General features: G+C 33.1%; 5 protein-coding genes across 12 annotated transcripts in view; 3 read left to right on the top strand and 2 right to left on the bottom strand.

Annotated features, from left to right (window-relative positions):
* The window catches only part of LOC106078192 (uncharacterized), a 58,230-nt gene extending 36,478 nt beyond the window's left edge, over positions 1 to 21,752 (top strand). For all 3 annotated transcript variants that reach the window (XM_056009611.1, XM_056009612.1, XM_056009610.1), the window contains 8 exons: positions 249 to 311; positions 4,857 to 4,928; positions 10,547 to 10,621; positions 11,275 to 11,343; positions 12,900 to 12,941; positions 13,080 to 13,130; positions 14,013 to 14,066; positions 15,459 to 21,752. In XM_056009611.1, coding sequence (XP_055865586.1) covers positions 249 to 311; positions 4,857 to 4,928; positions 10,547 to 10,621; positions 11,275 to 11,343; positions 12,900 to 12,941; positions 13,080 to 13,130; positions 14,013 to 14,066; positions 15,459 to 15,489 — 457 coding nt within the window. In that variant the 3' untranslated portion in view covers positions 15,490 to 21,752. The remainder of the gene's footprint in view (positions 1 to 248; positions 312 to 4,856; positions 4,929 to 10,546; positions 10,622 to 11,274; positions 11,344 to 12,899; positions 12,942 to 13,079; positions 13,131 to 14,012; positions 14,067 to 15,458) is intronic.
* Positions 21,753 to 27,597: 5,845 nt separating this feature from the next.
* On the bottom strand, positions 27,598 to 46,743 carry LOC106078201 (uncharacterized). 2 transcript variants are annotated; one of them, XM_056010841.1, is made up of 9 exons: positions 46,639 to 46,743; positions 45,494 to 45,562; positions 43,003 to 43,344; positions 42,355 to 42,540; positions 40,666 to 40,737; positions 39,261 to 39,379; positions 29,767 to 29,977; positions 27,904 to 28,035; positions 27,598 to 27,742 (listed from the first exon to the last, which is right to left on the bottom strand). In XM_056010841.1, exons 2-9 carry the CDS (start codon positions 45,552 to 45,554, stop codon positions 27,609 to 27,611), a joined length of 1,257 nt encoding a protein of 418 aa, XP_055866816.1. In that variant the 5' UTR covers positions 45,555 to 45,562; positions 46,639 to 46,743; the 3' UTR covers positions 27,598 to 27,608. The 2 variants fall into 2 exon arrangements, with proteins under 2 accessions (XP_055866816.1, XP_055866817.1); XM_056010842.1 differs by lacking the exon at positions 46,639 to 46,743 and adding an exon at positions 45,824 to 45,920.
* Positions 46,044 to 73,605, top strand: LOC129922875 (uncharacterized). Of its 4 annotated transcripts, XM_056010847.1 has the most exons (13): positions 46,044 to 46,132; positions 48,186 to 48,248; positions 48,631 to 48,818; positions 50,261 to 50,444; positions 55,253 to 55,537; positions 56,152 to 56,256; positions 57,113 to 57,155; positions 58,655 to 58,723; positions 59,004 to 59,036; positions 65,860 to 65,910; positions 67,707 to 67,739; positions 71,636 to 71,659; positions 72,986 to 73,605. In XM_056010847.1, coding segments are annotated over exons 5-13 (372 nt in total). In that variant the 5' UTR covers positions 46,044 to 46,132; positions 48,186 to 48,248; positions 48,631 to 48,818; positions 50,261 to 50,444; positions 55,253 to 55,524; the 3' UTR covers positions 72,987 to 73,605. The 4 variants fall into 4 exon arrangements, with proteins under 4 accessions (XP_055866822.1, XP_055866821.1, XP_055866820.1 ...); XM_056010846.1 differs by lacking the exon at positions 72,986 to 73,605 and having other exon boundaries at positions 71,636 to 72,808; XM_056010845.1 differs by lacking the exons at positions 56,152 to 56,256; positions 57,113 to 57,155; positions 58,655 to 58,723; ... (3 more) ...; positions 71,636 to 71,659; positions 72,986 to 73,605 and having other exon boundaries at positions 55,253 to 55,678.
* Positions 73,606 to 83,609: 10,004 nt separating this feature from the next.
* LOC106065135 (uncharacterized) lies at positions 83,610 to 108,766 on the top strand. Its single transcript, XM_056010818.1, has 13 exons — positions 83,610 to 83,654; positions 87,713 to 87,774; positions 88,788 to 88,966; positions 89,099 to 89,288; positions 91,751 to 91,929; positions 92,144 to 92,342; positions 92,669 to 92,944; positions 94,096 to 94,188; positions 94,304 to 94,334; positions 95,840 to 95,872; positions 96,564 to 96,596; positions 107,491 to 107,548; positions 108,611 to 108,766. The coding sequence occupies exons 2-13, from the start codon at positions 87,729 to 87,731 to the stop codon at positions 108,620 to 108,622; spliced, it is 1,329 nt and encodes a 442-aa protein (XP_055866793.1). The 5' UTR covers positions 83,610 to 83,654; positions 87,713 to 87,728; the 3' UTR covers positions 108,623 to 108,766.
* A 9,144-nt stretch (positions 108,767 to 117,910) lies between these two features.
* On the bottom strand, positions 117,911 to 130,295 carry LOC106064859 (uncharacterized). 2 transcript variants are annotated; one of them, XM_056011358.1, is made up of 6 exons: positions 130,213 to 130,295; positions 124,420 to 124,545; positions 121,627 to 121,823; positions 120,664 to 120,871; positions 118,358 to 118,645; positions 117,911 to 118,077 (listed from the first exon to the last, which is right to left on the bottom strand). In XM_056011358.1, the coding sequence occupies exons 2-6, from the start codon at positions 124,505 to 124,507 to the stop codon at positions 117,926 to 117,928; spliced, it is 933 nt and encodes a 310-aa protein (XP_055867333.1). In that variant the 5' UTR covers positions 124,508 to 124,545; positions 130,213 to 130,295; the 3' UTR covers positions 117,911 to 117,925. The 2 variants fall into 2 exon arrangements, with proteins under 2 accessions (XP_055867333.1, XP_055867335.1); XM_056011360.1 differs by having other exon boundaries at positions 130,217 to 130,284.
* Positions 130,296 to 144,179: the final 13,884 nt, after the last annotated feature.

Genomic DNA, 144,179 nt, shown 5'->3' with positions numbered 1-144,179 from the left:
AAACTTCGCCATCCCGCTCTCTAAAAAAAAAAAAGAACGTTCGTACGAGTATAGTTATTTGGTTCCGCATCTCCACCTAGGGTCACGTGATTACGTGCCGCCACCCACATTACTATCCATTTAAGTCCCCACGAAAAAATTCTATATTTAGGGTTAAAAAACAAAGTCAACAGAAGTATAAGCTGAGTTGGAATAGCATTGACTTTATTAAACTCAAAGAATTGACATTTTTGTTTTCATTTCAAAAGTTATCTTCCTTCAAATACAAAGAGCACGAAAACGAAATGGATTAAAGGGAATGAATATAAAATGTAAGTATATAAATATATATAATAATATATGATTACTAGCAGTACGCACCGACTACGCCCGTTGATTTGTTAGTAGGCTTTATATAGTCTTTATTTTTCATCTTTTTTTTTTATTTTAATAAACGGGCCATATTTTTACGATCAACCTAATATACTTTGCAGCCTGGGAATTAGTGTATATGTTATAATGAAATTTCATGGTCCGCTCTCTCTTTCTCTCTCTCTTTCTCTCTCTCTTTCTCTTTCTCTCTCTCTTTCTCTTTCTCTCTCTTTCTCTTTCTCTCTCTCTTTCTCTCTCTCTTTCTCTCTCTCTCTTTCTCTGTCTCTCTCTCTTTCTCGCTCTTTCTCTCTTTCTCTCTCTCTTTCTCTCTCTCTTTCGATCTCTAGAGCCCCCCATTTTTTTTTACCCTCGCAACGTTATTTCTCCGCTTAGACTTTTGACTTGATATTTTGTGGACGTTAATTTTAGTAACACATTTGCTTTTCCGTTTTCTCCCTCATACCGCAACAACCAAAAGTTAGTATTTAGTTCACGTACTTGTTCCCCTTTCCACAAAAACAAGTATCGATTTGGTTTTATTAAATGCTATCTTTTATTCGGCCTTATTGGAATGTAGCGAAATGATAATAGATCTAGATTGACCTTTCTACAGCTATTAAGATTTAGTTGTTTTGACAGTGTTAGAAAGGATCATTCCTTGCTCTCTCCTCTCCCTATCTCTATGGAGACATATCTTTTGATATGACGTAAGGAATATGTAAAGAACTTAGGGTAGTTCTTTCAGAAGTGTCCTTTAATTACCCAACTGTAGATCATTAAAAGCGTAGAAGTTTTATAGATATGACACCCAATGTATAGAGCGACACTGACAGGGTGCTGGTCATTTTAAAGTATAACAAGCGCAGGTGGGTTTGGGTTTAACACCCACGGCTAAGGGTATGATTCTTTATTCATATTCAGCATGAAGGAGATACCGCAGTGGTCAATTTTCCGATATTACTTATTGGTTATTATTGGTTATTATAGATTACACTCAACAAAGGAGTAGAACTTAATACTTATTTACAGCATACAATGGGTTTTATATTGTAATAACTGAAGGGAGGCAACTCAACGAGGTATAGGTGTTTATTTACATGGAGACATGACAAACACATAGGACATCTACCTTGATTTCATTTCGGCTCTAGACTTGGTCGGAAATCGTTCTCTCTCTTCTAATGTCAACATCTTTCCTTGTCTAGTCACTAATAGTGCGCACCTTCGCGAGGTTATAACAATATATAATATAGAATACATAATTAACAATACTAAAAAGTATTAATTTGCCCTAATTAAATATTCAAAGGCGCTTAGACTAGATTTAATTGTGTATTACTTAATGGTATCATGACACAACATAGCATTACCCCAGATATTCAGTACATATACCTAGAAAGAATAATATCTCCTTACTCTAAACATAATAACCGAAAAAAATCACCAACACCCTACTCAGACCAGGTCTGCTCTCTAACTGACTAGACTGACCACAGGAAACCTTATTAACCCTGTTGAAAACCCTTGCTAAAACAGTTCACAACTCAGCTAATAAAATAAACAAACACACACACACCACAATCCCACATCTTACACACCCCTGCTTTAATATAAGTAGACTTCGGGAAACAATAAAAAAAAAATTTAATTCGAAATTTGTGTGATTTTTTTTTTGTCTTTTTGAGAAATGCCAAAAATAAAATACAAAGGTTTGAAAGAAAGTTTGCTGTTTTTTCGAGAATGCAGTCACATGGTTGTGATTCTGTAAAAAAAAAGTTCTTGAAGAGTATGCAGGAAGTCAAAGGAACCTGTGTAGGAAATTTGATGCGGATACGAACGATATTTTTAGAGTTCTCGTGATCAATTAGTAGTATGTCACTTAGTGGTAACTTATAAATATATAGTAGAGATGTAATAAGAGATGTAATAATTATAATGCTATTAGTAATAAAACTATTAAATGATGTACAAAGCTATGACGGTAATTCATGTTTCATTATGCTACACTGGTTTCATCTAGATCTAGATTTTATAAATATATCTCTAGTTTCTAGCAGGGGCGGACTGGGTGTCAAAATCGGCTCGGGCATTTCTATATGATCTGGCCCACAAATTGTATTCCATATGATGGTCATCCATTTATACATATCCTCAAAAGTTTAATAATGTATCGAAAGTACTTAGCTATATGAATAATTTATTAGATTATTTTGAAACTACGAAACATATGCAATTACTAAATGAATAAAGTATAACACTTAAAATGGGGAATCTCTTAATGTAAACAAATTCCAACTACCTTATACATTAACATATACCTGTACTTGACATTCACATTCAAGGTATCTGAAGATCCTCCAACATGCGACAACTCCAACAAAACAATAAGAACTCGCATGAGACTGGACATGTCATCTATAGGACTTGAATGATTGTTTTTGTTCCCTTTATAGATCCATCCAAATATATATTTACACTAACGTCAATCTCTATTAGGATTTAGAAATAAAGGCTTCAGTTTCTTGTTTAACGTTTAGATAAGTTTAGTGTGTATATGGAATTGGCGTCTACCAGAAGCACTATGTACGCATATGTAATTCTTAAGATTAGTATTAGTCTTAAAAGTATATAGGATGTTTCTTTTAAATCACACAATGCTCAATTTTTTTTACTCTTAAAGAGAATATTGTTATAAACCTGGTGGAGGCACAAATGGGGGTAGTGGTGTGTGTGTAGTCAGCCGACGCAAATCGCCCCAGGCCAGCGCTAGACGAGCGGTCAACCGTGACGAGTTACGACTGTCAGCCGAGACGAGTGTCAACACGGCGGTTCGGGAAGGATCGACGTCGTGAACAGAGCTCAGGAGCGTCACGAGAGTTGTAGTCATCTGACCACCTAGAAACGTCGAGCGGCGTTCTGTCCGGTTCGAGAAGGCCAGTAGGGACCCTATATAAGAGCGGAGGTGTCGCAGTCAAGACGGTTCACGGCAGGGGTTCAGAGCCCGGTTCACTACAGTCCGGTCGACTACAGCACAGTTCAGCGGTGTGGTTCTGTACGGAGCATTACGACGGTTCAGTGCGGAGTACTGTCAAGTACAGTTGAGACGGCTGGCGTCTTGATCTTGGTCTGCGATCGAGTCCGACACAACGAGCCTAGTGTGTGAAGTCAGTCCTGAACTGTTGAACCCAGTGCAAGCCCGGAACGAGACGGAGAGGCCAGTGCAAGAGTTGATACTACGGAACGGTGTTATCGGAGAGATATTTGTACAGTGTACGTGTTGCCAATTGTACAGTATTGGCTGTTATTTATTCAACTATTAAAGTGTTACGTTACTTTGGATCCCTGAGTTGTCAAGTTCTTTAAGTTGGTGGTGTATGGTGCAGTTTGCAGAGAGCCTGGATAGTGAGATTCGTAACAATATTATAAATTAAAAAAAAATATTCTGGCATTCATACGGCCCTTTCGGTGGCCCTACCATTCCGATTGGGTACCGGCCCACTGGGCATTTGCCCGAATGCCCATGTAGCCAGTCTGCCCCTGGTTTTTAGACAATAGATTTAAATATTTGTACTTTATTTGTTTGTTCATTCCGCTGTGAATCTTTTCAGTTTTAATCATTTCGGTAATAGTTCAAAGCTTTTAGGATTACGTGCTTGAATTAAAACCCAGTTGAACGCTAGAGAGGAAACCGTCAAAATAGTTGGGGATACATTTAAAAAAAAATAAAGCAACTCTGGAGTCATTAGCTAGCATTATGTGGACAATAGGCGGGTTGTTAGTTGGTATGCAGTCTTTTAATTTTCTTACCTAATTTGGATTTATGTATTAATTGATAAATAAATAGAAATATTATTTTTTTATAGATTGAATTTAAATATTTTAAGTAAAACTGACAATAAATAAATTAATTAAAAAGCTTCAAAGTACAATAAGATAATAACACTTTAGTGAGGATTAACTCTATTTAATCTGAGCGGGACATTGATTTTCTTGTATTTGTATCTTTATTCCTGGCTTTGTCGGACTAGGTTAAACGATCTTCTCTATTCTTTGCTATTTGGAAACATCTTTGTAAGAACAAAAGTGTTAAACTGTAAACGACTACCAACTAGACAAGTTGCTAACTAATATCAAGTGATATCATTGCACAAGTCATTAAACAAAATTAAGTTGGTGTCTGTCCAGTCTATCGATCTCATATGTATCATTTGACTAATTTGTCATAGCATTTTACGTGACTCTTATTTCACCTCTTAGTCATGAAAATCGTTACTCGAGTCATTTTTTATGCAATTTTCGCAAAAAAAGTATACTTCATGTGCTTTGAAGAAATATATTTTACAGCTCTTTCCGTTGAAGACACCCACTAGTCATGGATTTAGATCTAAGGCGCTAAGTTATTTCACCCTATTCTCCAAAGGACAAAACATGTTTATATTCATTCTAAGATAGTGCACACATAACTGTGTTGATACATATTTTTTTTACTTCTTTCAACAATTCAGGGAAACGCCTTTAGTTTGTCGAATGACCAGAAGTAAACAAAAAGAATTTGATGAGAAAAATGCTGAAAGGACGTAAGTCTTCATTTATAAAAGCTGGAAAAAAAAAAAGATAGATTTGGAAAGTGAAAAGTGAAAAAAAAAAGATATCTATAATATAAAGCACTAAGTAAGGCGCATGTGTGTATGTGTGTATGTATGTATGTATGTATGTATGTATGTATGTATGTATGTATGTATGTATGTATGTATGTATGTATGTATGTATGTATGTATGTACGTACGTACATACGTACGTACGTATGTATGTATGTATGTATGTATGTATGTATGTATGTATGTATGTATGTATGTATGTATGTATGTGTCACAGCTTTCCTATTGTATAACTCCATGGGCGTAGCCAGGGTGGGTTATTGGGGTTCAAACCCCCCCCCCCCCCCGAAATAAAATCCCCCCCCCTGCGGGGGGAGGGAACTGAATTAAGTGACTTATTTTTTTAATTTTAGGTGAGATTTTAATACTAAACTATCACTTGCCCCAGCACAGCAAAGGAGGTTTTGAGTTCAAAACCCCCTACCAGGGGTTTTTGATTTTAAAACCCCCTACCAGTGGGGTTTAACTTTAAAACCCCCCTACCAGGGGTTTTCGAAGTTAAATTCCCCTCTTTTATAAAATAAAAAAAAAATGCAAACGTTTCCCCCACCCCAAATTTTACAAGCACAGTTAAGGAAGATTTTGATTTTAAACCCCCTCCTAAATTTACGATAAACCCCCTCTTCAATATAAAAAAGAAAATTACTCACTCAAAATTCTATGTGCGTAGCCAAAGGGATTTTGAGTAAACCCCCACTCCCTCTTCAGCAGGATTTGAAGCTAAAAAATACCTTTTCAATACCCGGTATAAAAAAACGCGAATTACGCACTCAAAATGTTATGAGCGTAGCTAAATGGGTTTTGACTCAGTTTTGAATTTAAACCCCCCTTCAGCGGGGTTTGAAGGTAAAAAATACCTCTTTAATATTAAAAACAAAGCAAATTATACACTCAACATGTTATGAGTGTATTCAAAGGGGTTTTGAATTTAAACTCCCCTACAGTGGAGTTTGAAGCTAAAAAAATCTTCAATATAAAAAAAGAAAATTACACACTCAGAAATCTATGAGCGTAGCCAAAAGGGTTTTAAGTTGATGCTAAAAAATACCTCTTCAATATAAAAAAAGCAAATTACACACTAAAATTATTTAAGCGTAGCCAAGACAATTAGGGGTTTTGAGTTTAAATCCCTCTCCTACAGATGGCTTTTTTTAAAGTTTAAAACCCCTCCAGATGATTTTGAGTTTAAAATCCCCCTACAGAGCGTTTTGAGGTGGAAAAAATCTATCTTTAATATTATTCTAAAGCAAACTACAGTTACTAAATTCTATGACCGTAGCTAAATGGGGTTTTGAATTTAAAAAAAAATAACTCCGGAGATTTTTTAGTTTAAAACCCCCAACAGATGATTTTGACGATAAAACTTCCCTTTTCGATGTAAAATCTAAAGCAAACTAATTCCAAGAGCGTATTCAAGAGAGGTTACACATTTCTACCAGTGGCGGGGCTCAATTAATAAAATGCAGTGAATAGTCATCTGCCGAAAGTGAAAAATACTAAATGTGGCTCAACAAAAATGGCTAGACAGATTTTAGCAGTCAGTTATAGAGATCGGTAAATCAAGAAAATGCTATGCCGAACTGGGAGTCGACCCCTTGGTAAGGTTGTGACAGAGCGTCGCATGAAGTTTGCGGGACATGTTCTCCGACTAATAGAATTACGCATACTAAGGGTTGCGATGACATCCTAGTACAACTTGGCGCCACACATTCATGGAGGTCCTCAGAGCAGGTGGGAAGAGGCTTCAGACATTACCAGTGACAGATTTTTGTGGAAACAGCTTGACGGCTAATGCGCCGAACGGCGCGGGAGGGTCTAAGTCAGTAAGAATATTACATTAGGTTTTTGAAATAAAACTTTTTAATAGAAGGAAAATGCACTGTAGAAACCTCAGAATATGCATTTTGTCGGCTTTCAATATCAGAAATAGTGCTTGGCAGCGGGGCTACGCTGGCAATGGCGGGGAGTCTACAATTTTCCCACTAACTCCAGGATGAACCTATAAACGTCTTCTTAAAGAATGAAGGGTCAGAATGTAATAAAGATTATACACACACATACACAAACATACATATATATTTTTTTTTCGTGGGGGGAGGGGGGACCGCGTGGGGGGGGGGGAAGAAGAAAATCCCCCCAACCCCCCCCCCCCCCGAAAAAAATCCTGGCTACGCCCATGTATAACTCTATCTACTTATAACTCGATAGAATCTACCTTAGGTCTCGATACGTCTAGGTGTCCCTGGTTCAGTTCTAGTTAATGAAATAAAACAATGAAACCACTAGATCAAACACATAAACTTTAATCAGCTTTACTGCATATCACACACGCTGGTCTCTGTCTAACAATCAAACACACTTCCGGTCATTCGCGCAGATTGTAAAAATAGATTATACATTAATACACACATTCATCCGTGACAGTATGTATGTATGTATGTATGTTTGTATGTATGTATGTATGTATGTATGTATGTATGTATGTCACGAATAGAAATCCAAACGTTTGACCAGTCTTGATAAAAAGTGACATCAAAAGTCCTTGGGTACAAGCTTGAACAGTAACGTATGTAAAGTAGCTCTAAAACTAGCTTAAGACCCTTTAAAAAAGTTGCCCAACTCTATGAACGTATTGTTATTTTATGGATCTAGGTCATATTGCCATGTTTACATAAAAAAAGATCGAAAGGATCTAAATCTAATTTTAAGAACTACACCTTGCAAAGAATTTTTGTTTACTTTGACAAATGAAACAAATAAAAATTAACCTTCCAATTTGTGTTCCTTATATCAAACGTCCTGGCGTAGGCTACTTTATATCCCATTCTTTGCGCGCTTTTTTCATTAGACAAGACAGAAAAGTTACGCATTCGCAGAACTTAAAATTTCTCGAACCCCTCGATCTACTACATCTAATTCAAGTCTAATTCTTCGCAAAGATAGTTTTCTACTTTCTAAAATTATATTTTGTTTAATTGTTTCTGATACACTATATCATTGACTATATCAGTGATACGCAAATTAAGACCCGCGGTCCTCGGGTAATATCTGGCTTGTTAAAAAAAATTAGATAAAAAATTTTAACCGTATCAAAATTACAACTAATTAGAAATTTGATCTGTAATGGATAAAGCTTTAATAAATATACAAATTATACATATACATATACGTATAAAGAATTTGGAAAATAAAATTACTGTTACATATTTACTACTGTATGAAACTTCAGCACTACATTTTTTTTTTTAATTGTCAGTTAGCCTTTTGTTACAAAACGCCACATTTCAAGTCTTTTAGCCGATTAATTTTCTGTAATTTTTTTCAGCTAATAACAACCACTTGTTCGTTATTAAATGTTTGAATAAATTGTAATATATAGAATTATAGTAAGTTATAAATTATCTAAAGACTACTTTATTTTAAAAAATATATAGGTCTATATTCACCGATAAGTCGTAAGACTTAAGTCATAACTCGAGGCTAAAACTTCATTACTCCGAGTCAATAAATGTAATACTGGTATTAACTGTTTTTTTTTTGTTTTTGTTATTTCGCCTCAGCCAATGAGAATGTGTTTTACATTGATACAGTAGTTAGAACTAATATACTCTGGATGCTCGCCCTCATGGGCCATACTTTAAAATAGATCTAAATAGAGAAAACGTTTTAGAATACGATTCAAAAAGTCTCAGGTTTTGACCATTACGCATTAAAAAAAAAGTAAAGCTCTATCCAGCACTAAAAAAAACATCAATGGAATTAAAGTTCAATTGAATGTGAACAAGTAAAACATTACACTTCTATTTTAAAATGACAAAATCTCCTTTATATGACTTATAGACCGATTTTTGCTATTTTAAATACTAAGGAATGTTCGATTAAAAAACAATGGAGCATTTTTACCTCCCCCAATCCTCGTAACCTGAGAAAGAATTTTAGTATAGAAAATGTATAGATCTAACAAAACCTTATAATGTTCCAATACAAATGTAGGTTATTTACAGCATCTAGTGATATAAAAAAGCAGGTAATGTAATAATTCATAAAAGAAGTTCATCCCCTTAAGTAGATTATCCACAGAAAAAAATAATCTGGAAAAGTCTATAATTTTAAAAGGTTTGTTATCTACAAAAATAAAATTGGTATTCGGGAAAAACAAGAATGTAATCTAAAAATGAAGCTAAAAATGAAGATTTTTTGCTTTAGAAGATCCAAATCTTAAGTTTAATGTGCAAAATTAAAACATCAATTAAGAGCAGTATAATTAATAATTCACTTCTAGATGACTTGAACTCAGCTGTCTGCACTAACTCTAACACTGTCCACACATGTATCGTGGAACGCGGTTTATTTTTTTTCTTCTCTACAAAAAGTAACATGAACTGATCGGTATTAGAAAAACATAACTCTACGTAACTCACGATTTTGTGACACACATATTTAAATTTAAAAACCACACAATTTATTATGACTTTATCATTTAGTGTGAGCTGCAATCAAAATAGTTAAGGACAACTATGTCGATTAGGAAAAAAAAAATCCTGAATACGCAATTTTAACATAAAAATCAGACATGAATAAGAGAAAAGTAGATAAAATTACAGCAGAATAGTAAAGAGTCGGTATAGTTTTCTCATGCGAGTATTGTTTGTGAAGGTCGATCGAGACTCACTTTAAGTTACTACAGGAAAAAAGCTGTCGCAGTCTTACGTAACTAAAATATTGTTACTTTTAAACACTATTCCCATGATGAAATATAATTATATACATTCAAAGTTAAAGGCTACAACCGTATGATAATTCTTACACTTTAAATTGTTATGCATATGCAAATTTGTAGACTTAAACTTTGTGCAAGCCAGTGTTTCCCAATTAATTCCTCAACGGAACACTTCGCACATTCTGAGTATTTAGCGGAACACTTTGCTTATTTTTGTAGAGAGATTAATTCTCGTTGTGGCCTACTACTATCCCAGTTGTTCGTAGAAAACATATTCATGCCTCGCGGAACACCCGGGTTCCGCAGAACACAGATTGGGAAACACTGGTGTAAGCAGTATATAACTCAAATCTTAGTAGTACAAAAAGTAACAAAGATGATAACTCAGACATGATATTGATAGACAAATATCTTTTACTGTAACATTAAACAGTCACAAATCTCAATGAAAATGTGTTGCTGGTCAGGAAATCTCAATATAAATTCCAAAACAAATTAGAATATGTGAATATCAATGCATGCTGGCATCACTTACGCCACTTAGAGTCAATATAAATATAAAAGCATCATGTACGTATGTCCTGACTATATTAACTCTTTACTGTTTTAGATAATCTAATATATTAGTTTTTTGCTGTGATTTTATCAATATTAAAATAAATATGACCAGAATTCATGTCTGCTTTTTATGTTTTGTCTCAATACTAAAATCTCAGACATTGCCATATCTTTGATAATTTCCCTGTAGTATTTTCTTTTTTTTTTATAGCAATTGTATATAATTATTTTATCTTTTTCTTTTCATTATACATTGCAGAAAAAGTCCTTCGCCCAGACGAAGAAGAAGAATCAAACCAAAGGAATTCTCTGAAGACAATGATGCCGAAATGTTGTAAGAAATAATTTTAAAAATACTATTAAAAAAACCCAACAAAGTCGTATTAATTGAATTATAATAGTATCCAAAAAGTTAAAAGCTCTATTCACACTATTCTGCTTTAATTCTCCAACCTACTATCATTGCAATAAAAAAAAATGTACTCTATTTAGATTACAAGGTATAAAAATAAACGCTATTTTCTCTGTCGAAATGCATCGGTTATATTTAACAAAACGATTTTAATCGCAAAGTTGACACTATAAGGTTCTTAAAGTCAATACATCAAAAAGAACAAGATTGTACTTCCTTCCGTTTGCACTATTCAAACTGTCCTTGTGTGTACATTTTAATATCACTTATTATCATTGGAGCTTAACTTGCATTTGTAGACATTGTATAATAACTTTTTTTTTATTCAAAACTTGCATAGTTTTCGTATTTCTACGAAACACCTAGTAACTGAATACAATTCCTGTTTTCAGCCTGCCAATTCATTGGAACTGGAAACTGGGTGGACACTGTTCTTGAAAATGGCTTTAAGGATTTTCCTTGATATTTGACAGTTGCTGTAAATTTATTGAATAAGAATAGCTAGTTAAATGCCACATTGCTATTTATTTTAATTGTAACTGTTATATGATTTATTTATTTTTCATATATTGCAGAACACTACCTATTTCTGGATCAATTGCAAGAAGACAAAAGAAATTTAATGTAATATATCCCGATTATTTGTAAGTATTATCTTCAAATAAAATTGAATAAATAGTATTACTTTTCTAAACATTAATTATAAATATAAAACCTTTTGCAGACTTTTTAATGCTTTCACAAGTATAAATTGTCTAAAATTAAAATAGCTCGATTTCCAAACTTCACTTTGACTCTAACATACATATCTATACATGATAATAAAACATGGCTGCCTGGTAGTGCGGTTTGCGCGCTGGACTGTCGATCGGACTGCCCACACACATCCTCCGTCGTCCTGCGAGAGGATTGGACTAGGAAGAAATATATGTTCAACTCTGAAGGAACATCTGAAACATGTCAAACATTTTACTAACAAACATTCTTATCGTAATTTCAAACGTAGCCATCTTTTCCCAATAAACCTTAAACCACCAATTACACGTTTTGCAAATTCTTCAAGAGCTTAAGAGTGATAAATCATGGACACTAGAAGGTTATTTAAAAAATGGCTCAAACGTGAGTGTAGTCAGCCGACGCAAATCGCTCCAGGCCAGCGCTAGACGAGCGGTCAACCGTGACAAGTTACGACGGTCGGTCGAGACGAGTGTCAACATGATGGTTCGGGAAGAATCGACGTCGTGAACAGAGCTCAGGAGCGTCACGAGGGTTGTAGTCATCTGACACCCAGAATGGTCGAGCGACGTTCTGTCCGGTTCTAGAAGGCCAGCAGGGACCCAATATAAAGAGCGGAGGTGTCGCAGTCAAGACGGTTCAGAAAGGAGGTTCACGGCAGGGGTTCAGAGCCCGGTTCACTACAGTCCGGTCGACTACAGCACAGTTCAGCGGTGTGGTTCTGTACGGAGCATTACGACGGTTCAGTGCGGAGTACTGTCAAGTACAGTTGAGACGAACGGCGTCTTGATCTTGGTCTGTGATCGAGTCCGACACAACGAACCCAGTGTGTGAAGTCAGTCCTGAACTGTTGAACCCAGTGCAAGCCCGGAACGAGACGGAGAGGCCAGTGCAAGAGTTGTTACGATGGTACGGTGTTATCGGAGAGATATTTGTACATTGTACGTGTTGCCAATTGTACAGTATTGGCTGTTATTTATTCAACTATTAAAGTGTTATGTTACTTTGGAGCCCTGAGTTGTCAAGTTCTTGGTGTTGTATGGTGCAGTTTGCAGAGAGCCTGGATAGTGATATTCGTAACAATATGTATTTTATGTTACTCGAATAAACAGCCCAGTGTTGAATACTTGAATAAACAATGTCGACCCAGGGAAGATACTAGGCTTTGTCCGGGAGGTGGGGTTAACTACGAAGATCTCATTTGTGAAATTTTGACCCTATAATATTTACATAAGATTTTTAGTCATTATTCCATTTTTACTACCTTTACTATTTTAACCGTGAATAGACCTTGTTTTTAATAATTTAACTGTATGGAATTTAGCTCTTGTAAAGGAGAGTAATCCTTGAACGATTACGGGCACACCCCGGCACGACATGGCCTAAATTGTTCCGATGTGCCAAAAACTCAAAACTCAAACTCAACTTGAATAAACAACCAATTTTTTCTGAATTTTTTCCCCAGCACACCAAAAATGCAGTCCAAAAATACTGAATTAGAGGAAAGGTAGATTTATAGAAAAATAGTTTAATCTTTTTTAATGGTACTAGTTTTCTTTTAGATTTAAAACAAATAATGTTGATGCTTAATGCTTTTACATATTGCAATTATTTTGTTGCCTTCTTTCTTGTTTGTACATTACAGAAAACTTTCATATTCTGTAAAACATACAAGAAACAAACAGATTTTGTTGAAGTAAGTTGAAATAAGATGAAATATTCAATTAATTATATTATGATAGTTGAAGTATTCACATTTTAATTTAGATTAAAAAAAATAATAATGACTATATATACTTAGCTCAAAGATATCAAGAGCAGTGCACAATTCTTTGTTTACCTTCGGCCAAGTTTATTGTTTATTACACTTTTATCAATCCCAATGGGGCTATAGAATTTACTTAAGTAACATTTATTCTCTAAAAAGATATGACTGCTCCTGATAACTCTAATAGTCTACTATAGCTTAGTAGAAATGTAATAGGATGTACCATTTTAGTACATGTTTATATACTTCTGTTGCAACTATACATAGATCGGTAAAATAGTCATCTAAATTTTTCTTTTATTTTTACCTTTCCATTACTGATGTAAGTTCAGAATATTTATACAACAAATAATAATAATAATAGGGGGCGCTCTGGCTGAGTGGTTAAGCGCTTGGCTTCCGAACCTGGGATCCTGGGTTTGAATCTCGGTGAAGACTGGGATTTTGAATTTCGGGATTTTTAGGGCACTCCTGAGTCCACCCAACTTTAATGGGTACCTAGCTTAAGTAAAGGTAGTTAGTCGTTGCGCTAGCCACATAACACCCTGCTTGTTGGCAATAGAAACAGATAAACTTAACATCATCTGCCTCATAGATCGCAAGATCTGAAAGGGAAACTATGAAACCAAAAAAAATCACAAGGATTGTTTTTTTTTACTTTTTTAAAGTAGAAAATTAATCTCAAAGGTATTAAAAATAATTCTAAGCTTCAATTTAACTAAATCCATTAGTACCCATTACTTCTGTTTGTAGCCTAATAAATAAAAATAATTCTTATGCCGGTATTTTTTTCGACATCCTTTATTTCAGGGATTCTTACAAAGCAGATGAAAAAATAAATCCACTTGAGTTTCAAAATCTCAGGTAGGTGTTTTTCTTACAATTATACGATTATAGAACATGTATGTAGATGTGTGTGTGTGTGTGTGTGTGTGTGTGATCGAATCCAAATAAATAACTTGTAAACGAAGCACCCTTTTAGAAATAAAAAAAATCCATCTATTGGGTCAGGATTTGGTGATTTTATCATCACAAAAGACAAACAAGAAACCTGTAACAAGGATAAATAGACATAAAACCGTTTTGTTCCTCTGGCAAACTAGTTATAAACACAAATCAACTATATCTACCTGATATAAGCATTTTACATGTAAAGTTTTAGTAAGTCTTGTGTGAATGTATATTTTGGTGTAATGCCAAAATTGTAAGATAAATGTCATTATTGAAATATAGATTATTATTAATTGTATAGACAAAAATATTTTTAATAGTCTTGTAGGTCGACGGATTGGAAGCTTTGCAATTTATAACAATTGTTATGAACATAAAGATAAGAGAGTCGAGAACCATGTCTGTATAGTATGGCTTTAATAGACTGAATGACTACACAGTACACCTTTCGTGAACACATTCTCACAGACGAGTTACAAGCACATGTAAACATAAGAACGACAACCGATACAGAATAAAATTTTCATAACAACAATACAGTTATGTTAGCAATTACATAAACAAATGGAATTGATTTTTTGAAACTTTTCTTACGATTTTAGATACACGTTGTTTATAAATAAAAAAAAACGACAGCAACAACAACACGCATTTATTAGATGTATCAAGAAGATCAAAGTATATACACATTTAATAAAATAAAATAAGTAGATTTAGAGATAAGCCTATCTTTAAATACATATTTACAGTTACAGTCACGCTTAATTTAAAGATCAATGATGACATCAACATTTCTTACAAGTTACAATCGAACTCCTTAGTCAATAAACTTTATTATTAAATTGATTTTTTATTTGCCTAGTTATTTTTACACCGCTCTTTAACTAGCATGGAGTGAACCCCTAATACTTACTCTAAATATACTAGCATGGAGTGAACCCCTAATACTTTCTCTAAATATACTAGCATGGAGTGAGCCCCTAATACTTTCTCTAAATATAGTAGCATTGAGTGAACCCCTAATACTTACTCTAAATATAGTAGAATGGAGTGAACCCCTAATACTTACTCTAAATATACTAGCATGGAGTGAACCCTTAATACTTACTCTAAATATACTAGCATGGAGTGAACCCTTAATACTTACTCTAAATTGTATTTTGTGTTACAATAAGAAGTTACAACAAAACTCACCTATACCTTTAAAATGCATATTTTATTAACGGTTTCATAGATATTTTTTTTTAGTTATCCGTAATAAATAAAGTTTTCTAACCATCGTTTCCGACTTTTTTTTATCTCCAGGATACGAAGGTCACAGACGGTGCAGCAATAAAAAAGAATAGAAAAAAAGTCTGTTTTTAAAATAATACAGGTTTAACTATCTACGAATGCTGAGTAAATTTATGAAATATTATAAATATTATTTTTTATAACTAGATCTAAACTTCCATTCTGGCTGAGGTTACATTAATTTAATATCAAAACTTTAAGATACATATAGAAATGCCTTTTTTTTTGCATTTCGATATATTTAACTTATTAACAATAGTTATCAAATACAAGCATAAAAGCTTATAAAATGGAACACACAGACATACAACAAAACCAAAGATTGGAGAGAATCGTTGTATTAGAAAATAACTGTATACCTTTTTTTAATTGATAGACTTTGACTAGTGGTAGCTTCTGACATTTTTAATAAATGAAAGGAAAACCTAATGAAGTTATAAATGTATTTTTTTAAATTATCATTTATTCATTCGAATAGTTTTTGCTTCTTTTTCTATTTTGGTAAACGGTTTCTATTTGCTCTTATAAAAGTTTTATCAACATTGTTATTGTAGTACTGCTAAGGGTAACAACTTATAGTATTTATAGACATAACATCTCCCATTAATAGTAATATCAATACATTACATCTAGTCAAATAATTATTGACATGTTGACTTATTGGTAAGATGATTGTAGTCATAGTATTTGTAGAGTATTACAGTCTGAAGACTGAACAATCATAATTACAGAAAGTACTTTCTCATATGTAACAAAGTGACATGTATGATCTGAACTCTTTACAAACAAAACTTTACATTTACACTTTTATACATTTTACCATTGGTGCAATGAGAATCCATAATGTAATGAATAAAATACAATCGACGATACGTACATTTTTATTCCATATCTTGAAGTACACAATTTTATTTCGATACAATATTACACATTATTTCTCTTTTAGGCTTCATTATCTCAACTGACTGTTTAGTTGACTGACTGCAATATTTGACCAAATTTTCTGTTTGTCGACTAATACATGGCTACTACATTGACTTGTTTCTACTAGACTACTCGACTAACTTCTAACTTTTTCCTTACTGACTGACATCACATTCTGTTGTTCACTCCTACATCCGGTGATTCATAACTAGTAGGCCTATTGATACAGTCTCACAAGCTATCTATTCAAACAACCAGGCATCAGACTGCTCCAAATTTGTCCTTAGCATATCACTATCAGTCATGGCTCTAGTCATAGTCTTATAAAGATGTAGTGACTGTCGCATCTGGTGAAAGAAGCTTTTCTAAACTCAAACTGATCAAAACCTACCCTAGGTCAGTAATTCACCAATAGCGATTCATTAATTTACAACTATAGCTATTGTATCTGCAATAAACAAAGGCATTAACTATTAAACATTTCTTAAAGACTTTACTAAGAAAAAAAGCAATAGAGGCACACTTTTAAATTAATTTAGTGTCAATATTTTATTAATATTAATTGATTTTTTTTTAATTTTGTCTTGCTACTTTGTTATTATAGCCTGTTAATACAACAATTCGTTGGTGAAGTTATGTTTTGAGTTGCGTCCTATCCATTTTTTTAATGACAAACATTATATTGAAAACATCATAAATATCGCTCATAAAAGTATTAATTAATAATAAAAGAATGAAGTATAGGTTATGACTTACAATGTCTTAATTGGACAGCAATACATAAAACGGCAGCAAATGTCTTTTGTTTTTATAAATTAATATCATTAGATGAGCCGCATTAAAAGACATTGTTGAAATGCTAGTTATATATTAACTGCTTTGAATGTCTGTAGCAACATCATGTATTTAAATTGATAGAACACGAAGAACAAGATTATTTCAAGACGATATTTATATTTTATTCAAATTATTGTAATCGTTTTAAGAATTAGCATTCCGTGTTTAGAAATATTTTTTGTGCATATTTTTTTTAATATTTATATTTGTTGGTCTGGATTTTTTTTATATTTTTATATTTAAAAAAAAAAAAAAAGAAAAAAAAAAGATAGCTATAATTGAAATACTCTAGTTTAACTTTGAAGATTTACCATTTGATTTACACATTTTAGCTTTGCAGTGTTAGGACACACACTTTCTATTACTTACTAATCCAAACCACCGACTGGGCGCAAGGACTTACCGCTCTAGGGTTTGCGATCGAACTTACGTCCAAAGCTCATACCGCAGGGTGAGACAGCCATCCATCATCCATGAGATTGCTTTTTAAAGATACGACGTAATCAAAGGAAAAAGGAAGGTCGCCAGTATTATGAGATTTTTACGCAAATTTTTATTCTAAATTAAAAAAAAATACTTATATTTTCAATATGGATTTATTATACGAAAAAAAAAAAACTAACGAAAAACAATAATAGCTGTTTCCAATACTAACAATGGCAGAGAGTTATAAAATGTCTGCAGAGAAGAAAATCTTTATTTTAACACAGCTCCCTATAACATGATTTCCTAAACATATCTATGAGTGTGTTAAGTCTTTTATATTGTTTTAAAAAATGAATATTAACACATATACATGTTAATTTGTTTTAATGCTCAAATCTCTTTATCTAGTGAATATTGAAATAAACTCCCTCTATCTCTACTCAAAGAGGGAGAGAGAGAGACAGTAAGACACACAACAAGATTACAAAGAGAGTTTGTGTTACACAAACTCAGAGGCGGCCCCCGTCGAAGTCGGATCCCTGTCGGATCTGCATATTCGCAAATAATATTCAAGAGGTGATTTAATTTTGATGTAAAATGTTTTACACGTTTCGGATGTTAATTCAGAGTTGAAGATAATTACTTCCTAGTCCAAACCTCCCGCAGGACGACGGGGGATGGGAGCGGGCAGGGTTTGAACCCTGGGCCATCCATAAATCTGAACGACAGTACAGCGCGCAAACCGCACGACCAGGCAGCCATCCGATGGTCAAAAGTAATAATGTTTCAAAGATTCATTTGTCGTAAATTTAAATTTAAATTTAATAAAAAATAGTAGATTAGTTTTAGTATATTAAAACATTACAATATTGATCAAAACGTTTGGAAATGAAAATCTACACTTTTTTTTTACACTTTAAGTTTATAAATTGAAATTCTACATCTTAATCTAGTCTATTTTAGTCTAAACTAGATCTAGAAATACTAGATCTAGACTCTAAAATAATTTTAATTAGAATATAAATCCAGATCTAGATATACTGTAATAAAAATGTAGATCTAGTTTAAAAAATCTAGATTAGATCTAAATCTAGATATCATTCCTTTTTTAAACGCGAGTCACATAACGAGGCTTAATAAACATTACTATGCCGAGTTCTTTTTTCATTTCGTTTGAAGAATTTATTCCATATAACGTCAGAGGGAAAAAAAAACACTACGTCACACGGCCTAGCTAGATTAAAAATCGCCTTCATCTATAAGAGCCATTTATCGAGTGTTCATAGACTTTGGTGCACCGAGTGCGTTCTTTAAGCATTTCATTTAAAGAATTCATTCCATATGACGTCAAAGGAAAAAAAACACTACGTCACACGGCCTAGCTAGAATAAAAATCGCCTTAATCATTACGAGCGTTTTATCGAGTGTTCATAGACATTGGTGCACCGAGTGCGTTCTTTTAGCATTACATTTAAAGAGTCCATTTATATGACGTCAAAGAAAAAAAATTCCATTACCTCACAATAGGCTAGTACCGGTACCATAAAAAAAAATGTCTTTATTTACACGAGATATTTAACGAGGGTTCATAGACATTGGTGCACTGAGTTCTAATAGAATTTATTTAAAAAGGATCAAAGCCGCATTGTTTTTGCGTTTTGTCTGTCAGTCGGTCTGTCCGTCATCTTGATATAAAAAAAAAAACAACCAAAAGTTATTAAAAATTGATTAACCTTTATTTTACGTTTCAAAACATCGCAATAATTTTTAGGTATGAACACAATTGAAAAGTTTATATAATAGATTGTTCCGGATGTTTGTATAAATAGTAAAAGAAAAAGAGAATTTCAGATAAATGTAATACCGTTAATTAAATTTTTTGGATGGTCTCGTATAAAAATTAGATGTACTACAGCCACGTGGAGAGATTTTCATACCTTACTTTGGTGTTAGGATTCTGTTTCCCTTAAAAATCGGAACATAATATTAACGATAATTAGATTTTTTAATGTTTTAGGTAGAAAGTTAAATGTACTGTAATTATTTGGCGTTAGTAGATTTTTAAATAAATTCGGAAATTTCTGGCGACGATTTGTAAGAAACAAAATCCGGAACTTTCTTTATCGATTACAAAACTTCTATGTTATGTTTTACAAGAAAATTAAATGTCTAAAAAGTAATTTTCAGTAATCAATTCTAGTAAATTACTTTTTTTAAAAGCCTTATGCGATTTCAAACAATCATTAGGCATAATTCATGTTTTATAAAACAATATCCGGAACATTTTTACACTTAATGAAATATAAGTCAGTATAGAGATTATGATTTAGCATTAATATGCTATTTACATAAAAAACGGAACAACATATTATTGATAATGTGTTTTTGCAACGTTTAAGCATGGAAATTGAATTTAATATAAGTTAGAAGAGCAAACAAACATTTGTTGGCGTTGATTAGTTTTGCACAAAAAAATCCGGAACAATTAATTTTAGATACTTAAAACTATTGAGATGTTATGGGAGGAACATTAAAGGGTAAATCAGATTTTCAATAGCTTTTAGAGTTCTAGTTTTTTAAATCTAATCGTGACGGACAGACCGACCAACAGACAAAACGCACAAAAATAAGCTTCTTTTATTCGGATGGGGGCACTAAACAAAAAATAAATAAAATCTGATTTTTAAAAAAAGTTTAAGGAATTGGTTTAGCACCTGATCATGTTGCGACGTTACGCTACTGCTCGAAAATCGCTGCATAAAAAGTCCATTTAAAAAAATGTGCGTGATATTTACATACAAAGTGCATTATTAGCCTTTATAAACAAACAGAAATGTTTTCTTTTAATTTTAGCAGCTAGTTGACCAGAAAAAACGTCTTTAACTATTATTTGTATTTGTTGTAAACATTTCCTGTACATTTTAAAAATATATTTGACTTAGTGATACTGAAAATACACAAAAATTGCCCATCTTTGTTAGCATATTGTAACATTGCCTCCCTTACATTTACGTAATTGTTTTAGAATTGGTGTATTTTTATGAAAAAATCGCTTGCATAATTAATTTTATAAATTAAACGGTTTGCTTTTAGAAAACCAAAAGTAGCCGTTGCACCTAAACTTTTCAAGCCGGATTTAATGATGAAATAATATTTTTCATATCTCTTCTAGTTTTCGAGATCTGAGTGTGACAGACGGACAGACGGACAGACGGACATTTTGCACAAACCTAATAGCGGCTTTTTCCCCTTACGGGGGCCGCTAAAAAAGAGAGCATATATATATATATATATATATATTGTTAAAAAATATGTTTAGTTATATACTTACAGTATTAGTTTTTACAAATATGTAAATGACATTTTGTTCCACAACTTAAACCATTTGTACCAAAACTGATTGTTATAAATAAACAAATTGTATTTCATTTCATTGTGTGTGTGTGCTGTGTCAGAATAATGTCGTCCATGTATAATGTCACCCCTTTCCACGCATCTGATGTATGTATGTATATATATATATACATGGCCTCATTCACGTGACTAGAAGTATCAGAACAGGGTTTTTGTTAATGCCTCTACATGTTCTGTAATGTTTTAATAAATACAAATTTTACCGCTTATTCGTAATAATACTTAATAATAGACTACTTACAGCTCAAAGCATGTGCTATATGCTGTAAAAAAAAGTAAAGTCCCCTAGCAGACGTTTATGGCAGATATATTTCTTGCAAAGTTAATATTATTTTCCTTTTTTTAAAAGAGATATTTCCTATATATTTAGTTGAAATAAAATATAACTTTTTGAGTTGTGGAGGTTAAGGCCCTTGGTTGACGCATTGACGTTAATCCGGAGCTGTATTTATATATTACGAACATGCTACCTGCGGACTTTGTCTTAACCACGAAATTGTTGTAATCCGTACTATTTGAGGCAATGTTTTTAAAGATGCAAAAACAGAATCAGCAATAGAAAACCGGTGAAAAAAAAACAGGTCTCAGACCCTTCTAAATTTGAATTTTTCAATAAAATGTCAACCGCTGGGGATAGTCTCTTGTGTAGGCCTAGGAGAGGTTGTCCCGCCTGTTCTCCAACAAATCTTGAATTGAATAGATATTGATATATTAAATATAATTAAAATTTAGACAACAATATCTTTAACCGACTTAACACAATTTTTTTTTATTATTCTTAAAGTTGGTATATATAAAATCTCGTTTTCATTTGTCTATATATTAAAATGCAACAATTTGTCTATTGTACGTTTCCATTAAACCATATATTTAGATAAGATATGTTTTATTATTGCTAAGGTTGTAAAATCGTAATTCTACCTATTACATATAATATGAAGAGCCAAATCTGTATGTTTAATCACGAAACACTTTTTTTGTTCTGCTAAAACCTGAATGACAAATAAATGAAATTGTATCATCATGACTTGCATTATTTTACTTGTCAATTATGTGACAATTTAAAAAGCATGACGACGAATGGTAATAGTTTGAACATTTAAATCTTACATTGCTATATAATATCACAAAAGTTTGTGAAAAAAAAGCCAACGTCATTGCAAAGGTTGAGCTTGTCGCTGCTTCATCAGGCCAAGAATTCTAGGGCAGTCTTTGCAAGGTCAGAACGAATGTCATCTTCTGCATCAAATATATTTCTGTATGTAACTAAAGGGAAATTTTGGTTGTTGGAAATGTAACTCATTTAAGATTACAAAGATCTTAACCAGTGAATATATTCAGTAGTTCATTTATCATCACCTATGGTTTTATTTTGTAATAAAAAACGAAGATATAAAAAAAACACTTTGAATTTTGCCTTATGGCATCCATCTCATTTTAGTTTAAAATTGCAAAACATTTTTGGACCCCTCAAACTTATTACAACCCTTTGAAAACAGATGACTGTTTGTTTACAACACTCGAGTTCACTAAATCAAGAGCACTATTTTGTTTTACTTACGCCTTGTAATTTTTGTAGAAATTTCTAATATTCGTTGATGAATTATAAACTGACTTATCTTATCTTACCTTATATAATACAGACGTTACTTCAAAAAAGAAAATGATTACGTCCTACGCGTCATGCATTTAGTCATGCATATTAACCAATGACTTAAATTCTGTCAAGTCACTGGTTTTCCTGGCTAGCTCAGGCAACCCATTCCATTCTCTAATAGCACTAGGGAAGAAGGAGTATTTGTACAAATTTGTCCTAGAATATGGGACGAGGAATGTGCCTTTATCTTTGTGTCTTTCAGAGTATTTTATTAAAGTTTGTTTTTGTATTTGAAGATTATGGTTCAGTGTTTTATGCATGATTGCTACTTTACTTTTGAGTCTTCTGTCCTGAAAGCTTTCTAAATTTAGTGATTTTACTAAAGGTTTTACTCTAGTCAAATGTGAATATTCGTTTGTTATGAATCTCACTGCTCTATTTTGTGTCTGTTCCAGTTTCTTAATGTTTTCTTGAATTGAGGGGTCCCAAACGGAGGATGCATATTCTATTATTGGCCTAACCAAGGTTAAATAACATTTTAGTTTTATGTTCTTATTTGATTTATAGAAATTTCTTTTAATAAATCCTAATGCTTTGTTTGATTTTTTTGTAGTTTCATCAATATGTGGATTCCATGACAGTTTTTCATTTATTATAACACCTAGGTATTTTGCGTTTTTAGTCTGTGTTACTGGTTTGCCATGAATAAGATAAGTGGAATTAATTTGTTTTAGTTTTTTGTTACTCTTAACAACTGACATTTTTCTAGGTGGAAGGACATGCTCCAATTTGATTCCCATTTCTGTAATTGATCTAATTCTCTTTGCAAAATATCTGTGTCTTGTGTTGTTTTTATTGTTCTATATATTATGCAATCGTCTGCAAATAATCTGACTTTTGTTCCTGAAGTAATGCAATTTGGTAAATCATTTATGTAAATTAAAAATAAAAATTCTTGGGGTACATCTGAGTTTACTGTTATTGGTGTTGATTGAGAGCCATTTATTATTACAGTTTGTTCTCTCCCTATCAGAAACTCTTTAATCCATTAATGCAGTGGACCATTAATGCTGAAATATTTAAATTTTTTAAGCAAACTATGGTGGTGAACTTTGTCAAAAGCCTTGGAAAAATCTAGTAAGATAGCATCTATTTGTTCACTATTATCTAAACCTCTTGGAAAATCATCAATTAGTCATATTAGTTGTGTTTCACATGATCTATATTTTCTAAAGCCATGTTGGCATGGGGTGAGGACATTATGTTTGTCTAAGTGGTTTATGATGTTGTTACATATTATGTGTTCTAGGATTTTACATGTGATGCTGGTAAGTGATACTGGTCTGTAGTTTCCTGGGTCAGATTTTTCTCCTTTTTTAAATAGGGGGGTGACATTAGCTTCTTTCCAGTCATTTGGTACTCTGCCTTGGTTAAGCGATGCCTGAAAAAGTATTTTTAACAATGGGGCTAGCTCATTTCTTAGTTCTTTGAGTAATCTAGCTGGAATACCATCAGGTCCAGACGCTTTATTTGGTTTGGTGTTGGCTAATAGTTTTTTAATTCCATTTTCTTGTACTACTATATCTTCTATGTTGTCTACTTGGTTCAAATTAAGTAATATGTCTTTGTCTCCTGGGGCTGAGAATGCTGATGCAAAGTATTTGTTTAGGATGTTTGCTTTAGTTTCATTATTATTATGTATTATGTTATGTTCATCTTTTAATGGCGCTATGCCTGTTGTTTCCATTTTCTTAGACTTAATGTATGACCATAGGTTTTTGTTGTTATTTTTAGATATTACATTGTTTATGTATTCACTCTGCAGCTGTCTGCTTACTTTTTGGGTTAAGTGTTTAATTTTTATGTACTTTTTGTAAACTCTTTCTGCCTTAGTTTCTTTAAATTTCCTATATAGGTTTTCCTTCTGTTTACAAAGCTTCTTTAGTCTATTATTAAACCAGCATTTATTTATTTTGTCTGATGTGTATTTATTTGGTATATGTTTTTCTATAATGCTTTTAAGATGGTTTTTAATGAAATTCCAGAGGTCATCGACTGGTTGGTTAATGTCTTTTTCTAATAAGAATGTTTGTTGAAAGTTAAATGCAGCTTGGTGTAGTTGTGTTAGGTTACATTTATTCCAGAGTAAGATTTTTCTTTTGGGTTATGTATTGGCTACTGCTTTTATCTGACTGTGTATTTTTATGATCTCATGGTCTGATAGACCAGGGATAATATCATAATCAACTACTAATCCAGGTCTGTTGGTTAAGAAGAGATCTAATGTGTTGTTTAATCTAGTTGGCTTTTTAATGATTTGATCTAAACTTAGGTTGTGTAAAGTTTATATGAATAGCTCATTTATGTCCTTAAGGTTTTGGTGTTTATCTATGGTTAGTGTTTTCCAATTTATATCAGGTAGGTTGAAATCACCCATAATCCAAAAAACTGCATTTTTATTTGTCTCTTTAAGTGTATTAATCTGATTACATAGTTCCTGCATGTATTCTAAAGTAGAATTTGGTGGTCTGTAAATGCTGCCTATTATTAGGGATGTTGAGGTGGTATTAACTTTACAAAATGTTGATTATATATTTTTTGAGTTAGGTAAGGTAATTTCTTCTGCTATAAGAGTGTTTTTTATTGCTAAAAGAACTCCTCCATGATTATCAGCCATATCTTTTCTAAAAATTTCATAATTACTATTGAAAATTTCTGCATTATAATTTCAGGATGTAGCCAAGTTTCTGTTCCTGCAATTATGTCTGGTTTCTCACATTCTAATAAAGTTTCTAAGTCTGCTGTTTTGTTCCTAATGCTTTGAAAATTTATTACTAAGGTTTTAAGGTATAGGTATTACTTCTTTAGTAGGTTTGTTTAGTGAGGCTGTTGTATTAATTTTAGTAGATTTGGGTTTAACAGGAGTGGATCTGGCTAGTGGTTGGTGACTTTGGTTTGGGATGGTGTTTAGGATGTTGTATGGGTTAGAAGTGTCTGAATCAAAGGAATCAAACAGTCCTGATGTAAACTGAAGTAACCCACATGATACACAGTGCCATGATGCATCTTGTGTCACATCTTCTGTTTCATGGTGCATACTTTTTTGCAGATGCTGCATCTATCTTTAGATCTAGGCCCTGGATTTGACTATACATCTCCTGCTATTAATATTAACAGTGATAGGTATTTATTTCTGCTGTGTCTGATTGAGAACTCCCATTTGTGATGGGTAATCATCTTTAATGTTATGGATGTGTATGTTAGGTTATTTTTGAAGTTGCTTCCGGTGACTTTTGGTGACACATTTTGTAGCAAAAGCTTAAATCCAGACCAACATTTCCAGAAATGAACAACTTTTGTTAAGTACATCAGTTGCTGTAGTACTGTTTCTAAAACAGAAACACGATTTTTAAATCGTCATCTTATATATTCCTTACAATAACTTTAAATACAAAGTGTCCTTATTGGCAAAGCTCGGATGTTTAATATCAACATGATGTTTCACTTTGTTCGACTTCATAGATGATAAAAGAACTTCCTTACAAATGAAGTATTGTGATTTTTCACTTCCTGTTAAAACTATTGAAGTTAAACCATACCGTAAAAATCGTTTTTATATTTTTTCTTAACGTTCTTTATTTCAATAACCATTTTCATGCCATGTTTCATAGTTAAAATATTGTCTTTAGTAACATGATAGGCTAGTGCTAATTATGAACATTAACAATGAAACATTTATAATTCTATTTAAGTAATCTTACCATTGTCCATCTACGTATATGAATATTTGTCATTAGATTTACTAACATAGTCTGCATTTCGGTAGCATTATGCTCCATTATATATTTTCATAAAATTAAGGTATATCCTTAATTAGTAATCTTTTTTTTTTTGTATTCGATGCACGGAATTCGTAAATACTAATCAATTATCCATTGTACGACCTTATTGATTAAATCATTTGTGTGCACTTTTGTACGAGTAATCAAGTTAAAAACGAAACTGCGAAGAGCAGATAACTCTGAATTTTATTATTTGCCTCTACAATCATAGAAAATATATATAAAAAAATGTTCTGAGAAAAAGTTTTTCTTTAAATTAAATATATGCAATTATTACAAATAACTTTACTAATAAAAGTAATAAAAATGGACAAACAAATTTTATGTTCTTGGCCGTCTCTATGAACCCACAAGATTTAGTCATTATTTAAAAATATATTAATAAAAAAAGAGATTTAAATTTAGAATAATATATTTTTCTATCAATCAATCAAGAAAAAGAAATTATTTTATTTTTCACCATTGAACTTACCACACGTAGAGAAATTGACAAATACATGAATATTGAGGATGCTATAAAAAAGTATTTAAATCAATGAAATTAATCTTGTTAACTTTATCGTATTAATTTGCAAAGAAGTGTATGTCACTAATTACTTAAACAAAAAATATTTTGGATTTAATGTCAATTCATAAAAAAACATAATAATGTTCTTAATTATGATTTTCATTTTCCTAGAGTTATTTGTTATCAATGATCCATATTTCGTTATCCGACAATTCAATCTTTAGTTTAAATAACATATTAAAATACTTTTTAATGTATTGCTAAAATGTCATAATTTACAAAATAGTTCAAGATTTATAAAAGTTTATTAAAGTAAAGGTACCCTATTTCAGACTTAGTTATCTATTAACAAGATAATTAAAGGTCATCTGTTTATTTAACCATTAATTCACGAGGGTTTTATGTGGTCAGTACATTGACCAATCGCCTTTACTTTTCCCCAACTAATGTTAGGTACTACCCATTAGAGTTGGGTGGACTCACGAGCGTTCTATAAATCACGATATTAAAAATCCCATTATATCATTATATGATTATCTCTAATAACTAGAAATCGAGAAAAAAATAACTATATTTAATAAATGAGCAAATAAATATCAAATATATATTTCGGCTTATACATTTATTATTTTCTTTTTAATTTCAAGATCTTCAATTAAATCTTTTGACTCATGTTCCTCAATTTGAAATAGTTTTTGGTTTGCTGCGTCATTTAAACTGCCAGAAAAAGTTGGCCTGTTGGCAATGACTGAAAAGCAAAGAAAAGTATGAAATGAACATAATATATTATTTGATAATGATTTTAGGCAATTTGTAACGATTATGTACATTCAACATGGGCAATATATATATATATATATATATATATATATACATTAAAATAAAAACTTTGATTTTTAAGTTACTTACAGCATTTGTAATAGAATTTCGATTTACGTTGTTTAATAAAAACTCCCATCAGAATAATGCAAAGAAAACAGACCAGAATGTAAGAATAAATTATAAGCATGTCTTTTAATTGTTCCTGTTTTATTTCGTTAGCTGGAAAACAAAGAAAGATACAGTTGTTGTTTTTTTTTTAATATTTTTTTTTAGAAAAAGAACTATTATAATAGCAAAATCTTATTGTAAAGTGATTTTTAAAAGGTAGGTCATGGTTAGACATTCTGTTTATAATAATATTAGTTAATACTAATAGTAACAACGATGACATTGAATGGAATAGCCTAATGACACTCTTTAATATTTTTAGAGACCCATCCGTGAAGCTAAGCTCAATATTTTCAGTTTGTGGACTATCGTAGTCAAACTATTTAATGGCGGATGCCCCAAAAGAGACCCCAGGCAGAGATGAAACGCGCGACTAGTAACTTGCCTCTTGCGGGGAAGAAGAGAAAACTGTGCCTCATATTCAGACTTGCTGATCTCTGTTTCGACCTGTATGGTGAAGTATGCAAAACTGCAGTGTTCAGGGCCTTTACAAGAGAGGATTTGAGCCTCTCAAGCCCTCACTCAAACGGAGTTTGATGATGATGATGACTAAATAAATAGTTAATGCGTTTATTGCATTAATTTTTATGTAATATGAACTTACCCTTTATTACAATGGAATGCTACAGATTATAATAATAATTATTATTATTATCCGGACGTTAGTTATTCTGGACGTTAAATATCACGACCACCGTGCTTTTGTTTTTTTGGTTTACAGTACGGTGTGTAACTGGTCTTACTGACATGCACCGAAAGATCAGTGATTATTTCTTTTAACAATGATACAGCACTTTGTACATTTTACTTGAATTATATATATATATATATATATATATATATATATATATATATATATCTATATATATCTATATATATATATATATATATATAGATATATATATATATATAGATATATATATATATATATATATATATATATATATATATATATATATATATATATATAATTCTGCCATCGTGGTTCGATGATGACTGCTTTAGCCACCCAGAGGGCTTTGCACTTGTGTTTTATGCCTCCTCATGTGGCTGGTGAGACCTATGTGAGCCCAGAATGTTCGAAATGTTCCCAATTGTTCTGGATAATATTTTGTATTATCAATAAGTTTTGTTGTTAAATACTTTTAGTGCATTGTTTATGTGTGACTGATTTAGGTTTAACCTGGAAACGAAGTGAATGTACATAGGATGTATGCAGTTAAGATATTTTCTTTAAAAAATGCTTGCTTGCTAATTAACATAAAAATTGCAAAATCTGACGTGGATAGTAGGATCTTTGTCATGTATACGTATCAAGAAGTTCTTTTAACTCTTTATCCCGTAATTATTTTTTCACGTTCTGAGAGAATCGTTCAATTTTTTTTTCCTATTTCTACATTCTATCCTGTTATGATGAAGCTTTATTTTTTTTCTTTGTCATTAGAAAACGTTACTTTTGAGATAGAATTATAGGAGAATGTATGCTCTTTTTATATAACACAAATTAAAGGTTATAATTCAAAAAATTATTTTAATTTAATGGGCTCAAATCAACGATGTTATCGTTAAGTAGAAGAGTTAAAAAAATGGGTTGTATGTAGTACCGCAAACTACATTCAAATCGTCAGGGTATAAAAGCCGTCAGGTTTCGAGACCAGAAACATTGTAACGGTAGTCCTACTTTACAACATGGCAGCCATTCATGCGTAGCTTTAACCCTTATCAATCGTTTACAATACAATTAACATAACAGTCAAACAAACTGGGTGCAAACATTCTTACTTCTATGAACCAGTATGCTTGTAGTAATCGAATATCTTCTGTCTTCGTAACTTCCTGACACATTGGGATAGGCAGCAACAGCAACATTATAAAGACCAACTGGTAAAAGTTCGGACAAGTCAAAAAAGCAATGTGTGTTGTAAAATAACGGCCTGCTATAGCTTGCTTGATGTTCATATATAACATCGTCTTGACTTTGACTCAAAAAAAGCTAATAGAAAATATTCAATAACATTTCGTACATAAAAACGTTGGAAAGAAATATTTCAGTGTATTTCGAATAGGTTTTAAATCTAATTGTTATAGAATATTTAATTTTGTTTCATTTGATGTCAATAAATGTTAAAACTGTGTGCGATTTCTGTTAGTATCAAATATGTATATTGATATCTAAAGGATTCTTTTATGTACTTCCCAATACAGTCGATAAGTATTTAGTTTGACCCCTTGCTAAAATGTATTGTCACCAGGTAAACAAATAAATGTCATTTATAAATTTGAAAAGTCAAGTTTTCTTTTCAAAGCAAATAACTAACTATTTCCAGTTTAGATGGTTTAAAAAATTTTACAATTCTACCAGTTTAAATAGCTTAGAATAAATAAGATAATCATATTAGGCAGGGTAATATTTTTATTTTGTTGTTGAAATATTACAATGCGTTTAATCCTCAAATCTACTGTCCCATAACCAAAAACATCTACGTTTAGAACTAAAACAAAAAAGCAACTCTTTAGATTGATAGTCTTTACCCGATTGTTCATTTTCGTAATTACAAAAATATTCCCAAAATGACTTCGGGTATACATATATACTTCCTTAAGAAATTATTCAAGCCTCAATCATATGCATATATTGAGATCTAGAGTATAATATAGATTTTTACCTACATTAAACTTAGATTCATTTGTTTAAATTAAGTAAAATACATCTACTTTCACTAAACATTGTCCTTGTTTATGTCCCGCCTACAGCCAAGACGGAGATTGCAGATTGGAATCATCGCTGGCGTAGTGCATGAGTTTCAGACTAGGTCACCGGATGTACCAGTAGTTATACTGGGTGATTTTAATAAATTCACCTTGAAGGTTGACCTACCCCCCTTCTATCAACACATCTCATGTCCGACAAGAGAGAACAGTGCTATGGACTTATGTTACTGTAACATCAAAGGAGCATTCATATCTCGTGAAAAGCCACCACTAGGATTATCGGACCACAAAACAATACAACTGCTGCCTACTTACCGCACGAAACTTAAAAAGGGCAAAGTCATTCAAAAAACAGTACAAGAATGGACTCAAGACAACATTCTCAAACTACAGGGTTGTCTAGACTGCACTGATTGGAATTTGTTTAAAGAGACCACATTAAATCTAAATCTGGAAGAATGGGTCAAAGCAGTGAGGAATTAAATCAATTTTTTTAAAACATGTGTGCAAAAATAAAACGGGAAATCTTCAAAAAGAAAAGAGCATACATGAGTGGCGATAGGCAGGAAAGGAAAATAGCACAATGTAATCTCAGCGTCGCTCTCGAGGAAGGGAGGAGAAACTACCGCACCAAACTGGAGGTCTCGATTAAGATAAGTGACATGAGACAGGCGAAGGATATCATGAACAAAACGGCAGGAGCACAAGTCAAAAGTAGAAATAATCTTGCTACAAGAGACAACAAAACATTGGCCAACGAGTTAAATGATTTCTATTGTCGTTTCGACACTAAGAATTTTAATTATCTAAAACTTAAAGCCCTTGAAGATGTCAAGGTTAACAAATGTTTAGAATTAGCGATTACTAAAGAGCAAGTCTGCAACATTTTCAAAAAAGTCAACCCAATGAAAGCTGCTGGGCCTGACGGTATACAAGGGCGAATCTTAAAAGAATGTGCTGAACAACTAGCTGAACCTTTCCTAGAGATTTTTTTCACTTCATTACTAAACCACAAGATACCATCTATGTAGAAGTCTTCATAATTGTACCTGTGCAAAAGGTTTCCAAACCATGAATGATTGAATGAATGAATGACCTGTTTCACTTACTTCCATTGTGTCTAAATGTTTAGAAAAACTGGTTACAATGTTTCTTCTGAATGATCTTTGTAGTAAGTACGACCGTTTACAATTTGCTTACCAAAAGGGTAAAGGTGTAGACGATGCCATCCTAAATATTTTAAATTGTGTCTACAAACATCTGGTCTTAACAAAGACTTATGCAAGATTGTTCTTTATTGATTTCTCATAAGCTTTTAACACTATACAACTTCATTTACTCATTGAAAAGATGAAAGCGTTGAAGATTAGTCCTTAAATATAAAACTATGGGCTAATGAATTTTTGACCCAAAGACCTTAGAAACTTAGTGTAAATAATGTAATATCAAATGAACGCATAGTTAACACAGGGGCGCCCAAGGGGCTGTGACATCGCCATTGTGGTTCATTTTGTACACCAATGATTTTCAATCCGATAGTCCTTATTGCTCCTTCACAAAATTCGCTGATGATGCGGCTCTTCTTGCCTTGCTCTCAGAGAGCTCAGACGTAAATGAGTATTTCAAGAAATATTTTTTTAAGAACTGTTAAGATAAATTTTTATTATAAAATGTAAAAAAAAACCAAAGAAATGATAATCGATTGTCGTAGGAAAAGAAGGAAAATGTTATTGTTTCTGTAGCTGGAGAGACTATTGAAATAGTGGTACCATCCTAGACAATGAACTAAATTTTACTGCAAATACTGAGTATATCAGCTAAAAAGGGCAGCAAATATTACGATCACTGAGAAAACTGTCCTCGTTTAATGTTAGTGAAAAGACCTTGGCTATGTTTTATCACGCTCACATCTACAATATTTTAAGTTTTAATATGACAGCCTGGTATGGCAATCTGAGCATTAAAAATAAAAATAAACTCCACAGAATCCTAAATTCTAAAGGCTGCTGGTAAAGTCATTGGCAAAAAACAAATCCCATTTGGGCAGCTGTTTGAGACAAACATCCATAAAAAAGCTAGCAAGATTCTAGAAATGAAAAAAATACCCCTTTGGGTCAGGATTCTGGGATTTTACCATCACAAAAGAGATACAACACACCAACAGCAAAGACAAACAGACACAGACACTATTTTGTTCCTATGACAATTAAATTTTAGATAGAAACAATTTGATATAAACTTTTCACATGTAAATTATGAGTGAGTCTGGTGTGAATGTACATTTTGTTTTTTTCTAGTTACAATGTTTTGTTTGGTTTAATGCACAAATTGTAAGATTATTATTATTATTAAGATTGAATTTAAGGTTCAAGAAGCTTATTAATTATTTTATGTTAGTATATTTAAGATCACCCATATAGAGCCTCTTTTGCCGGTCCAATCAGTGCAAATACTAGTTTTAAAATTAGATCTAGATCGTTTCGATCTAGTTTTTTTTAGGGCTACTTAACATACGTCTCGGTTCTAGTTAGCACCCAAGAATCATTTTTGCAAAGTTTCATCTATCAAGATTGGTGAAACGGTTTTGATTTCTATTCGTGACAAACATACTTCTTACATTGTACTTTATAGTATGTGGACATATATTACCCGCGGCCCGTGGGTTTTTGTTTGCGTATAACTGTCGATGACTCACTGAGAGTGGTTTGTAAACAATTAAACGAAATAATAATGTTATTAGTAAAGCGAATGTGTAAATGTAAAAATAGTATGAATTGTGCTGTCAAAACTGCTAATCGACTTAAATCCATTTTTTTTCAAATAAAAACATTTGCTTGTAGGCCTACATATATTTGATTAAAATTTTAAAGGAACAGACTTTTTTTGTATGTTCACATGTTAAAGAATAAAGTAGATCTTGAGTTAGACATAGATCTAGATTTAGAGTAATCTAGAGTTCATTTTGCACTTGCGCATACGTGCCTTTTTTAATTAGATGACGCAAATGAATGAAACTATTAGAATATATCTTAACACGGCTTCGCAGCTTTAGCGAACGAATGCATGAAAAATGCTTTAGTAAAACAAATTTGAATGTTAATTTGATTAAAATATGAAATGAATGGACTATAATTAGTATGTTCATGTGTTTTAAGTAAAAACTATCTTTGCGAAGAGAAGTTATATCATCTTAAAGGTGGTGAATTAGAGTTTTAGACCTAGGAATAGAAAGATGTGTAACATTTCGGTATTGTCTAATGAAAGAATGCTCATCAGGAATTCTACATTCGCAGATATAAGGAAGGAATTTATGTAAAAAATGCTTTTGAAACACAAATTTGAAGGTTAATTTTATTAAATAATGAGATCAATAAACTATATTTTGTATTTTCATGTGTCTAAGTAAAACAAAACTATCTGCACAAAGTGCAGTTCTTAAAATTAGATCTAGATCTAGATCTTTTGATCTTTTCTCATGTAAATATGACCTAGATCGATGAAGTTATAATGCTTTCATAGAGCTGGTCAACTTTTTTTTGAGGATCTTAAGTTTTTTTATGGCTACAATACATACACTAGGTCTAAGTTGGTACCCAAGGAACATTTCTGCCAAGTTTTATCAAAATTGGTGAAACGGTTTTGATTTCTATGTGGGGACATACATACATACATAGGCCTTACTTTCTGCTTTATATATTAGATTAGAAATATATTACACGCGGCCTGCAGTCTTAATTTGCGTATCACTATCGATATAGTCACAAAGATTGTTTTGTAAACAATTAAACGAAATAATAATGTTATAAGTAAAGGGAATGTGGAATGCGTGAATGTAAAAATAGTATGAATGGAGCTCTAAAAATAGCTAATGAACTTAAATCCATTTTTTTCACATTAAAACATTGGCTTGTAGGCATACATATATTTGAAATTTGAAATGAATATACTTAATTCTGTATGTTCATATGTTAAAGTATAAAGTAGATCTTGAGTTAGAGATAGATCTAGATCTAGACTAATCTAGACTTAAATATTTGCTTGGTTAGAGTTCGTCCTGTGCGTGCGTAAAGGATTCCCTCTGTGCATGCGTGACATTTTTATTAGATGCACGCGATTAGTAAATGAAACTATTAGAATATATCTCAATACGGCTTCGCAGCTTTAGCGAATGAATGTATAAAAATGCTTTAGCAAAATAAATTTGAATGTTAAATAGATTGAAATATGAAATGACAGGACTATAATTAGTATGTTCATATTTTATTTCATCTATCTTTGCGAAGAGAGTTCTATCATCTTAGATTTGAATTAGAGTTTTAGACTTAAGAATAGAGTGTTGTGTGACATTTCCGATTTCGGTATTGTCTAATGAAAGAATGCACGTCAGGAAATCTAAATTCGTAGATATAAGGAACGAATTTAGGTAAAAATGCTTTTGAAATCATTAGACTATATTTTGTAATTTTCATGTGTCAAAGTAAAAAACTATCTGTGAAAAGTGTAGTTTTAAAAATTAGATCTAGATCTAGATTCCTTCGGTATTCTTTCATGTAAACATGGCCTAGATTAATGAAATACTAATACTTTAATAGATTTGGGAAACCTTTTTAAGGGTCTTATGTTAACTTTAGGGCTACTATACATACATCACTGTTCCAGTTAGTACCCAAGGGACATTTATGCCACGTTTTTATCAAGACTGGTCAAACGAGTTTGATTTCTATTCGTAACATACATACAAACGCCTTACTTTCTACTTTATACAATAGACTAGCCATATATTACCCGCGGCCCTCGGGTCTTAATTTGCGTATAACTGAAATAAATACTGATATAGTGCATTAAAAACAATTCAAGAGAATAATAATATAAAAAAAAACGAATGCATGATTTCGAGATATAAAAATATTAGGAATGAAGCGAAAATAGCTATTCGACCTAGATATCTAGATTCAATTATTGAATAAAAACATTGGCTTGTGTATTTAGAAGTGCACGATATCAAAATGTCAAATATATTTTATAATTAAAGCAAATCTTATCTTATATAATACAGACGTTACTTCAAAAAAGAAGATGATTACGTCCTACGCGTCATGCATTTAGTCATGCCTATTAACCAATGACTTAAATTCTGCCAAGTCACTGGTTTTCCTGGCTAGCTCAGGCAACCCATTCCATGCTCTAATAGCACTAGGGAAGAAGGAGTATTTGTACAAATTTGTCCTAGCATATGGGACGAGCAATGTACCTTTATCTTTGTGTCTTTCAGAGTATTTTATTAAATTTTGTTTTTGTATTTGAAGATTATGGTTCAGTGTTTTATGTATTATTGCTACTTTACTTTTGAGCCTTCTGTCCTGAAGGCTTTCTAAATTTAGTGATTTTACTAAAGGTGTTACTCTAGTCAAATGTGAATATTCGTTTGTTATGAATCGCACTGCTCTATTTTGTGTCTGTTCTAGTTTCTTAATGTTTTCTTGAGTTGAGGGGTCCCAAACAGAGGATGCATATTCTATTATTGGCCTAACCAAGGTTAAATAACATTTTAGTTTTATGTTCTTATTTGATTTATAGAAATTTCTTTTAATAAATCCTAATGCTTTGTTTGATTTTTTTGTAGTTTCATCAATATGTGGATTCCATGACAGTTTTTCATTTATTATAACACCTAGGTATTTTGCGTTTTTAGTCTGTGTTACTGGTTTGCCATGAATAAGATAAGTGGAATTAATTTGTTTTAGTTTTTTTGTTACTCTTAACAACTGACATTTTTCTGGGTGGAAAGACATGCTCCAATTTGATTCCCATTTCTGTAATTCATCTAATTCTCTTTGTAAAATATCTGTGTCTTGTGTTGTTTTTATTGTTCTATATATTATGCAATCGTCTGCAAATAATCTGACTTTTGTTCCTGAAGTAATGAAATTTGGTAAATCATTTATGTAAATTAAAAATAGTAGTGGACCCAAGACTGTTCCTTGAGGTACACCTGAGTTTACTGTTATCGGTGTTGATTTAGAGCCATTTATTATTACAGTTTGTTCTCTCCCTATCAAAGCAAATGAGTGAATGTAACTTTTAATATAACATTGTTATTTTTATTTAATGTAGATATAGATCTAAAATCTAAAAAAAAAACTTAAATGCCATAGTAGTCTAGTCAATAACTAAAGATTTTGAGCCTAGTAAATGGCTTGTATTGATGACCTAGATCTAGCTACACGCTATCTATGACGACATGATGAATGAAACTTTTGTATATATGTAGCTATGTTAAGAGGTGAAAATGAGCATTAGTAAATCTTTAAAAAAAAGTAAATCTATTCTTTAAAGTAGAATGTAAGACGTATGCATGTGCCGAATAGAAATCAAAACCGTTTGACCAATGTTGATAAAACTTGGCAGAAATGTTCATTGGATGCTATCTTGAACCGTGACGTATGTCTAGTAGCCCTAAAACAAAAATAAGACCCTAAAAAAAGCTGCTCAACTCTATAAAAGTATTGTATCTTGTAAATCTAGGTCACAAAGCCATGTCTTCATGATGAGACAAGATGACACGAGCTATTATGACCTCTGACGTTCATTTCATTTGTATCACTACGCGGTTCATGTAATGGAGCAGCAAGTTACGGAAAAGTATGTCAAGACGTTTAAAGATATTTACATTTAGAGCGAAAAATTTTATGTAAAAATGTTTTGTAAACTCAAATTTGAAGGTTAATTTTCATTAAATAATGAAACGAATAGACACTAATATGTTTGTTCATGTGTAAAAGTAAAAAAAATACTCGGAACCCATGACGAGACTGCAAACTAATTGGAAGTATTGTGCAAAAAAGAATTATTTCTTTTTATGTCACTGACTCACTGAAAAAATAGTTTTTGAAAGATTAAATAAAAAAAAATTATGTCCGACAACTTCAGTGTATCAATTAGTGTATCATTAAGTCCTTCTCTAAGTGTATCACTAAATATATCACTAATTGTATCACTAACTGTATCACTAAGTCTATCACTAGATTTATCACTAAGTTTATCAATAAGTCTATCACTAAATAAATCACTAAGTATATAACTAAGTGTATCACTAAATGTATCACTAAGTGTATCACCAAGTGTATCAATAAGTCTAGCACTAAATAAATCACTAAATATATAACTAAAGTTTTCACTAAGTATATCACTAAATATATCACTAATTGTATCACTAACTGTATCACTAAGTCTATCACTAGATTTATCACTAAGTTTATCAATAAGTCTATCACTAAATAAATCACTAATTATATAACTAAGTGTATCACTAAATCTATCACTAAGTGTATCACTAAGTGTATCACTAAGTGTATCACCAAGTCTATCAATAAGTCTAGCACTAAATAAATCACTAAATATATAACTAAGGTTTTCACTAAGTATATCACTAAATATATCACTAATTGTATCACTAACTGTATCACTAAGTCTATCACTAGATTTATCACTAAGTTTATCAATAAGTCTATCACTAAATAAATCACTAAGCATATAACTAAGTGTATCACTAAATCTATCTCTAAGTGTATCACTAAGTGTATCACTAAGTGTATCACCAAGTCTATCAATAAGTCTAGCACTAAATAAATCACTAAATATATAACTAAGGTTTTCACTAAGTATATCACTAAATATATCACTAATTGTATCACTAACTGTATCACTAAGTCTATCACTAGATTTATCACTAAGTTTATCAATAAGTCTATCACTAAATAAATCACTAAGTATATAACTAAGTGTATCACTAAATCTATCACTTAGTGTATCACTAAGTGTATCACTAAGTGTATCACCAAATGTAGCAATAAGTCTAGCACTAAATAAATCACTATATATATAACTAAGGTTTTCACTAAGTGTATCACTAAATATATCACTAATTGTATTACTAACTGTATCACTAAGTCTATCACTAGATTTATCACTAAGTTTATCAATAAGTCTATCACTAAATAAATCACTAAGTATATAACTAAGTGTATCACTAAATCTATCACTAAGTGTAACACTAAGTGTATCACTAAGTGTATCACCAAGTCTATCAATAAGTCTAGCACTAAATAAATCCCTAAATATATAACTAAATAAATAATTCACTAAGTTTATAACTTAGTGTATCACTAAGTGTATCATTAAGTGTATCACTAAGTGTATCATTAAGTGTATCACTAAGAGTATCATTAAGTGTATCATTAAGAGTATCATTATGTGTATCACTAAGTTTATCATTAAGTGTATCAATAAGTGTATCATTAATTGTATCACTAAGAGTATCATTAAGTGTATTATTAAGTGTATCACTAATGATAAATTACGTGTATCATTCAGTGTATTACTAAGTGTATCACTTAGTGTATCATCAAGTGTATCACTAAGTCTATTAATAAATTTATCCCCAATGAAACCAAAGCTTGTATTCATAAATTGCTGAATGAATCTAATTAAGGTAATATACATTTATATGCAATGCTTTAATTCGTTTTTAAACAAGTTTAGATAATAAATTTAAACAAACTTACCACATGTCCTTCAACAGCAAACTCACATTTAGCGGCCGGAAACACATTCTCAACTTTGCAGCCCATGGTCATGTTATTTTTGTTCTGATTTAACGCGCAATCTATAGTGTCAGGTTTTTCTTTGCAAAAGTAAAATATACACAATTAGAATCTTTAAATGATTACTGATATCTTAATTGTTTTTTTTTCATTTTAGAATATAACATCCTAAAATGTTTTCTGATTTTAATGAGTATATTATTGCATTTAACATAATTGCTTTTCTAGATAAAATTAATGAATACAATGTTAGAATTAATACTATCTTTCTTAGTCTGACTCATTTATTATTATCAAGGCGATAGAAATATTTCTTTTCTTAAAGTTGTTAATAATATTTAAAAACGAAATCACTAAAGTTTTACATTAATAAATTGTCATAAAGAAATTATGACTTTAAAGGTTTTAATTGTATATACTAATTGAAGCATTGAAACATATTAACATTGTACAAAGATAATAGAGAGTAATAAGTTTCATGTGACCTAGCTCATACTTATTCAAGACATTTCAAGCAAAAATAAATTGTCTGGAATTTTAAGGGGTTGAAAACTAGCATAACAAAACATATTATATTTCCAAAGTATAACGTACTTGTATTTTAATTACAATCTATGCTTAAATACAAAGGTAGATCACTTTTTGAAATTTATAACTAAGTTAAAAAAAACAAAAAAACATCAGCAACTAACAATGACGTTTTCATCCTTTTCAAGAAGCATAATTCAATTTGCAAACATGTTGCTAAATCATGTATACATTTTCACTTTTATATATTTGACTACTTAATTAGTGCATCAATATTTTCATAAAAGCTGGTATTTATATAAAAGCAAAGCCAATTTCTTAAAAACATTTGTAAAAATGAAAATATTTTTTTAATGATGCTTTATAGAATTGGCAGAACAATATATTGAGTAATATATACTTTTAGCAATGAAAAATAGAAAGTTAATGAGTGTATTTTTTCAATGTCACCACAGACTATTAGCAACACGCTCCTCATACCAAGAGAATAGGTAGTATGGAATTTTTGTGTTCTATATCTATATCTACACACACACACACACACATATATATATATATATATATATATATATATATATATTGAGCCAAATAGAGAAAATTAGATCTCTAGTATCATTTGAATATACGATAGAAGCATTTTTGAAATGATTTTTAATCTTAACGTATTATAACCACTTATATAAATCAGCATTTGCAATTATCTCTATACTCTCATTAATTAACACTATATGATACTTAAATAATTATTAATTCAGAAGCATTGTCACCTTCTATTATATTTATAATATTCATATTTTACCACTAAAATTCACATAAATTATAGATTCTAAACATCTACCAAATATTAACGGATCGTATTTTAAAGGTATCGTCCTCTCTCCTGTAATAGTTCTGCCTCTACATTCAAAGCCTGAAAAAAAATTGTTAAAAATTAATATGAAAATCGTATATTAACTACATTGATTTATTATAATAATAAGACTTGTCTTATTATTATAAAAGCAGTATTTCCCGATGGTACGCATTGTCCTGCGGTGGTCGATTAAGATTTTCTTTTCTCCATCTGCATCTGTCCTCGGCAGCGGATTTTTTTTTGGTCTCAAATGTGTAACCACGGCCTATATGGGTGACCTCCAGCTGTTTCATTCATATGCCTCATTCAACCAGATGCTCTCTTCTATGTCAGCAAAGGCAAGTTGGCGCCTAAGCTGGTCTTTAAAACGTTTCCGTGGGGCACCTCTGTTACGTTGACCACCTTTTAGCTCACCAAAAAAGATGCCTTTGGCATACTTTCGTCCCCCATACGGGATACGTGTCCTACCCAGCGTAACTGACGGACCATAAGAAGTCCCTCTATTATATTATATATATTTTTTTTTATTTTTGACCTACTATCAATTAGTAGTGATCAACTGAATACCCCGTAGTAAGCGCTCCACCCCAAAGTAATGCCACTATATAATGAAGTAATGTGCAGATGCCATTCATAACAGTAATAGAAACAAGGGTGAGATTGCAACGGTGCCTTGTGATTATAATACCCAACCTGTGACCGCAGATAAGTATCAAGGATTTGCCTCTTTAGTAACACAGGAAAGGGAAAGGGCTACGATCAATTATTGACACGTAAAATGCCACAGAGAGATAAAAAAAAAATTTTCCTTGATAAAATTTTTTGACGTATACAAATATTAATTTTAAGATGATTTCCTAATTATAAAAATGTTCAACTGTCAAACCAGAGTTCTCAATGTGTGGACCATTGGACGATTGTTTTTATTCAAAAAATATAAATAAAATGTAAGAAAATCTTATGCTACCCTGCCTTATAGTAGCTCCCGGGTGGAAATGATCGTAGAAGGAAACGATTAGACCAAAGTGTAGCAAAACAAGACTCCCGTGGGGGTGCCAAAGGGGGTGCAAGAGTCTCCTCATTGCACTTTGCGGAGTTGTAAAAAGCTCCAACAACCTTGTCACAATTCCAGGCGCCGTTCCTCAAGGGGCCGTTACATAAATAGCGTGTCCTGCACGGTTAGCCTGATATAGAAAATGAAAAAGGCAGGGTTTCAGGTGTACACAATCTCTGGCCGCGAGTCTGACCCCGCCAGACAGAGCTGTGCACACTGTTCTTAATCAGGCTGGTGAGAGGAAGCTCTTCTTCACTTTTGCTGACCAAGAGTTCCGAGAGCCGAAGGCTCAACTCTACCTGACAGTTTCAAGAAGAACATTTTCCTTCCAGCCATTATTTATCCACCTAAAAAGAGACGTTCAAGCTAATAGCAAAATATGTAACGATTGAACAAGAAGAAAAACTTTGTAATAGACACACTGAAAACAACAATAATCTCAACACATCATTTTAGTAGCATACTGTTGTCTTTATGACCCATTTCCACACAGTCCTGACTTACATACTTTCTTCGCTGTTTACTTACCCATGTAAAATAAAGGCCAACTGCTCATTATACACACATTCACACATAATGCACTACTAGCCAATCAAAACACACTTACTATCACAACTTACCTGCGTTATTTCTTGTTGCTACTAGTGACAGTAAGTGTGAACCATTGCTGAGAATTAATCCATTCTTGTCGAACCAAGAATAGTCAACCTCTACCCCTGTCTCGTTATTGCTAATACACATACAGTATAACATATCACCTTCTTCCAATTTGTCTGTACAGTTGACTAAAGTTAAGGCTGACAGCTCTAAAGGGAAACATAAATATATATCATAGTTTATAAAATATATATATTACCTTTTTTGAGCAGCATTATATAATTTAAACTAAATACTCCTTGGTTCAACTACACACAATTTTATTAATATTTAATTCTCATATTGATTCTAAAATCACAAAGAACTAAATTAAATTCATTTTAAAGTACATTTCCTATTTATGTTGGTTAATTGTTTCGTTTTATTTATTTTTCATTTTAATTACAAATTATAATAACTTTCAAGTCCACAGGATATAATTTAAAAATAATCATTAAAAGGCAATACGCCTTTGGCTTAAACTTCTTCCAGAATGTGTTAAAAGTCAGCTGATCAAAACATATCGATTCTCTTTATATGACTCTATTCTTAGTTTAAACAAACTGACGTTAACAAAAGATTGAATCGATATAGAACAAAAATAGAAAAACAAACAGATGTGACCGACCTACCAAAAGTTTTCAAAGCACACGTAAATAATGGTTGTATTCTTTTTAAACTAGCCAGCCCTAGGTACTTCAGTGACCAATTAGATTCTTCTATTCTTGTCACATTTCGTAAGGTCAGACTGCACTGAACCAGGTGGTCTTTAAGATATACAATGGACGTAGAGGTTTTGACATCCGAGTAATCAAAGCAGGCCATGTTAGGCTTACACATTGAAATTGGAGTTTTACTTCTCAGCCACACCACCTCTAAAGGCTCTTCCATTTCATGCACGAATGTCGCTTGGAAGATGTACTCTTTGCCCATGACAGCAGGAGGACAAGTATCAACGATTTGTATTAAAACAGCTGAAAATAAACAGCCACATTAAGCTTGTGTACTTTTCAGAACAACAATAACCTTTAATTCTTAATAATACTTAATAATACTTATTAATACTTGATAATACTTCTTAACACTTAATGATACTTAAAATCCATGTCACTGCTCCTTAGCACTCCATGAAATTATGGTGCAATTATTCAAATACATCTCTTTTTACAATAGTCTCGTATCGGCCTTCATGTTATTGTTATCCATGGAGCGCGTAATTTCATCTGTTGAACGTCCCACTCAGTTACATACTCATTGAAAAGTCGAGCACCCACTCGTCATTTAGTTATTCTGTAGATCACTCATAAAATCCGTCTTCTGCTGAGCTACATTTATCCTTCTCTCGATTTTTAAAGATAACTTTCATGTCTCTCACTCATAAATCAAAGTTGGGATGATTTTGGGGAAGATTTTTATCTCAAACCAATAAATTGGCTTTGCAAATATAAGTATCTATATATATAATTTTCTTCTTCCCTCAAGCGTTTAAACAAGAAGTAAATGATAGATCACTCTCTTATTTCTGCGGATAGTCCACGAGAAAACACAAGAGTAGTGTTCACACTACGGATGGCTGCCTGAGCGCTGGACTGTCGTTTAAATTTATCAAACCCTGCCCGCCCCCATCCCACTTTGTCCTGCGGAAGGTTTGGACTAGAAAGTAAACTATCTTTAACTCTGACGGAACATTCGAAACATTGTAAAACATTTTACAAACACAAAACAGCAGCGCCGGACTTAACCATTGTGACTTAGAAGTCATGGAAAGAGATTAAGTAATCTACTATGTATATATATGTAAATAGCAGGGCCGTACTTAACCATTGTGAGGCCTTTTGCGAAACGGATTTCGCGGGGCCAAGTTTGGGTAGGGAAGCGGACAATAAGTGAAATTTAAGAGTTTGTATTACAAATTAAATTTGTCTATGCATTTTATACATTCTTAACTACGTACAGAATTACTTTACAAACCTTGCGTGTAGCAAAGTCATAAAGTATATCATAATAATTCTGTTTCCTACATAGATCAAGTTCAATAGCAATAATTACCAAATGTTCCAATCTATCTTTGAGAATTGTTGACCTCAAGTAATTTTTCATTAGTTTAAGGTGCAAGAAGCTTCTTTCACCAGGTATATTTTAATGACTTTTTCGTATATTTTGCGATTTTGGGAGATTGCCAGGATCTCCTGGTAAATCGACAGGAGGGCGCTGGAAACCTTTTTAAGTTATACAATGGTTTAATTTAATAATTTAAACACCTTGAATTAGCGCGGGTCCTATGAAAAAGCGGGTCCTATGAAAGTGGGTTCCTATGAATCTCTATATATAATTCTCTTCTTCGCTCAAGAGTTTGGACGAGAAGAAGAAGTAAAGGAAAGATCACTATTTTATTTCTGCTGATAAAGTTATCCCACAAACTTTACGAGCCTTGCGTGTAGCGAAGTCTAACAGTGTATCATGAAAATGGTATTTCCTACATAGATAACGCTCAATAGCAACAATTAATAAATGTTTCATTCTATCTACAAGAATTGTTGAATTAAAGTAATTCTTCATTAGTTTGGGGAGCAAGAAGCTTCTTTCACCATATTACACAATTACGGCTAATGCATAATACCGTTGGATTGGCGTTTTCCATATTGAATGACACCCCAAAATGACATATTTTTGTCTATATATTTCATGAGATTTGTATGAGTTTTCAAAAGATTTTTAATAATTTCTGGAAATTTCCATTACTTTTTCAAATATTTTGCAATTTCAGGAGATTTCCAGGAGCTTCTGATAAATCAGGCGGCCGCCAAAAATCTGTTATAAGTTATAAAACGGTTTAATTTAATAATTTGCATATTGAGTAAATGCGGTTATTATGAATGTGTGGGGCCCACTGCTGTCGGATAGGTTGCTGTGCGTTATTGCCGGCCCTGCAAAATAGCGGCGTATGCTACGCCGCCGGTCGACTAGTAATAATAATTTTCTTTAAAATGTACCCTGACTCAACAGATTTCGGGGGCTCCAGTATATCTAGTCCCACGAAACGATTTAAGATTTCAAGATTGATTAACACGTACGCGATCATACAAATTTAAGATTTTAAATCGAAATGAAAAAAAAAGTTACCATGGATCAAAAATGGCGTAAATAAAATATTCTTTGCTCCGAGATGTATGTAGCTCTGCATCACAAGGACTCGAAAAAAAAAGAAGAACAACAATCAATGATATTCTTGTTTCTTAATTTGTAGTAGCAAAAGCAAGTAATGAAAGGATTTTAGATTGTAAATATTAGACGAATGCTATGGTTATAAATTTTCTGCTCCAAAAGTCGTGCAGTTAATGTTTAAAACAAAAGTCGAAGTTTAAAAATAAAATTTGCTTGAAATAAAGTATGAATGACAAAATTAAAAAAAATATAATTAAAAATTTATCAAACAAATAGCATAATTCATACCTTCGTCTCTTGGATACAAACGTTTTAGTAATATAGTATTTCATAAAACATTAAAAAAGAACAACTATTCCTAAAACCTTTTTTTTTAAACCTTAGAACCAACATTCAAGTCTTTGCATGCTTATGTCATTTCTTATACATAAATTACAAATGAAGCTTATGTAAGAATGGAAAAAACACACCGAAGGAAAGATATAAACAGTTTAAGCTTATCGACACCAACAACTAGCGGATATTACAAACACCTCGTTTCACATTTAGATAGATATATTTGATATTTTGCAACAGCTAATTCAATTGACAACAAAAGTAGGTGTTTTGGTATAGACTATTCTAGTAATTCTCATATTTAAGTGATATCACCTGTGTAATTAAAAAATATAGCATTTATTTTACTTATATATTTTATGTTTTTTTTTGGCTATAGGCCTATATATTAAATTAGGCCTACAATTTAAAAAAAAAAAACAAATCTTTTATATCTATGTCCTACTTCAGTCGCGAAGCGACTATGGATCATTTCGGTGTGATGAATGCCTGGGCATTTGCTGTGGTCTAAACGATGTCGCCCACACATCAGTTTTGGAAATACTTTCATAAATTAAGATTATTACTTCTAGAGAATATATTAATACAAACTTCTGTTAATAATCTCATAAAAATCAAATAGACAAAAGCTACATTTTCTCTTGTTAACTGCTCTAATATATGAGCTTGTTTATATACTTCAATATATTGTATAGTTTACATACAATAAAATTATCTTGTGTATGTCCAAAAATACATTGCAAACTAAAACAATATTTAACTTTTACCTAAATGTGAATCTTCATCAACCCAACTTAAATTTTATTTTAAATGCATTTGTTTTAAAATTCCGCTATAATTTGTTACTTTATTTCAAGAAAAAAATATTTCTGTGAAGTTATATAGAAATTCCCTAAATGTGTTTATCCCAAGTGTAAGATTTTTAGTTTTGATTTGCATTTTCTATTTTATATAACTAAACTCTGCAAATAATTAGTGTATTTTGTCTCTCTTGATCTTTTGTCTGTGGGAAAAAAAGGTATTTTTGTTTGAATTTTATTGTTACATATGAGTAATGATGTATCGTTTCCAAGAAATTTTACATCGGGTAATTCCGTTATTTGCTGGCTTGTTATTTTTTTTAGATATTACCTAGGTGATGAAAACATTATCATGTTATATCATGTTATATATGTGTTGTTTTTTTTTTTTGCTTATTTTTTAAATTAGGTTCTGATGTTAAAATTATTTCTAGTAGAGTACGAAAAACATATTACTAAAATAATCCGTTAAACAAACTGTCACCGCGTTGTTTTAGAGGATCACGGGTGACATTGCGTTCATATTATAATTTTTTTTAATGTATACGTTATCAGGATGAATGTATTATTGTAATGTAGGCATATTCAGGATGAATACGTATCTTATTGTATGAATTGCTTGATTGTTGAGAAGATTATACACAAATAAGAACAATTGTATTTATGAAACAGAAAGCATGAAATTGATTATTTAGTCATACACATTGGAATCAATGGCCAAATGATAATAAACTATTATTGCTGTAGCCTAACATCATTAAATTTAAGCAAATATTCTAGTAGTAAGTTGTATTAAGACGTTAACAGTACATAGTGGTATACATTTGAAAATAAGATGAACACTTTTAAACTATTACTATTTTAAGTTGTGTGATATTGCATTTTTGTAATTGAATCTTTATTAGAAGACTTGAAAGTTAAACAGAAGAAAATACAATTTTAAATCATTTTTTTTCTACAAATCTATGAAGTCGATTTTAAGGTATTTTTAAAAAAGCTGGGATCATTATTAAACGTGATGAAGTGTAGTAATTGGCATATTATACTTGAAAGTATAGCACTGAAATTTGTGTTCCTCTACTTAGAGTAGTGTTAATTTTCAGAAGCAATCTATTCGAATTATTTAGGTTGTAATAATATAGATTGCCCGCACCACGCCAAGTTTAAATTTATTAATTTATTAATTAAAACTAAAAAAAATACCAGCTTTAAATCTACGAATCAAATACTTATTACTGTGGTTACAAACCTGTTTGTCTGGTATCACTTTTGTACACGTTATTTCATCCTACTTAGCTATCTTGGATTGAGTTGAAAATATGAATAATTATTTATTGTTCCTAACAAAAAAAAAAGAATCAATAAAAAAGTTAACGAACTAATTGATAAATTAGTGGTAATTAGTTAATGTAGCTTAATAATTTTTAAGTACAATAAATCATACAGTATTGATATGTATGTAGTATGTATAGGCTTGTTTTTTTCTGTATTTGTTTTTCTTTTTTTCTTTTCAGATGAAAAGATGATTCCAAAACTAAAGATTCTTTTACTTTTTGCCTTCTTTAATTTCAAATTAGGTCAAGTAAAATACACGTATTGGTAGAATTTAAAACAATAGTACTATTTTTAACATTTATTTCTTTTGCTCTGTTTAATTTTAATTAAATATTTTAAAATTAATATTTTAATTTTATATGTTAAATTTTATAGTAGAGAGATATCAATTTATTTTAATGTCTATGTATAAAAATTGTATATATTCATTTGGCTTCGATAGTTCAATTAGTTCAGTTAGCCTTATACATAGTAATATCTGTTTATTTTATGGTACTTACTACTCAGTTATCATACACTTGCTTTGTGTTTGACACTAAAAAAATAGACATTAACATTATGCACTTTTTAAATAAGATGTTATTTTATTGAAAAAAAAATTGATGTTTGTTTGTTTTTCTCCAGTCTATCTACAAAATATTAAAGCTATACTTAATGAAACTATTCAAAAAGAATCCTCATGCAAATCGACTTTATTACTAAATGAAAGATTTGTCCTACAAGGGCTAGTCGAATTTGATAAGTTGCCTGAAGAATCATACGGGTTTATAAATATAGAATGGACAATGAAACACGACAATGCATCCCATTTGGTAAGTACTAAACGTAATCAAAAATAAACTTTTATATAATTGATTTTTTTTAGAATAACAATATAATTAATTATCAAAAAAATGTATGTAAATGTTAATGAACTATTCCTAAACATATTTCCAACAGTGTAAATATTCATCAATAGTACATCACAGACTATATACCATACGGAATGATCAATATTTTGAATCTTTATTAATAATAAGTACCTCAAATAATTTAGAATTTTTACATCTTTAATACCATCAATCATTTTATAACTAAATCAATTTCATAATTCATGTAATTGAACAAATAAGTTGGATTAATCTTAGCATTATGGCCTACTCAAACGTGAAATGAAAATATTATTTAATCTTTGAGAAATATTACACTGTTTGGAACCCATTAACTCACAAAAGCATAACCTAGAACATAAACAATATTAAACCGCGAGATTTTTTTGAAAAAAAGCTAATTAGATCCACAAAGAGATTAACATATAAATAAGTGTATGTTTCTATCAACCTCTTTGAAGAACGTTTTTGATTCGTAAGATAAGATATTTTAAATAAATCTTTCCTACAATTTCTATTTTATATTAGTAAAGACGTAATCCTGAATTTCTCATAATTGGCACTCATAAAATTTTGTAAAGTCCCCTTTTTTCTAAAATTGTTTTAAAATTCTTTTAATATGATTGCCACGATAAGTTCTTTGACATTATAGGGTTATGTTGATCGTATAATGCACCTTTGATGTTCCAATTTGCTGTTTAAACTTTAAAACAAGTATAGAACACTTCATTAATATCGTGATGCAGGAGATATTATAAACTTAAAAAAGAAATAGAGCATTTTCCCTAGGACTTGGTATCACAATGCTGATATACACACTTTATAAAGGTGCTATACAATTTAATTTTAATACATTTACTCCAGTCGCTAAGGTCCTTTGAAAATGAGAATACAAGTCCTTATATACCCTTTACGATCTAATTATTGCCCCTTTTAGAACCATCCAAACTATTCTGCCAAGAATGGGAAGATCCCATTTACGCCTTAGTTTAAAAACAAAACAAAACAATGTACATTTGTGACCTTGATACTCAATTATTCTGTTCAAAAGAAACCAATGAAATAATAAAAAAGCATTTTCCCCCCATATGACCTTGAAGTGCTCTACGTTACGACGGTTACGTGACAATGACTAATACTAAGACTCACCGTTGATTAGATTTTAGTGCTTACTCTGCGGTTATAACCGACTCTTTAACTAGTTAATTGTCTTTTGGTTTATTCATGGTGTCTTTTTAAAAAATATATCTACTAAATGGTCAAAGGATACTAAACATTTTCTGCTTATAAAATTAAGTTTTTTTTATAATAAAAAGGAAGATATATAAACTATTTTTTTATTTAAGATGTTAATCTTTTGTTATTTTATGTCTTTTAACAAATAGTTTGACACCGTGTTTTTAAACTGCTGCAACTGTTCGGAAAGCTTTTACTGTACAAAAAAGGAGAATAAAAATGAGTATAAACTGGTGTTGAACACTTCAGCACAGAAAGAATTTAGCTCCTCTGAATGGAGCCTTGTAGGACATCAATTTAATAGCAACAAAATACGATTCTTGGAAGTTTTAAGTATGTGTTTCTCTTTTCAGTAATGTAATGTTCTTTTCGTTTGTCCTGTAAAAAAAGACGATATCGGTTGGTTTGTTCCTTGTTGTTATTTAGGTACGAAAGAGTAATATCTCTTTGTTTGGGTATAACAAGGATTTAAATTTGAACAGTATGCAAGAGATGTTGTTAGACGCTTTCGCAGTGCCTAATCATAATGCAAATAAACTTAATGGAGGTAACAAAATACTTAATTTAATAACACCGGCGAAAGAACGAACAGTCAATAGAAGTTAGTCGACGCTGGTACTGAGTGTCGAACAAGTTTAATAGCATTGAAGGGAACCGTCGAATGTCAGCTAAATATAGACGTTCATAAAATGCTACTTATTTCTACGTTGTCCTGGAAGTGTCTCTGTTTACGTTGAATAGCTATTTAGTTCTATCCCAAAAACATAGTCTTGATTTTGGGGTCTGACGATGAGTTTTGTAAGTGGTTGTTTTCTGGGATTGGAAGAGCACAGGTGTTTGTCTGCTGTTTTTTTATATATTAAATTCGAATTTTTTTTTTTTTTACATTTAGAATGAAACGCTCTGTATGGAGGCGTTCCCTCAGACATACTTTGGACCCATGAATTCTAGCATAGCTTCACCAGCAAAACAACGACAAGATTCTATTTAATATATTTGTTTCACGTCTAACGTTCTGCACACAAACACTTCCACTGAAACACGTACACTCTAGTTTTGGGGAGGGGAATCAACCAGTATTTACACAATGTACAACACATTTTATGCCTTTGTTTTATTTTTTTTATATTTCTTGACGTGTCTTCATATTTGAAGATTATCACATCTTCAAAACCTCCCACATCTTGACGGGACCATGGGAAACGCTAAAACCAAACGATGAGTGGTGGAGTAGTCTTGAAAGAAAAAAATATTTTTTTTCCATCTCTAAACATATTTATATATTTCTGTAACTTAGCCAACAGCGAGCCCAAAGAACCTCAACGAAAGGATTACAAAATATAACGTTAGAAACTACACCTAGATCTAAACTAATAATCACATCTCAGGCCTTCGTGTTTTCCATCTCTTCTAGTGTCTTCCTGTTTACGTTCACTAGTGCGCTAGTGCGCACCTCAAGCACTGGTGCCAGGAAGGGTTACAACACTACACCCACCTTAGTCTTTTTGTCCCGAAAAGAAACATGTTCACGGTTTGTCAGTGCAGGTGGAGGTCGGTCAGTGAGAGTCACAGATTGAATGAAACATGCTCCCCACAAAGCCATCCACACTGCTCTCTGCAGGTGCCGCTTTCTCCTTCTCCAGTTGATCTGCCTTTGGTTAAGAGGGCGTCGTTTTCGTTGTCTAGCCTTTCTCTCAATCAGCACCGACGGCAGCTTCATGGCAGGAAGAGAGGCAGTGGATGTCATGGTGGTGATCATCAAGACCATTGGTCTTACGCGTTGCTCCAGCAGGCTTTCTCGATGCACCGTAGACCCCTAGGAGAACAGGTTGCCAAACAAGGCATAATCTTCAAGCATGTCTGGAAGACATGTCTGTGGGGCACGTGAGCTACGTTCTATGTGCACAAGTCCATCTGCAGCACACCCATCAGCGCTGATACTGGTATCAGGACAAACGTCGGTTAGGTCAAGACTTTGTTCGCAGGTCTTCCGGTGATCATATTCTCCCCTCGAGGCAGCCCCGTCAGCACAGTTCTTATTGAACGTCTGGGTGCAGGCAGGAATCACGATGACATGATCAGATCTGTGCTCAGCGCTGTCACGACAAATGTTAGGATTCTTGTCGTCGGAGCCAAGCTTGCACGGCTCGCTATTACAGTCATAAACAACACTACCATCAACGGCGTCTCCGTTGAGTAGAGGATTGTTTATACCTGTCGACATTGTAGCCATCTGGTCATAGCTCTTGTTCATCACGGTTTCAAACAATTCATCAGTCTTGTTCAGTGAGGTAATGGTACCTATCTGTTTAATCGAGGTACAGATCTGCTCGTTGACTTCTTTCAACACGGCACTTATGACCTCTCTGATATCTGGTTCTACCTCAAACAAGTAGGTCTCGGGATCCTCCCCTTCATCAACCAGTTTCTGTCTAAGACTAGCTCTCATCTTCTCTTTGTCACAGAAGATCCCTAGCTCTCTCTCGGAGCTCCTCTTTTAACTGTTTACAGCTAAGTTCTTCTAGCTTCCTAAGCGTTGTCATTCTTATCCTTTTTAGTTGAGCTGCCTAAATCCCACTTCGACACCAATTGCTGTAACTTAGCCAACAGCGAGCCCAAAGAACCTCAACGAAAGGATTACAAAATATAACGTTAGAAACTACATCTAGATCTAAACTAATAATCACATCTCAGGCCTTCGTGTTTTCCATCTCTTCTAGTGTCTTCCTGTTTACGTTCACTAGTGCGCAAATGCGCACCTCAAGCACTTGTGCAAGGCAGGGTTACAACAATATATATATGTATATATATCATGGGCGTAGCCAGGGGGGAATTTAGGGGTTCAAACCCCCCCCCCCGAAATGAAATTCCCCCCGCAGGGGGGGGGGTTCGGAATTAAGTAACTGATTTTTTCCTTTAATTTTGTTAAATTTTAGGTGAGATTTTAATACTAAACCATCACTTGCCCCAGCACAGCGAATGATTTTTTAGTTTAAACCCCCCTACCAGGTGGTTTTGAGTTTAAAACCCCCTTACTTGGGGGGTTTAGGTTTTAAACTCCCTACCAGAGGATTTTGAGTTTAAAATCCCCCACCAGGGGGTTTTGAGTTTAAATCCCCCTCTTCTATAAAACAAAACAAAAAAAATGCAAACGATAATCCTAAATTCCAAGAGCACAGTTAAGAAAAATTTTGATTTTAAGCCCCCCTCTTCAATATAAAAAAAGCAAATTACGCACTCAAAATATTATGAGCGTAGTTAAATGGATTTTGACTTAGTTTTGAGTTTAAACCCCCGTTCAGCGGTGTTTGAAGCTAAAAAATACCTTTTCAATATAAAAAAAGGAAATTACACACTATAAAATCTATGACCTTAGCCAAAGTTTTTTTTGTCAACCCCCCCCCCCCGCCAGCGGGTTTTGAAGATAAAAAATACATCTTCAATGTAAAAAAAGGCAAACTACGCACTCAAAATGCTATGAGCTTTCCCAAAAGGGGCTTTGAGTTTAAACCCCCTTCAGAGTGGTTTGATGCTAAAAAAATACCTCTTCAATATAAACAAAAAGCAAATTACAAACTAAAATTATTTGTGCGTAGCCAAGCCAATTGAAAGTTTTGAGTTTAAACCCCTCTCCAATAGATGGCTTTTTTTAAAGTTTAAAACCCCTCCAGATGGTTTTGAGTTTAAAATCCCCTTACAGAGCGTTTTGAGGTGGAAACTACAGTTACCAAATTCTCTATGACCGTAGCTAAATGGGCTTTTGAATTAAAAAAAATAACTCCAGAGATTTTTTATTTTTAAACCCCCAACAGATGATTTTAACGATATAAAATCTAAAGTAAACAACAGTCACATAATTTCAAGAGCGTATTCTAGAGAGTTTACACATTTCTACTAGTGACTGTGCTCCATAAATAAAGTGCAGTGAATAGTCATCTGCCGAAATTGAAAAACACTAAATGTGGCTCAACAAAGATGGCTAAGACAGATTTTAGGAGTCAGTTATAGAGATCGGGTCTAAATCAAGGAAATCCTATGACAAACTGGGAGTCGACCCCTTAGTAAGATTGTGACAGAGAGTCGCATGAGGTTTGCGGGACATGTTCTCCGACAAAAGGAATTACGCATAATAAGAGTTGCGATGACATTCTAGTACAACGTGGCGCTATACATTCATGGAGGTCCTCAGAGCAGGTGGGAAGAGGCTTCAGACATTACCAGTGACAGATTTTTGAGGAAGCTTGACGGCAAATGAGCAGAACGGCGCGGGAGGGTCTAAGTCAATAAGAATAGCACATTATGCATTTTGTTGGCTTTCAATACCAGAAATTGTGCTTGGCGGCGGGGCTTCGCCCCACGCTGGTGGAGCTCCTATCGCTTCCCTAGAGGCCTAGACCCCCTTGCTGGCAATGGATGGGAGTCAACAATTTTTCCACTGACTCCAGGAAGAACCTATTCTAGGGCACAATAAACGTCTTCCGAAAGAATGAAGGGTCAGAATGTAATAAAGATTATCTACACACACACATACATACAAATAAATTTTTTTTCGCGTGGGGGGGGGGGGGTCGGGAGGGGGTAAATCCCCTCCAGCCCCCTCCCCCTCCGAAAAAAAATCCTGGCTACGCCCATGAATATATATATATATGTGTGTGTGTGTATATATATATATAGATATCTTTATTTATTTATATATATATTATGTTTTATTATGTTTTCAATACTAAGCTTCTAACTCGTAAGTGCAAGAACAAGAATCTCTGAAAGTAGATATCCATTTTATCTTCTAGTACATTAAAATATATATTACTCCAATAAGTATTCTAATGAAGTTGTAAATTATAGTGCCTAAAGTACAATGACAAAAGTTGTGTACATCTGATAAATCATTATTTTAAGCTTTTAGAAAGAATGCGACACACATCTCTAACCGCCTACATGTTGCCAGCTTAAATAGACTTAATACCAAATAGCCAAATGAATTTCAATCATTACAGCTCATACCAGTAGTTTTACATCTTCTCATAATACCATTTTTGCAATTATTTTTGTTTTTCCATATTTAGAATTTCAAATAATTATTTGAATACAATTTCAAATAATTTTTATTCTGAAACCTAAACATCTGTTGTATTTTACAGATGTATCAGAAACAATACTGAGCTTAAATGATATCGTCGTTACAAAGAATCTGACAACATTTACAACCACAACGGATGAACTAAAACTTTGTTGTAGAAATTCTGAGGAGCCGTGCTAAGCTGTCTTCACAGTCAACACTCTAACACAGTTGATAAGTTCAGGATGTGTTACATATCAAATCGTTGAGACTGATCAACAGGAATTAAAATTTGGATTTCGCATTTGTAACAACAAAACTTACTCTGAGGCTTTCAGCATCAAAGTTACAAAGATGGGAGCAAAGTGTAATGTGTTTGATAACATTCTAGATTGGAATTAAATTATAACAAGATGCAAACGGTTTTCGTAAATACAGTTTTTAGATCACTAAGTACGGTTAACAATACATTAAATGTTACTCTGCTTTGTTGTATGAACAAAACATACAACCCACATTAATAGCTAAGAATTCTTGTTTTTACTTAGTCAATGCCTATGCATTGCATGCTTTAATTTAGATTTTATTATTAAATTAATTTTGTTTTAAACGAGAAAAGTCATATTTCCTTTTACCCTATCAAGAACTAATGTCTATTTTTTTTATTTATTTCGTAATATACACTAGTCCTGAAGGTATTTACGAGACTGTATAAAGTACCATATATAGTTAATCCTGTTAATAATTGGCATATAACTATATATCTTGCGTGAAATACGCACATTACAAAATTTGACACTTATAGGCTTAAATGAAAATATGATATGGATTTTCTTAAGTAAATTTTTTCTTGTATCTAATATATATTGCTACATAAAAAATATGTTTTAAACATTATAAGCGTCTTTTAAATTTTATCTCAATCGAAGTAATGATTACAAATTATTATGTCTTTTTTTTTCAACTTTGTTTTCTTTTTAGCGTCCAATGATTCACAAGAATATTTCCAATACAGTTACATTTTTCTTGCATTGCTAATTCCTGTAATAATTTTAGCTGTGTCAATGTGTGCAGTGACATTTATAGGTAAGTTTTTATCACATAAATTATAATCGATACAAACTAATATACACCTTAAGAAAAAAATATTCCTAGTATACTTGATTAATATTTTAAAAATGTCAGTGCACTACATTTTCACAAAACGTTGTACGGTTGAACGTGAAACTAAGACAGTCGGGACGTGAAACAAGACAATCTGGACGTGAAACTATGACAGTCGGGACGTAAAACTATACTTAATTATAATTATACTTCAAGGCAGTAGATAAATCAATCAAATAATTTACCAATTAGTTAATGAATTAGTGATAATTAATACAAAAAATAACTTAACAATAGGAGATAAAGATTACAGTTCTCAATTAAGACAGATTGCAGTTATTGTTCTGTGCTTTTCATTATAGAAGGTGTGCTTAAAAAAGTATTCTTTGCTTATTTTTTTTTCTAACATTCTTGCGACGCGAAAATAAGACACTTAAAATGTAAAATTTAGACACTCGGGCGGGAAATTAAGACTCTCCGAGCCTGAAATTAAGAAAATCGTGACCTGAAACTAAGACACTCTGAAAGTGAAACTAACACACTCGGGACGTGAAGAAAACACACTAGGAACTGAAACTAAGACAGTCGAACGTGATACTAGGACATTCATGAATGAAGAGCATTCTTTTTTTTTCCATTAGCTTAATTTTTTTTTCATTAGCTTTGTATACATTACTTAGAACTTATAAATGCACAGTTGCATACCAACATACACATATCCATATAGCTGAGAAAATATAGGATCCTTTCTCGTATACTAAAGATTAAAACTGCATCCAAAGAAATTTTCACACTTAATTTAAACGTAAAAATATATGTTCTTCTTATTTCCATTCAGATAAAATAAGAAAACCTAAAACCGACAGTGAATCAGAGAGCAAGTAAGTCATATATAAAATTGTCCTTTAACTTGATTTAATAAATACAAAAATAAATGTAGGTAAAAAATGCTACAATAAAGGTTAAAATCACTAATGATATATATATAAGCTAATAATTGTAAATCTTAGAACTGATGATGGATATAAGACGCCCAGATAATATAAAATGCTTTCTATTTAAATGCTTTTTATCAAGACTGTGACAAACAGTTCTGTTTATTGGTTGAAGTAGTTTTATGTAATGAAATGTAAATAGTATTATAAAAGATTACCAAAACGATTAGAGAAATTATAAAGTATCACACGTAATAAAAAATTGTTTTTTTTACATTACACTTTATATACAGAATATAACATTACCTAACACTTTTAACCCCTAATAAACAATTTTTCATTCCCTTAATAACCTTTACATGCTAAATATTTCTCTTGAAGCACTATGTCGCAATATAGTACAAAAAGAAATGATAGGTAAGGCGACTGGCTATATTGTTTATATAGTCAGTTATAGAAAAAACATATATATTTTAAATTGAGCTCCTGCTAGCTATTTCGACAGATCTCTGGAAGATATATTAATTAGAAATGAACTTTAATAAAACTTCTTTTAATAACGATTCATTGAATATGTCTATTGAAACATAACTAAAATAAAAATAATATATTAACAAAAACAAAAAAAAATAACTGAAATTACTGCATAAAACATACATTCCAAGTTTTACAACACTTGTATCTTTCACTCCACTATTTAAAACTGTGATTGACTTAATTGTGGTTACATCGGAATCTATATAGCAAATTAAAACACGAATACAAAATGAATAACTCTTTAGATCAATATTATTTAATTAAGTCAACTGTATATGAACTTATGAAGAGAAGATAATATGTGATTTGTGAGTCCCACTGAAAGTGTATTAGATTGAAGACGTCTTTTCAGGCATCAGTGTGACATCATTGTGTAAAAAGTGTTATTGGAAGACAGGCTAATTAAGAGGGAAATTTCATCCAGTGAACTCCCAGAGCATGTTCTAGCAAACAAGCATTGCTCGAGAAAGTAAATGAAAGTAAATCGAAGTAACAGCTCTGGCTGCGGTGATTGCCCTTTCTTGTGTTACTTTGTAGGAATGCGGAGGAATCTCTCGTAAACTCGGTCTCCAGTCTCACCCATAAGGGGAGCAACTGTTGGACTCAAGGACCCGTGTCCCAAACAGACGTATGTGATGAAATAAAATGATTTTCTGGGCGATGGAGATGATCAGGACATAGAGGCCGGTGAAGAGTCAATCTTAATTCTTATTACCTTCTTGATACTTTCCTTTTGTCAATAGTCATTAACGGATGATAGTTCAACCCTAAAAACAATGTACACAGGAGTATTAAGAAAATTAATTTTATAACTTAAAGTTCTATTCATAAATATTTAGTACAGCAATTCAAAATATGATTTCATTTCGTTCTTTTTAATTTTAATATTTCTAATTTAAATTCATTAGTGACCGACTGCTAGAAATTAACACTGGTGTTAACGTGGGAGAAGAAAAAGCGAGTAGTATCTTCCAGAGGTAAGACATTTCCCAGCTTTACATTAATTATTCAATTATTAAAAATGATAAACATGTATCTTTTATATACTTCTTATGATTTAAAAGTCATATATCTATACCTATCTATCTATCTATCTATCTATCTATCTATCTATCTATCTATCTATCTATATTACATATATATATATATATATATATATATATATATATATATATATATATATATTTATTTATTTATTTATATTTCACTAATGATTGAACTATGATATATATTTCTAATTATGTTTTTTTTTTCTAGTAATCAGGCAAGGATGTTTGAATCGCACATCAGGTAGTTACAAGATATTTGATTATTCTTTAAAATAGTAATATATAAATGGGAAAAAAAAGAAAAACTAATTAGATGTCCAAATGCAAATCAAATAAAGGGGGGATACTGTAGGGGTGACTGTAAGGGGATGGAGGGAGAATCACAAAGATTGTTTACAAAATTATTGGCTTAAAAATATATAGAAATGAAATTATTTATACTAGTCAACCGGCGGAGTAGCATACGTTGCTATTTTGCAGGGCCGGCCATAAGCCACAGCAACCTATCCGACCGCAGTGGGCTCCACACTTATATAGGACCAGCACTAATTCTATGTGTAAATTATTAAATTAAACCATTTTATAACTTATAACAGTTTTCTCGCGGCCGCATGATTTTCCAGGAGCTCCCGGAAATCTCCTTAAATTGCAAAGTATATGAAATAGTCATGGAAATCTACGGAAATTATTAAAATCTTTTGAAAACTCATTAAATACATAGACAAAAATTGTCATTTTAGGGTGTCATTCTATATGAAAAACACCTATCCTACGGGCGATAAATAAAAAAGGCATTATGCTTTAGCCGTAATTGTGTAATCTGGTGAAAGAAGCTTCTAGCGCCTCAAACTAATGAAGAATTACTTTAGTTCAACAATTCTCGTAGATAAAATGAAACATTCATTAATTGTTGCTATTGAGCGTTATCTATGTATGAAATAAAATTTTCATGATACACTGTAAGACTTCGCTAAACGCAAGGCTCGTAAAGTTCGTGGGATAACTCTATCCGCAGAAATAAAAGATTGATTTTTCCTTTACTTCTTCTTCTCGTCCAAACTCTTGAGCGAAGAAGAGAATTATATATAGAGATTCATAGGAACCCACTTTCATAGGACCCGCAAGGTTCGTAAAGTAATTCTGTACTTAGTTAAGAATGGATAAAATGCATAGACGAATTTACTTTGTAATACAAAATCTTAAATTTCACTTATTGTCCGCTTTCCTACCCAAACTTGGCCCCGCGAAATCCATTTCCCATAGGGCCCCACAATGGTTAAGTACGCCCTGCTATTTACATATATATATATACATAGTAGATTGCTTAATCTCTTTCCATGACTTCTAAGTCACAATGGTTAAGTTCGGCGCTGCTGTTTTGTGTTTGTAAAATGTTTGACAATGTTTCGAATGTTCCGTCAGAGTTAAAGATAGTTTACTTCCTAGTCCAAACCTTCCGCAGGACAAAGGGGGATGGAAGCGGGCAGGGTTTGATAAATTTAAACGACAGTCCAGCTCTTAGGCAGCCATCCGTAGTGTGAACACTACTCTTGTGTTTTCTCGTGGACTATCCGCAGAAATAAGATAGTGATTTTTCATTTACTTCTTGTTTAAACTTTTGAGGGAAGAAGAGAATTATATGTATATATATAGATTTTAAACAATTATTTATTATTTGGTAAAGTTAAAGAGGGGGAGGGGTGTTTATTTCATTGATTATATTCTCCAGTCACCCGACAATAATCCTTCTGGTGGGGGAGGGGTAATTTTTGTGCAAAAAAAAAGTTTATGAACAAAATTTAAATTAGTCAAATAATTATATAATATATTCTACTTTTACTATTATAACCTATTTTTCAATTAGCGCCCACTCTCAGGTATTTTGGCCAATCTGTGCGGTGGGTTCGGGGAGAGGGGAGGAATGTGTTGACTAATGTCGCATTTATACTTTCTTTCAAATACAGCATAAAGTATACTCCATTAAGCAAGTATATACTTGTAATCATTTCTTGGTATTTTTTCAGTATAATAAATACAGTGAATATATACATGTTTTTTATCACTGTATATATTTATGCACCCACCCCAAAATATGCTATATTGATGTTTTAATACAGTTGTATATTATCATCAATATTATGTTGTTGTTAAAGGGTTGGACCGTGGGAGGGGTAATAGATATAATCCCTCCTCCCCCGACAGGTCTTTCCTAAGAAGGGTCAGATGTACTTTGGTAGAGAAATTCGTAAATCTATTAAGCAAAAAGTCACTTATAAAAGTTAAACATGCTATGTTATCCTATATATTATCTTTTTATATCAAAGTCAACTCCCCCCCCCGGGTAATGTCAAATGTCATTATTACATTAGTCATAAAAGTAAAATTAACAGAGAACAAGTATCTGAATAATTATATATATATATATATATATATATATATATATATATATATATATATATATATATATATATATGTGTGTGTGTTAGGAGTGCACCGGATAGTACTGTTTGATATTCGGCCAGAGCCGGATATGACTGGATAGTAAAATTTGATATTCGGCCGGAGCCGGATGCGAATGCATACATGAACAGCTCCTTTTACTGAAGTTTTGCAAATCTTCTTTATAACATACCTATATTAATATTATTTGTTTTTTTTATTTACTTTCTTGCTTTAAACCCTTTTACTGATTAATAAATTAAAATCAACAGCATTTTTTAACAAATATGCTTATCATAAACTAATCTTTGTAACATGAGATGGTGTGTGTGTATGTATGAGGCCACCAATAGTAAAGTAGTATGTGGGATGACCCATGTAGAATATATAAACGTATATATAACTAATGTAAATCTTTCAAAGGTAAAGTACAATCTTTGTTTTATAGTGTAAATCTCTCTTACATACAATCTAGGTTGTAAAGTGGGTAGATGTTTGTGTTCATGTATTTGACACCATCAACTTGTCATTAGGCTTGTGTTTTAAAGGCCACATACCGCTTCTGGTTTGTACCTAATACAGATAGTGGCTAAGTATATATCTTAAGTAACACAAGTAATAACGAGGAGTTACTTGACACTCCTAAATTATTATTAAGAATATTGTTATTCAATCAAGACACACATAACACAAGTGTAAGATTTGCCTGGTCTACCATGTGACATTACTATTTTACAAACATTTCAAACTGCTTTAGAGTTGTTCATTGTTTTGACATTAAAGTTGTGCCATATAAGTGATGACTTTTTATCAGCCATTTTATTGCTGTCCAATTTACTAAAGGCCCTTACAAGCCACTTTTACAACCGTGGCTTGTATAACAAAATACTTGTAGGGGTGTGCCCTGTAGTTCTGCGCCCTAACTGACATTTCTCTCCAAGTAAACAAACTTAGTATCATCAACTAGTGACCTCTGGACAGTGTCAATAAATCTTAACAATTTGCGTTAATCCATTCTGCGTTAAGAATGGTCATTGTCTATCAATACATTAAGCGTCACGGATTAAGCAAGTAAGAAGTTGGGGTGGTGAGTCTCTTGAGCCCTCCCCTTAAAGATACCTCTGGTCAGTGTCTTAAATGCTAATATATACAGATCCTTTCTATTTGTATCTACATTAAAATTAGTTCCTAGCTTACTAAGCTATTAAATATAATAATTATTAATAATATACTCTTGGTCTTAGGGTTGAAAAAAGCACTCTTGTAGGTTTTATGTCCAACCTCATAATTGACATTTGTCTCCAAGTTAGCAGTCTTGATAACAGCGTAGATGTTTGGCTTGTAGTCAAGTTCCCTAATTGAGACTCAAAGTAAACAAAGTTATAACCCTGTCAAATGTGTAAAAGGTATGACTTGTGGTCCAGAACGTTGATTGACAACTTATCTCATAATAAACAAACTCATACCAGATTAACCTTATAGAGGTATGACTTGTAGTCCAGCCCCCTAATACAAATTCTTCTCCAAGTAAACAAACTCAGTTCCCTCATAAGATGTGACCTCTAGACAGTGTCAACACATTGACATCTGGCTTAATGTGATCAGCTGTCTATCTATGAACTCAATCTTATGGACTAAACAAACGAAAGGATGTGGGGGCTGCTCATCTCTATTCCTGGAGATATACCCGCACATCTAGACAGATTATCAGCGTGACGTAGTTAAGGAATATTACTTGGTTACTAGAACAGGGGTCGGCAAACTTTTGAGTCGGAAGAGCCAAAAATTCAAATTTTTTAAAGAGCCACAAACGTTTTTTCTTGCCAATTATAAATAGTACAGACACAATTATTTTTTTTAATGAAAAAAATCGAATGCATTTATACGTTTTTTTTCCACAACAAATCAAATAATGTATATATGACATTATTAGATACTTATTTTTTTTATTTCGGTGACAATTAAAGCAGTTAAACATTTACTTACAACACTGTACTTTAATAACAAACAATTGAGCTAACAAATTCAATGGGAGTGTTGGCTTTGCATGGTTTTAGAAAGTTTGGATACATTTGGCTCATACGGCAACTTGTTTTTTTTAGTTTCAAACATAACTCTAAATTTTCATTTGTTAGTTGACTTCTTACTTTACTTTAATTATACTCATGCAAGAATACGCATGTCGATCCAAAAATAGCACTCCAAATGTTAACTTCTTCACCTCACAGTAGCAATATGGAAGATTATTCCATGCGCCGAATCAACTTGTGCATTCCTTTTAAAGAAGTCCACTTTTGTTGCAGTACCTACATTTCTGGACCTCCAGCACTTCAACTTGCTTTTCAACTCTGTAAATATTCCACCCCACAAAGCTTTACTTTTTAAATCGATCAATTGCATTTCTAGAGATTTAGTTTCAATTCCTAATGGATCAACGTGGATTTCGTTACTATTTGTGATGGTGTACTAGGAATGCTAGAATGGTTTTGTTAGTTTTAACTGCTCAATTATGTCAAGAAATTAATCTTTGATTTGTTTCTAACTGTGCTGAAGTATTTTGTGTCAAATGTTGCACTGCTTTAGACATTTAAAATGAAGTAATTGACCGCTCTGAATATCTTCTGCAAAAAGAATGTATTTTCTTCAAAACAAACCTATTCTTTCACCAAAACATAGGTTGTGTTTCCCTTTCCTTGCAGTTTTAGATTCAGCTCATTTAATTTCTCTGTTATATCAACCATAAATAAAATTTTTGCATCATTTGTCATTCGGTGTGATTAATGCCTTTTTTTCAATTAGGAATGTATTTATTTCATTCAAGCACAAAGCAAAACGTTTCACCTTACCTTTGGAAAGTCATAGCACTTTTTGGAAAGAAGGAGGTCGGAATATTGTGTCTCCATTTCGTTTAAGTGGTAGAGTGACAAGATGCTGTTTATAATTATTGATTACCCAATTCATGACCTCACCTATTTCGGCCGGAATCGTTTTGGGCACAAAGCGCTTCTTGGTGCATTATTCAGTGAAACATAAGAATTTCTTGGTTTATTTATTTTGCTTCGACGAATCGTTGTTGTCCTTTTATTTTTTCCAGACATACTTCTGGCTCTATCAGTTGCTATTGAAATGATTTCATTTAACTCGTTCTTATTGTTTTCAAGGTATTTTTGCTCGACATTCGCTCTATCGGTAGCAATCCTAGAAGTTGTTCTTTTGGACTTTAGGAGGGCATATACCTGACGAAATGGGCAACTTGTGCCGTGTCTTTATGTCGCAAGACTCATTTATAGCAAGTGATAAGACAGAAAAAAAAAGTATGTCTTGTACTGTTTTTGCTGATAGTGGCAAATCTTTGATTCTTTTCAAGATTTCTGGTTTGTTTTTGAAATCACGAAACAGTTCTTCAGATGCACGTAGGAAGCAGTCTTTGACATACTCATCATCTGTAAATGGTTCGCCTTTTTGTGCAATTACTAGTGGTGCGCAAAGCTTGCCAGATTAACATTACTTGTAGATTGCTTCTAACTTTGAGAAGATAATTTGCTTGAAACAACAAACTACATGGCACTACAATAACAAACTATACGCCACAGCTAAAGAGAGTGGTGAAGATGCCAATTCTTCTTGCGTCAAAGAGAATTAAAACCTACATAGAAACATCTGACGACGGCGTTATTTGAGAGCTTCCAACGGACTGACAACAGTGAAGACGCGTTTAATGGGGGAGGGGTGTGGTAAAAGCGAGTACAAATGACTGAGAAATTGAATCAGTACCTAATCCTCATTAAACGATTCAGAACTATTTCAAAAAAATGTTTCGATAAAATAAATAATATTTGTGTATGGAAGTCAAGAGCCGCAGCTTCACATATAACGAGCCGCATGTGGCTCGCGATCCGCAGGTTGCCGACCCCGGTACTAGATCACTTAGAGGTCAAGACAAGCTTTTAAAATATGCCAGACATCGCTGCTACGTATGTAATGCGAATTTATAATGTAAAGTTTTATTTCAATTTAGATTAACACGCCTTGACTTTGTACTAAAAGATTTTTGGTGCATAGTCATAGTTTTAAAAACAAATTCTTTTATTTGAAACAAAAACGTTAATGTATTTCAGAACTGACATTATTGAATCATGTCCACTTTATGAATATTGGTATATTTTTTATTGACGTGGAGATTTAGTTTAAACTTCTTGTTGGACATCGTTTATCAGCGTGGACTACCTTTATATTGTTTGCCTTTTGCCTGTGTTGTTTTGATATTTAAGTGTCACCTCCGTTTGGCGTATCTGGAAATAACTTAGCGCGGAGGCGCCTAACAATATTAATAGAAATATAGGTACTACGCTGTAGTTTTTACTATCCGGTTTACTATCCTGTAGTGATATTCGACCGGAGCCGAATATTGCCGAATAGTTAAAAAATGCTGAATATTCGGCTGAGAACGGAGCGACTATCCGGTGCACCCCTAATATATATATATATATATATATATATATATATATATATATATATATATATATATATATATAGAGAGAGAGAGAGAGAGAGAGAGAGAGATAGATATAGATAGATAGGTAGAGATAGATAGATAGATAGAGTTTATATTTTATCTATTTAAGGAATGCTGAGGTTACAGATGACAGGAATTCGACTAATTCACAAAATATGTTGTAAGTTTATTAAAATTTGTATTGCATATCTCCTACTAAAAACATAGAATAGCGTTTACTTGTTTTTATTACAAAACGGACAAGACCTTGCTAAAAAAAAAGCTTAATTGCTTAGAATATTAAAAACTACAAATGTGCTTACTTTTTACTATGTTTTATTCATGAAACATAAATATTGTAATGTTTCTATAAGTGCAAGGCACACATATCTCTGTATGATTTGTTTGAAGAAAGCAATTTAAAATTACCTTTCTTACTCGTGTTGAGTTGGTGGGGTATGTGTACATAAGAGGTTCTCAACCTGTGGTTCGCGACCCCACCTGGGGAGTCGAATGACGATTTCCCAGGGGTCGCCTAAGACCGTCGGAAAACGTTGACTTTTTTGTCTTTGACATTGTACAAAAGTTTTCATAGTTCCCAACTTTTTTTTACTATTAATATTGGTCATTCGAAAAAATATATTGCAAACAGCAGAATTATTGCAAACATGTAAATTAACATTAGTGTAAATTACTGTCTATCAAACGGCGTAACGAAGCGCAACATAACACCAGTTATAGCTCTTATTTCTATGGTGAAATTATACATAGTATGTTATTGAAGGTAAGCATAAAAGTTTCATTATGAAGCAGCCCATTAAAATGAATTTGGAAATAAAGATAAGAAAATGTAATTGCGATAGTATATGATTTAATTGCATTTCTAGAGTTGAAGCAGAAATAGAAAGGCCACAATGAGTTATTTGTAACGAAGTTGTAGTATCTATCTTAAAAGCTGAAACGTTATGTTAATATAAAACCTCTGAGCTTTGCTAACAAGAAAATACAGTATTTCAGATGTAAAGTTGACAGTCAAGAAAACCAGCATATAATAATGGCAATTTAAAAGACGTTTTTCTTATTTTCCAAACTTCTTGAAACGACTACTACAGCACTTGATGTATTGGACAAAATTTTTTCATTTCTGGAAGTATAGATTTGCTTAAAAAAATATTTTTAGCCTCTGCAAAGATGCTTCTCCAAGTGTACTAGGTAATTCAGAATGAGTCGTCAAAAGTTGTCGGAACTCAACTCACTATACCATTCATTGACTAATTTTTGTAATTTTTAAAAGATAATTAAAAGACGTTATTAATTAAAAGACGATATTAGCGTTTTAAATTGTGTTAAATTAATTGAATTTAACAAACAGACTGTAAAGAGTTGTAAAAGGTTCTGCAATCTCACAATGAAGTTAGTTGGTCATGAGGCAAAGTTCTAAAACAACTTTTTTTTTAAATCTTCGTATTTAAGTAGAAAACTAAACACGCTTGGAAGCGCTTTTTAGCAATAAAAGTAAACTACAAAAGAAATACCCTTTGGCATTATATCTTTGTCCTCTTAATTTCAAAAACATAGCTTCGCAAAATTGTTTCAACTTTGTATATAAAGAAAAAAAAAATTGATGCACAAATGCCATTCGTTTTGATCTTGATCTGGTGAAATAGAAACAAGCTTGACCTTGGCTTTTTTCACAAAATGTAGGGTACAGTTGCCTGGAATTGTTTAACATACTCCGTAACGCTTTTCAAATCATCACGATATAAGGCCTCCGGCTTTGGCTAATGATGTATGATATTCAAAATATGGTTACATTTGTTAACGTTAGTAGACAGCTGCAAAAGAGGATCGCGGAACCAAAAAGGTTGAGAACCGCTGGTGTACATGAATACTTAACGTTTTAAGTTTATTAAAAAATTATTTTAATGATTATATTAAAATATTTATGTGTAAATTAAAGGGTTTATTTTTTTCCAGTAATCAGGCAAGGATGTTTGAATCGGACATTAGGTAAGTTACAAGATATTTGATTATTCTTGAAAATACTGATATATAAATGAAAAAAAAATATTATCCTTAATAAGAGGCTGCTAATAAAACGGTATTCAAAGTTCTTGAAAAACAATATACTTCAATTGCATTAAATATGAAGGGAAGAAAAATAAACATTTATGCATTAAGACCTTCGGTTTAGTATTTTTCATGATATAAAAAAAGAGACCTAACTTTCGCACCAACCCCTAAATATCCTATATTGATATTTTAATACAGTTGTTTATTATATCATGTTGTCGTTACGGTTTGGATCGTGGGAGAGCTGATAGGTATAATGCTTCCCCAACGACTTGTCTTTCCCTGGGAGGGTCATACATATTTTAATAGAGAAATATGTACATTTTGTTAGCAAAAAGTCACTTAAAAAGTTATATATGCAGTATTATCCTTTATACTAACTTTTCATATTGATCGCCCCTCCCCCCTTTTACTTTTAAAAGACAAATGCAATAGTTACATTAGTAATAAAAATGAAATTGACAGAGAAAACGTATTTTTTTAATTGTTGCAATTTTACCAATACCACCCCTTTCAATGAAATGACTTTCAAAAGCGACAGTGCTTACGTAATTTCCCATGTTCTAAAATATTTATGCGCTATATTTACAATATAGATCTATATTCTAGTAGTAGATTTATACAGATTCTATAGTTATAGTAATAAGTATTTGATTCAAATTCGACTTGAATATATATGATTAGCATTGGCCTCCTTCAGTCGTAGAACGACTATCGTTCATCTCGAGCACTTATTCATATGGCTGTGTAGCCCTAAATATAGCAGAAATATAATCTAAGATATTTATAATTTACTCTAACTTTAGGCAGTCTAGATATAGTCTTAGATTTAGTCTTGATAGTAGACTAAATTTAAGTCTCGAATACTATTTTTGGTATTGGCTTTGAAAAGTTGATCTTTTTGTAGAAGTATATTCAATATTGTATAGATAGTAGATAAAAAAAAAACTTCAATTATTAGTTTTAAAAAATATTGCTAGTTCTCTTCTTTTTTATTATTATTAAATTTATATAGCATAAATTAAAACGATAAACCTGTAATTTAAGTAACCTATCATAATTGTGTCATATTTTAAATCTGCATCTAAATAACAATTTAATTTTCAGTTTAATTACATTAACTATAATGCTAAAAAAATAAAAAAAAATAAAATAAAATGCATACACATTTATTGAGTCTAGATTTAATGTCATTATAGTTCTAAATTACAGAGATAGATCACGATACGATAGAGTTTTATAATCTATATTAGATCTAATAAATCCTATCTTTTGCCTTCACTAGTTACTAGATATCATGTAGATCTAAATGTAAATCTAATGTAGAAAAGATTCTAATTTATAGATATATCCAGCTAAAGAGTACAACTAGAATGTAGATCTAGATCTAGAAGAAATATGAGGCAGTAGATCTGGATCTAGATTAAGTTTACAAGTTTTCAAATAAGTCAGTATATCTACAGATCAAGATCTTCTTAAATATAGATCTAGTCTAGAATCCTTTCCTTATTAAATTCTATTATTTTTTTAGAAACCAATTAGCTAGAGATATTGTCGTGAAAAAATTGTCTTGGAATGATTACCAAACCTTCTTTATCTCAATATTTTTTAAAAATACATTGCAGGATGCGCAGACAGGATGCGCAGACAGGATGCACAAATACCTAGTTTCAAGTTACTGTACCTTTTAGTATAATTCCATGGTTATTTGTTTCATAGAAAGGGTAGAATGAAAGAAAAAAAGTATGAATAGAGAAAATGACGCGACAATTAAAAAAATAAATGGTAGAATTTAAGGAAAAATAACGAACTGTAAACATACGGCTAATAATGACAGTTCTTATGAATGTAGAGATTTAACTTTATGACATTTAACTTTTCCCTTTTTTATTATTACAATTCTTATTTGACATTCACTATCATCGTCGACTAACTTATATTGTCGACCTTCATCTTTGTTATTGGAGTTTGTTATTTGAGAGTTAACTCCGTTTCATTTGAAGATAATTTACTTCGGAACAAATTTAGCTCCAACCTTTTGGAGGACGACGAGGGATTGAAGCAGGCAGAGCATTAGATTTGGGCCCAAGTAATTTTTTTCCTAGTCGATTTTTCCCAACCTTTTCCGAATCTTTTTCTATTGAATAAAAAACTTGCTGTGATTGTTTAAACTGCTTGGCATACAGTAAATAAAGTACATAGGAATACTTTATTTATTATTACCTAACAACTTTAAAAAATACTTTTACAAGACTATGTGTGGCCGTATTATAAAAAATTATTTAATTAAATCTGATTTTTTTTTAAAGACAATTTTTCTTCTTTAAATTAGACTTTTAAAAGTGAGACGCCTCACTATTTCTACCTTTTTTTACGCTCGATAAAGTGTCGAATTTCCCCATGAAACTATTGCCATATTGCTGACCAAAACCACTTGCAAATCGAGAAATTTTGACTGAGGGGGTGATTTTGAATCTTAACCCTAACACACAGTAAACCCTAACCCTATGTTATCGCCCCCCAACTTACCAAAGCAGGCAATATACCAGAAAAAAAAAATATCAAAAATGGTTAAATTTTTTAAAAAGTAGATTTTATCATTTAGATATTTAACTAATTGTGTTCACAAACTGTTATTTCTACAAAAAAAAAAAAAAATAATAAAGAGACCGCCCTTCCGCCAATCCAAGGGCTACGATTGAAACAATTGCTGCTCCCTCAACACCTCACCAAATCGGCCAACATACTAGGGGCGACATACTCTAAAATTGGTTAAAATATAAATAATTAGTATATTTATAACGTAAGTAAAGAACTTGTATACAAATTTAATGAGTTTTCCACTAAAATTCGCCTCTACCGTCTCCCCCCATGTTTCGCCAGGGACAGAAACAGTCCTATTTTGTTCGCTGTCCATAGCTTTTTTTTTTATTTTTTATATATTTCCGCATTTTGAGGTGTTGGGCTTTATCTTTTAAGAAAACGTTCAGAGCGTTAATTACATCCACATAGAGAGGTGGGGATAATGTTTTTTAATTGCCCCTCCCGAGTAGTCATAAAGGACCGGTTCTCAACCTTTCTATCTCGGCGAACCCTTTAAAATAGAGAACACTATTCGGCAACCCAATAGTAAATTATTTCTTACATAATAATATTAATAATATGGAATAAAAAAAAACGATGGCGTGTTATTCATTATAAACAAAAAATATTTTGAATTAAGCCACCACGTAAATACATTGTTTCAAATAAAAGTATATCTAGGATACCGCATTACGTTAAGTTTCAATCATTCATCATTGTCTAATATTTAGCTACTCAAATAACAATTATTGTAACATAGTAGGAACTAATAAAAAAGTTTGTACAATGTTAAGTTTTGAACGTTAGAATAAACAAAAAGAAAATGTCCAAAGCTAATCGTCATTCAACCCCTAAGGGATCGAAACTCACATATTGATACACAATTCCATTAAGAATAACTTTCGTCACGTTCCCTGACCATCCCTTGAACATGATCAATCTAACGAAGGTTGCGTTGTCTTAGAATGGTGAAAATGCTGGGAAGACTATGTTGTAAGAGTATCTCAGTGTTACACATCTTTTATCTCATGTGATCTTCAGCATCCCCCAGAAGCAGCGAAAATGAAATGAATTTAATTGCTACCTTTTGCTACACATTTCTTAACTTTCTTCCCTACAGTAGCGTACTAAAACTATATGCAAATACAGGGCTAGAAATTAGAAGCAGAAATGTTTTAGTTTGTTTAAAAACAAGTGAAAGATCTATAAATGTTTGTACTATGTTTTTTTTTTTTTTTTTTTTTTTACAGATTACGACATCAGTCGAGCAGCTAGTAAGTCACAATACTGTTGGAAGAAATGTACTCCTGCGCATTAGAAACATGTTGAACTCATTCATACAATTAATAATTGGCAAAAGTATTGTATTTCCTTGATGAAAATGTAAACTTGGGAATCCAGACTTCTTTTTTTTTAGGATTCAAATAATTATTTAGAAAATGAAGGTGTATTCCTTTTTGTTATACTTGTGAAATATTTAGGATTGAATCCAAGTATTTTTTTTACATGACAAGAAAAAAATATATTTATACTATTGTTACGTATTTCTGAATCTTCTGGCTAAATATACTAGTAGGCACACAAATAAAAAAAACTGCAAAGAAAGAACTTGACGACTCAAATTTCAGATTCGTATAACTTTATTGACTATTAACTCTAACAATTCGTCACTGTAACATGTAGCGTAGAAGACTGTACAATATCTTTCAGTTTATAATTAGCTATACTTTGTTGCAATTCATCTCTTCACTTCGTTGCAATTCATCTCTTCTCAACTTGCATCGAGCAGTATTCCACAGAACAGACCAACGACACACTTCCCAGTGTCGCTCCAGGTCTCCCAAAGCTGTACCAAGTCGTACTCAAGTGTACCGAATCAGAGTGTCTTAAATCGACTGTATCGACTGTAACGGCTCAAGTCCACTGTAGTTCGCTGTATAGACTTTAACGACAGTAGTCCACTACAGTTAACTCTACCCTAGTTAACTTGCATCGAGTCGTACACATTTCTCTTCCACTGTCTCGCACAGTAGACAACAGTAACAAAGACTGTACCGACGCGATTCTACCCACGACTCCATACGACTGACTTTTTACATTAACTCTCTGTCTTATATAGAGTCCCTAATCGCTCCTCCAAAGTTGCACAAACACTGCTAGTATCTTCTGGAACAACACGTGAAGAAACGTCACATCCTGTCTTTATTTTTACATGTAGATTCCAGAGAACACCTGCTGCAGTGTCATCAAGTCGGGGTCACACGTACTGACCTCTATCTGTCACTGTTCATTAGTAACTGCCCCCTTCTTAGATCTGTTCGTCCCCTGGAACAAAAACGTGAGGACAGAAAAAAATTCTAAAAACTGATAATATCCAAAGTATACTTATTGGTAGAATATTTAGCTACTATTAAAATACACGATATATATATATATATATATATATATATATATATATATATATATATATATATATATATATATATATATATATATATATATATATATATATATATATATATATATATATATATATATATAATATTGTAATAATATAATTGTAACAAGTATTGTTTATAAAAAACATTTTCCTTTTTTAGGCTTATTTGTTACTAAAAATGGGATGAAACCAACGAAACTCGCCTTTGATTTCGTGAAGATCCGAAAACCTAGCTTACCAGCTATACATATCCTTATGAACATCTAGTTTGATACATATAATTTTTTTTTTTAGTTTTTAAAGTTTTACCTGTATATAGTATTGTCACTATGTGCATTGTCTTTATGTGTATGTGTTTTTTTATGCATGTATAGAGTTATTCCATTTGGAAAGAAAGTTTATATCAGTGTGTTATCTGTGTTATGTGAGAGGCACTACAACCTATTTTGTTTGTTCCCTTATGGATTAAAAAAAGAATACCGCATTCCTTAGCCTTCAAAAAACAAATAAACAGAGAGAGAGAATTAACGAATGAATTAGTGAAGGAAAGAATGAATGAAAGAATGGAGGAAAAATTGTAATTAATGTTGACATTGTTTATGTGTATGTGTTTGTTATTAGTATCTAGAGTAGTTTCCTTAGGTAAAAAAAAGTTTATATCAGTGTTGTGTGTAACCTGTGTTATGTGAGAGTGTGTGATTAAAGAGTATGATGATTTCAGCATCTAGTGTTGGCGTCGCTTTTTGAATTCAGTGTTTTTTATTACTGTATTATTAACCTATAAGTTTTTTAAGCTAACAGTCACAGATCAAATTGTGACCTAAAAAACCTTGCCGAAACCCAACTTTACACCATTTTAAACTTAAGGATAGTCTCTAAAAGTAGCCAAGTTCAAGATCAAATCATGTGACTAGACTTTACTATACAATGTTTAAAATATGACATTTGAGCTCAACACCCAACCTAAGAAAACATACTTCGTTAATTTTCCAATATTTGGTCAATGTTTTTTCAAAGTCAAGTCAAATGTATAATTAAACTTGCTGATAAATAATATTTCAATTAGTCATTAGCGTAGTGAGCATTTAAAGTATTCAAACAGTGGTGTAGCAACACTGGCAAGAAAAGGAGCATATTTTGCGCCCCGAGCTCATTCATAAAATGGCCAACAAGCATTGAGTCGTTAATGAATTGATTTCAAGGATGGCGTTAGTTGAATACCTTTTCAGTTAAAGACTGATATATTTATCAGTATATATATATATATACCATTTTCGCAAAACTATATTCATTATTTTGACGAAAAAAAAATGTGAAAGGAACATTAGCCAAGTTTGACATTGAACTAAAATGTTATTAACTTCTCAAAAGACTTTATAAAATAGTCACTGCATATTTCTTGTTTAAAAACAATGCCTTTACCTTTAGTGGAACACAACTTCCTCAGGTAGATCAGAGATATATATCATTAGTCAATGATGAGCACATTTCTAATTTCCTATGATAGCTGTCAAGTCCAATCCTCGCTTTAAAATGACGGCCGCATGGGTGGGTTTGGTCAGTAGCAGATAGATCTGCTTCTTCTCTCAGCTTTTTGTTTGTTCAGCGCTCTTTCACCCTGGCCACTCTTCTTGGTGAAAAGCTCTCACAGGAAGGCCAGTACAAGCGCTATAAAGACATTCTCAAGAGCTTCTTCAAGGAATGCGATATCGACATTCTCGGCTGGGAAGCACTAGTTCTCGATCGCTCCTCATGGTGTCAAGCTGTCAGTCTTGTCTTGAGATTTGAAACAGACTAATACATACAAGATAAACTATCTAGTTTCTTAAAGCGTAGCTTGAAGTAATCATCGTATTATGATGAAAAATTAATAAATTAAATAATTAAATTTAATTTGAATATTTTTAATCGTGTCCTTAAAAAGGAAGATTTATCAAGTTTATCACGTTTATAAGATTAAAATTATGAGCGACCGAAAGTAATTCCAGTTCGTAGCATCGAGCGTCCAGCTTTAGACTACATAAAATAGAAATACCCACAGAACTGATAAACAAAAATTGTTATTGGAATATTCATAAACTGGTCTCTAGCTAAAATTTCATTTAACTTCATTGGCAATTACATTCAAATTGAAAAATTGAAATTGAAACAAAAATTTCAACAAAATCAGACCTTAAGATATAATCTTTATTACCATAGTATTTACGGTGCTAAGCTGTGCGCCATGTACATATTAGAAACTCCATTAGTAAACGATACATGTTGAGATAACTCCCTTAGAGCAGGCTAAAAGTCTTAAGGTCGCCTTGTAACCTTAAAAGGAAGGAACTATTGGACCAGTTATCTCTCTATCAAATCCCAAATCGCCATTTATGCAAAACGTAATATTCATAGAGAATGTGGTTTAATGTTTCATCGTCCTTGATGCATTGGCGACACCGTGAGCCGTAGTTTTCTCGAAACCGTTTGAAGTAAACACCATTTGGACAGTGACCGACTCGGTACTTGGCTTATACTGCCTGCTCACCAAGATGAAATTGCCACCACGTATCTTTTTAATACCTCATGGCCTTTATCGGAAGAGTGCAAGATATAGTACCAATGTACCAACAATCGATTGTCGGCGAGGGATCTTACTTATTCGTAAGTGTAGGGTACATTTTGTACAAATGCCGTCCGGATCGCAGTACATGCTAAAATATCGACTCTGTCGTGGCCAACCAGACCACCCACCACTGGCGGATCCAAAGGGAGGGGGGTAAGGGCGATCGCCCCCCTCCCCATTCGGCCGACCCCCCTCAAGGTGAGGCCGGACGAATTTTTGTAAAGAAATCACAAAATTTGAATACGAATTTATTACTTATGCTAATAATATATACTAATTATTTATATTTGAACCTATGTTTAGATTATTTCGCTTCCTCTAGTATGTTGGCCGATTTTGTAGGGTGGGAAGGGGGCGATGGCATCAATCTCGCCCCCCCCCCTATAAACGTAAACATTCGAGTCAGGGGGGGCGTCCAATTTATTTCTAGAAATCACAGCTTGTTAACGGAATCAATTAAATATCTATGTGATTAAAATAAAGCTATTCAGTTAAATTTCACTTTATAAATTTTTTTTACAACAAAAGAGTGATAAACGTGAGAATATCTGACAACTTTTATCGTAAAAGAATGGTGTTAAACTGATAAAACCTATATAATAGTTTTATGTGGTCTGTCTCTAACGGGAAAGTCAGTTAGACGGGGTCCTCGCATAGTAGTAGTTCTTGTAGAGCGATGGTCCTCGCATAGTAGTAGTTCTTGTAGAGCGATGGTCCTCGCTCAGTTCTTGATTAGTAATAAGTTTTGTGATATTAGCGGGTCCATTAAGTAAAGTTTTAGTAGTTGAAGCTGAAGTTATACTAAGTAAAGTTTTATGTATCTTTAAGTTTTATTTATGAAGTGTCAAGTTGTTATTGAATTAAGAAGTTAATTTGATGTGAAAGTTGAAGAAGTTATTAAAGAAGTTTGAAGAAAATACAGAGAGATGTTTCTTTCTTCATTTCATTGAATTGTCAAGTTTAATCATATAATCCCCGGCAAGTGTGATCGTCATTTCATCTGAATGTATCAACTTGTTAATATAATCCTTCGGCCAGTTCGTCACACTGTATTCGTTTAATGTAAAAAAGAAAAGCGCTAAATATTGAAGCGAAAAATGTGGTAAAAACTATTTTTGTTCAAAACAGAAGGAAAAAAATCGTTTTCTTATACTTCGTTATAATAATGTTACTGAAGAACAAAGCTAGAAATAAAGCTATTCAGTTAAATTTCACTTTATAAATTTTTTTTACAACAAAAGAGTGATAAACGTGAGAATATCTGACAACTTTTATCGTAAAAGAATGGTGTTAAACTGATAAAACCTATATAATAGTTTTATGTGGTCTGTCTCTAACGGAAAGATGCTTGCGCTCCGTCATGGACATAAGGTGGCAAGACCACACTACAAACAGCAATGTTTTTGCCAAAACCGGTATGGGCAGTATAGAGTATGGAGGGACAATTACGCTGGACAGGGCACTATCCCACATGCTATGTTGTAGCTTGAGATCTTCCATAGTCATTGCGGACGAAAAGTGGTTTTTTGAATAAGTGTCTGCAGCTAAGTTTTGTTTCCCAGGTCGATACATGACGTCATATTGGAAACTACTAGGTTCAGTCTCCAATTTTAATTTTTTTCCTTTTGATCTTACCCTTGGTTTGTTGGTCAAACATAAAAGACACCGAGCGTTGGTCTGTAACCAATACGAAGGGTCTACTAATTAGATAATGCTGTCATTTTCTCTGGGTTTCTACGATAGCGTTTGCTATACGAATCAGGCTGCATTTGTTATCCCATGGCATATGCCAAACCGACAGGGGATCTGAACTTAGCAGACGATATAGAAATATAAACTTTTGTCCGTTCTGACCTTAGAAGATGGCAGACTCTAAAATTACTCTGGAAAGACGTATTGAAATATCTTCTTGAAAAAGAACATTTGTATCGATTTTATAGCAAACGTATTTCACCCAAAAATTATAATAATAAAAGTTATGCTTAACCCATATCCCACTCTGTACACTGACTGTGTACGTTTCTAAAAAAACTCATATGAAAAATAACACTGATGTTTAGTTTTTACTTTTACATATGAATATACAGTGGATGCTCAGTGTTTTTAGATCAACTGCTCTTGAAATATTAAAATCTTTGTTTATGGACATGATCTTTGAATATTTCACTACCCCATTTATTATTTGTTGTTGTAAAAAGTATATCTGGGTAGTACTGTACTGGGTAGTACCAGATAAGGTTGTACATTTCATTTTTTTTTTTTTATTATATTGTTATAATTTTATTTTGTGTTTCTCAATGTTATAACTAATATGTTTTACCTTAAAGATTGTAAAAAAAAAAATTTCATTCTTTTTATATAATGTTCCTGTGACCTAGTATTTTGATTAGGTCATAAGGCCAGTGACTTCTGCTGTACTGGTAAGTTAGTTCAGTGGTACTTCGTGGTCCCAAATTATACAACCGAGGATATTAATTATAACCTCTAGATCTATAACTTACTAAGACGTACAAGTGAGAACAGGGAGATTTCAGTTACAACTAATAAAGAGTTTATTAAGGAACACAAGGAAAAGATCATTAAAAGAAAATAGGCATAAGGGCCAACAAAGGCAAGTCAAATAATGAAAAAAAAAATCAAAATAGTAGGACAGGTTCAGTTCAGCATTATTGAAAGAACCGCCATCACAGAGGCACAAAAGTGTCTCAGTTAAAAACAAACAATGGCTTACAATAATATAATACAGATCCTAGCAGTCAAATGACCGTCATCCATGAGATGCACTACTGTCTCGTATCAAGACAAAAGTTTCTCTTTTACATACTATACGACCTAAATCTGGTCTTAATAGAAAAAAAAACATACAGGAAAGGATAAGAGACTAAGTAGACATAATATTTACATAAACAAACGCATTAGCAACAAATAAATAAAGTCTACTTAGCTCGTTCTTGAAAAATACATTGCCATAAAGTGGCACACTCCTCTTAAGTAACACAGTGAGAGCAGAACAACAAAACTATTATAATGTACAGTGGTCAGCTCAAAGGCTCAAGAGGAAGTGGCCCTTGTATACAGTTAACAGAGACTTAAATAATGTATTTAGGGGGACTAACTCTTATTGAAAAAAAAAAGTAGCTACCCTTATTGTCCCTCTTGTCACAGTTCCTCACGGGGCCACTTCCTGCTAGCATACACTGCCAGTGTACATCTCACAAAATCTTTACTATATGGAATTTTTGTAAAAAATTATTTTTGCCATGTCTTAGTTTGACCAATAAAAATAGATATTTAATAGAGAAAATATATTTAATGCAGTAATAAAGTTTCGAAGTTTAATGGGTTAAATGATGAAACCATGTCATTAATTAGAATTTCTTAAACATCGGTAATAATGTCTTTTTTACCAGATTAAAAATATAATATAAATACCACCAAATTGTGTTATTAAAAATGCGTTTCTCTCTTTTTATAACAATTTACACATTAGTGACGAACAAATAATAATACAAATATAATATAGATACTAAACGTTCGTATGTATATTTATATACCTAACAGTAGTAATTTCATTTATTTTTTAAAAGTTGTCTGCAAAAGTGCACTTTACTGTCAGGTTCAGAAATTATTTGTGCTGTTAAATAGCTGTACACAATTAAAGTCCCGGGGTTCAACTTGACAAGAACATCACTCACACACAGTCGTACATAGAGTAACTAACTATGTGGATGGTTTAAATAACAAAAACAACAACTGATAGATGTTTATGTACAATGAGAATGATAGAATGATGAATAGATAATATATATATATATATATATATATACATATATATATATAACATATATAGATATATATTATATTATATATTATATATTATTTAATAATATATAAGCACCTTGATACTGCTTTCATCTTGTCACACTGGTTTCATAATCCACCAGACGTTGGCCGATTGGCGTCACAAAAACTGCCAACCTCGGCAATAATAAAGTTAGACCTCCGCTATCCCAGCCGATACCAACTGATGTGTAACTGCTCTTACACTCACGCCGTGGATTATCGCTAATCTGACAATGACACTCACGACTGTAATATATACATATTTCTGATACGACAAGCGACGCCCACACTGGCAAAGAATCGAGCTCAGTACATACAACTCCAACACTGGCACCCTATACACGATATAACACACAATTCAAACTCTATTCCAAAACTAGAAGGTGCGATAACCTTATATAACATACAATAAGAGATATCACAACAAAGTAACTCACCTTAAACAGGGGTCCAAAAATAATACTGAATAATAAAAGTCAAAGAAACTAGTACAGACTAATAATCTTTTACGGACTAAGACACCGTCCGTTTCAACCAAATTCAGAGGGTGAACTGTCTCAGAACAACGAATGACCAATAAAGGTCTCTGGACTTTGTGACGTAGCCAAAACAATTTAAAACAAAAATACTAGGAACTCTCTCCCCGTACAAGTACTACGAGTAGAGGAAATAAAAAAACAGAGTTGGGACAAAGCAAAAGACACTTGTCTAAACTACGCGACACCCACCTAGTTACGCCTCTGCATAATATTGATGACATATTATACTAAATATCCAATGCTAAGATATTTACAAAATTGGACTTAACAAAAGGCTAATGTCAAATTCCGTTAACTGATAGAGCAAAACCTTATACAGCATTTATTACTCCCTATCGAACATACCAATGGAACTTTGTGAACTGTTGATTTATAAGTGCTCCAGCTACTTTTAACAGAATAATGATTTCTGCTATAGGACATAGAAAAATGTTATTTTTATATGGATGACATATGCCTTTTCCATGAGAATTGGGAACAACATCTATGTGAAATGTAATGGATATGTTTTAATTTTAAAGATAATGGTTTAACTATTCAAGCAGAAAAAGTTGAAATAGGTTTAGAAGAAATAACATTTTTAGGACAAAAAGTTAAGAAAAATACTATCTGTCATATAGAAGACAATTTAAGAAATATATTAAAAATAGAGGTATCAACAACAAATGAAGTCAATATTAGTAGTGATAAATTACTATAGAAAGTACATACCAAATTTAGCAGAGATAGTAAATCCATTTAATCATTTATTAAATAAGGGACAGCATAGAAAAGTGACATGTAATAAAAATAGTTTAGAGGCTAAAGAGAAAATTAAACATTTTTAGCGGCACAGGTAAGGAGAAGGTTTGTGCAAAATATCCTTCTATCCGTCTCTCACACTCAGAACTCAAAAACTAAAAGAGAAATTAACAATATTATTTCACCATGCGTTGTGCCTTGCAAAGTTTAGGTGCATTGGTTACTTTTTCTTTTTTAAAATCAAAATGTTTAGTTTGTAAAATTAATTATGCAAGCGATTTTTTAAATAAAAATACACCAATTCTAAAACAATACATAAATGTAAGGGAGATAATGTTATAATATGTTAACAAAGATAGATATTTTTAGTGTGTTTTCATTATCAAAAAGTCAAAAACATTTATAAAATGTACAAAAAATGTACACAAGAAATATAAATATAAGTTACCTGTGTTTTTCTTGTCAACTATTTACTAAAATTAAAAGAAAACATTTATGTTTGCTTATAAAGTCTATGATTGCACTTTGTATTTAAATGTCAAGCACATTTTTTAAAAAGGAATTCCAATTTACATTCAGCGTCTTTCCTGCACTTGCGTGGTGGTGAAGAGAAGAATTCTACTAAACTAGTTCCCTCTAAAACTTTTAAGTAATTAGATTTTATTTATCTTTGTTCAGTGCCCCCATCAGTATAAAAGCCGATTACGTTTGTGCGTTTTGTCTGTTGGTCGGTCTGTCCGTCAGGTCTAGATTAAAAAAAGGCAACTAAAATCTGATTTAACCTTTAATGTTCTATCTAAAAACATCGCGATACTTTTAAGCATTCATAAAAATTGTTCGGAATGTTTTTGTACAAAACAAATCGATGCCAACGAATGCTTGTATGCTATTCTTATGCATATATAATTACATTTTTGTGCTTAAACGTTGCAAAAACTCATGGTCAATAATGTTTCGTTTTTTTTGTTTATTAGAATATAAATATTAAATGAAAATCTCTATACTTTTATTTCATTACCAATAAATTGTTCCGGATATTGTTTTATATAAACTAAATTTAGTCAAATTATAGTTTGAAATCGCATAATTGATTTATATTACACTTATATCATCGGACATTAAGTCACTATAGCTTAATAATCGATATCAAATTGTTCCGTATTGACAACATGTAAACAAATTTATGTCAAATGACCGAAAGTTCTGGGGGAACTATAAACTCCCCATTCTCGATAGTCGAGCTTAATGCTGCCATAAGAAAATGCCAGCTCAAAAAGGTTCCCAGGCCGGATGGTATCAATGCTCAAGCATGTAGAGGGAAAAGGTAGGACCGTGCTCTTGGCAATTGTAAATAGAACAATCTGTCTAAGATCTGGGAATGTTTCGCTATAAATCCTACACCAAAAAAGGGAATAAATGCTTCCACTTCTGAGGGCAACAGGCCCATCTCACTCACATATTGTGTGGGAAAGATAGCTGACAATGGTAAATGAGCGTCTGGTTTGGTACCGAGAATGCCCATCTTATAGCTCCGGAACAGGCTGGTTTCAGGGCTGGAATGTCCGCTTGTGCAGAGCGTAGCAGATGGATTCCAAAGGACAGAAAGCACATACGCACTTTCCTCAAGTTACGTATGTGTTAATTAAATGTCTTTCCGAAGACTATAATGTCATCTAGGTAAACCAGGCAAGCATTCCAATTTAAGCCCTGCAAAACGTGTTCCATCCGTCACTCGAAAGTTGTCGGTGCATAACCGTAAATTGCCATAGTCCATTTCCAGTGGAGAAAGCTGTTTTCTGTTTGTCATTAGTGTGTAAACCTACTTGCCAGTATCCACTTTTGAGATGTAGGGTTGAAAATATATGAGCCCTAGAAAGAGTGTATAATGTGTCATCGATACGCGGCAGTGGATAGCTGTCTTTTTGTGTGACGTTATTTAAAGCCCTGTAGAAAAAAGCAAATACGAAGAGAGCCATCTTTTTTCTGAACTAGAACAACAGGCGAGCACCATTGGCTGTTAGACGGCTCTATAATTCCTTGTTCCTTCATTTGTTCCAACATGTGAGCTGCCTCTTTTTGCTTTGCTAATGGTAATCACAGCGGTGGTTCCTGGATTGGTCTAGTGTTACCTGTATCTATCCTATGGGTTACCATATTAGTCCGACCACCTTCATTTTCACTGTCGGGCATGATGTCTTTAAACTCTAGCAACAGTTGTTTAGCTTTATTGTACTCTTCCTCTGGCAGATTCTCGCCCACATCCCCAAGCATTAGATCAACTCGAGAGTCGCATAACGATGCACTAGAACTAAAGCATTCACAGGCTTCTTAAGCCTTACGCGGTAACCACTCTGCTAACAAAGAGTCTATAAACATGAAAGATTGTAAAGTTATATATATTTTTCTATTTCATGTTTGTGTTCACTAAGCCTAAGACCGAAGCCTGATATAAATGCAGTAATTCATTCACCTTAGTTAATTAACTAATTGGTATTTTTTTAAATTGATTCGTTTGTTGTTAGGTAAAAGAATAGTTTGTGCAAAATTTAAGCTTAATCCAAGATTGGGTGTCAGAGAATTAACGTGTACAAACGTTTGGCGAAGGCAGACAAACAGAGTGAATAAGCTTTGTAAAAATGGCTCTTTTAATTAGATTTAATTTCGTAATTTGTTAAATTCGGCACTTTTAAAAGATTAGTTTAATGACCTATACTCTAGCATAAAACAAACAGATGTTTTATAATGTAAAGCACAATTGTTTTGTATAAATTTGGTAAGAGTTTCGGAAACGCTTTACACTCTCTTTTGAATAGACATTGATGTTAGCAATGACAATATGAACAAAAACTATTTCACTACTGAAATAATAAATGAAAACTATTTAAATTAAATTCCATTTTATTGTTTTGCTATAAATGTTTTCGACAGATTAATTTTTTAAAATCTTTTAATCAAAATATTGAGTTGATAATCAACCAAGGATTGGAGTAAATATTGTCAATGGCAACAAGAAACATGTTTACTTTTGCGTAACAGACACAGAGGGAAAACCCGAAATTATTATATATCTTATCGACTATTTTCTACATCAGTGAAATTAGGTATGTAAATGAGTTCATAATAAAAATATATTATCTATGACGTATACAAAATTAACGCATTGACAGTAGTGACAATATCACATTACTGTTATGTGGTGGCACATGGACCTATTTTTTAAAATTTCTTCTCTAAAAGATAATTTAAACTGTAGACATTATTTCTTAATATTTTTTTGATAAAGTACCAGGACTCTCTCTATATATATATAGATAAATATAAACATATAAAGAAATTATGTCTACACTTTATAAAAGAAGATTAATATGTCCTACGCATAAAATCAAGTCGTTAAGGTAAAGAGAATATTTAAAAGAAAATAGTATATAGATATACATATGGTTCTTTCTGTCTCGGAAGACAATGGATGCGCCCAGGTGAATCACAGGCTTTGTTTTGTCTTGAGATTGGGCAGAATCAGGTGTGACTGATCAAGCCGATTCGTTCATGTATATGCATTTGTCCAAGGGTGAAGTTTGTACAAGCACGTACAGTCTGCCTCAATGTTGTCCGGTCTTGGGCTATCTCCTCCATGGGCGGCCCTTGGGTCTGACTCCCTCTGCAAGCCCAGTGTATAGGATTTCTTTAGGTATTCTTCCATCTGGCATGCGTGTGACATGACGAGCCTGCGTAGTCGTCACTGTGTAAGAAGAGCTTAGATGCTAAGCATATTGACCCGTTTCAGAACGTCCTGGCTGGAGACATGATCCCTCCAGGAGACGCTCATTATGCGTCGCAGGCAGTGTAAGTGGTAGCTATGTCATCTGTGTTCTTGACGCAAGTAAGTTACCCAGCTCTCACTGCCAAAAGAAGTGTGCTCAGAACGCAGGCATTGTAGACTTGGATTTTGGTTGCCGTAGTCAATTTGGTATTTTCCCACACGCTCTTGGAGAGTTTTGCCATTGCTGCAGAAGACTCTTCTATTCTTTTTGTCAGTTCAGTGTCTAGGTTGCTGCGGGGGGGGGGGGAGGGAGGTTAGAATTTAGTGACTGATATTTTGCTTTGATTTTGTTTATTTAAGGTGAGATTTTAATATTAAACCATCACTTGGGCCAGCGCAGCCAAGGAAGGTTCTTGAGTTTGAAGGAAGTTTAGCTGTTAACCCCCCCCCCTTTCTAAAAAAAAATGCAAACGACAATCCCCAAAGTCCAAGAGCATACCTAAGGAAGATTTTGATTTTTAAACCTCTCCGAATTATTTTTTTTTCTACGATAAAATCCCTCTTCATACATCATACATCAGTCACCGGATTCTATGAGCTTAGTCAAGAAGGATTTTGTGTTTAAAACCTCCCTCCAGCGTGTTTGAGGCTAAAAAATATCTGTTTAATATTATAAAAGCAAATTACACACTTAAAATGTTATGAGCATAGCCAAGGGGGATTTCGAGTTTAAGCCCCCCTCCTCCAGAGGGCTTTAAGTACAAAACTTCTCCAGATGGTTTTAAGTTTAAAACCCCCTCCAGCGGGATTTGAAGCTAAAAAACCACCTCTTCAATTTAAAAAAGTAAATTCTATGAGCATAGCCAAGAGATGTTTTGAGTTTAAACCCCCCCCCCCTCTGCCCCGAAACCCCGCTGGAGGAGCTTACAGCGCTCCCCAGACCCTCTTGCTGGCAAGGGCGGGGTGTCTAAGGTTTTTACAATAACTCGAGGAAGAACCAATAAACACACACACACACACAAACACACAAACATATATATGGTATATGTGTGTGTGAGTGAAATTGTCTAGTATTAAAACCTTTAGAAAAAAGCTACTTTCATTTTAAAATTCAATTGACTTATTATATAAAGGATAACCTAACAGTAAAGTTTAAAGAAAAAAAGCGTGATGGTGAATACAATCAACTTTACACACTACACTCAGACTACATGTGTAGGCCCACTACGTTTATCTGACCAGGTTTTTAAAATCAGGCTGAAACTATATTTATTTTTATTTCTTTCAACAGGTAGGGTGTGGATAAGTTTTTTTTATTCTAGAGTTGGTTTTCCTAATGTTTTTAGATACATGTAGCTATAAATCTTAACATTGATCAAATAGGCATACTAGATGTTCCCGCTGTTATTAAAATATCGTTTGTATTAAATAAATATATCTAAAGCACTAAATATTATACTGCCACGCTTTAGATTCCAACTATTAACTAACAGCTACTATCATTATTAAGCTTTTGATGCCAGAAGCAGTCTTTTGCCTATAAATTGCAAGCGAGATGACCAGTTGTTGGTCTGAAATTCATGAACACATACATCCACCCACTATACAACCTAGACTGCATTTTACTTTTGAAAGATTTACATTAGTAACTGTTAAAAATACATTTAAATATTTTACATTGACCATCCCACAGATCTCATTACATTTGGTGGTCTCGTGCATAGACACACACTTATGCTACACAGATTAGTTTTTAATAGGCTGATCAGTACATAAATGTTGTTAAGCTTTATTTCGTTAATTAGTAACAGAGTTTAAAACAATGATGAAATAAAAGGAAAAAATAATAATAAGAGGCAGGGCCGGTCCTAACAATTGCGTGGCCCTGTGCGAAACTGATTGCGCTGGGGCTAGTCTGGGTGGGAATAAAGATAATAAGTGTAAATTAAGATTTTGTATTAGAAAAAAAAATCGACTTTGAATTTTATTAATTCTTTACTAAGTACAAAATAGCGATCAAATTAACTTTACTTTACGAACCTTGCAACCTAAGGCATATTTATATGCCACTATGCAGGGCCGGTCCTGCAGGTTGCGGGGCCCTATGGGAAACGGATTTCGCGGGGCCTAATTTGGGTTTTGATAAGGATAATAAGTGAAAATTAAGTTTTTATATTAGAACATAAATTCGTCTTTGCATTTTATTCATACTTTACTAAGTACAAAATCACTGTTAAATTATTTTTACTAGCCATCTACAGTAGATAGTAGTTTTCCAACAAAAAACTGGTAAAAATCAGATCTGCCTTTTAGATTTACTATCGACTCGCAAAATATCGCTTTTTTATATAAGAGGTCGAGATAGATTTAGATCTATATCTGTATGCTAGTGGCTATCTAAGTAAAAAAGTATTAGAAGTTTTTGTTTTGGTTAAAATTCGACTTATTATTACATTTTTATTAAATGAAAGCTGACAATGCCTTTTTTTAATCGCGAGTAGGATTGGCATTTGTGAATGACACATCGAAATAACAATTTTGTCTGTTTTAAGATTTGCATCAGTTTTGAGAAGATTTTAATAATCTTAGGTGATTTTCAAGACTTTTTCTTATATTTTATAATTTAAGGAGAATTCCAGGAACCCTTTAATAATAATTTTAATTTAAACCTACTATTCGCATCGCGCGGGTCCTATGAAAGTGAGGGGGCCCACTGCGGCCGCATAGGTGGCAGTGGCCTAAGACTGGCCCTGCCACTATGCCAGTGACTATAAAAGTAAATAAAGTATTGGAACTTCCAATTAGGTGAAAATTCGCCCTAATTATTACATTTTATTACATGAAAGCTGACAATGCCTTTTTTCTTTTATAGCGCGTATGATTGGCGTTTTCTCAAAGAATGACACCCACAAATGATAATTTTGTCTATTTTTCCGGAGATTTTTATGAGTTTTCAGGAGATTGTAATAAACTCAGGAGATTTCAATGAATTTTTTGTATATATTTTGCAATTTAAATAAATACACCTAGAATTAGCGTGGGCCTATGAAATCGCGGGTTCACTACGACCGCATAGGTTGCAGTGGCCTAAGACCGGCCCTGATAGGAAGGCAGCTATGTCTACATCTAGCCGAGCCAACTCTAATGCAACCAGTGCATACATACACAGAGAGATAGTTTGAATAAAAAAACATCGTCATGTATTTTAAATAAGTATTAAATTGTTTGTTTATGATTACAATAATTTAAAAATGGTATGCTTTGTGATGACTTGTGAGGTTAATTTAATTTATTAGAAAACTAATTTATTTGTCTTATATTGTTGCCTTTTTGAAAGGGCTCATATTAGGTAGTGAGAACATCTGTATAAACTATATAGAAACTTGAACTGGTTTTCAGACATATTAAAACAATAATGATTTTTTACACAAGATCACTAATATGCATCATTCTGCAAATTGGTAAGTCGCATGGAATTTTTGTATAATCTCTTTTTTATCGTACTTAAACATTTTTTTTTAAATTTTTAATTAATGTTAAATTGCTTCTGAATAGAGAATCTTGCTTATTATATAGTGCTTGTTGGATTTTGGAACAGTTTATTTGTTGACATGCTAGGATGGAATAATAGATTGGGAGAGGGTTTGCGTGCACCGTTTAAAAACTTAGCAAATAAAATATTTTACCAGTCGATAATTCAAACTCTTGCTACTGGAAAATTATTTTATGCCACCAAACAACACAGCCAATGAGTCCATTTACCATTTTTAAATTTGCGCATAGAACAAAATACCCAGTAATTAAAAAGATTAATCATTAAAGTGTACATTTTTCGAAATCATCTTAAGAGGCATCGATTTTGTTGTATGCTGCATTTTTTTAAATTTAAATCTTAAGTTAAAAGCAGAAATGTTATTCTAAAAAATTATTAAAAAATAGCTAGCTCAGGCAACTTCATGCTCTAATAGCACTAGGGAAGAAGGAGAATTTGAACAAATTTGTCGTAGCATACGGAACGAGGAATGTGTCATTATATAGGCCTATGTGTCTTTGTGTCTTTTAGTTCATGGAATACATATGGAATTATAAGAATGTAATAATAATAATAATAATAATAATAATAACGTTAGTTTATATTCATACCCTAAGGTATCAAATCCTTAGTCGGCCTTACAGTACATTATTATCTGCAACAAGTTTGAATTTTTTTATTGAAGAAAATAAGGTTGTACTTGTTATTAGTTTGCAGTTCATAGTTTCTGACATTTATGCTAAAAAAAACTTTCTTTTCTTTGCAAGGGAGAACTAGTAGTTTATTACAATATGACAAAGCTTACATGTTATAAACTAAAAAATATGAATTATGTGATATTAAATATGGCGCGGCACACATGAAGGCATATGCAATGTAATTCATTTTGTGTCATTTATATTTCCACTATAAACTGATATCCAAAACAACGTTATATTTCAGCTTTTTGTAATTCAGAAGAAGTAAACGCCATATTGTATGAGTACAATGATACAAACATTTTGATCTTAAATCAAGAGTTCATATTACGGGGCTCTGTAATTGTACAAGATGTATCAGATAATGACGAAAACTACTTAAATATAGAATTAAGAACTAGAGGTGAAACTACTTTTTACATGGTAGGTACGCAATAACTTTTCTCTAGATGTAAGTTTTCATAGTATCAAGTAAAAAATAGTCCTATTTGATCAAGAAAATCTTTTAAAATTGCAAGGGTCTGTAATTAGCATTACATTTTTTAATACCTACAGATTGAGACATTGAATCTAAGTCATTGCCTGGCTCTTGTAGGCTTCTATTGTGTTTATGACAAGAACACGTTTTTAATTTATTTTAATACTACCACAATGATAGAATTTAATCAATCAGAATGGAGAATGATGGGCTCGTACAATGGATATGAATTTAGTAGTAATCATATCTTTTTACCTATAGTAAGACGTAAGTATTTTGCTTTTCATTTCTAAAATATAATATACATTTTAAATTGTTCTTTCAACAACAAAAAAGGATATTGAATAAATATTTATAATGTTAATCACTTTTAATAAGATTAAAGATTAAGACAAAAATCAATTGGTATAAAACCATTAAGTTCTAATTGAGTTCGTAATAAAAAAAAATCATATTTTAAATATATGTAGGACATATTATGTTATAAAAACATCATTAGTGATGCCAGCACCAACAGATCGCACAAGAAATCAAAGAATGCTTGGGATGCTTATACGTCAAGATCATTGACAGGAACAGAGTGTAGATATGCACAGATAGAAAAAGGGAAATGTTCGCTATAGTGTTTGCAGCTGAACACAATATTTATGGACGAATTGTGAATGTACAATCACATCAAAAACCTTTGCAAACTGATGTGACAAAGCCTTTACACATGATTTCACCCAGACTTCAGTTGATGATGTTAAAAAGGTGTTATGATATTAATTTAAAAGTAACTTTAACTCCAGGTTCAAAAATACAAATAGCCGATACGTTTTTGCGTGCGTACATTAGTGGTCAAGAACAATCAAATTCAGACGATGACATGGTTATGAGAATTCGTAGCGAAACAGCACAGTTTCCGGGAAGTGACCATGGGAAAACTGAATCTGATGTTAAACTGAAGTTATTGAGCAATGGCCAAAGTTTGGGTTAGGGTTAGCATGAAGCAGTAAAGGTGTACTGGTCATTAAAAGACAGTATTCATGAAGAGAATAGATTATTGTTTTATTAGAACAGAATTATAATTCCTTCCAGTATGAGAAATGAAATTCTCGACAAGTTGCACACAGGTCATTTCGGTCTTGAGAAAACCAGATCGAAGGCGAGACAGAGTGTGTTTGGCCAGGATTGTCCAAAGATATTTTTTCGACAAGAATGAAATGCTCAACATGTGCAACGTTCAAAAGAAATAATGAGAACGAAAAATCGCTGACCTCAAGCTGTACCAGACAGACCATGGAAAAAAAGGTTGCGAAAGATTTGTTTGAATGTCAAAACAATGGCTACTTGCTAGTTGTGGACTATTTCTCCAAATACCCTGAAATAAACGACTTGAGAACGAAACAGCAGAATGAGTAATCCTTGCACTAAAAGGTATATGTGCTAGACATGGCATACCAGATGAAATAGTGAGCGACAATATGCCATTCAACAGCTATTAATATAGAGAGTTTGCTTCTGAATGGGGTTTCAAAAGAACCACATCAAGTCCTAGGTACCTCCATCAAATGGTCAAAGTGAGTTGTATGTTGGTATCGTAAACCAGATATTCAACAAAGCATACAAAAGTGGGAAAGATCCATATCTCGCTATGCTCTAGTATAGAAATACTCCGATAAGCGGACTGCTGTATTCACCATCACAACTGCTTATGAGTAGAAGACTCAGGGACATCATTCCAATTGATCCCAAACTATTGAAACCATCGGTAGCTGAAAATACAGAGTCTTTACTAAAAGAATGACAGATGAGAAGCACATTGAAATACGATGCTAACTCAAGATTAGCTTAAGATTACTCTGTCGAACAAACATGGTAGAAAGCAGTTGTAGTTTTAAAAAATTCATCACCCAGATCTTACATCATAAATACAAACGATGGAAAAACCTACAGACGACTTCAACGCTTTTTGAACAAGAGTTTTGAAGAAGACATCTCTGGGTACTATGATACCGATGAAGACAACGAACAACAAACTGTTAGAACAAACGAAACAGACAGTTATAGACCAACGTCTAGAGAACTTGTTGTGCCAGTCAAGACATCCAGAAGTGGTCGAATTGATAAAGTACCTAATAAATATAAATATTAAGAACTTTAAAACGAAGTATGTGCTAATACGTTTATATTGCGTCATTGTTTGTTGTGAATGTTTTTTTTTGTGATAAAGTGCTTAAAAGGATGTGACGTAATAAAATGATAGTCTTATTTTTCACCCTGTCCCATTCCGAAATAACCGAAAATGTCTAATCGGTTCGAGATAAATATTTTGTAGCTCTGTATTTGAATTTTAACTAATATTTATACTTTGAAAAATTGTATTGGTCAAGCTAAGGTTTTCTAGTATTGCCAAAGAGCTAGTATTTTTTCCCAACGACATAAAGCAACTGTCTAATTTCTAGAAAAATTGTTACTGCCGTATTTGACAACCATGTCAGTCCACCAAATTTATTTGAATGTACGATCTAAATCTAAATAGTTGTATTTAAAAAATAAATAAAATTCATTTTTTTTAAAGACTATTCACTTTTAATGCATCTTATAGAGCTATTATTTTGCTCAAAATAACTAATAAATTATAAATTATTAATTAAAAAAAAAACTAACGTGTATATATAAATATTAAAACGTATTTTCTTTTCATGTTAATACGTCATTGACTGATAATATATTTTTTACTTTAGCCTTTGTTGAAGTCAGCCTCCAAGAATTCAACCAATCCTACTCTAAATGTGAACAAGATTTGCTAGAAAATGAGGGAATTAAGTTGGAAGGATATGTTAGGTTCTATAAGGACTTGGATGACGATGAACACTATATAATGATCGAAAAAAAAGCTAAAAACTCAACTACATTTCTCATAGTAAGTAACAAAATTTTTTTTAGCAATTTTTTTTTATAGTCTTACAAGAATAATTGATCACGTACTAATAGTTTTATTAGTAATAGAATGTCGCAATGATTCCACAATTTTTTAAACATTTTAAAGCAAATTTTACTTTATTAGTATTTGTTTATAAAAGATCAATTGATACACAATCATGAACGAAAATATTAATAAACCCATATACTTACAGTACAATAATGCATTTCTGAATAAATGTGATGACGAATCCTCATCTTTGAGGTGTAGTAAAGATGGGGAGATGAATTCCTATAGAATTACAATGTCTTTAAACGCCACAAAAGACCTAAGTCAATCCGAATGGCGACTCGCTGGAAAATGTAAGGGCATTGATTACTGGAGCACTCCTATACAACTACCCAGAATATTAGGTACAGAACTTATTTCGCATTTAAATTTTTCTTCAATATTCCTTAAAAAATTATATAGCTTTTAAATGTTAGATCTATATAACTTCTAAAAAAATGTTTAATAATCTACATTTTTATTGTACAGAATAGCATGAAAGGTAAATGTAGCTTGCTTAAAATTGTGATGAAATGGGGGAATATTTTAATGTTCTGCTTTAAAATATACTCAATTAAATAATTTTTAACACAACAACTGAAATTCTATGGGGATTTAAGGCGTTGCTTTTACAATCTAATTTAAAATATATGTCCTGCTTTTTTTCATATTTTGTCTTTTTATTTTTAAGATCCTTCAGATATTGTAGTAAATTTAAACAAAGAACCATTATCTAGTAAAACAACTACCTATGAACCAAACACTGATGAATTGACTCTTTGCTGTATAGAAGCCCCTTTGCCATGTATAGCTGTTATTACAGTTAACTTGAAGGAACAATTTGAAAATCCGACATGCGTCACATACACAAGGAGTAAGACAGAAAAAGAGGAGTTCATGTTTGGCTATAGGGTTTGTGGAAATAGTTCATCCGTGCACAAGTTTATCCTTGTCATTGAACCTGAAGGTACATTTTTTTAGTAATGTTTTCATGGTACGCAAGTGTGCAAACTCTGGTCCAGTTATATTATTTAGTTATAAGGATTTAAACATACACACTTTGATGAATATTTTTCTCGCAGTATGCTTTTAATTTCAATCAATACATCAAAAACAAATTACATAAAAAATGTAAATAAATACACAGGAAAATAGTAGCACATTATACACAAACTAAACTTTCTTATTTCTTTTCGTTTCTTTTTTTCCTTTATAATCCCTTGTTTCAACAAAAAATATGGAGACACCATCCCCATTAACCACAAGATAAAAACTAATAATATTCACTTCTAATGGGAATCTACAGTATAGACTCTAGAGCAATGTATATAATCTTGACTTGTGAGATTTAAAAAAAAATCCCAAGTGCTTCATGGAAAGACAAAAAAAAACATTATGGAAATTAAAATTACACCATTCAATTATGTTTTGTTGAGTACTTCCATACTCTTTAATAAAGCATGCTCGCTGAGGTTTGGTTCAATTTATTTTGTTCTCCAGTTTTAGAAAAGTTGTAATTAAATGAGTTGTTTTTTTTTTTTCATACTGATTTTAGCCTTTCAGTATCTCCAGTTAAATCGTAAATAAAAAAAAAAACAACAACTAATGATAAAAAATACAATATCTCTGTAATGACTTTTAGAAAGAGCGATTATTTTTCTCTGAATAACTATGAACGATAGATTTTAAAAAATAATCATTTTTATTTTAGTCTGCTAAAACTTCAAATACGGTGCCTATAATCTTCGTTATCTTCCTTTTATTTATTAAACTCCGCAAAGAATGAATGAGAAATGTCCTTCTATGGCCTAGTATATAATTAAACTGTCATTTTTTTTAGATCTGTTTCCAGGTACCCACCTTTAACCCATAACGAGTTAACAGGCTAAAGAAATAAATTTCGTACTGAATACGAAGTCGAGTCTACATTTAAATTATCTTTATGAGTTATAAGACATATTTAATATATAAGCAAATTATCATTTGGGTAAATAAATTACAATTCATGAAGTAGACCTACAAAGTGATTCATCTCTTACAAATATTGATATAAATACTTAACAATTCATGTAATGATATTATTCATTGATGATTAACTACATATTTTTTTTCTATCAGATACAATCACAAATCAACATAATGTGACTTTAATATTAATAATGTTAGCAGCATTGTTGCTATTTTTTGTATGGACGTTTATCTTTCTTAAAGGTAATATTTCAAGATATAAATATTAACTTTACCTATGAAAACGTATTGGAACAAAATATTTACGAATATGCAATGTAGCTAGTATGTACTATTTCATATAATGTTATTGTTCCAGATAAATCAAAGCAAAAAACAATGCAAAACAAGTGAGTAAACGTAATTTATTGACGTTTAATATTTTGATATCTTTCTACCACTTACTTATTTCGCCAAAAAGTAATTTTCTAGTAAATCAATGTAGAAATTTTCTAATCGCTAAAAACAACGGAATGTAAATGTCGTGCAGATTTATATATCACTGAGGCAGTTAACTTCTAAAAAGGACAATGTTTTCCCTTTGCAAAGTTGTATTGTGATCTAAGATGCTAATTCTAGATACACCACACATCAAAGATTGCATATTTAAATTTGTATTTTACGGAGGCTGCAGCGATTTTAACAATTTGTTTTCTACTTCTGGCGTGTTCACTATCTGTGATCCAAAATAATTGCTTTAGGCTTGCTCTCTGTGACGATACGAAATTTGCTTACAAAAGTTCATTTCAGTTTTCCCAGAAAATCGTTAGAAACATTTATTTTTAAATGTATTCAATATTTTCTTGTCCACCCATAACTATATTCTTCTATAATTTATGGTCAAGACAAAGGTACTGGCACTAATGGGACTAAACTCGACTTAAAACTGGCTTCTCTAGGGTTAAGTTTTAATTATTGACCGCTGGACGGAGGACCAACGACACTATAGACGCTGCACCATCGCTACACACAGCAGCTTAATAACTATTCACAACCCCCTCCCCACGTTGGATATGTGCCGCCTTAAGAACAGTATTGTACATGATGGATAGAGACAGAGACATATCGTTTGGGTCCCTACTCACACTCATCTCTACTAACTGAAGCTAGCACCTCATGACGCTGAGAGTTCCGCTGACACGCTTGATAAGCCTACAATATCCAAGACTGTCGGATCTGTCTATGAGAAAACAACTGAATCACTACAGCTATGTTCAATCAACAATAGTAAATTCGAAATAATGCATTAAGCACTTATTGTAATAATTAAATTACTTTAGATTTTATTACTTATCCCCACCATTGTTATCCCTTTTATATTTTGTTCATTAAATAATTTATCTTTTGAACTAGAATAATTCTTTCTGTAGTATTTGTAAGCTACCTATGTCCATATTGTCACCATTGCCTAAGCTATCCTCCTATTGATGTCCTTATTATTAAAGAGTAAAGTAGGAATCAATTCATGCATCAAACCAAAAACAAAATAATATTACAAATCTGAAAATAGAAAAACAAAAAAATGTTAATTCTATCATTAGAATTACGCTAAAGAAAGTAAAGTAGTTTAAAACTCCCGTTTGAAAATATCGTTATTAGCAAAACCAATAACATTTTAAAAAATATGTATTTTCTATTTAAACCATTAAAAAGTTTACATTTTAACAAATTAAAATAAGTTTCAATATCAGACAAGGTATGGCTATATATTCACTATCAGGCCGTTATAGAATACATTAAATATTTATTAATTACTTAGATTTTAATTAAAGTTTTTTTTTATCTTCCCATTCCCAAAATTTTATGAAGCTTCTTCGTTCGATAGATTACCTTTTTTTTTAAAATATATTCCCAGCGGATCATCAAAAAATGAAAAGACGAATGAAAGGTTTGTTTTTTTTAACACTAAAATATTTTCGAAAAATTTATAAAGCTTTTATCAAATCTGTCTGGATCAAATTTTGAACACCTTCTTTCTTCCCCTTCCATATCTTTGATCAAGTTAAAACTTCTCACAATTATGTATAGTCCCTAATAACACATGAATTAATAAAAAAAACGTTGAAGCAATCACTACTGATTATTTTTTATATAAGAATTTCGTTGAGAATTAGTTTGTCGCGTAGAAAATTGTAACTAACTATAAATAACTTTAAAACATTTTATTTTCATTAGAAGGTTTGAGTCCTCATGTACAAATTCAAATTGAGCAATTTTATTTTTTGTTCATCTGTTTCTTTGAAAAAACGGTTTACGAGCTGGATGTTTAAGTAATATGATCATATTGTAAAGAGAAAGCTAAAATCACTAAATTGCGCTTTACAAAACTATTGGTAATTCTATTCTGACATACCTAATAATGTAAGTATAAATCTATGACAAATTTAATTACACGACTATTTCAAACAACTTAATACAACTTCCACTTTATACCAGCATTTTTTTTCTCCTTTTTAGAATTTAGTATGTGTTTATTTTTTTTATCGCTTTTTTTTGTATTTATCTGTTTATCCATTCTAAAAATTATATGAAGCTTCTTTATTCTATATATTACATTTTTTGTTTACATTTATTTCCAGCAAATCAGCTACAGATGAAAAGACGAATGAAAGGTTTGATTTTGTTAACACTAAAATATTTCGAAAATTTACAAAGCTTTATCAAATCTGTCTAAATCAAATTTTGAACACCTTCTTTCTTCCACTTCCCTATCTTTGATTAACTCACAATTATGCATAGTCCCTAATAACACATGAATAAAAAAAATGAAGCAATCACTACTGATTTCTTTTTTAGCGCCGCGGGAAAGGAGAAAAGAAGCTATTAGTTTTGTGTGGCCTGTCTGTCCGTCCCGTTTAGATCTCAGAAACTAGAAGATGAAATGAAAATAGGACATCATGATATTTTAGATCATTCAAAGTTCTGAAGCAACGGATACTTTTTTCTTTTCCGAAAGTAAACCATTTAATTTTTAAAATTATATATGCAAGCAGATTTTTCAAAGAAATACATCTTTCTTCAATGAAAAACTTCAGGGGAAGTAAGTCTTATTAAAAAGTTCACAGGCTTCTTCATTAATAAATCTAGCTTCATTCATAGATTTGCGCATCGGTACAAAAAAATTGTATTTAAGGTCACAATTGAAAAAGTATCAATGGATCATTATTAAATATATTTTACATTTATTAACTAACTCATAGAATATAATACTGATTCAAATGTTGTTTTTTAAAAAAAAATTTCGATACAAACCTCATTTTAGTTATAAGTTTCAAAAATAACGAATGACTTTTATAGCGAGCAGTTTTGACATATCCTCGTTATAGGTGCCTACACAGTCTAAATAAGACTAAATAGAGCCCAGATCAGTGGCACATCTAAATATATTTATAATATATAAATTATAAATCCTATACTCTTAAGCGAGCAATTCTTGTATGTATGTATGTATATATATTTATATATATATATAAATTTTATTTCGAAAACGGCTCTAACGATTTTCTTTAAAATTTAAAGGTATGTGCATGATAGTGAGAAAAAAAAATTCTCAACTCATTGGCCACATCGTGAAAACTCGAGGTCGACCGTTATATCGGTTTGAAAATGGCTCATTATCGAAACATTATTTTTGGCTAGAACATTTTATGAATGAAATTTTCTATATGACGTCAATGGGAAAAAAACTTGACACCGCTTACGTCACTAGGCTCACAGCAGTACACTAAGACATTTCTTCGCAAACAAGAAAAAGTTTTAATGATTCAATCGGCGTAATTAAACATTTGCGCACCATCTTATTGTACATTGATCCATTATGAAACTATGGAAGAAAAATAATATATTAAATATCTTTATGTATGTATGTAGGCTTTATAAATTGTTTACATTTTAATTGCGTACACCCGTAGGTAGCTTTTACTTTGTTATTATTTTGCTGGTGAATTATTGCAATGTGTTTAAGCTTCGAAGTCTACTGTCAAATACCAAAACAAAGGAAATGGTCATTACACAGCTTATCTATGCCTTACTTGCACAACCAGGGCCGGCCCTAACATTTGCGGGGCCATATGTAAAAAAAATGCGAAATGCACGCGGAGCAGTAAGGGTAGGAAAAAGGATAATAAGTGAAAATAAAGATTTTGTATTAGAAAATAAATTCGTATTTGCATTACATTTTTATTAAATGAAAGCTGACGATGCCCTTTTTTTCATATCACGCGTAGGACTGGCGTTTATCATATTGATTGAAACGCCAAAGTGACAATGTTGTCTTTTTAAGGACATTTTTATGAGTTTCCGGAGATTTCCAGGAGCTCCTTGAAAACAAGGAGACCACGGGAACCCTATTATAAATTATAATGGTTTAATTTAATAATTTACACCTAGGATTACACTCCGCCATATGCCGGTCCCAAGCCCGGGTGAGAAAGGAGGAGGGTTTGGCGTGGGGCTAGCGACCCCACCCTGTAAAACCACTATTGCTACAGAAACGGCAAACTCGACACATAATGAAAACTATACATGCGGCGAGGGCGGCCAAACCCTGATGACGGTGTTGGATCAAAGCCAACTGGAAGTCCAATACCCGATACATGGCAAGCCTTTCAACGCAAGGAAACCGACTCTTATAGGCACGTGGAATGTAAGAACCCTGAATCAATGCGGTAAACTGGCCCAACTTTTAAGAGAGTTTGACTCTTACCGGCTGGACATCCTTGGGATCTGCGAGATGCGGTGGACATCAAGTGGACAAATAATCAATGATGGCAAGACAATAATATATTCAGGACATGACAAGGAGCACATTGGTGGTGTAGGAATCATCATGTCTAAAATAGCAGCTTCAGCGCTAATTGCTTGGAAGCCGGTCAGTGACCGCATCATTACAGCTCGACTCCAAACAAAGCAAATTAAAGTCACTACCATTTAAGCTTATGCCCCTACAGAGGATGCAGAAGATACCATCAAAGATAATTTCTATAATCAACTACACACCACTCTTGACCTAATTCTACTGATGGGAGACTTTAACGCCAAAATCAATCCCAACCGAACTGGCTTTGAATCACTGGCGGATCAAGAACTTTCGAGTGGGGGGGGGCGATTTTTTTCCAAACCCTAACCCTAATGCCCAGTAAACCCTAACCCTATGCATAAACGTGCGTACAACACACACACACATGTATATTTCATATATATATATATATATATATATATATATATATATATATATATATATATATATATGAGAATAAAAAAAGCAGCATTTCTCAACCTTCGGCGAAAAACAAAACAACTGGTGCAGCGCTATAAGGTTTCCTAGTGGAGCTCGGGGCGAAGCCCCGACGCCAAAAGCGTTTTCTTGCATTCTTCAATGCAGAAACGCATTCTCCTGACATCTACAGCTCATTATTCATCAGTGGGGTTCCGACGCCAAAAAAGATTTCTTGCATTCTTCACAAAAGAAACGCATTCTCCTTACCAAAGGCTCATTAATCATACTATTAAAAAGGACTTTTCGAATAATGTTGTACTTGAAAAGTATTCTAATATGAATTTATAGGATCTTAATACATTGCAAATAAAACCGATTTTTTCCATGAAAAGATAAGATAACCCACATATTTAGATTTTGGCTTTGAGGATCGTTGTCGAAAAAATAATTATTCGATAAATAATATTCAATAAAATGTAAGTATAAATTGTGAGTTATAGTCCCAAATTTATTTAACTAGCAAAATATCAGATTGAGTAAAGGTTGGGAAAAGGGACTATGAAATTATTGTTTGGGTTTAGAACTCATCTCAATCGTGACTCTTATACTGAAAAATTTCGTTTGAATTCTAACTTTCTTAAAATAATTATTATAAATAAATGTGAAATTACATAAACTCTGTCTGGAAATGGGAGTGGCGGTAGAGTTAAAACGATTAATCCTCGCTCCTTTAATAATTTCTGCTAAAGATTGCATTTGGCATTAAAGAATAGGGGTGGGGCGACTCAACTAATTTTGTTCACAAACTATGATTCTCCATAAAAATAGGACCGCCCCCCCCCCACTCAGAGAGCTAGAGTGGGAAGGGCAGTACATGCAATCGCCCTCCCCCCAACCCCACCGAATCGGCCAAGATACCAGAAGGGGATTGACATAATATAAAATTTATATATTAATTGAATACATTTTGGTCACAAACTATGATTTCTCCATAAAAGTAGGACCGCCCCCCCACTCAAAGGGTTTAGGTGGGAAAGGCAGTAGAGGTATTCGCCCCCCTCCCCCAATCGGCAAACAGGGAACGACATAGTATAAAGATCTGTTAAAATATCAATAACAAGTTTTATTCGTATAGATATTTAATTGATTCTGTTAGCAAGCTGTGATTTCTAGAAATAAATTGGATTGATACCATCGCCCCCTTCCGACCCCACCAAATCGGCCAACATACTAGAGGGGGGGCGAAATAACCTAAAAATAGGTTGAAATATAAATAATTAGTATATATTATTAACATAAGTAATAAATTCGTATACAAATTGTGTAAATTCTATACTAAAATTCGTCTCCCCCCCCCCTACGGGGGGAGGGGTCGGCCGAGTGGGGGGGGGGCGATCGCCCCTACCGCCCCCCCCTGGATCCGCCAGTGCTTTGAATATGTAATGGGACCATATGGCTCTGCAGAAAACATCAGTGATAATGGCGAGCGCTTGATTTCTCTCTGCGCATCCAACAGCCTTTCAATTGGAAACACATATTTTAAGCACAAACAAATACACAAAAAAACATGGCGATCACCAAATGGAGAAACCTTCAACGAGATAGATTACATTTGCATCTCCAAACGATGGAGGTCATCTCTGTAAGATGTGCGGACCCGCAGAGGAGCTGATCTCGGCTCAGACCACTACCTTGTCAGTGGCAAATGTAAATTCCGATTGAAACGCCAACCAACGACCCCGCCCATTTAATGTAGAGAAGCTTAAAGACGGCAATACTGCAGCACAGTTCCGATTGAAACTAACGAATCGCTTTGAGGCTCTTGCAGATATATCTACCCTTGAAGAAGAAGTTCACGTACCTTAGCAGCATCATAACAAATGATGGAGATGCTTACCATGATGTAGCGTGCCGAATAGGAAAGGCAGGGAGCATTCTCCAAAGGCTGCAGCCTATTTGCAGCCTATTTGGACTAGCCAAGCCATTGGACTCGAGACAAAAATACACCTTCTCAACACAATCGTCATTCCAACTGCTACATATGCATTTGAGACATAGAAGTCATCTGTCAAAATTGAGAAAAGACTAAATGTGGCTCAACAGAGATGGCTGAGACGGATTTTGGGAGTCAGTTACACAGACCGGATCTCAAACAAGGAAATCCTATGCCGAACTGGGAGTAGAACAATTAGTGAGGTTGTGACTGAGCGTCGCATGAGGTTTGCGGGACATGTTCTACTTCAAAATGAATTACGCACACCAAGAGTTGCGATAACATGGAAGCCAAAACGAGGAATAGGAAAGCGCAAACAGGGACGTCCTCGTATTACCTGGCGACACACCTTCATGGAGGACCTCAGAACAGTGGACACCAGGTGGGAGGAGGCTTCAGACATTGCAAGTGACAGATCATTATGGAGACAGCTTGCCGCCCAATGCGCCGAACGGCGCGGGAGTACCTAAATCTAAGTAAGAATTAGCGCGGGGCTTTTGAACCTTCGGGGTCCACTGTGTAAGCATAAGCCTAATGCTGGCCCTGATGATATCCAGCTCGCGGTCAACGAATTTTCATCACGTTGCTGCCTTTTTTTTTGGTTAACCTATAAACCTCGGTTAAACAGTAGTCATGTTCCAGAAGTCACCCAATAAAACCTACTCAGCCCAAAGATCAGCACGCATAGACATCCCTTAAAGTGGTAGATAACCTCACATTATCTGGGAAGCATAGTATCAAATGACCCATTGCTTTAAAGAGAGGTTGATATGTGAACCGGGATAGTCGTGTGGCGAAATAAATCGCTCCGCCTTTCTACATAAATCAGTGTCAACCAGTGATTCTCTCAACCCCTCTATGTGGAGCTTACACATGAGTACTTTATAGAAAGCAACTAAGACTTCTTGAACGACTTCACCAAAGACCGCAATACAAACAGCGATATTCTTTCAAAATGGTATGAACTTCGAGTCCGAAGATTAGTGAGGAATGCAGTTTTTCCAGTTGCTGCGCAGCCCCAGCAGTGACCTACATATTTTGCCACATCCAGGGCAAGCATAACCATTGTCCGCAGGTGGTCGATTTAGATTTTCTTTTCGCCGTCTGCGTTTGTTCTCGTTAGCAGATTTTCTTTTGGTCTCAAATGTGTATCCCGCGGCCTTCGTGGGAGACCTCCAGCTGTCTCGTTCGGAGGCCGCATACAACCAGGTGCTCTCTTCTATGTCAGCCAAGGAAAGTTGACGCCTAAGCTGGTCTTTGAAGAATTTCCGTGGAGCGCCTCTGTTACGTCGACCACCTTTTAGCTCACCAAAAAAAGACTGCCTTTGGCATACGTTCGTCTCCCATACGGGATACGTGCCCTACCCAGTGCAACTGTCAGATCACAAGAAGTCCCTCTATACTGTCCATACCGGCGTTGGCAAGGACATCGCTGTTTGTAGTGCGGTCCTGCCACCGTATGTCCTTGATGGAGCGCAAGCATCTTTGGTGAAAGCACTCAAGAAGTCTTAGTTTTTTTCTGTAAAGTGTCCATGTCTCAAAGCCATAATGAATATATTAATTGCAATATTAAATCTCAGAAAGTAACCATTTTAGAAGTTATACTACAAAGACTTTCTTACAAGCATATAATAGCCCAATAGTTTTACGCAAAAGAAGCAATGTAAAACGTTAAGACGTGAGCTGTGGTTTTCTATAGTTGGGGGGACTTTCTATTCTAATCGCCATGTACAATTACATTGAAAACTGACAGAACGAAAAAGCAACTCTTCGGATCCCGATCGTTCATTTTCGTAATTACAACAATATTCCCAAAATTACTTCGGGTATATATCCTTCCTTAAGAAATTATTCATTCGAGCGAGGCTCGGTCACCTGATATTGTATTGATAATTTGAACAAAGTTTTAATTATTATGGCCAAAAGCTTTATGCGGCCCGCGAAACACTAAATAAATCTAGTGTGCCCACACATTACACATATAAAAATGCAAATATATTAAAATAAATTATTATAAATATCTATAAACATTATTGAAACTTTCGATTCTTATTACTGATAATGAAGAGGCTAAAAAAACGTATCCAAAAGTCCTTCTATAATGTATGAAGTAAACGAAGATTATATTTAATAGTAATATTTCGATAAATTCAGTAGAAGACATAAGCCCAGGCCAGTATTTATTGAATGCTATGAAGAAAACTGTGTTGAAAGAGTTGGGTTGGCTTGTACAAGATGGCAAGGGTAAAAACTGATGGAGCTCTGACTGAGAAAAACAACCTTTTTAATAAAATAAAGAAAATAATCACAACCATAAATTAGTAACTGGAAAGCTTACACAAAGATACATTAAATTTAAAATATATGGTAATCATGTGATAAATATATGATTTACGCGCAGGGCCGTCCATAGGCATAATTAAAGTAAGCAGCTTCCAAGCTTCATGAGTGTTGGGGGCCTCGCACATGACATGAACTCTGCTAGTTAAGAGAAGGAATAGCGAAACATGTACTCAATGCTATTGTTCGAAGTACACTAGGTCTTTAATAAATTGCATAATTTTAGTTTTTCCCTTTATTTTGTATTTTTCAATTTCATTGGTGCCACCAAATTCACTTCGCCTATGGCCTCCAATTATCCATGGCCGGCCCCGACTGGCAGTTCCGAAAAGTACTTGAAGATTTGGAATTTAAACATTCTGATGTTCGGTAGCAAAGTAGCACTAGCTGGGTAATTATTAGATTAATATGGAATCTCAAGGAAGAAATTGTAAGGTTCCTTGATGGACATATTTTTAATGAAGAGTTGAAGACAAGACTTCATGTTATCATCGGAACCATTGAAATTTGTTGTTTTCACATGAAATGTATATGCATCTTAAACATGGGCGTAGCCAGGATTCTTTTTCGGGGGGGGGGGATTTTTTTCTCCCCCCCCCCTGACACCCCCCCCCTAGCGAATTTTTTTTTTATATCTATTCATGTGTGTGTGTGTGTAAATAATTTTATTGCATTCTGACCCTTCATTCTTTCGGAAGACGTTTATTGTGCCCTAGAATAGGTTCTTCCATGAGTTAGTGGAAAAATTGTAGATTCCCCGCCAATACTAGCAAGAGGGTCTGGGGGAGCGCTAGGAGCTCCCCCAGCGCGGGGCGAAGCCCCGCCGCCAAGCACTATTTCTGATATTGAAAGCCAACAAAATTCATATTCTGAGGTATCTACAGTGCATTTTCCTGCTATTAAAAAGTTTTATTTCAAAAACCTAATGTGCTATTCTTACTGACTTAGACCCTCCCGCGCCGTTTGGCGCATTTGCCGTCAAGCTGTATCCATAAAATTGTAGATTCCCTGCCATTACTAGCAATGAGGTCTGGGGAGCGCTAGCGCGGGGCGAAGCCCCGCCGCCAAGCACTATTTCTGGTATTGAAAGCCAACAAAATGCATATTCTGAGGTATCTACAGTGCATTTTCCTGCTATTAAAAAGTTTTATTTCAAAAACCTAATGTGCTATTCTTACTGACTTAGACCCTACCGCGCCGTTCGGAGCATTTGACTTCAAGCTGTTTCCATAAAAATCTGTCACTGGTAATGTCTGAAGCCTCTTCCCACCTGCCATGAGGACCTCAATGAATGAGTGGCGTCAAGTTGTACTAGGATATCATTGCAACTCTTCTTATGCGTAATTCATTTTGTCGGAGAACATGTCCCGCAAACCTCATGCGTCGCTCTCTCACAATCTTACTAAAGGGTCGACTCCCAGTTCGGCATAGGATTTCCTTGATTTAAACCCGATCTCTATAACTGACTACTAAAATCTGTCTTAGCCATCTTTGTTGAGCCACATTTAGTGTTTTTCAATTTCGGCAGATGACTATTCACTACAGTTTATTAAGGGAGCCCTGCCACTGGTAAAATGTGTAACCACTCTTGAAATTAAGTGACTGTAGTTTGCTTTAGATTTTATATCGAAAAGAGAAGTTTTATCGTCAAAATAATCTGTTGGGGGTTTTCCACCTCAAAATGCTCTGTAGGGGGATCTTAAACTCAAAACCATCTGGAAGGGTTTTAAACTTTAAACAAACGCCATCTGTAGAAGAGGGGTTTAAACTCAAAACACCCGATTGGATTGGCTACGCTCAAATAATTTTAGTGTGTAATTTGCTTTTTTTTTATTTTGAAGAGGTATTTTTTAGCCTCAAAACTCAAAACCCCTTTGGCTGCGTTCATAGATTTTAGAGTGAGTAATTTGCCTTTATTTATGTTGAAGAGGTACTTTTTAGCTTCAAACTCCACTGGAGGGGGGTTTAAGCTCAAAACCCCTTTTGGCAACGCTCATAGCATTTTGAGTGCGTAATTTGCTTTTTTTCTTACACTGAAGATGTATTTTTTAGCCTCAAAACTCAAAACCCCTTTGGCTGCGTTCATAGATTTTAGTGTGAGTAATTTGCCTTTATTTATGTTGAAGAGGTACTTTTTAGCTTCAAACTCCACTGGAGGGGAGTTTAAACTCAAAACCCCTTTGACTACACTCAAAACATTTTGAGTGTATAATTTGCTTTGTTTTTATTATTAAAGAGGTATTTTTTACCTTCAAACCCCGCTGAAGTGGGGTTTAAACTAAAAACTAAGTCAAAACCTATTTAGCTATGCTCATAACATTTTGAGTGCGTAATTAACTTTTTTTTTATATTGAAGACTGGGTTTATCGTAAATTTTGGAGGGGGTTTGAAAATCAAAATCTCCCTTAAATGTGCTCTTGGAATTAGGGGATTTTCGTTTGCATTTTTGTTTTGTTTTGTTTTATAGAAGAGGAGGGGGGTTAACTGCAAAAAACCTCAAGTAGGGGGTTTAAAACTCAAAACCCATAGTAGGGGGTTTTAAACACAAAACCCCTGGTAGGGGTTTTTAAACTCGAACCCCCCTGGTAGGGGGTTTTAAACTCAAAACCCCCTGGTAAGGGGTTTTAAACTCAAAACCCCATTGGTTGTGCTGGGGCAATTGATGGTTTAGTATTAAAATCTCAACTTAAATAAACAAAATCAAAGCAAAAAATCATTCACTAAATTCCGATCCCCCCCTAGGGGGGGGATTTCATTTCGGGGGGGGGGGTTGAACCCCAACCCCCCCCCTGGCTACGCCCATGATCTTAAATCTTTTCAAACAAAGCTATTCCATTTATGAGGCCAGCAAGAAAAATAAAGACTTTATCATTTTCATTTGCTGAAAGGTGAAATTATTTCTAGTGAAATGGTTGAAAAGTACAAGACATTTGGATTCCTTGATTGTGGAATTTTAAAGCAAATTTTAAGACGTCAAGAACTTAAAACCAGTTTTCAATAGCCTCAGCTCACCATTTTATGCAGAAGCTGACTCAGCTCCAGATGACATACCTCCAAGCAAATTATGAACTGAAAGAGAAGTTCCAGTCAGTTCTTTCGCGGGAGTTTCATGGGTGCCAGAAGCTGTATATCCACACTTTAAGAAACTTAAACTTTCATATTTTAAGAAACCACATTCATCTTTGAACAAGCTTTTCTTTTTGTTAGAAAATTATCAAGTATTAGAACAGGTCGATGCTTATTGAAGTTAATTATACATCGGTCACAAGAAAAACAAGTAACTATTAAGCTAGTTCCATGGTTCCGGAACATTATGCACGAGAGTAAACAGTTATATACTTCATACATTCTTAGTGAAATGTTGGATGTAAATGGACAATGACAAAATTTAAAAAAAAAATCATTCGTAAAATTAGTTCAAGAAATTTCTAACTCTTGTTTTAATTCCTAATATATATATATATATATATATATATATATATATATATATATATATATATATATATATATATATATGCGGCCCGCCTAGTCCCCAAATTTTATTAATGCGGCCCTCGATTGAAAAAAGTTGCCCACCCCTGTTCTAGGGCAATATTATAAAAAAAAAATCCACAAAGGTTTTAATATAAAATCTAGCGGTTCTTTGTAAATTTCGGCTCTCAGGTTAAAAATCTGTAAAAAAAACAAAAGGTTGTAGCCATCACCTAAGAGATTAAAGAAACCTCTGTAATAAGTTTTATTCATACAGTTGTTTAAGAGATCTCTTGATCAATCGGAAAAATTATTTGGTAAATATATAGTACACATTTTTGGTATACTATTTTTAATTACGCTTTTTTAAAAGCAATCATAACCAAACTATGTTTTCAATGGATGCATGTTTTCTGTTTTAATGCCTAATTTTGTAAAAGGAATTTTCTTAAAATGTCTTTGTTTCATTGTTGTTGTTTTTTAGAAGTACATCAAGAAAGACACCAAGGCAAGTTCTTTCTAAAAAAAAAAAAACTAAAAAAGTAATTTTTTTTTTTTTCATTTTTAAATATTTAATTTTTTTTTTTAATTTAATTTTGAAATATTTATAACATTAAAATGTATACATTAAAAGACAAAGAATTATGTTAAAAAAGGAATAACATGAAATCATAACTATTTCAATAAATTATTTTTCTAAATGATACATATTATATGATATGTTTAATGTAAATTTATTTTTTATAATATGCTACATATTATATGATATATTACATATTATATGAAATACTACATATTATATGATATGTCAGATGATAGGGTGATGTAGATCATGTAGAAAACGGGTGAAAGTCTACATAATCTTATCTTATATATTATTAGGCTAACTAAACTATGAATTTAAGAGATATTGTTCTGAAAAGATAATCTGTAATATAAAGTATAAAGTAAGGCGCACATCTGTATGTATATATGTATGTATGTATGTATGTTGGCTATGTATGTTGTCTATGTATGTTCCGCAGAGAAATCAAACCCTTTTAACCAATCGTGTTAAAACTAGTCATTAATGTACCTCTCACAACCAAAAAATAAAAATAGCTTAAATTTATCTATATTAAAGCACGAAACCTTTTAACAAATCGGGTAGACGATGCTTTCACAGTGATTGATATTTGATATGAATGTATCGGCTTACGGGTAAACCCATTTTCGCAATATACTTTTATTTTCGTGCAAAAAAAAAATCTTAAATGGAACATTAGCCAAGTTTGACATAGATTTAAATCCAATCCACTAGATTAGTAATACCCAAACTAAGGCCTGAATAATATCTGGATAGTTATAGATGTGACTATTTCGGCTGAACGGATAAACCCATTATGACACTCTACTTTTATTTTGGTGGAAAAATAGTTAAAACATAATGTGAAGGAAATATTCTCCATGTTTGACTTACTTCTAATTTCAATCCAGTAGATCAGTAATACTCAAACTAAGGCCTGATGAACGCGGGTAATATCCGTCTGATATGTATCTAAAATACAAAATATTTTTATTTGTTGCATATACTAAATGCAGTTGACTTCATTATTTTATTTCAGCTCTTCAAATAGAAACCATATACGTTTAATGAATCTAAAGAAAATGTAGAAGGGCATCTTCTTGAAAAATGATGATTCTCAAATTTAACTAATTAAATATTCTAAAAAATATAACATAAAGTCACCAGCAATAAATATTTTTATTTAAAAACAAAATGCTTAACCTTATTTTTATGCTAATATATTGTATATCGTTATAATTTTAAAAAGTAAGAGTTTGATCCAATGGAGGCGTTACATTGTAATGTTTTCCTTTGATATTTATAATCAAGATCGGAGAGACACGGGGAGCTTTATCTGTACTTGGACACTATTTAAAGCAAAAAAAAAAAAAGATTATAAAGAGAGTTTGTGTTAGCACACAAACTCAGAGGCGGCCCCAGTCGGAGTCGGATCCCTGTCGGATCCGCCTATTCGCAAGGAATATTCAAGACGTGATTTAATTTTCATGGTCAAAAGAAATAATGTTGCAAAGATTCATTTGCTCTTGTAAAAAATGTTTTTTTTTTATGTTTTACATGTTTCGGATGTTCCTTATAAGTAAAAATAATTAACTTCTCACTGGACTACGGAGGATGGCAGCGAGCAGTGTATGAACCCTGTCTGGTCCTGCAGTTTTCGCGCTGGACTGTCGTTAGGATTGCTCGATGGTCCCTGGTTCAAACCCTGCCCGCTCCTATCCCACGTTCTTGATGTGTTGATGTGTTGTGTTGTGTTTAGCAGTGTTTACAGAAGGCCTGAGTAGGAGGAGAGATCGTAACAATATAAAACGCCTTCATCGGTTCAAATGTACTAGCTGTTTAGAGCTCTAAGCGAACAACTGACCATCAACATGGGTGGGGGTGGTAAACAACAAAGGTTCAGACCCCTTGCCGACTTGAGCGGAAACCTGCGCATCTTCAATTCTATCTTTTGGAAGAACTTTTTACAACGCTTTAAAATTATGTAGGTAACACAATTTCCGAAAAAAACCAAAAACAAAACGTTTTATTGAAATTTCATGACGTCATATTGGATACACAGTGTTTAATTAATATAGTTAAAAAAAAACTAAAAATTGTGACTAAGTTTCTTTTCTTTTTTATTACATTCTTAAAAAAAAAAAACTAACGGACCTCACTGTGAAAGGTTTCATCGCTCCTAAATGGGGCTCGAACAAAAATGTTGGTATCTAGGGAGTCGCCACCCGGGAATGTGAGAAACACTGCCATAGTCTGTTTTATTTCAAGTCATTGTATAAGTGATTTGTAATTTGGATTATTTTCTTTGTATTAAACTCAAGAAAGATATTCAGCGCTAAGCTGCTTCATTTGTTGGATAAATTAGTAGGCATCTGAATCTGTGCATCTTAGATGATTGTGGATACAATGCACATCTCTCCAAAATATTACTGTGATTATTATAAAAGTGTTTGGAACATTGAAAAAGTTCCACTGTCAATGGCTTATGTATTTCGTTTTTTTTTTTCGGATTATGCTTTAACTTCTATTAAAAAACAAGTTAACTTTTCCACTTCCATACCATAAAACACTGTTGAGCAGTCAAACTTATCGAGAAATTGTATATATACATCATGATCAATTACACTGTTCATTGTACTATACCTGCCGCAGCTCATCAGTTTTTAATATTTATCACAATGAACCAAAATTTCAGGTTTCTGAATGCAGGTAGATCCGAAATTTTTCCTTGTGCTTGATTCATAGTTGGTTGTAGTAGTTTATCAATCAATAACTATCATCAGTAGTCAACTAAAGTTCCTTTATAAAATTATGACTTACACCACAGAGAGAAAAAAAAAGATTCAGTGTAATCTAATACATAATAATTCATGTTTTCCATGCTTAATAATAACTTTACAGACTGGTTCTGGCGTAGTATGGTGTAGACAAATTCAATCCTGTTAATCTAGATCTCTCAAGTGCACAATAAAATCCAAAAAGGAATAACAGGCAATTAATAGTGCAATTAGTATCAAGCGCAATGATGGAGTGATGTACGATAATAATCCATGATGATATAAATCCAATCAGTTGAAGTAATCTAATAAGTTCAATACAATTGTATAGGTAGCGATGACATAAAGGGCGTCAATGAGTACACATTTAAAATAATCCAACTTTATCAAGGATAATACGTAATCCAAAAGTACTTGAGCAGTCATAACCAGTGGCGTCACTAGGGGGCGCAGGGGGTTGCGGTCCGCACCGAATGACACCCATTAGGGAAATGCCGAAAAATGCTTGGTGCCTGGGGCTTCATCCCGGACCTCGATAGGTGTTCTTTAAGCAATACCTGAGACCAAAAGATGACTAAGGTAGCGGCAAACTTACATTTCCCCCTTTAGATGGTAGTAAAAGTTTGAATAAAACAGCGTAATTTCCGTCTAAAAGTCTAACAAAGAAAACAAGTTTATGTGATTTTAATAAATATACATTGTAGAATATGAAAAACTTTTGCAAAATGTCATAAACAATGGGACTTTTAAATAGAACTGACTAATTGTACATTTGTGCAAAAATCGATGAGAATATTTAATCAGCTTAGGTATTAGCTCAACAAAATAAATTTTTATTGGGAAAAGTGGATAAAGTTGATAGCCGGGGAAGGGGGTGACACCCTGAGCTATTCGCACCGGGTGACACTGACCCTAGTGACACCACTGTTCATAAGATAAACAAAAATTAGATGACTTCAGCTTGTATAATCCACACAAAAAATAAAGTCGCAGAAAAATATATGACTGAAATGACGATATGTAACAAGTTCTTCATAGATGATGAACAGCTGAGAAACTAACTCCTGAGATTGTGTTAAATAAATGCAGCTTAGGTAATAGGTAGGTATAATGTAGTGGTATTATATGCACAGATATACCAAAATTGCTACTGTACGAGGACAGTGAACAAAATATAAGTGAGCTTAAAATGACGTACACCTCGCTTATTGAAGACTTGAATGACATGTTTCAGGGCTGGTAATTTTTCTCCACACAGGTTGTAAGGCTGTCTTTGCCGATACTGATGTCAAAAATGTGTTATCAGATCATCAGATAATTATAAATCATGCGTTGAACTGCTATATACAATTAGTAGATATAAAGTTAAAAATAGACGATTGACAGTCTAGGTTCTTGTTGAAGTATTTACGTTATACTTGATGATATATTAAAATATATTTAATAGTTCATCTGGTTTAGATGTTAAATTACCACGATGAGATTGATGATAAGATTCTTTTAGCTTCTAATAGTAAATTAAGCAAAGTTTCTTTGCTGACATACTTTCATTTGTCTGGTACCTGTGTTATTTGAAATCAACACAGCTGTGACATCATGGGTTTGGATGATTAACCTCCTTTTGAACTTTTGAAGATTCGTTACACTTGTGTCTAAATATATTACACTGTCAACTTAAATGACTGTACTTTAGATCTAAAATAGTGGAAATCGAATTAGTTTCGAGCTGGAACAATAAAACAGTCCCCTGTGTTAAATTGTAGTCCCAAAAGAAAAACTTGATATGCTTCTGGATATAGAGCAAATTGGAATCGCCGCCAATTTTTAAAAAAAAGGTTTGTTATTCCACGTCCTGTTTGCGCTGACGTTAATGCTTGATATCTTTTTCTTTAAAAATTCTTAACGTTCGTTGACACCTAAAACTTACTGGCGACCATATTATGTCGCTACTTATTACATGGCATTTGATAATGTATATTAAAGTGTCTACTATACAGTAAATAAAGATGCCTTTCTTAACTTGGGATGTTGTACTACTTGTTGTCGCGTATGTCTGTTCTAATTAGCACAGCACAACGAATATTTTTACCTTTACCTATCCCTTAGTCTGTTTGGCCGTTGGGGCACCAAGCAAGACTTGTCAACTGTTTTTCTCCATTCCTCCCTGTCATTTTCCTTGTTTAAAACCTCTTTCAATGGTAGGCCCGATCATTCTTTTATGTTGTCCTCCCTTCACTTTCTCTGTCTGCCTCTTCTTTTTTTTTCCTGGTACTGTTCCCTGAAGGAAGTTCTTTGCGAGCCCCGTGGATCTTGTAATTTGGCCATAGATTTTAAGCTTGCGTTTCTTTACAATAGTTAGCATGTCATCATGGGGTCCGATCGCTGCAGTAATCCTGTCTCTAATCTCTTGGTTTGTGATGGTTTAAAACTTTAAATCAATAGCTTCCATACTTCAATAAAAATAAATGCCTGAGCTAGCCAGGAAAACCAGTGACTTGACAGAATTTAGGTCGTTGATTAATATGCATTGATTAATATGCATGACGCGTAGGACGTAATCATCTTCTATTTTGAAGTAACGGTCTGTATCTTATAAGATAAGATATTGAACTCATTTATTCTGTAACCACGCTCCTATCGTTCATTTTACCCAGATATCGTACTCGGGTCAATTTTTGCAACGTTGGTGCTTTATTATTTATTTAACCATATATTTTTTAATTGCTTAAAATAGTGATGCCTAAAGTACGACCTGCGGGCTACATCCGGCCCACGACGTAATTCCATCCATACCGCCAAAACTTCGGCACATTATATAGAAAGTCTATCCCTTTCCAAAAAAAGGTTAAAAAACGTATCTTTACCTACTTAGGGCCCTCTATTTTTCTCCGATGGATTGGTACAGTAGCATTTAACATTTTAAAAATTTAACTCACCAGTATAGAGTATAGAATCTACCAGGAAAATTTATAACTGATCTTTACAAGCCTTAGAGAAGCGGAACATTAGTGACTCAAGCTCCTTTTGTGAATGTGTCACTACCGCTGCGTTATCTGCTTATAGCATATCTCTAACGAGGGTGTTTCTGATTTTAGCTTTAGCCCTCAGACTGGCACTATTTAGAAGTTTGCCATAAAATCTGGAATAAAGATAAATGCCTTCTATGGATTTGTCAAACGATTGATGCATTAGCATTGAAAAGGGTTTTCCGAAAAGGGTTGGGGCCAGGTCACATTATTGTTTGACTCCCTATTTATTCTGAAGCATTTAGAGCAGGTGGAAGGAGACAATTACATTTAGCAACTTGGATGTAAACTTGTAAAGAGGCCTTCTCTGCTGACTAGATCAAAAGCCTTTGTCAGGTCAATGAATGCAATGTACAAAATCATCATTTGCTCTCTGCTCTTTTCCTGAAGCTGACTTATGGAAAAAATAGACCCGATCAGCAAGTTTTTGTAGCCTGGGAAGTATAACCCGAGCAAGAACCTTGCCTACAATACTTAGGAGGGAGATTCGCCCGTAATTGTTGCAGTCGCTTCTGTCACCTTTGATCTTGTACATGGTGACGATCATATATATATATAGATCGTACATCGTGGCTTGATGATGACCACTTTTGTCATCCAAGGGGGTTCTTTTAAGTTTAGCACCTAGGTGACCTGAAAAATAACACAGTTAACTAATATTTGTTTTTTATTTGTGAATATTTTTTTTACAATAATAAAAAAAAATAGTGAAATAATAAAAAAAGGTATGACTTAGAATAATTTGATTAACACATAAAATGAGTAATAGAAAAGCCAAATATCAATTTTGGCATTTGTTAAGACGTCGCCGCTGCAGATTACTATAAATAATAACAAATATTTCGGAACAGGTTTCTCAAAAATATAAAAGATTTTGCGCTGTAACTTTGAAAAGATGTTTATGCAAAATTGTCAACATGCTCAAGTAAAATTATTGAATTCTGAAGTGTATTACCCTTTAAATATTTTTTTTTAAGTTATGGGGGGGGGGGTTAAGCAATAACATCAAAATAACATTTTATAAATGACGATAACTCTAAAACCTATCATTCAATTAAAGCCAAAGTAGTAGGGTGTGCACAAATCATATCATTCTTGATATGTGCCAAGTTCCATGAAAATATATTTACAACTTTTTGAATAAGTTGAATCCATGTCAGGAAATTAGTCCCCAAAAAAAATTAAAATGGAAAAAAAAAAAGAAATATAAAGGAAAAAAAACACAACTTTTTTCCCAATGAAAACTAACTTAAAAGACCCCCTAGAAATGTGAATCATCAGCCATGGCCTACTCTAGTGTAGATAAATGGATAAATAATTATTTGTAAAATGTATACAATTTAAGAAAATTGATAATTAAAGGGGCAAAACCTCCCAACAAATATGTGGTATCATCATTAATTAATTCACTACTAATTGCATAATTTATCACTAATAATCAGGCACAATCTTTTGATTTTAATATTATTTATCACATGGGCGTAACCAGGATTTTTTTCGGGGGGGGGGGTGGGATTTGGGGGGGGGATTTTTTTTCTCCCCCCCCCCCACGCGAAAAAAAAATATATGTATTTATGTGTGTGTGTACATAATTTTTATTACATTCTGACCCTTCATTCTTTCGGAAGACGTTTATTGTGAGCTATAATAGGTTCTTCCATGAGTTAGTGGAAAAATTGTAGATTCCCCGCCATTACTAGCAATGGGGTCTGGGGGAGCTCCAGCGCGGGGCGAAGCCCCGCCGCCAAGCACCATTTCTGATATTGAAAACCAACAAAATGCATATTCTGAGGTATCTGCAGTGCATTTTCCTGCTATTAAAAAGATTTATTTCAAAAACCTAATGTGATATTCTTACTGACTTAGACCCTCCCGCGTCGTTCGTCGCATTTGCTGTTAAGCTGTTTCCATAAATTTGTAGATTCCCCGCCATTAATAGCAAGGGGGTCTGGGGGGAGCGCTAGGATCTCCCCCAGCGCGGGGCAAAGCCCCGCCGCCAAGCACTATTTCTGGTATTGAAAGCCAACAAAATGCATATTCTGAGGTATCTACACTGCATTTTCCTGCTAAGTTTTAATTTCAAAAACCTAATGTGCTATTTTTACTGCGCCGTTCGGAGCATTTGACGTCAAGCTGTTTCCATAAAAATCTGTCACTGGTAATGTCTGAAGCCTCTTCCCACCTGCCATGAGGACCTCCATGAATGAGTGGCGTCAAGTTGTACTAGGATATCATTGCAACTCTTCTTATGCGTAATTTATTTTGTCGGCATAGGATTTAGGCCCGATCTCTATAACTGACTTCTAAAATCTGTCTTAGCCATCTTTGTTGAGCCACATTTTGTGTTTTTCAATTTCGGTAGATGACTATTCACTGCAGTTTATAAATGGAGCCCTGCCACTGGTAAAAATGTGTAACCTCTCTTGAATACGCTCTTGGAATTAAGTGATTGTAGTTTGCTTTAGATTTTATATCGAAAAGAGAAGTTTTATCGTCAAAATCATCTGTTGGGGGTTTTCCACCTCAAAATGCTCTGTAGGGGGATCTTAAACTCAAAACCATCTGGAAGGGTTTTAAACTTTAAAAAAAAGCCAACTGTAGAAGAAGGGTTTAAACTCAAAACCCCCGATTGGATTGGCTACGCTCAAATAATTTTAGTGTGTAATTTGCTTTTTTTTTTTATTGAAGAGGTATTTTTAGCATCAAACCCCTCTGAATGGGGGCTTAAACTCAAAACCTCTTTTGGCAACGCTCATAGCATTTTGAGTCCGTAATTTGCTTTTTTTCTTACACTGAAGATGTATTTTTATCCCTGGCGGGGGGTTTAAACTCAAAACCCCTTTGGCTACGCTCGTAGATTTTAGAGTGAGTAATTTGCTTTTATTTATATTGAAGAGGTACTTTTTAGCTTCAAACTCCACTGGAGGGGAGTTTAAACTCAAAACCCCTTTGACTACACTCATAACATTTTGAATGCATAATTTGCTTTGTTTTTATTATTAACGAGGTATTTTTTTACTTCAAACCCCGCTGAATTGGGGTTTAAACTCAAATCTGAGTCAAAACCCATTTAGCTATGCTCATAACATTTTGATTGTGTAATTAGCTTTTTTTTTATATTGAAGAGGGGGTTTATCGTAAATTTTAGAGACGTTTTAAAATCAAAATCTTCCTTAACTATGCTCTTGGAATTAGTGGATTTTCGTTTGCATTTTTTGTGTTTTGTTTTATAGAAGAGGGGGAGTTAACTGCAAAAACCCCAGGTAGAGGGTATAAAACTCAAAACCCCTGGTAGGGGGTTTTAAACTCAAAAACCCTGGTAGGGGTTTTTAAACTCGAACCCCTCTGGTAGGGGTTTTTAAACTCGAATCCCCCTGGTAGGGGTTTTTAAACTCAGAACCCCCTGTTAGGGGGTTTTAAACTCAAAACCCCTTTGGTTGTGCTGGGGCAAGTGATGGTTTAGTATTAAAAACTCACCTAAAATAAACAAAATCAAAGCAAAAAATCAGTCATTAAATTCCGACTCCCCCCATTCGGGGGGGGGGATTTCATTTCGGGGGGGGGGGGGGGTTAAACCCCAATCCCCCCTGGCTACGCCCATGATTTATCATACAAATATTAATGCAGACATGTAATAAATACAATCCTTTATCATGTACCCCACCTATCTTTTAGCAAACATAAGTTGCCAATACTACCACTCACAAACAAACTGCTTTAATACACTGTTTACATAAACATTTATCACATGTATAAATACACTAATTACACTATCAAAAAAACAACAACAACAACACTACCAATACTTCCATTTCTACACATATTGATACAATTCTGTATAACGCATTCGCTATTACTACAACTGTTTAGTTTACAAAGACTGATAACACTCTTAGCGGTAATTAAACATTCATACACACACACACATAAATTCCCCTTCTTTCTTACACCAACCTTAACTAATATTGAGTATATCTTTCTTGGTTAAGAAAAAGATTGACCAAGTTGATGCATTCTTTAAAACTGAATTGTTAAGCAAGAAGGAACCATTGCTGATATAACTGTCATCAATATTAGACCCTACTGACTGAGGCTTTTCCATTCATTAAAACGTTTTGACTTTTGATCTGTTGATTGCACTTTCAAGGTTTCTGTTAATAAAAAAAATGCAAAAATATGCTTAAGCCGTATAAGACATTTCTTATCATAAAATATAAATAAATTATTTGTCTAAATTTAACATGCAGCATGCTATTGAAGTGAATATCTTATTTCTATGGTACTGCTGCAATAACTAATGGTTATTTCTTAAGTGCCTTTATGTATAAAACTGTGGACATTATACTTACACGCCATTTCCCCCTGAAACAAAAAAAGGTATTTTCTTAAGCGTATAGTAGAAGAAACAGAACATTAGTTCAGATACTTTATAAACTTGGTTAATGACTTTTATTGTAATCTTACATTGTCTTACGCTACTGTCAATAAATGATTGATATTAAGTCTCACAATTCCATTGCAAAAAGGAATTATAAGCGTAAATTTAAACTATTAATGTTTAGAGTTCACTCGTACACAATCTAAATGAATCTTACTTCTACAACAAAAACAAATGATGGGAACTCCGAGAATAAAAGCCACAATGCCGAGCACAGGGAGAATGGTGAATGTTACGTCATCACTGCCGGACTCTTGAGCTTTCCCTTTAATTAGAAAGACAAGAAACAAACATTTCAACCAGATTAGCAAACGTGAAGTATGCTTTCGCAATTAAAAAAAAATTGTAACCAAAAAATACTGTTATTAAAATTAATAGTATTTGAACTTTTGTACAATTCCTTTTCTTAAAACAGACATTCATTTATTTCAGTTGTAGATATTATGCACAAAATAATATAATACATAACAATATTTTGTCATAAAATGAAACTATTTTCTCTTATCAAAAATTATTTCATTACGCTTACAAATATTTTAGCTTACCAGTTTGTAATACTTTTAATTGACATCTGTATGAGTGAACCAAGTTAGGTTGGTTGCATGCCTTGAATGTAAAGGTGAAGTCTCTTATGGCCCCTTCAGGTATCGTATATGTGACGCAGTCCTTGGCTTTGACTTGGGTCACGCCCATGTGATGTATGATAGCCTCACACGGAGACGCCATGTTTATACAGCACAAGGTTATTTCTGAAGTTTCTTTCTCCAGTTCAATACCCGAACATCCGTGTGTCAATGAGTGACTGTTGAGGGTTAATACCGCATTCTGCAAATCTGAAGAAAAAAAAAGAATTAGGAAAACAGAAGATACAACCAGGTCGGGATATTTGGAAATAGATTTGTTCATTAGGTTTTCATTTATATTTGTTTTGTAAAGTGTTTTATAGAATTGTCTCGATATATTGTAATAACGTGGTGGTACGTGTAGGTACCGCGTGTGTGTGTGTGTGTGTGTGTGTGTGTATGTGTGTGTGTGTGTGTGTGTGTGTGTGTGTGTGTGTGTGTGTGTAGTCAGCCGACAAAATTGCCTCAGGCTAGCGCTAGTTGAGCGGTCCGCAGCGAAGATTGACCAAGTTTCAAGAAACGTCTAAAGTGAACATTGCTCATGCCAGTCACGTTGGGTTTATTCATGTGATCAACAAGATTAGTTGAGTGACGTTCCGTCAGTTTATGGAAGGCATGCGGGGACTCTAAATAAAAAGCGGAGGTGTCACAATCAAGACAGTTCACTACAGTTCGGTTCACTACAGACGAATTGGTTCAGTGCGTTTCAGTGGTGTGGTTCTGTTTGGGGAATTACGACGTTTGGTGCGGAGTACTGTCAAGATACCTCGCAAGTACGAGACAACGTGTTGATCTGCGATCAAGTCCGACGCAACGAGCCCAAAGTGAGAAACCAGTCCGGATTAGTTGAACCCAGTGCAAGCTCGGAACAAGGCGGAGAGACCAGTAGAGTTTTATACACCCTTACATAATTTAATATGGCAGTACGGTTGTTAACGGTCAAACATTGGTACAGTCAGTGTTATGTGTTGCCAATTGTACAGTATTGACTGTGATTTATTGAGCATGAAGCTGTTACGTTATTTTGGAGTCTGAGTTGTTAACTTCTTTGAGTTGGTGCTGTCGTGTGTTGCAGTTGGCAAGCAGCTTGAATAGTTAGAATCGTTGCAATATTATGAAAAGAAAATGTTAATCCATGGTATTATAGAGTCCCAGATTTAGCTAATAGGCCTACGTGGCTCTTCTTAGCATTTTCAATAAACTAACCTTTTCCTGGGTAAATAATACGCAGGCAGTCACACAAACAAAAAGTCTACTTTGTTAGCGTAACGTTTAGAAATCATCATTAAATTCCTTTTTAATGAGGGCTTGAGAGGTTCAAATCCTCCATTGGATTTGGAAAAGCCCTGGTCAGAAACCCTGCTGTTTTCCGTAGGGCATACAGGTCGAGAATATTTGGTTTCCCAGACCTGTGCATGTTGTATAAACCAGTAGGCTACATTTTTAAAAAATCCCCCTTCGGACCTTGCGATCTAAAGGGCAGATGATGTAAAGGTCATCTATTTTTGTGGCCCACTGTTAACTAGAGTGCCAACACAACGAAAAACCGCCTTTCTTATTCCCCAACTAAAAAACGTCCCTTAAGATTAAAAAAAAAAGATTATCATTCACTGTAAGCACCTAGTCATCTGCAATGAGCACTTTTGTGCCATGGTCTACCTCGTTTTTTTGTAGTTGTTATTTTAATCGTAATTGCACCGTTACCTTTTAAATACATGATTAATTATTTAAACTAACTTAGTTCAAACCAATCAACTTAAAGTAGGCTATTAAATTATTGGTAATATTACAAATTAATCCACCCACGTCCGATTCGGTTAAATCTAAACCTATCACTAAACCTAACCTTAAACTTAACCTAACCCTAAACCTATATATAAACTTTTAATTTTTCCTAACCCTAATCTCTAAATCTAGATTTAAGGCTTAGATAGGCTAATACTTAAAACAAAAGTGTTCCTAAAACGAAATATAGTACAGTGTTATGTTTTTCTTGACTTTTTTTACACACGCCTCTTCCATTACAGAAAATTATTAAATGGAAGACTGTAAAAACTAAAAAAAATTTTTCACTAATAATTTGGGTGGTAGGTTTTTGAGCCTCATGGCTACCGTAAAAACACAAAAAGAGATGAATCAAACGCAGGCGTCATAATCTGTAATACTACCAAATTATTTATAGAAATAAATGAAAATAAAAAAATAATAAATGAGAAGAGAACACTTACTGTATATTTTGGGTAGTTTGACAAAGTTTCCTAACTGCGAGTTTTCATATGTAGACACGCGTATTACAACTTCCTTCTCGCTGAGCGAAACATCCGCTGACATATTCAGATACACGTGAAAGACATTAGCGCTGTCTGTTTTCTCACAGTAAAATGATTCTGTGTTTGGCCCGTGACCAAAGCAACTGTCCAAATCCACTATAGAAAGCTGAGCATGGTGTAAATAAAGTCTTTATCAAAACGCTATCTGACACAAACTGCAAAATAAAGCTTAGAGATGGTTAATTAGTGCAATCCCACAATCCCGTTATTGTAATTGTCCAATTAGCACCTTTTGCATTCCCTCTGTGAGCAACATTTATTCTCTAATTACACACTTTCCATCTTTTTATTTATCTCAGTTCACCCACCCTCTCATTGAATTAGTAGTTAATTATTAATTTCCAATCTCTCTTTTTAACCTATCCCGCTCCCATTTCACTAATTAATCTCTACCACCCCTCTCCTTTTAATCTCTGACTACAGCCAGCCCCCACCTTCTGTAATTTTATTTATTAATTTCTATCATTATCTTTATATGACCATCAAGCTTTATCATTTGCCCTATAGATCGCAAGATCTGAACAACTTTTTTCAACATTTTTTGTTTATTTAAAAACTATTATTGTTATTTTTTTTAAAGGGGTAGTTTACCTTGGATTTGTCTTTTTTTTAATGCCATTTGGCTTTTTTTTTTTTTTAAAGTCGCTCATTGATTTTACGTACAGGGTATTAAAATATGAAATTTTAACTCAGAAAATAAATTACAATTCGCCTGAAACAAATCCTTCTTGAAGATTGAGGTATTATAAAAGAAACAGGTTATATATTTAAAAATGGTTAAATAAAAACAACAACTCTACTTTAGAAATTAAAAGCCATGGTTATAATGGATAACATTAGAGAAACTGTATTTACACTTACATCATTGGGCTCTGTGTTCTCAGAGAGTTTCAACTGTAGTGATGCAACGGTTCCCAAGCCAGGAGCCGGGTCTTTAATATCAATTTTACCAGATAAAACCAAGCGATCAACTTTGGCCAACAAGCCATCCTGGCACTTGGTAATACAATCTGTTTGCCTAAGTGGATTTAACACAGCGGTGAATTCATTCGTTCTGCCTTAGAAAATAAAATAACACATGACGATGTAAAAAGTAAATTTTATTGTAATAACGCAATTATTGTAAGTGAATTTTAACATTTATGCTGTGTTTGTGTGAACTTCTGTGTGTTAGCGACGACATTGTTACGTTTCATCTACTAAAAATAACTTGAATGACGCGGATGAATACAAAATGGCAATTTAACCCAACTTGTCTTACCTTTATAGTAAGCGAATTGCAATGTTAAAAAGTATTTACACGTACAACAAATCTATCTTTATATATAATTCTCATCTTCCCACAGGAGTTTAAACAAGAAGTAAAGGAAAGATCACTCTCTTATTTCTGCGGATAGTCCACGAGAAAATACAAGAGTAGTATTCACACTACGGATGGCTGCCTGCGCGCTAGACTGTCGTTTAAAAATTTATCAAACCCTGCCCGCTCCCATCCCCCTTTGTTCTGTGGAAGGTTTGGATTAGGATGTAAACATCTTTAACACTGATGGAACATTCGAAACATTGTAAAACATTTTACAAACAAACATTTTACAAACACAAAACAGCACTTGGAACTAATCTAAGTAATCTACTATATATATATATATGTAAAAAGCAGTGCCGGGCTTAAACAGTTTACAAACAAACATTTTACAAACACTAAATAGCAAGGCCGAACTTACCCATTGTGAGGCCCTATTCGAAACGGATTTCGCGGTGCCAAGTTTGGGTAGGGAAGCGGATATAAGTGAAATGTAAGAGATTGTATTAGAAAATAAATTCGTCTATGCATTTATTCATTCTTTACTACGTACAGAATTACTATACGAGCCTTGCGTATAGCCAAGTCATACAGTATATCATAATAATTATGTTTCCTACATAGATCCCACTCAATAGCAAGAATTATCAAGTGTTTCAATCTATCTTTGAGAATTGTTGACCTCCTGGTAAATCGACATGAGGGCGAGGGAAATCTGTTTCAAGTTAAAAAATGGTTTAGTTTAATAATTTATAAACCTTGAACTAGCGCGGGTCCTATAAAAGTGCGGATCCTTTGAAAAAGGGGCCCACTGCGGTCGCATAGGTTGCAGTGGCCTAGGCCTAGGTTAATAGTTAACCATATTGTGTCTATCATTAAAAAAAAGAACAGTGAATATAATAAACAAAAGAAACTTAAATTTGCTTCATTAAAAATGTTAAAACAATCGCAATCTATTATTATAAACGTAAAATACCACTGACTGACTGATTCATTGATCAAGAAATATCTTAAACTGTCGTACGGATCCACATGACATTTAATACAAAAGTTCCATTTACCTCCTAGATGCTCATTAAGAACCGGATTAGAAATATTCACAACCTGACGACTTCTATTCGAAAAAAAAGCAATCTGTCTATCCAACCTTTGTAGTTATTTTCGGTATATTCACAAAAGACCGCCACCTTCATATAAAGCATTTTTAAAATATCACTTATTTGGTAATTTTAAAGCAATTTTTTTTCGTTTCCCCAAGCGCTTTATGAAGCGGTACTTTTCAAATCAAGTCAAAAGTCAATGAGCCCTGTTAAAAAAAATAAAAAGGGTTTCGAGAGCGAAAAAAGATAGAGAGAGAGTGACTGAGAAAAAAAGAGAGAGTGGGCCGTGAGATTTCCTAACAGTTACACTAATTCACAGGCTAAAAAATTAAGTTAGGTCGATCGTTAAAATGTGGCCTGTTTATTAAAATTATTGTCATAATAAATAATATAAAGCTTAGGAACTAATCAACGGGCGTAGCTGGTGTGTACTTCTAGTATTAATATATATCGTAAATAGATAATAAGAATGGTAAGCCTATAAATTACAAATACATTATTAGGTAGTTGCTACACAACTAAATGTAAATTATTTAATTTTACGACATCTGCAATTTTGTGTGTACAAAGACATTAGGTATGAGGAAGTAACATTATGTTCTTATTCAAAAACAAAATCATGTATACATAAAAATGGAAAAGCAAGAGTAACAGAAATCTCGCGGCGTTTTTAGACTTTTTCCTGACAGTTGCCTGGTTTGAATCTCTATGTCTATATAAATAAAAAGATAATTCAATTTTCCTTTTGTTTTTTAAACTCAGAAATGTGCCTTTATTAATAAGCTTAGTAACTTTCTAAAAATATTAATAAGCCACTAGCTTACAAATATGGAAAAGACAAGGATTGTGTTAAGGCTGTCCTTCTAAATTGTAAGACCAAAATAAAATAAATGTCTCCTTTCAAAATTCAATGTTTTTTTTTTATGTTTGGAAAGCTTCTTCTGATTCTGAAGATAATCACATCCTCGTCCAAACCTCCGGAAAGACGACCGGGGATGACAGCTGGTAGGTATTCAAACCAGGGACTTTCGAGACCACCGAACATCAGTCCAGAGCGCATAGCACAAGACCAGGCAGCCAATTGTATCAAAGCTAGCGTAATAATATCGCAGACAAATCCCATGTTTATACTATTAATAAATATTTATTATTTGACTAATATTAATTTGAAATTCTACTATTTCGCTTGACTACCCAAAGCACATCGTTGTGTCCTAAGAAAATCCTAAGAAAAAGACCATTACGACTTACTTAAATACACACATCCTACGCATAGTAAGCCCAATATGAGACTGAAATGACGGCATATAAGACTACACCTAAAATAGGGCCAGTCCATGATCTTCAATACGTGTAGGAAATGTCATATGTTACAATCTGTAAAACAAATGTTGAACCAAATGTTAAACTATTAAGACAAATTTACTTATCAATACTTAGATCAAACCTTCTAATGTTTATATTTCCATATATTCCATATCCCCGCCAACCCCAAGCAAGATAAGCATTGAACCAATGCAAAATACTTAGAATTTATAAAAGAAATATTAACAACTTACAGTGGATTTTTTTTTTACACTAAAATTTATTTACATTAATCTGCTTTTTCTTTACATAATCTCTCTAAGCAATTAAATTCAGTATAAGAGAAAACGAAGAGAGAACCGGCACTACATGAAGAAATGTGGTGGTAAAATAATGAAAACCCACAGTATGACGAACACAAAATTAATAGAGAAAATCAAAGAGATTTAATTTGAACACAAAATGGACAATGTCAAAGACGTCATATTCGTGAAATAAATAATATTAATAACTTTGTGTAAAATGTTTTACATCTTTCGGATATTCCTTCACGGGCGTAGCTAGGAATTTTCCATTGTTTGGGGGCCCGGTATACTTGACCTCTTTGAGGCTTCTTTATATGTATTAATATTTAATTTTTAATTAACCCCCCCCACACACACATTTGGCCGCCCCTCAAGTGGGGGCCCGGTGAGATTTAAAAATTTTCCCCCTCCTCCCCTCACCCTAGCTACGCCACTGTGTTCATTCAAGGTTGAAGATTATGTACATTCCAGCTCAAACCTCATGCAAGAAGAGGATATGTCAGCGGGCAGGGAATGAACCAAGGATCATCGAGACGACCGAACCACAGTCCAGAGCGTATATCGCACGACCAGGAGGCCAGGGTACATTTGTAAACATAGAAATACTTTGTCTTACACGAGAAACAAAAGAGTAAAGACACTTGATTCCTTAGTGCTGAACGGTGCTCACGGCTTATAATAGGCTTTAATCAAATACATCGCGTATCAATACTTTCTTATTCTGTACACCGGTAACACTAAGACTAAGACTAAGACTAACACTGAGACTAAGACTAAGACTGCTTTATTGATCCTTACGGAAATTTGTTGTGATTACAAGGACTCGTTTCTCATATAAAGACAACACAACAGAAACATACACATAAATACAACAGACAACATGAAGAGTTCATTCAGCGACTACACACAGGTATCTTGGTGCATTTCATGTTCCCTGATCAATGAATGGCGGTGATAGAGTCTGACCGAGTGAGGCACGAACGAGTTTTTGTACCGCTTCGTTCTTGTTTTGATTGACAGCAGTCGCCCACTTCACGACGACCTGACGTAGTTCTGATGGAGCGGGTGGCCGTTGTCTTCCATGATTTTTTTTCGAATTTTCTTATGCACTTTTGTTCAAAAAGTTCCTTTAAATGTGGTAATGTTGTGAGTGTAATTTTTGATGCTTTTTTAATGATGTTTTCTAGACGTCGCAACAGGTTAAATGAAGCGTTGCCTTGCCAACAAGTTATTCCGTATGTTAGCAGATTTTGTATAGTCGCGCGTAAAAAGTCTCAAGGATCTTCTTGTTTAGTTTAAAGCTATTGAGTTTGTATAGAAAAAAGAGTCGCTGGGCTGTTTTTTTTGTCAGAATAAAAATAATTTCGTTTGTTGGCGAATTTCTCATCATCAGCCACTGAAATTTGTTCTCGTTTTGAGGCGCAGCCTGTTATTTTCTTTAATCCTTCCCAGCATGCTTTTGAGTTGTTATTTCCAAAAAAATTCTCAATTTTTTCTTTGTATGTTTTTTTCCCTTCAATTATTGCTTTCCTCAGTTTATTTTTAGCATTTATAAACTCTTCGTTGCTAGCCTTATACTTTATTTTCTTTTCAGTAATAAGATGTTTGATTTTTTGGGTCATCCAGGGCTTGTTTCCATAGACTTATATTGTTTTTGTTGGAATTGTTAACTCCTCGCAGAATAAAAAATACGAGTTCGCAGTTTCTGTTAGTTCGTTTATGTCTGGACAGTTCTCAATAAAGATTTCCCAGTTAGTTTTCTCAATGCCTCCTTGCAGTTCTTCTACAGCCTCTTCAGACCACATCTTGACCGTTTTTTTAACTCTCTTTGTAGTTTTAAGAGTAGGTTTGTAATTTGGTATAAGAAGGAGTACTACATGGTTAGAATCTCCAAGTGGGAACAAACTTTTACATTTGTAAGCCTGCTTAATGTTTACGTAGCATTTGTCGAGTGTTCTACCCTGCCTTGTGGGGAGGGAGACGTACTGGCAATAGTTTGACAGTGTGTGTTGTCAATATTCAGGTTGTTGAAATCTCCAGTTACTATACAAACAGAATCTGGGTGTTTTGATTCTACATTGTGAAGCACATCAAAAATTACGTCCGACGCAATCACTGTGTCAGCCGTCGGTGGTATGTACACAACAATAACACATACCTGTGTGAATTCTCTAGGCAAGTAGTAAGGCCTAAGTGTGACACACATAAGTTCAATGTTAGGGTCACAAATTGTATTCCTGATGTTCACATTATTGGCGTTGCAGTATTTCTTGTTTAAATCATTTACAGCTTTGACGCCATGTATGAAAAACTCTAATAATAGTATATCATACAAAGCAGCCTGAGGATATATTATTTTATTGTAATATCTTTTAAGGGAACGCGGTGGCTGAGTGGTTAAGAATTTGACTTCCAATCCTGGGGTCATGATTTCGAATCTCGGTGAAAACTATGATTTTGAATCTCTAATAAAAAGGCCTATTTGACTTAAGTTGGAGAAAGTAAAAGCGGGCCTCATGAAACCCTGCTCATTGGCCAAAGAAACAGATGACCATAACATCATCTGCACTATAGATCGCAAGGTCTGAAAGGGACATTTTACGTTTCTTTACTTTAATATCTTTTAAACAAAATTAATATAGAAAATAAATTACCTGAATATTTAATTCCAATTTAAAATAACATAAGTTCTTTGACATTGAAAAACTCGGAAGCTCGTAAAAGTTTACATTTATACATTTAATATGCTTGACTTATATCACACAAAGTTCCATAGCTAGTTAGTTTTTCTTTGTATTTATTAAATAATAACTGTACATTTGTCAAAAGTCATTTTTTTAAAAATATTTTAAGTGGCTTCTCTTTGTACTTTTACTGACAAGAAAAAAATTGTAAAAATGTTTAGTGATTACAAAACACAAACTTTATCTCTTCGAATGTAATCTGTTTAATTCTTTCTTTTAACTATTTGATTTTGAGTAGTATTAAAGAGTGACATAAAACACTAAACCTTGATATTGTCATTTTCACTTGAAAACGCAAAGGATAAAGAAGTTATAATATATTAATTGAAACTATTAGGATATACGAAATTAGAACAGAAATAAGAAAAAAGGGCCCAGGCCATAAAAATATCCCTTTCAACGTAATAGATGCTCATATAATTCTTTGGTCGAACCCCCCCCCCCCCCCCCATCCTTATTTTGTTTGAACTTTAATACAATCTCAACAACCCCCTTTTTGGCAAGTGTATTCTTATATATGTTACGTTTAATTTAGTTGAAAGGCTATCTGATGTTTCAAACACCATCATTAATATTTAAACTAGTGATTAAAATCATTCTAATATTAAAGTTATAAATTCCGTTTAATTTTTTTATGTACCTCGAATAACTAAAATGTGCGAAAAACGCTATGTATATATTTTAACTTTTGACCTTGAGATATAAAATCTGATGCTTTACTAACTGAGCTATCCGAGTGTTTTTGATATCATAGTATATTACGTACAAAACAAATCGTATGTATAATTTCAAAATGTCTGCTTTTTAGAAAAACTTATTGGGTCGAAGTCGTGAACAAAAAATCGTATATGGCAGGTCTAGTGGTCCTACATTTAAGGTAGGAGATGAAAGGTTACTAATTTTTTTTCTTCCTCGGCAAATGGGAGAATTAGAAATAGGCGAGTTAGTTAATCAATAAGGGCCCTTATGAATAAAATATAAATAAAGATAGTTATTATGATATAAAATTTAAAATTGTATTTTTTTTAAATTTCCTTTATAAATATATATCACAGTTATTATTATAATTAGTATCTTCTATTATTTATAAAAAAATAATATGTGTTTTCTTTTAAAGCAAAACAGAGGCAACACATTGAGTAGGTCTTAATATCTTCTTATCTTATATAATACAGACATTACTTCAAAAAAGAAGATGATTATGTCCTACGCTTCATGCATTTAGTCATGCATATTAACCAATGACTTAAATTCTGCCAAGTCACTGGTTTTCTGGCTAGCTCAGGCAACCAATTCCATGCTCTAATAGTACTAAAGAAGAAGGAGCATTTGTACAAATTTGTCCTAGCATATGGGACGAGGAATGTGCCTTTATTAAATTTTGTTTTTGCATTTGAAGATTATGGTTCAGTGTTTTATGTATAATTGCTACTTTACTTTTGAGTCTTCTGTCCTGAAGACTTTCTAAATTTAGTGATTTTACTAAAGGTGTTACTCTAGTCAAATGTGAATATTCGTTTGTTATGAATCTCACTGCTCTATTTTGTGTTTGTTCCAGTTTCTTAATGTTTTCTTGAGTTGAGGGGTCCCAAACAGAGGATGCATATTCTATTATTGGCCTAGCCAAGGTTAAATAACATTTTAGTTTTATGTTCTTATTTGATTTATAGAAATTTCTTTTAATAAATCCTAATGTTTTGTTTGATTTTTTTTATAGTTTCATCAATATGTGGATTCCATGACAGTTTTTCATTTATTAGTCTGTGTTATTGGTTTGCCATGAATAAGATAAGTGGAATTAATTTGTTTTAGTTTTTTTGTTACTCTTAACAACTGACATTTTTCTGGGTGGAAAGACATGCTCCAATTTGATTCCCATTTCTGTAATTCATCTAATTCTCTTTGTAAAATATCTGTGTCTTGTGTTGTTTTTATTGTTCTATATATTATGCAATCATCTGCAAATAATCTGACTTTTGTTCCTGAAGTAATGCAATTTGGTAAATCATTTATGTAAATTAAAAATAGTAGTGGACCCAAGACTGTTCCTTGAGGTACTGTTATCGGTGTTGATTTAGAGCCATTTATTATTACAGTTTGTTCTCTCCCTATCAGAAAATCTTTAATCCACTGATGCAGTGGACCATTAATGCCGAAATATTTTAAGCAAACTATGGTGGTGAACTTTGTCAAAAGCCTTAATATCACCGGCCCAGTTATAGCTCTTCGTAACCATGGAGACAATCAGTATGTAGATCAAGTCAAATGTTAATATCTTTTTATTCAACACTCTCTAGTAATATCACCAAACTAAAATGCCCCACTCAAGAGATATTTTATAAGGTTTCTTATCAGCTGGCGACATTTAAGAAATGTAACATTTTTCAAGGGCCAAGAACAAAATGTTTGAAAATAATAACAAAAAAGGCTCAGTACCTACATCTAAATGCAACATAGCTAAAAATCGTTCTTACAACTAGACATTGTTAAGTCATTGTTTGTTTCGCTTCCCATACTTCTTCTTTCTCAATTAGAAATCAGAAATATACTAAGAGAAATAGACTAAGAGAAATAGACTAAGAGAAATAGACTAAGAGAAATAGACTAAGACTGTATTTTATGTGTTTAAAAGTTTTAAATATAATACATCTACCGAACATAGGAATTATTGATATCAATGTCTAACTTACCTACTGTAGCTAACGACAGTTCCAAATGGATCGATAATGCTTCCCACAAATAGATACATCATTACGGGCAAATCCCATTTTGCTTTTCTTTTTTACAGAAAATATTTTTAGTGACACTCTGCAAAGTAAAAAGCCGCTATTAGTTTTGCGTAGTTTGTCTGTACGTCGGTCATGTTGAGATGTATAAATAAAATAAATAGAAAAACTTGTAATAACCGATTTTACCATATTTGGAAGACTGATAATATTAACATGCAACGGTTGGTTTTGATTTTCTATGATATTATTATTGAAAACAGTTAAGCGTTTGTCATTTCATAAAAGTACAACAGTTACAAACAATAAGACATTATTTAAGACATTGACAACATAGTTAATTGTAAGGAAGGCATAGTATAAAAAAAATTACTATTTAATATAGGCTTTCATGTTTGGAATTAGTCTAAATATTTAATAATGTTGCCTTCATTTAAATAAATAAATAAATAAATAATTTCGACTTTTTAAAATTTGCTAATTACCCTCTATGTGGGTTTGAGCTACCAGAAACTCTCCCACCTAACGACGACATTCTCATATTGTTTTGATTTACTGCGAATATTGAGCAAATGTTTCCTCGACTTCTTGTTGTAAACTTGCTCTACCTGCCTTTATGGTATAATAAGGATGGGGTCGACACAGAGGCGTTGTGAAGGTGGGTGGGAAGTGATGGGGCACAATGCCCAGGGCGCCACACTCGGAGGGGGGGGGTAAACACGTAGAAAAGCGCCAAAATATAAAAATTATTGTAGATATTTTAGTTAGGTAATTCATTCTAATGTTAATGTTATTGTTAAATGCTTTTTATTTATAAGCCTATATTTCTTTTGATGTTCATGAAAAATGGTGTGTGTGTGGGGGGGGGATTGATAATAAAGTTACTCGCCCTGGGCGCACTTTTCGCTACACTACGCAGTATTATGAGACAGTGTAGTTACATTTACCCCCTCCCCACTTATTTCGCTTTCAGTATACGTCAAAGCCCCACTGTTCAATGCAAAATAGCAAATTTAAAGAACAATCATTTTATAGTTTGTTCATTTTTTTTTGTGTCAGTCTTAATTTAATAAATAAAGCATCTCTAAACAGATCTACTTATATTTATCATTCCTTCAAATTCTTTAATGAGATTTATTTCTCTTGATATCATGTATTTTTAATGAAACAATAATAAATAAATAATAAAAATAAATTAAAAGTCAATTTTCAAAGCCACACGCAATGACTTTTTTAAAAGTGTGCTATTTATTTGTATTTATTTTTCTCAACTGCTGGTACGTATTTGGTTTATCAAGATTTATGTATTAATTGAATGTGATATTTCATAAAGATTATTAACGCCGTCTGAAATAATGAAATTACAAAATCAATCTATTCTTTAGCATGTAAAATAATAACAACATATTGAAATCAATCTGTTCTTTAGCATTTGAAATAATAATGAAATCCGTTGAGCATGTGTGGAATATTGAAACAATGAAACCAGTCCACTATTTAGCATGTAAAATAATATCGAATACCGAAACTTCAATAATGGAATGGAGATATTGATTGTTTATATCACAAAAAAAAAAAAAAACTTGTATCATAATGTGCAATAAAAGAATAATAATAATAACAAGGTTACAAAGAGAGTTTGTGTGGACACACAAACTTAAAATCGGCCCCCGAAGTGGTCCACCTAAAGACAGACGGACAGATCTAGACATTGATAGAGGATAGAACATATTAGGCTGTAAAAAAATATACTTAAAAAAATTATCAAAGATGCATATCTATTTTACAGGATGTGACTTACAAAAAAAGTAGAAATATTTATTAACTAAAACAAAATTCATCTGGGTTTTGAGCCAAGAACCTTCTGCTTGTTGGGCAGATGTGATAACCACTACACTAAGGAAACACATATTAAAATGTACTATATATTTTAAATCTTTAGCTGCACCCAAAGTCTATAAATTGATGACAGCAAAGGTCCATAAATTGATGACAGCAAAGGTCCATAAATTGATGACAGCAAAGGTCCAGAAAATGATGACAGCAAAGGTCCATAAATTAACGACAGCAAAGGTCCATAAAATGATGACAGCAAAGGTCCATAAAATGATGACAGCAAAGGTCCATAAATTGATGACAGCAAAAGTCTATAAAATGATGACAGCAAAGGTCCATAAATTGATGACAGCAAAGGTCCATAAATTGATGACAGCAAAGGTCCATAAATTGATGACAGCAAAAGTCTATAAAATTTTGACAGCAAAGGTCCATAAATTAATGACAGCAAAGGTCCATAAATTAATGACAGAAAAGGTCCATAAATTAATGACAGCAAAGGTCCACAAATTGATGACAGCAAAGGTCCATAAATTGATTACAGCAAAGGTCCATAAATTGATGACAGCAAAGGTCCAGAAAATGATGACAGCAAAGGTCCATAAATTGATTACAGCAAAGGTCCATAAATTGATGACAGCAAAGGTCCAGAAAATGATGACAGCAAAGGTCCATAAAATGATGACAGCAAAGTTCCATAAAATGATGACAGCAAAGGTCCAGAAAGTGATGACAACAAAGGTCCAAAAAATAATGACAAAATTCATCCACAAATTTATTGAAAATTTACCTCAAAATAAATATTCATTTTTACTATTATTATTATTATTATTATTGCAACAATTTTGCTATTGGGAGCCTAAGACAAAAGACCTCCATCCTATATCATTAGGAATTCTCTGGGTTCTGCTAGAGTTACAAAAATTTACATATAATGAAAAAAATTGGTTTATATAAAAGTACAGAGTTGTAAGTAATTATATGCATGAAGAGCTTAAAAATTATTACAATCTTGAATATAATTCATTTTAAGAATAAATTTATTAGTTAAAAAATATTTTATAAATCAATCTAGTTCATATTGAAATAGTGTTGTTTTTTTTAACAATTTCGTAGTCCATTTGGTCCATTATCGTGAATTTATGTCCTGTTTAGAAAATTTATTTATTTGGTCAAAGGGATATAACCAAAAGAAATTTCCACCTTGCATCTTCCAGTCCTAAATTGTCTTTCTTGTTGAAAAAAAAATTAATAGGTAATTTTTAGTATTATAATTTTAAAGCAAATAAATAATGTATTAAATACATACACATGCTAATTGGTTAATAGTTATCACTTATACAAACACATAACAATACATTTTTAAAAATAAAAAAATGTCTGCGTTTGCCTTGCTCCCTCTATTAAGAGGCTTATTGTGTTGGTTACTATTAACAGTGAATAGTACTAAAAGTGGTGCATTTTTATGAAAAAAATGCTTGCATAAGTGATTTAAAAAATTAGATATTTTGCTTTCAGAAAAGAAAAAAGTAAACATTGCATAAGAATTTTTAATGGTCTAAAATATTATGATGTCGTAATTTCATTATCTTTTTTTAGTTTACGAGATCTAAACGGGATGGACGGACAGTCATTTCACACAAAACTAATAGTGTCTTTTCCCCTTTCGGGGCCGCTAATAAAAATTAAGACACGTTGAAAATAATTATAACACATCTGAAATTCAACCCAGAATTATATGAATCTTTCCCGTATTCTAATTACATAAACAACAAAGTATTTAGAAATATAAAGAAATTACGGTAAGAAATGGAAAACTTTTCCTTTTTTTTTTAATAACAGTGAAATCAAACACTTCATTAGGGAACATAAATCCACATATATTGAAACTGATGTAGATCCACATAATTATATTTTTTATTTTTATTTATGGACGGACAGACATTAAAGACAAAACCAATAGCGTCTTTTCCCTTTTCGGGGGCCGCTAAAAACACAAATATCAAAATTTATAAAAAGTTGTATTTAAAATATATCTCTTCTGTCTCTGTAAAACCAAAATCGGTTTAAACATTTTTTTGAAAACTTAATTGTATTTTAATGTCAAACAATAAGACTACTAATACTTACCTCTGCGAGAACGTCTAATTATCATCATTAGGAAACGTATCACGATTAAAATATATAGACAATAAAGTGGCAGAATTTCTATCACTTCAGTGGAAGTCACATTTGTATTGTTAGAACTTTCTATTTTTCGACAATAAAAACAAATAGGCTGTTAGAAAAAACAACATTTACTTACTCCTCAGTGCGTCAAGAAAACTGAAACATAAATTTCACGAAAAATAGTCAGAAAATTTAAATATATGGCCATATTAAACTTTCACCTACATAACACATTAACATTAAAAAGGAACACACTTAATTGTAAGGCAAATGTCCTTATGGATAAGAAATTTGTATTATTATAATTTGGAAATGAATTAAATTTTCATTCTTTGGCACTGGTAGGGTCAATTTCAGCTAAAGAGAAACACAATTCATTGTATTCCCTATTCATTTTCCACTGAGGAGTTTCCTGGTGATGTGGCATGTCTGCAGCCATACCGGCTTCAGCAGGCAACGATAATCTTGTTAGGAATGTTAAGGTTATTATTATTATTATTATTAACTAAAATTTGAATCTATTAAGTGCTGCGTTTGAAGGTTAAGAACTTTTGTCAAGCAACTTTTGTTTTAAACATGCACTGTCTGTCAAGAATGGAATTTATTCATGTTGCCTGTATTAAGATTTCTTAGTTAAGAGAATGCTACTTTTAACAAACGATAAAAAGACAGTTTGTGTGGAAATATAAACTCAAAATTGGTCCCCAAATTGGTCCACTCAGGCAGGTAAAAAAGCCGGTTTCAATATTTTCAGAAAGAACATTAGAATGAAATTCGATCAAAGACAAATGACAGAAAAGAATGAAGAAAGAAGGATGTCAGATTCTGTGTGGTGCCCAACGGTCCAGCAGACCAAGGGATAACTGAAAGTGAATGTGAAGTTACATATGAACCTAGTCTAACTAATGTCTTATTATGAGTATCTAATTGATCTAATTGTTTTGTAAAGGGTCGTTCTCTTATTCAAAGCGTCAAAAAAAAAATTCGTAAAAAAAATTCCTCTAGTTTAGTGTTCCATGGTGATATTATAGCTCTACAGTTCACGCTATAATATGAAAAACTACTTATTAATTGTTGTTTTAACTTATGTTCCACTTATATGCATAGTAAATAGACTTTTTGTTATAAAAAAAAAACATTTTTTTTTGGTAACTGTAGTAGTTAGTATGACAGAACTCACATAACTCAGCAATACTATTGTAAAAAAAGGTGTTTTTTTTGACAAAATCTAAAACTATTTGCATAAATGTGTTAAAAAATGAAAAATAGTAATCACCCTAACTAAAAAGCCTCCCGTGTTTGTTACTATTAATAGTGAAAAGTTGTAAAAGTGTTTTTTCTTATGAAATAACTGCTTGATAAGTGATTTTAAAAATTAGATTTTTCGCTTTTAGAAAAGAAAAAAGTAGCCGTTGCATCAGAACTTTGAATGGACTAAAATATTATAATGTCGGATTTTCACTACATTTTCTAATTTACTAAACGGGATCTTAACGGGACGGACGGACGGACAGACAGACATTCCTTGAAAAAAAAAATAATAGCGTCTTTTCCCCTTTCGGGGGTCGCTAAAAAGTATTAGGCGTAATGTATTAAGTTGAAATGATACTTACTGTAGATAAAATGTTCTTTCACTGAATATATTTTGTCATTCACTACCTGTGACGTTAAGGTAGATACTGACAACAATGTTAAAATAACCAGGTGTCAGGTCTGCTACCGTAACCTTACACTGTGTGTTGTAATAGAAAGGCTCATTAGTTTCAAAATGATGATAATACACAGGATCTATTGGAAGATAGAAATTAAACACAATGAGTAATATTACATCTATCTATCTATCTATCTATCTATCTATCTATCTATCTATCTATCTATCTATCTCGCTTGCAGACATTTCCGTAAGTTAATCTTGGGCGGCCCTTGGGTCTGTCTACTGTTAAAATCATGTCCAGCTGGTGCCAGTGTCCAGACCTAGGATCACTCAATGAGACATATGATTTTGCCCTGAAGTATGTTTTTATCAGACTTTATTCGTTGTCATTCATCCTACCGATTCCAAAAAGCCCAAGGCAGTGTGGTCAGGTTGTGCTATCAGTGATCCTACTCATGCTTTGAAGAAAATGTAATATTATTAGAATCAATGACACGCGGACACACAAACACTTACATTTTTTCCATCAAAAGTAATCTCACAGATAATGACAGGATATACTTTCTGAGCGAAGCAAATATCATTACAGTCTCTCTTAATATGATTTAATAAGCAGACAATTTTTTGAACTCTCGCTGAAAAAAAGATCATCGTTTTTTAATACCGAACACACACAACAAATGAAGAGTACATTCGTTTTTTTTAATTAAAGATATTCTAATATTCTCTAAAGACATTTCCCACACTGTACAGGCGTAAATAATCCTATACTCCTAAGCGAGCAAATCTTGTTTGTATATATGTAAGTATATATATATATATATATATATATATATATATATATATATATATATAAACTTTATTTCGAAAAAGCCGATTTTAACCTCTCCTTTTAGACACAGCATTTAAACATGGCCTAGATTTATAAGATACAATACTTTTATAGAGTTGGACAACTTTTTTTTGAGTGTCTTAAGTTAGTTTTAGGGCTACAATACACTAACAACGGTCTAAGTTAGTACCCAAGTAACATTTTTGCCAAGTTTTATCATGATTGGTGAAACGGTTTTGATTTCTATGCGGGGACATACATACATTCATACATACGCCTTACTTTCTGCTTTATATATTAAATAAACATTATTATTACGGAATAAATTCAATATCTCGATAAAAGACAAAATAATAAAATCAATGAAGTACAAATTCTGTTCTTGCAGTCAGAGTTTGTTTCATTAATTTGCGTTAGATGCTTACCATGTAAAACAATTTTTTTGCCTGCTTTGTATCATCGCCAACCTATAAATCTTCCTGTTTCTAAAAAAACTAAAAATAATCCGAAATTGTCTTTAAGAGCTTAACAAAACGAGCTATAACAAAACCCTTTTTAAAATACAGTGAACTTCAGTTTAGAAGAATGGTCTAACATCTTTCTCATCATTTATTTCACAAAACTGTTGCCAGATCAGATTATTATCGACATTGGCTTGTAATTTATCTAAAATTTTTATAATTAGAGTCAAAATGAAATGAAATTGTGGACTGAAATTTTAACAGGATGTTGCCTATGTTTTATAACTCACGTGGTGAATAGTGGATATAATTTTTCTTTATTCTTATGCTTTACTCTATATAACAAACCACTGATGGTTCCCTATATGTTGTCATAAGCTACAAAATTAGGCAATTTTGAAATTATGTTTCATCACTAACAAAAAATGTCTTTTTGTGTCGCAGATACGCTTAAGAAAAAGAATATGCATTTTTACAAGAGGCTACTTAAACATATCCTGCTTTGCCAATATTTTGTTTTAAATATTGTTTAAATAATAGATTTTTATAATTGTTTGTGAATAATCTTACAATTATTTCTTTATATTAAAAAAATATTTTTGGATATTGTTGTATGAAGCCTGCTTGGTTTCATAACCTCATCTGAAAATGCTGTCATTCAAAGTAAAACATTGGAATACTTTTGTCTGGTTGAAATCCTTTAAAACTCAGTAACATGCTCCTCTATATACCAGCAAGTTTTTTGTTAAAAAAAAAATTATTCTATTTCAATGTTAGCTTTAATTATTTTTTTTTTGCATATTAATACCTGGTTTGTGTACATTAAATTCCGATGTATATGTATGTAAATTTATATTCAAATGTAAGCATTTGATATTAGTTCTCAAAATGGTCTAAAGAGTTTTTGAATATTTAAATTTGTAGGTAGTCTATTAGTAAAATATTTTTTTTTTATTTTTTTTTATGTTTATTCGGGAATTCCCAAATCTTTACATTACGTTACTCAAAAGAGTTATTTCTGAAAGCAGTTTGTTTGTTACCTAGTTCATTGTCGTTTACCCAGAGCTATTTACAGAAATTATTTCTTAGGGGCGGGGGGTCATTAAAGCACATTCGAAAAGGACCGATATGCCAACACACATGCTTAAAACCAGGATACCTCAGGGATTTTATGTGCTCTCAAAAGGTAGGGCTTGCAAATTTTAGGTTATCATTTTTTCTTTCACTTTAAATTCATATACACCATATAATGGGTACGCTATTCTGCCTCAACGTGGCACTAGGGTGGAAACGATCGCTAGAGGAAATGATTAGACTCAATGAATAACAAAAGAGCTTTTCCATTGCACAGTGGGAGGTGGAAAGAGAACTTCCACGTCCGTGTCGAAAATCCATGTTTCGTTCCTGAAGGGACCATTACACTAATGACGAGTCCAACATGATTAGCTTGATAAAACATGTGAAAATGTCGGAGGTTCCGGATTTGCTCGGATTTCAGCCATGTATTCTAGTCCTTGCATCTGGAGTGTCAGACACACTTGAAATAGATGTGCTTTAGATAGACATTGACTTGGACCTCTACTAGACCGAGCGGCAAGCAGGCGTATTTGCCTAGAGTTAAAAATAGTTCTTGTTAACAATCTCATTATAAGCTACACAAATTTTTATTCTTTAAAATGATAATGTGGACTATTTTGATAGTTATGCATAGAGCTTACTATGTATTATCATTTGATACATAATTAAAAAGAAAGATACATTTTGTTTGAGAAAGAGAGAACAGATAATGATGTGATTCTGTTGCTTGGCTACCTATCAACCGGGCTCGAGGCTCGACACCTGACTCGAGCAGAGTTGTGTTTTTGAGCGCCTATAGATACCCCTCCCATACTGATCAACAAAAGAAATATGACTCACGCTCAGAGCATGCTATAAGCATAAAAGTTGCGCTATATAAAAGCTATGCATGAGTAAAATAAGTCTTTGAATACTCTGAAAAAAAAGTATCTTTTCTCTACATTGAAAAATGATTCGACAGGGATGTCTTTTTACACCATTGATGCCCCCTAAAGTATTGGATTGGGTCACAAATGAAGCCTACTCTAATTCAGCGAAAGGTGTCAAATGGACTTAGACACAAAAGCTGGACGATCTGGAATTCGCTGATGACATAGTCGTATTATCACACAGACTACAGGATATGCAAGAAAAGGTCACAGCTTTAAGTGAAGTAGGAAAAAGAGTAGGCCTCAAAATAAAACAACACAAAAAATATTTAAAGTAAAAACAAACCAATTGGGGATATAGAACTGGATTCTCAGAACATAGACCAAGTTAGTGTATTAGACGGAATAGATGAAGCCATCAAATGACATATAAATCTAGCACGTCAGACATTTATACATCTAATGCCAACCTGGATGTCTCTAATAAGACTTAAATAAGATTCTTAAACTCTTATGTCAAGACTGTCTTACTGTATGGTTCTGAAACACGCAGAACAACTGAAGCAACAACAACAAAATGTTCAGACCTTCATCAACAGATTTCTGAGAAATACACTGGTACGACAAATTAGAAAACAACAAACTGTGGGAGATGGGCGGACAGAAAAAATATAGCGGTGCAGATTTTAGAGAGGAAGTGGAGATGGACTGGTCATACCCTTAGAAACGATATCAACAATAGAGCTAAGGCAGGCCTTATAGAGTGAAACGCCCAAGAAACACTACATAGTGGAAGGCCAAAAAGAACGTGGCGACTCAGCAAACTAGATGAAGCCGAGAGGGAAGAAAAGAGCAGAGAGACCATTAAAATGCTAGCAAGGGACCATGGGGAATGGCGTGTTGTTACTGAAGCCTTATTTTATATGAGGAACGCAAAGGAAAGATGATTTTGATAATAGAAAATCCTTACGAACCATTATTATTATAGTAAATATGTGTCACTTTATTTTAAGACAGAGAAAACACATAGTTTGTATGTTGTTGTTTGTTTTTTTTGTGATATAAATATAGGCTTTTTGTCAAGATAATGTTATCAAAGTGTTTATATCATTTTCTGCGTGTTTTATAGTGTATTGGTTACAATTAATTTAAGGAGATGATTATTTTTTCTTGAAAAAATATAAAATACACAATATAAGTTCTTATAAATGCACACTTAAAATGAGATATAATAGGTAGTGGTTAGTGTTTTTAATTATTAGAATAGAAATAGCTGTTGAATTTACCAAAGGAATATTTTCTGATGCCCTTTAGAATATTAATCAATGTTTGACTTTCTTTCAGATGCCAGAAATTGGAAAACGTCTAAAATCATTTATTTAAAATCATACAATTAAATCTGCTTTTTAGATGTCACAGTTCCTTAATCCATTTACCCATTTATCTCCTGCACATTCGAGGCCAGAGGACGAGTATACGAGAAAACTCTTTATACTCCTATAATATATAGCCGATAAACGTAAGAACGCCATCATTACAACGAGCAAAGCTCGAAAGAACGGTACGAGATTTATAGCAATGCTTAGTAAGCTTTGCTGCCTTTTAATTCGGTACTTTGAAATACTAAATGGTGGTTACGGCTCTTTTTCATAGCTCGCCTATTTTGTCATATAAAAGATAATTACATCAGCTTTCGACATCATTTAGACTAGAAACGAAACAACATGTAATTAGCAGCGTTTCATGTTATTGAATTTAGTTTACATTTACCAGAACTTAAAGTTGCCTTCAATCGTCGGTGTTCATGTTCCAGCATTGAGTTTGGTGTTACCTCCATTTGAGTTTGTTTATTTTTCAGGTACTCATAAATGAGGAGGAGCCTGACATATATATATATATATATTACATATAGAGTTACAACAATATATATATATATATATATATATATATATATATATATATATATATTAGGGGTGCACCGGATAGTCGCTCCGGCTCCGGCTTCTGCCGAATATCCGGCATTTTTTTACTATCCGGTGCTATTCGGCTCCGGTCGGATATCACTACCGGATAGTAAACCGGATAGTAAAAAGTACACCTATTTAATATGCATAAAGTGGACCTCGTTTCATTAATGTATGTTGTAGAATGTATTAATGTTTATATTAAAACAAAATAATGTGCTTAAAAATAGAGCTATTATGAATATGCACCAAACATCGTTTATTATAAAGACAAGGCGTGTTAATAACTTAATATAAATAGAAATGAAACTTTACATCATAAATGCGCTTTACATACAGAGAAGCAATGGCTGACACTTTTTTCAATTTGTCTTGACCTTTGAGTAGGTTAGTTAACAATGCTACTACTTCATGCTGACCAGACGTCTGTCTAGCTGTGCGGGTATGTCTACAGAGGTAGAGATGAACAACTCCCACCCCCTTTTATTTGTTTAGTCCATCACATTGAGTTTTTTTTATAGGCAGGTGACTACAAGTTAAATACGATGGACGTAGGTGTCAGCGTATAGACACTCTTTAGAGGTCACACCTTTCGAGAGAACTGTGTTTGTTTATTTAGTATTTAATCTTTATTAGGGGGGGCTGGACTACAAGAGCCACACCTCTAAGGTAACTAGGTATATTTCCAGATGAACAACTTCCTCCCCCTTTTTATTTGTTTAGTTCATCACATTGAGTTCATTGATTGACAGGTGACCCCAAGTCAGATAAGATGGACGTAAGCACTCTCTAGAGGTCATACGAGGGAACTATGTTTGTTTACTTAGTAGTTAATCTTAATTGGGGGGGGGGGTGGACTGGACTTCAAGCCAAACATCTACATGGGTATCTGGACAAAGAGTTTGCATATTTGGAGAAAAATCTTAATCACGTGGTTGGGCTAGAGGCCACACCTTGCCTTGTATTAAAATCTTTAGAAAGAAAGCTAATTTCATTCTGTAATTCTTTTGCTTAATAAATAACGGAAAACCTTACAGTAAATTTTAAAATTGTATAAAATAAATTGAATAATAGTACCGCAGTTAGCTCTAGCAAACAAAGAAACAATATGCTGGAGCGTAAAAAAAACAACCCTTGACCTCTAACTAGTGGACGGGTATAATTTATCTATATGCTTGACTGACCATGCCAATGTGTTATCTTTTTTTGACTGACACCCAACTCTATTGCGTGCGTATGCTCAAGGAAAAAACAATGCTTGATGGTTGACACAAACAACTACACACTACACTAGGACTACATGTGTAGGCTCACTAGGTATATCTTATCTTATCTTATATAATACAAACGTTACTTCAAAAAAGAAGATGATTACGTCCTACGCGTCATGCATTTAGTCGTGCATATTAACCAATGACTTAAATTCTGCCAAGTCACTGGTTTTGTGGCTAGCTCAGGCAACCCATTCCATGCTCTAATAGCACTAGGGAAGAAGGAATATTTGTACAAATTTGTCCTAGCATATGGGACGAGGAATGTGCCTTTATCTTTGTGTCTTTCAGAGTATTTTATTAAATTTTGTATTTGAAGATTATGGTTCAGTGTTTTATGTATAATTGCTACTTTACTTTAAAGTCTTCTGTCCTGAAGGCTTTCTTATGGTATATCTGACCAGGTTGTTGGTCTGAAATTCATGAACACACACATCCGACCACTATACAAGGCAGATTGCACTTTACTTAAGAGATTTACATTAGTAACTAGTTAAATTTATACTAACATTATTTACATTGACCTTCCTACACACATCCTTTACAGTAGGTGGCATCGTACACACATACACACTCATGCTATACAGATTTTCAGAAATACTGTTAAGCTTGAATAAATCAATCAGTAACAGAGTTTAAAACAATAACGTATATAAAAGGAAAAAAAATAAAACCAACCAATATAGGAATGTTATTTAACAGTTTCGTAAAATGTTCAGCAACACAAGCTATTAACAAGACACTTAGGTATCCGGCTCCGGCTCCGGCCCCGGCCGAATATCAAATTTTACTATCCGGTCATATCCGGCCCCGGCCGGATATCTAAAAGTACTATCCGGTGCACCCCTAATATATATATATATATATATATATATATATATATATATATATTGTTATAAACCTGGTGGTGGCACAAATGGGGGTAGTGGTGTGTGTGTAGTCTGCCGACGCAAATCGCCCCAGGCCAGCGCTAGACGAGCGGTCAACCGTGACGAGTTACCACGGTCGGCCGAGACGAGTGTCAACAAGATGGTTCGGGAAGGATCGCCATTGTGAACAGAGCTCAGGGGCGTCACGAGAGTTGTAGTCATCTGACCACCTAGAAACGTCGAGCGGCCATCTGTCCGGTTCGAGAAGGCCAGTAGGGACCCTATATAAGAGCGGAGGTGTCGCAGTGAAGACGGTTTTACGGCAGGGGTTCAGAGCCCGTTTCACTACAGTCTGGTCGACTACAGCACAATTCAGCGGTGTGGTTCTGTACGGAGCATTACGACGGTTCAGTGCGGAGTACTGTCAAGTACAGTTGAGACGACTGGCGTCTTGATCTTGGTCTGCGATCGAGTCCGACACAACGAGCCTAGTGTGTGAAGTCAGTCCTGAACTGTTAAACCCAGTGCAAGCCCGGAACGAGACGGAGAGGCCAGTGCAAGAGTTGATACGGCGGAACGGTGTTATCGGAGAGATATTTGTACAGTGTACGTGCTGCCAATTGTACAGTATTGGCTGTTATTTACGGACATTAAACCTTTACGTTATTTTGGAGCCCTGACTTGTCAAGTTCTTTAAGTTGGTGGTGTATGGTGCAGTTTGCAGAGAGCCTGGATAGTGAGATTCGTAACAATATATATATATATTGTTGTAACTCTAAGGTAGGCACTTAACTAAAGGCAGTAAATAACAATAAACTAGGTATTTATTTACACTACAAACACTAACAGGTATGGACTTCAGCCATCAAGTCTCAGAATGTCCTATCTCAAGTGACACCATTCCTTTTCTACCTAACTAACGATAGAGA

Source organism: Biomphalaria glabrata, chromosome 14 (genome assembly GCF_947242115.1).
Source record: "Biomphalaria glabrata chromosome 14, xgBioGlab47.1, whole genome shotgun sequence".
NCBI lineage: Eukaryota > Metazoa > Mollusca > Gastropoda > Planorbidae > Biomphalaria > Biomphalaria glabrata.
The sequence above is the reverse complement of the archived record's forward strand: the minus strand, read 5'-3'. Positions and strand labels throughout refer to the sequence as shown.

Bases quoted from the DNA above. Each gene is read 5' to 3' on its own strand.
- LOC106064859 (XM_056011358.1), bottom strand. From the start codon at position 124,507: ATGGACTGGCCCTATTTTAGGTGTAGTCTTATATGCCGTCATTTCAGT. The intron at 118,646-120,663 runs GTAAGTGTTCTC...TTTTTTCTTCAG, and splicing joins CAAACTACCCAAAATATACA to ATTTGCAGAATGCGGTATTA. The intron at 118,078-118,357 runs GTAAGCTAAAAT...TTCTAATTAAAG, and splicing joins ATTAAAAGTATTACAAACTG to GGAAAGCTCAAGAGTCCGGC.
- LOC129922875 (XM_056010844.1), top strand. From the start codon at position 47,393: ATGATAATAAACTATTATTGCTGTAGCCTAACATCATTAAATTTAAGC. The intron at 48,249-48,630 runs GTCAAGTAAAAT...GTTTTTCTCCAG, and splicing joins CTTCTTTAATTTCAAATTAG to TCTATCTACAAAATATTAAA. The intron at 48,819-50,260 runs GTAAGTACTAAA...TTTAACAAATAG, and splicing joins ACGACAATGCATCCCATTTG to TTTGACACCGTGTTTTTAAA.
- LOC106065135 (XM_056010818.1), top strand. From the start codon at position 87,729: ATGATTTTTTACACAAGATCACTAATATGCATCATTCTGCAAATTG. The intron at 87,775-88,787 runs GTAAGTCGCATG...GTTATATTTCAG, and splicing joins ATGCATCATTCTGCAAATTG to CTTTTTGTAATTCAGAAGAA. The intron at 91,930-92,143 runs GTAAGTAACAAA...ATATACTTACAG, and splicing joins ACTCAACTACATTTCTCATA to TACAATAATGCATTTCTGAA.
- LOC106078201 (XM_056010841.1), bottom strand. From the start codon at position 45,554: ATGCAGAGCTACATACATCTCGGAGCAAAGAATATTTTATTTACGCCA. The intron at 28,036-29,766 runs GTAAGAATGTTT...TTTGTTTTCCAG, and splicing joins AAGCATACTGGTTCATAGAA to CTAACGAAATAAAACAGGAA. The intron at 27,743-27,903 runs GTAAGTAACTTA...TTTGCTTTTCAG, and splicing joins GAAATTCTATTACAAATGCT to TCATTGCCAACAGGCCAACT.